The sequence below is a fragment of the Symphalangus syndactylus genome, chromosome 17 (assembly GCF_028878055.3).
Source record: "Symphalangus syndactylus isolate Jambi chromosome 17, NHGRI_mSymSyn1-v2.1_pri, whole genome shotgun sequence".
NCBI classification, from domain to species: Eukaryota; Metazoa; Chordata; class Mammalia; order Primates; family Hylobatidae; genus Symphalangus; species Symphalangus syndactylus.
Window position 1 is genome coordinate 50544093 of NC_072439.2, and position 144179 is coordinate 50688271.

Here is a 144179-nt window from a genome sequence, read left to right on the forward strand (position 1 = left end):
TCACAACTTGAAAGAGGAGAGTGTTACTGGCACTTAGTGGGTAGAGGCCAGGGATGCTGCCAAACATCTTACAATGCACAGAACAGTCCCACACAACAAAGAACTATCTGGTACAAAATATAAGTAGTGCCAAGGCTGAAGTCCCCGGGGTAGATGAGGAAGGGAAGAGCACCAGTGAAGCTATGTGAATGCTGCAGTAAATTGTGCTAAGTAATGAAGTGCCAGTCTCCCAGTTCTTATAACCTCTAAAGTGTCTCTCCCTCTTTTTCCTGTGCTCCCACTCACTTTCTCAAATTGCATTGCATGTGAACTTCATCCAAATAACCTAATTCACGGGGAAATTGTGTAAAAAATAAAAAAAAGGGCAATGTCATTTCTGGGGCTAAGTAGACAAGTCTATTAAGCTTCTGCAAAAAAAAAAAAGTTTATTCACTCATTAAGGTTAGAAACAAAGGCAGCTGGTAGCATGGCATAAACCTAAAGGGTTATAATCCCACTTCCATGGGAGACAAAATGAAGGTGTGGGTTCCAGTGGGAAACTAATCCTCAGAGAAGACACTAAGTGCAGAAATAAAACATGTAAGCATGTGGTGCTGCTGGCTGCTCCACCAGGATGCTCTACAGTATCTTAGCATTTGATATGAGTCTGATGAAAATTTTTATTGAACAAAATCAAAGGTCTATTTTATTTTTACTCTAAATATTTCCACAGGGGATTTGAGTGGCTTTCAATGAAAAGCACATTAAAACAGGGTAATACAAAAGAAACCAGACAGACGAATCACAAAAAGGAAGAAGCAAAACCATTGACTGTACAGACAAAAAGGTGTTGTGACAGATAAGAATATTGGGTTCAGAACTTCTTGCAGCCAGGTTGAAAAGGCATCACTAAAACTCCAGTTCTTTTTATCAAAACAAGTGCAGAACAGGTCCCCGTATGGAGCAGTCTTTTCGACACTGAATTCCTAACGAAATTTCTCACGTTGGACGTGGATAGAAACATAGAGTCACAGAGGGATCATTTTTAAGCGTCATTTTTTATTTCAGCCTGATTCTTAGTTGGTTGTTCTCAGAATGTTCTTCTTAAAAGTCAAGAGCATGACACCAATTCAATGAAGCTTGGTGATGTAAGGGTATCCAACACTGTGAGATAAGAGTCACCCAATGGTATACTTGACAGGAGCAGCAATGTCCTTATGATGTCAATGGGGACCTCTGGGTCCACTGAAACCTTAGATAAGATAGGCTTAGACTCCTTGAAATGGTGCAAGATCTCCAGAAATTTCCACAGAAGCCTGAGGAGCTTGTGTGTTCACGGTCTCCTTTAGTTTTTGCCATCTGCTTTTCCAGTTCAGTTTAGAGATTATGATCTCACTACTCCACACTGTAAGATGCCATATTATTCCATGGCTGTAAGATGCCATATTCCATGTGAAACAGCTCCAATTACACACACACACACACACTCAACAGCACACTAACATGCTATGTCATTAGGGATTACCTTTGATTCAAAAAGTCCTTTGTCCCTTGGAACATTTCTCCTCTGGACTCCATGCAGTCCCAGACTTCACTCCATCTCACACATCATTCCCTTCCTTCTCTGCATCCTTTCCTTTTTTATTACCACCTCCCTTGAAGAAGTAAATCCACTTTCTATTTCCTCACCCCTAGCACCCTAGCCATTCGTCTCATTAACTACTCCCTTCTGAATGTCAGACATCCTTTCTTTCCTGCAAAGTTTCGTCTTCTCCCACAAAAACAGACTTTCAGGATATTTTGTCAGAGAAATTCCAGGCCACACTATGCAGATAATGAATTCTTCACCTCGTCACTAACAATCCAATGGTTCTCAAATAGTAGTACCCAGTGCTAATGGTGGGAAGCAAAAAATTCCTCAAGGAATGAAGTGTCTTCATATTTTGATTTATTCAGAATCCTTCCTCCATCAAACCCCATGTTTTCCTGCCTATCTGATGCAACACCTCCTGCTGCTTCTATTTGACAGGGACTACCCAATAGTTCATGTGTGGCAGGGCCCCTGTGCCCTATGTGAGCATTCACCCTGAAGGCATGCTCATGGGGCTCATCCAATGGATGTTTTTAAGTCCAACAACCTTCTCAACTTTCTTATCAAATTCAATTAACACATCACTGGACTTAGTTTTTATATTCTCATATCCACAGTTTTTTGTAAAATTTAAAACAATATCTTCATTGTAAAATGTAAATCATTATGTGCTTAATACATAGAATTATATATTCTAAATAACCACTTTCTCTATTTACACATACAGGTGTAAAAATTGTCAATGTTATTCATATAACCACGCATTTTTTAAAACTACTGGGGGTAGGTGACTAATTTTACAGAAATTAAAAATTAACTTTTGTTCCCTTGAACTATATGTTATATGTAAAGTTTCAGTGCTGCCAAAGAAATAGCCCTCGAATATAAAATTTTCTTTTTAATTCTCAGCAAGGCAAGTTACTTCTATAGAAGGGTACGCCCTTACAGATGGAGCAATGGTGAGCACACATCTGGACAAGGGAGGGAAAGGGATTCTTATCCCTGACGCACATGGCCCCTGCTGCTGCGTCGTTCCCCTGTTGGCTAGGGTTAGACTGCACAAGCTTAACTAATTCCCATTAGCTAATTTAAAGAGAGTGATGGGGTGAGTGCTTTGGCAGGAAAAAAATGGTTATGCAGGGTGGAGAATAATGAGTCAGGGTGGAGCAGGTGATTGGAATGAGTCTGGGTGGAACAGGTGATTGGAATGAGTCAGGGTGGAGTAGGTAATCGGAATGAATCAGGGTGGAGTAGGTAATCGAAAAAGGTTGCTTTACAAGGAAGTTAAGTTTAAAAGTAGAAGGCAAAGAATTGAACATACTGACATATTAATTCTTTGAAGAGAAATTCAGAATTCATATTTAACGTGTATGTTATTTTTATAACTTCTAATAGTAAGAGCCATATCCAGATGTTGTTAGAAGCAATAATGTAAAGATGCAATCCACACCCTGTGCTTATCTAGTTTTTTTTACTTAAGAATATCAAAAACTTGCATCAAAAAGTATATTTTTCTCTGATGAGAGCCCAGAACCCACTCTTTAGATGAGAAAACCCAGTATTGCTCCCCCTTATTTTCCCTCTCCATATTCAATGCCTTCCAGAAAAGTTATGACTCCAAATTAAATTTGAAACTATTCTCTGAATCCTTTTTCCAAAAAGTCCTTGTTTTTTTCTTATTCAAGATATAAACCCAAGATGTTCTACTTCAAGAAAAGAGATCTGTAATTTTTTTTTTTTTTTTTTTTTTTTTTTTTTACCTGAACCCAGCACCATGATCTGATGACTACATTGGGAAGGATTCTGGAATATTGCTCTAAGCAAATTCAGGAGTAAGTATAGGATACACTGCCTACACGCATTTGGGGCTCATTCCAAAGGTTGCCTGGAGAAAAACACCAGGTTAGAATTATGTAAATAACTAACACCTGGAGTTTTCTGCCACTCTCATTAGATCCAGGTAAAATTGCTGTGACTCCACCTCATCAACCCTAAAATCCGTAAAGTTCTGGCCGGGCGCGGTGGCTCACGCCTGTAATCCCAGCACTTTGGGAGGCCGAGGCGAGTGGATCATGAGGTCAGGAGATCGAGACCATCATGGCTAACACGGTGAAACCCCGTCTCTACTAAAAAAATTAGCCGGGCGTGATGGCGGGCGCCTGTAGTCCCAGCTACTCGGGAGGCTGAGGCATGAGAATGGCGTGAACCCAGGAGGCAGAGCTTGCAGTGAGCCGAGATTGCACCACTGCACTCCAGCCTGGGCGACAGAGCGAGACTCCGTCTCAAAAAAAAAAAAAAAGTCTGGGTCTTTTCCCCTAGATCTCTGCAAATCCTGAGGGGACCTCCAGGTTTCACAGATGGAGTTCCCCTTGATGCTTCCAGGATCAACAGCTGGGGGAGAATAAAGGAAACGGGACTGGGAAGAGGATGAAGTTGGGCTGCGAGGAGATGATCTCAACGCAGGTCTCAGACAATCCCACAGGGAGTTCTGGGGTGGAATGGCCGTGCACAGTTACACCAGGTTGGGGTGTAACCACTATACCTTTATAACAGAGCTGATCTTTCTACCCCCACATTGACCAGTCTGTGGATGTGGTCTGCCCTCAGGAACGGCTTCCACCTAGATAGCTCTCTCCAGCAGAGGACAACTGTCCTGATGAGCAAACTCGGCTCTCAGCTGTGGGCCACAAATCCTCCCAGCTCCTGAGGGATGAGTGTCTCAGCACTGAAAAAAGGATCTGGGCAGAGCCCTGTGGTGTCCACCCCACAGCCTGGAGGAGTGCTTAGCTCCTCCGCCACCTCCTCTTTTTCCCCTTCTTTCTTCTCCTGCTCCCCCATGGGCTCCTCCTTTAGCACAAACTGCTTCCATTCTACACCACATTGCCCTGGGGCAAAACACAGCTCTTTCTTCACTGTGCCTAAGAAACCCACTCACATCAAGCACTTTTGTGTTTCATTCAATCTCCTCAAAAGGGGAGGAAGGTGTGCGGCATCCAGGAGCGTGGAGCCCTCTCTCATCTCCCTAGCATCACACTCTTCCCTCCTCCTTTCTGTTCCTCCTCTCCATTCTGGATGCTGGAAGAATCTCCAAACTACTTCTTAAGCAAGGTGAAAATTTGAGTTGGCTTTCCCTAGATTTTTTTTCCAAAACCTGAAAACCTACATAGCCCACAAGAAAAAGAACACAAGACTTGCCTATAAAAGAATTCACCTTTCACAGAAAACACTTGAAATTTAAAGTGCTGGAGTGATTTTCCTGTTTCCTATAGATTGAAAAAAGAGACAGGGGGCTTCAAATAATCATAATCCAAATATTTTTTGAGGCCCCAAGCAATTCTTTTTTCCTATTGTGAAAAATGGTCAAGTCATGAAAACATAAGCACACAATCAGTATTGTTTCATGACCAAACTTGTCATGAAGTTATCCTGACTTCAATACATACTCAGATCATTCATTTTAATTTTCTATGTACAAACCTGAACAAAAGGAAGATCCATCTATCTGTCTTCTGTATTGATGCAACTGGCTCTCTTAGAACTCTCTCCTCCCTAGCCTTCATGGATACTACACTATTCTGGACTTCTGCCAACATTCAGCCCACTCATATCTCTCCTTGTTTTGTGCCTCTTCTGTCTCCTGCTTACCTGATGTAGGTGAGTACCAACACTAAGGAAGGAAGAAAAGTTATGTAGCTTAAACCCTCCCTGACTAAACAGCCTGGTGAAGACACTCCTGCCATCAATGGTTGACTCAAGTGCCACCCAGACTGTTGGCACTCGACACTGAGTTCTTCACTAATCCCCTGCCGTCACTGACACTGCTGGACCGAGAGACCTGAGGGTGGGTTTATGGTGACAGCCCCAGAATTTTCCCCAAAACCTGCTGGCTTGTTTGCAGCACCAATTCCATGTTCAGCTGCTGGGCAACCAACAAAATAACAAACGAGCTCTCCAAAAAACATTTGTTACCAAGAAGGAAAGGACAAGTTAAAAAATGGTAATGATGAGAGTGCATTCTGGACACAACAGGAAAGTCATGACAGTTGCTGTTGGTGTCAGCCTACTGCCTGCCTCTGCATTGGGCTCCTGGCCTTCCTTCCTGTGGCCTCTTTCCCCACATCTCTTCACTAACCAAAGAGGTAACTGTTGGCTAATCTCTTACTTACCATAAAACTTAATTTCATAAATCTTCCCCCCTGTCTCTTACCAAGTCAGATTTCAGTTATGTCAAAAGGCTCAAATAAACCTTCATATGTTATAAATTTTAGGAAAAGAAAAGTCACTGGGTTAGGTCTTCTCCAACCCCCTAATTTTACAGATGAAGACACCAAGTCCCCAATAGGTGAACCCAGGCATAGAGGAAGGTTTTCTGCTTTAACACAGGACAACGCTTTAAGAGCAACAGATCTTTAGAAATAGAATCCCAACTCTTAAATATCAGACAGAGAGGAGAGAACTTTGGAGCAGAAGATATTTCTAGTGCTCTTAAAATCACACCTTAGGCCAGCCCTGAGAATAGAAAAAGGCAATTAAAAGAAATGACAAATCACCCCCACCCAGGGGATCTGAAAAAGGAGAAAAGGGGAAGGTAGATTTGCAAGTAATTAGGAAGGAGAGGCCTAAAGGTTCATGCAGAAGCCGCTATAATAAGCCATCCCAGCTCAATAGCAGCTTGTCCTATTTAATTCTTCACAGTGACAACTCCTACATGCCCCCAGGGGTTACACCTTCCAGCTAGAGAGACACTGAGCAAAGCAAAGGGCCTGTGGCAGCGAGGAATCCAGTCTGCTTCTACTGCAGTGCTTCCCAAACTCTAAAAGCATTCAATACACTTCACCTGGGAATCTTGTGAGGCTGCTGATTCCGTTAGTAGGTCTAGGACAAAGCCTAAGAGTGTGTATTTCTTACAAGCTGCCAGGAGATTCTCTTGTTGCTGATCCACGGGCCACACTTCAAGTAGTGAGGATCCAGTACATGAGGTCAGAGTTCAGCCAGAGTTTAAACTCGAATCTCCCACTCCTAGGCATGTAAACCACGTGCTCTCACCTCAGAAGTATTTCCCATATGTGAGAGTTATACTAGAATAAAACTTGGGGAGCTTTTGCTCAAAACATGACTTTTATTATTTTGGCATGGTGATTATTTTTGAAATATCATTTAGACTGCTTAAGAACAATAACAGAAATTCAAAACACTAAAAGTGTTCAAGCAAGAAAGCACTTCCAAACCACAAACCGAGCTACTATGCCTATTTCAACACTGGTGCCAGAGTTTCTCTAAGATCACTCTGAGTCATCAGACATCTCCAAAGCATCTTTAGCTCTGTCCTTGCCATTTAACTTCATATTGCTTTGAGGAACAAGGTTCAATTTCTTGTCTGTAAATGAGAATGCTCAGACTTGTGTGCAGATTCAAAGACTCAGTCTGTGCAGCAACCCACAATCTCAAGCAGACTGGAAATAGAGACACAAAAAACCCTTCAAAAAAATTAATGAGTCCAGGAGCTGGTTTTTTGAAAAGATCAACAAAATTGATAGACCGCTAGCAAGACTAATAAAGAAGAAAAGAGAGAAAAATCAAATAGATGCAATAAAAGATGAAAAAGGGGTTATCACCACCGATCCCACAGAAATACAATCTACCATCAGAGAATCTACAAACACCTATCTAATTTTTCATTGAGATTTCTTCTTTGACTCATGAGCTATTTGGAACTATAGTTCTTAATTTCCAAACATCTGGGGCTTTTCTACATTTTAAAAATTGTTTTCTAGCTTAATATCATTGTGTTCAAAACAAAATATGGATAGTCTCAGTTATTTTAAATTTGTTAAACTTGCTTTATACCCTGGTGTATGACCAATGCTGAAAATGTTCTGTAGTTGCAGGATGCAATATTCTATAGATAGCAATTAGTTCAACTTTGTGAGTCATATTTTGCAGATCTGTGATTTCAATGACGTTTGTACGTTTTTCTTATCAAGTATTGAGAGAGTTGTATTAAAATCTCCTTTCATTAAAAAAATTAAAAAATAAAGATGGAGGGACAGAGCCATTATATCTCTTTGAGACTTTCATCTTCTCTCAAATGCATATGGATGCACAGCAAGCAAACCGCAATGCCACACTTCCCTGGTCATTGAATATCCTGCAGTGTACTTCTTAATTAAAACCAGCATCACAAATACGATTGCTTAAGTGACAAAAACCTGGCCCACTTAATAACCAGTCAGAGAACTACATGATCGTTCAATCCATTCAGAACCTTTTTTTCCCTGAGGTAAATATAGTTAAGCTGTAAATATTCTTACTGTTTTCCATCAAGTGTGTTTTTTCTTAAAATACTGCTTCCTTTTCAGCATCAAAAATTCAATTTCACTTTTGTCATCAGAAATTAACTGTATGTTATAATAATTTATTACATTTTAAAATCTGTAATTTGTAGCAATGCTGGGGATTAAGGAATAATTTGAGTGAACGACATACAGTGTTGCCTAGTAACACAGGCTGATCTGTACAAAGCCATAAATTGCAAAATTTCATAGCAGCATAAAAACTTTTACTGGCACTTAAGCGTATTTTTCCCTGATTGAAGCAGAATTCATGCAACAATTACAACCACATGACAAAAGCTGGTAATGATTAGCCTTCAAGAGCGGCTGTTATTTCTGACAGCTCCAAAGCTGTTTTTGTTTGTTTCAGGAAAGAAAGTATCAAATCCTTCACTGACTAATCTCACTGAAAAGGCAGGGTTGAGCCTGTTAATTAGCCAGTGCCAGCATTGTAACTGCAGCTCCCAGTGAAGAATGGAAGAGTTATGTAATAATTTCCAATTCCTATTAATTTGTGTCAACCAAAACCAGCTCCATATGTACCTATACACACTTTACAGGGCAGCTCTCTTATTATGTAAAATAAAGGTAGAAACACATAAGAAATACAAATGTGTCTGCAACTACCATTGAGAAAAGAACTTCATGAAGATGAAAGCTGAGAGCCAGGAAGGGTATTTTCATTTGTTCTAACAAATATCTTAAGGAGCTATCTTAAGATATCTTCAATAGTTACAGTTCTTGAAGTAAAATTACAAAATATAGTTGTAAAGAGCCCAGAGGAAAATTATATTCACATCGAATTCAAAATAGCTTGCTGAATAATATCCTATAGCCAGCCCAAAGAAAATATGAGTTTGTGGAAATAATACTTTATCACACTCTGATATACACTACACACAGAGAGAAATAAAATAAATGAGTGTTTCACTGATGGGATACTGGGTGATTTTCTCCGACAAACACATAAGTTTCTATGAATAGATTCACCAATGTGAAGGGATTCATACTATAGCTCAAGGAAATTGAGAAATAAATGCTTTGATCCTTTCATAAACTTTTCATTCTTCTAGCTATAGCGTGAATAAAAAAACACTTACAAAAATTTAATAGGTAATGTGGGCACAAAAGAATATATTGTGAAACAGAGGAAGACTTGTATATTCAGGTTTAGTCTTTCAATCAATTTTGTGGCTGAGCTTCCTGGTGTACATTTCGATAAATCCTAATTTACTTTCAGTCAAGCCTCATAATGTCAAACTTCTGGTTTGATTTCTCAGAATCCCCCATCCCTAACACAGCTACAGCAAGATACTTGGAAAGCTCCAGATGCCACCAGAGGAAATGGAACAAGATTACACAGAAAGCAGAAGTGGATGTCTAAAAATAGAATAAAAACAGATAAGGGAATCCACCTAATCCCCAAATCCCACGTCCAAGAAACACCATCTGCACATCACACAACGCTTAGAATGCCTGGAAATGGTCCCAAAATATCATGAGCCCACAATTTAGTGATGGTCAGGCCATAAAAAAGTTGATTAGCCTCCCTGAGTCTCAGTTTCCTCCTCCATACAATTAGGAGATTGGATTTGATGAGTTCTAAAATTTCTAACAGCTCCAAGGTGTTATAACTAAATCTTTCCACTGCTCTATAAGAAAGTCTTCATGGCTTTCCACTCTGTCATTTTACTTATAAGCAATGGAAAGGGAACCAGCAATCAGACTGAGAAATTAAAATTGGTTGAGGTATGACATGCTTTACCGATACTTAATGTCACATCACAAAATGAGACCTACATAATTATTTAGCACAGTGCTTGATGTAGAGTGGACACTCACCAAAAACCACCTCCCACTGCTGCCCCTCCTGCACACACCCTTAACCTCCATATGTGTTTCACTGTTTGCCCTCTCTTATGGAGTATGCTTCTAGGATTATGAGTGCCAATTATGAACGCTGAAAGTAACAAGTCTGAAAAACCTGTTTGGAATATGGCATACATTGCCTGGATTATATGCACACTTAGAGTGACAATTTAGCCACTAATTTCTGATTACATTTTAAGGCTGATCAACTTAGATATTTTGAAAATAAGTTGACATTTGTCAAATAAGTCCTAATGACAAGTGAAGCATGTTTTTGTATACTGTGTTAGAAAGCAATAGAAACACTAAATTCTTGAATGATCATTAAATTAATTAGATGGATTATGAGTACTTTATGTTTTGTTCAAACTAATTCATTCTATAAAAAGGCTACAAAACATGGATTCAATACCCTACTGAAAAGAAGAGAAGCTTGAGAGTAATGGAAGCTCTGAGCACCTTTCTACAAATAGCCCAAGAAAAAAATAAATAGATTTATCAAATTGCTGCTTATTTGTGGATAATGAGAATTTTTAAAAAATAGAGATTCTAAAATACCTTGGAATCCAACTTACAAGGGATGTGAAGGAACTCTTCAAAGAGAACTACAAACCACTACTCAAGGAAATAAGAGAGGACACAAACAAATGGAAAAACATGTGATCCTCATGGATAGGAAGAATCAATATTGTGAAAATGGCCATACCGCCCAAAGTAATTTATGGATTCAATGCTATTCACATCAAGCCATCATTGACTTTCTTTACAGAATTGGAAAAAAAAACTACTTCAAATTTCATATGGAACCAAAAAAGAGCCCGCATAGACAAGACAATCCTAAGCAAAAAGAACAAAGCTGGAGGCATCATATTACCTGACTTCAAACTACACTACAAGGCTACAGTAACAAAAACAGCATGGTACTGGTACCAAAACAGATATATAGACCAATGGAACAGAACAGGGGCCTCAGAAATAACACCACACATCTACAACCATCTGATCTTTGACAAACCTGACAAAAAGAAGCAATGGGGAAAGGATTCCCTATTTAATAAATGGTGTTGGGAAAACTGTCTAGCCATAGGCAGAAAGCTGAAACTGGATCCCTTCCTTACACCTTATATAAAAGTTAACTCAAGGCAGATTAAAGACTTAAATGTAAGACCTAAAACCATAAAAACCCTAGAAGAAAACCTACACAATACCATTCAGGACACAGGCATGGGCAGACTTCATGACTATAACACCAAAAGCAATGGCAACAAAAGCCAAAATAGATAAGTGGGATCTAATTAAACTACAGAGCTTCTGCACAGAAAAAGAAACTGTCATCAGAGTGAGCAGGCAACCTACAGAATGGGAGAAAATTTTTGCAATCTATCCATCTGAAAAAGGGCTAATATCAAGAATCTACAAAGAACTTAAACATATCTACAAGAAAAAAACAAACAACCCCATCAAAAAGTGGGTGAAGGATATGAACAGACACTTCTCAAAGGAAGACATTTATGCAGCCAACAAACATATGAAAAAATGCTCATCGTCACTGGTCATTAGAGAAATGCAAATCAAAACCACAATGAGATACCATCTCATGCCAGTTAGAATGGCAATCATTAAAAAGTCAGGAAACAACAGATGCTGGGAAGGATGTGGAGAAATAGGAATGTTTTTACACTGTTGGTGGGAGTGAAAATTAGTTCAACCATTGTGGAAGACAGTGTGGTGGTTTTTCAAGGATCTAGAACTAGAAATACCATTTGACCCAGCAATCCCATTACCAGGTATATACCCAAAGGATTATAAATCATTCTACTGTAAAGATACATGCACACGTATGTGTATTGCAGCACTATTCACCATAGCAAAGACTTGGAACCAACCCAAATGCCCATCAATAATAGACTGGATAAAGAAAATGTGGCCCATATATACTATGGAATACTATGCAGCCATAAAAAAGGATGAGTTCATGTCCTTTTCAGGGACATGGATGAAGCTGGAAACCATCATTCTCAGCAAACTAACAAAAGAACAGAAAATCAAGCACCGTAAGTTCTCACTCATACGTGGGAGTTGAACAATGAGAACACATGGACACAGGGAGGAGAACATCACACACCAGGGCCTGTCAGAGGGTGGGGGGAGGGATAGCATTAGGAGAAATAGAGAAATACCTAAGGTAGATGATGGGTTGATGGGTGCAGCAAACCACCATGGCATGTGTATACATATGTAACAAACCTGCATGTTCTGTACATGTACCCCACAACTTAAAGTATAATTTAAAAATACAGATTCTCTGAAGTAATTTTCTAAAATGTATTACTTGAAATTTCCAAAAACTTCTTAAAGATGAATATTGTATAACCATCAATAACAAAACTAGGAATTCTAAACTATATGGTCATCAGACTTATATGTAAATTATGTTATCTCCTAAACTAACCAACATTACTGAAGTGCTTTAGGCATATCATTACAAAATGTAATGCACTTTTATTAAAAGTCCCTGGACTTAATTGAAAGGTGAAAAATGTGGTAAGTCTGTCTTTAAAAAAAAAAGTATTCTATTCTTCAACCTCATAACTTAGCAGTAAGTTCTGGGTATCCAAAATTGGGGGAGTTTGGCTTATTAATCAAAAAGGGCAAGTTCTGAATTCATTTTTGTCTTATCTACAATGTTCTCTCATTTCCAAAGGAATAAATAATATTTTTATTATACTTAAAACAGCTTTATTTTAACTATTCTTAGCATTTTGGAGGGGGTGAGGCTCTCCCCATTTATATGAATAATGTTAGATATATAAATTTCCTGATGTAAAGGTTTGAAGAGGACCAGCTTTCTAAAATGTACTTGAAAGCAGCAAATGTTCAAATAATGTACTTTTCTAAGAGGAATGCATTAGAAGTGCTCTACCTTTTAAACAAGATGCAACAGACAGTATCATTATCACCTGTTAGTCTAGAATTTATAATGGAAGAACTAATAAAAGGTAACTTAGTGAAGAGGGAGGAAAAATCAAGCATGAGTTTGTTTTCTTTCTCCTACTAGAAATAAGGACTTTCTACAGTCTCATGGAACACTGGAAAGTGGTTTTCAACTTGGAAACATAGAAAGTAAAATAGGTCAATGTCCACTGCATCTATTTTCAATTACTGAGACATATAGTCCTTAAGCAGCCAGAGTCAGCCAGAATTGTCTAAGACCTGGGCATCATAATGAAAATATCTTATAGTAAAATGTATTCCCCATAGGTTAAAACGCAAAATGAGAACCCAACTTTTTATTACTCGTTAAATGAAATGTGCAGTCTTTTTCCCCTTTTAAGGTCAAGTATGCAATATTTTGGAAAACAAACCATAAAAACATGATTAGAGAAAACAGAGGAAGTCATTATTTTCTCCAGTCATAAACAATGTAGCATCATTCTATCAATCTAATGTATCTTTGTAACGGCAGTGGCAGCATGTGGCAGTGCTTAAATTGCAAATATAGTATTTAAGAAAAAGCATGGATTAAAAGAGCACTCAGATGAGCTGGAAAATAGCCACACGGATTATAATATTTTTATAAATTCCATTTCCTTTTCAAAGCACCACTTAACATTATATATTGCTATATTATCTACCTACACAGAAATAATATACTCATCAGGCCAAAATTCATAAAGTAAATCCAAGTGTACATAATTAATGGCTAATGAAGATAGAGCCCATATTGTGATATATGGTGAATGTAAAATCAGTGCAGAAATATTGAACCTGAATCAATACATGTATATAAATAACATCCCTTGATTTGGTTTGCCTTTTTGAAAACACTTATAACACAAAATTTGAAGATAGTAAGATGCACCTTCTCAATGTTAACATCAGGACAGAATTCACACAAAAGCTTATCACAAAGGCAAATATTTCAGAGCATGTGGCTTTTACAAAGCACAACTTTATTGTTGAGACAATTCCAACCCACTGTCAGTTTTTCAGCAACAGTTGCTATCTATCTGTCATATTTAGGGCAGTTATACTTTCAATATGCTCCACTAGAGGCAGCTGGATAAACTTGAAAGCACTTTTAAAAACATGTTTAGGGAAGTAAAGGAAATGACCTGTAACATGGTAAACACACCATATTGTACATGAGATTCTCACTAGTCTAGCTTTATCAAGTCAGGATATCTAGGATGGAATGAATGTTTAAGCCAACACTCATGCTCAGGATTTCATGTTTCAGGACTTAGTGATGGCTTCCATTTCCAGTCGGTCTTCTTTTAAATGCTGTTTGGCATTTTATTTGGGCTTTGGTTGTCAATAAAATAAAATAAATAAGAAGGTAAATTCTACTAACAGCTTAATTGTCTGCAATGTAAGATGAGCAAAATCTAAGCAGACATTCTGACTGAGAGAGGGCATAAGACAACTTGGAGATTCTGCCAAATCCATAGGAGAGGACTTTTTGTTTGGTTGGTTGGTGGGCTGATTTTCAGCTTTTTAATTTTTTTTAATAGAGTGGAGATGTTGTAACCCTGTCTTATAAGCTAATAGAATTAGGAAAACTGCCTCCATCCACAGCAGTTTGTTTTTCATCCCCATGGTTTGTCAACATAATGAACTAGATAAACAATCTGCACAAGAAATAAAACTGTCCTTATAGATAGGCTAGGGAAATGTCAGGCCTCACTTGTTACTGAAAACTCAGCAGAAACTTACAAAGACACAAGAACAATTGGGAGGATGCCAAACACACAAGCCAAATAAACTGAAGATTCTCCTTCAGGCTTCAGTTTCTTTGCTTTTCCTACACACATCTCACCCAGCATTTGGCTAGGCACTCCTAACTAAGAATGTTGAGGTCATCAGAAAAATTGGCCTAAAAGAAATCAAGATTTATGATCTTTAAAAGCAGCCCTTTTTTTAACACCCTTAAACTGATGTTCACCACACTCAAAGTTGGTTGTCAGACTGAAAACCAGAATATTTTATGTCTTCAGCTTTTAAAAAAAAAAAATGCTCCATTTCATTTGGCATTTTAGAATTATTTTTAAACAGAATAAATCCTACCTCAAAGCGAATTGGGAAGATGATAGTGCCAACTCTTCCTTTGAGTCCTTCTTGGTTCATACATGAGGCATTCATTTTCCAAGGGAGATGCTAATGAGCAGACAGACACCAACTAAGGTGTCCTGGTCCATAAAAATGCATCTGTGCAAATGCTACGGACTCTACACTGCCCACCCCACATCTCCCGCACCAGCTTGAAGTGAAGTAGTCAAGGGGCTAAAATATTCATGTAAATGAGCCAGTCTTGGTAATAATATTACGTACTGAGTGAATCAGTGCTTTCATTTTGCATGAGATCATATTCCGACATACAAAATCTTGGTAGGTTCAGTACACAGTTATTATGTTAGACATTTTGTTGACCTAAATGATAATAATAATAATTATTCTCATGTATTCCCTGCACTGCTGGATTCTGATTTTTCATGTTAATTTGATATCGCAGTTAAATGAAATGTACCTTCAAGAGGTCAAATGTGCTGGTTGAATATGCTGGGTGACTGATGTACACAAGGCTAAAAGCTGATGAAAAGAAGAGTCCAACAGATATGTACTTAATCATTCATTCAACAAATATTTTTGAGCACTTGGCACGGTTAAAATTGTTAGGTATATACAGCACTTAGGAAATATTAAAAAAAAAAAAAAAAAAAAAAAACTTTGCCATCATGGAAATTACATTCTAGAAAGAAGAAAAAGAAAATGAACAAGACGGATAAGTAAAATAAGTAGAATATAAGTAAACGTATAAAATACACAGAATAAAATCTCTCAGCATTTGCTTGTCTGTAAAGGATTTTATTTCTCCTTCACTTATGAAGCTTAGTTTGGCTGGATATGAAATTCTGGGTTGAAAATTCTTTTCTTTAAGAATGTGGAATATTGGCCCCCACTCTCTTCTGGCTTGTAGACTTTCTGCCGAGAGATCAGCTGTTAGTCTGATGGGCTTCCCTTTGTGGGTAACCGACCTTTCTCTCTGGCTGCCCTTAACATTTTTTCCTTCATTTCAACTTTGGTGAATCTGACAATTATGTATCTTGGAGTTGCTCTTCTCGAGGAGTATCTTTGTGGCATTCTCTGTATTTCCTGAATTTGATTGTTGGCCTGCCTTGCTAAGTTGGGGAAGTTCTCCTGGATAATACCCTGAAGAGTGTTTTGCAACTTGGTTCCATTCTCCCTGTCACTTTCAGATACACCAATCAGACGTATATTTGGTCTTTTCACATAGTCCCATATTTCTTGGAGGCTTTGTTTCTTTTTACTCTTTTTTCTCTAAACTTCTCTTCTCACTTTATTTCATTCATTTGATCTTCAATCACTAATACCCTTTCTTCCACTTGATTGAATTGGCTACTGAAGCTTGTGCATGTGTCACGTAGTTCTCGTGCCGCGGTTTTCAGCTCCATCAGGTCATTTAAGGTCTTCTCTATGCCGTTTATTCTAGTTAGCCATTCATCTAATCTTTTTTCAAGATTTTTAGCTTCTTTGCCATGGGTTCAAACATCCTCCTTCAGCTTAGAGAAGTTTGTTATTACCAGTCGTCTGAAGCCTTCTTCTCTCAACTCGTCAAAGTCATTCTCTGTCCAGCTTTGTTCTGTTGCTGGCAAGGAGCTGCTTTCCTTTGGAGGAGAAGAGGCACTCTGATTTTCAGAATTTTCAGCTTTTCTGCTCTGGTTTCTCCCCATTTTTGTGGTTTTATCTACCTTTGGTCTTTGATGATTGTGACGTACAGATGGGGTTTTGATGTGGATGTCCTTTCTGTTTGTTAGTTTTCCTTCCAACAGTCAGGACCCTCAGCTGCAGGTCTGTTGGAGGTGCTGGAGGTCCACTCCAGACCCTGTTTGCCTGGGTATCACCAGCAGAGGCTGCAGAACAGTAAATATTGCAGAACAGCAAATGCTGCTGCCTGATCCTTCCTCTGGAAGCTTCATCTCAGAGGGGCACCCGGCTGTAGGAGGTGTCAGTCGGCCCCTACTGGGAGGTGTCTCCCAGTTAGGCTACTCAGGGGTCAGGGATCGACTTGAGGAGGCAGTCTGTCCATACTCAGATCTTAATCTCTGTGCTGGGAGAACCACTACTCTCTTCAAAGCTGTCAGACAGGGACGTTTAAGTCTGCAGAAGTTTCTGCTGCCTTTTGTTCAGCTATGCCCTGCCCCCCGAGGTGGAGTCTACAGAGGCAGGCAGGCCTCCTTGAGCTATGGTGGGCTCCAATCAGTTCGAGCTTCCCAGCTGCTTTGTTTACCTACTCAAGCCTCAGCAATTGCCAGCACCCCTCCCCTAATCTTGCTGCCACCTTGCAGTTTGATTTCAGACTGCTGTGCTAACAGTGAGCAAGGCTCCGTGGGCGTGGGACCCTCCGAGCCAGGTGTGAGATGTAATCTCCTGGTGTGCCATTTGCTAAGACAGTTGGAAAAGCACAGTATTAGGGTTAGAGTGTCCCGATTTTCCAGGTACCATCTGTCATGGCTTCCCTTGGCTAGGAAAGGGAATTCCCTGACCCCTTGCACTTCCCAGGTGAAGCAATGCCCTGCCCTGCTTTGGCTCACACTCTGTGGGCTGCACCCACTGTCCAACAAGCCCCAGTGAGATGAACCTGGTACCTCAGTTGGAAATGCAGAAATCATCCATCTTCTGCATCGCTCACACTGGGAGCTGTAGATTGGAGCTGTTCCTATTCGGCCATCTTGGAACCTCCCCCCCCAATATTTATATAGTTTCATAGTACTTCCCTACAAAATCCTTATTAATTACAAAAGGATAAAGAGAATCTTCACAGTGGAAAAACCTGACTGTACCACTTTAATAATGGTCATGATTACCAGCAGTGGGACAAATCAACACTGAGTCCCACTTGATAGGATTCAGTGAGAATACGGTATCACTTCTATAATACTCCTATCAAAATGCATAACCTGAATCAAACCATAAGAAAATATCAAAGATACAAAAAGTAAAGAACATTCAATAAAATAACTGGTCTGTCATCTTTAAAAGTTGCAACATGAAAGTCAAGGAAGACTGAGGAACATTCTAAGCTGAGGGAGACGGCAGAGACATGATAGCTACAGGTGATGCATGATCCTTTACTAGATCCTTTTCTCTAAAGGACGTGATTGAGACAATTGGCCAAACTGAAATTGAGCCTGATGAGATGGTAGTAATTTATCAGTGTTGACTTCCTAGTTGAGATGTTGGAGAATTTCCTTGTCTGTAAGAATTACACACTGAAATAGTTGGAAGTGACAGGGATTTACACTAGCTACTTACTCTTAAGTGTGTCAAGGGAAAAAAAAGTTTTTTATGCTACTCTACAGTCTTTCTCCTGGTTTGAAATTATTTCATATTAAAAAATAAAACTCATGTACCAAACAGTAGTGCAGACACAGTTGAGTGAATTATTTGGAACCTAGAACAGAAACTGTTTTAAAACAAATGGAATTAAAATATTGGACAAAGACAAAGAAAGTGAGTGGAGGACTTCAGAGTTAAGGATTTCAAAGGGCCTTACATTGTTTCAGAGCAAGATAGATGTGCTATTTAACTTCACAATTTAAGAAGTCACATAAAAATTCAAAGGTAATATAGAGTAGAAAAAGAGTGAAAAGCTTTCAGGCTCATAGAGGAGAAAATGAGTAATAACAAAAACATGAATCCATGTTCTAGAAAGCTGCATGGAAGAAGAAAACCATAGAAATTGAATAAGTATGTAAGTGTGATTAAAAAAATAAAAGTTGGCAACACTATAATAAACATCCTTGGATATAAACCTCTCTCTCTCTCTGTCTCTCTCTCCTTCTCTCTCTCTCTTCATACATATATATATATTTAATGTACTTAAAATTATATAATATTTGATATTAATATAGTTTCAAAGTACTTTCCTACAAAATCCATATTAATTACAAAGGGATAAAGAGTATCTTTACAGTGGAAAAACCTGACAATGCCATTTTAACTGATCACCAAAAATGGGACAAATTAACAACAAGTGCTACCTGATAGGATATTATATAAATGTCCTTAGACATTATATAAGTGTTCTATGTTTTATAAAATGTCCTCAGAATCCCTGGAAATAGAATTGCTATGTTAAAATTACAGACACATTAATGTCTCAATACATTAACAAGTAAACAAAGGTTTTACTTAACAAACTATAACTTCTATTTAAAAAATGTAACTACATTTACTGTGCTCCACCCTATCAATGAGGCTACACCACACTATCCATCTACCTACTCTCACAACAGGCCAACTTCTTTCTTGCCCTAGGGCCTTTGTAAATGCTGTTCCTTGTGTCTGGATTGGTCTCCCATTTTCCCCCATCCTCCCTTCCCTTCATAAACTCACTCCTTTTGGTCTTCCCATAAATGCCACCTCCGCGGTGAAGTCCTCGCTGACATTCCTGGGAGATCACCTCCTATGCACCCCATAGCCACACTTTGTGCAAAAAAACGTTCAACAATTCTCTCCTAAAATTGAGGAGTTTAGTGTCATCTTCTTATGTTAATTTTTATAGAGCAGTCTTTCTCTTGTGACACACTATATTCAATTTTTTTCTTTCATAAGTCAAGCTGCTAAGTGCTAATAAAACACGTAATAAAAAGGTAAATGGCCTCTGTATTAATCTTAAGTACTGCTGCCTGTAATATGATTTTTAAAGCTATATTCTCAAATTACATAAACCCCATGGGGCTGATTGTCAATGTCTTTCATACATAAGAAAGCCTCACTGTGGCTGTCATATAACTTATGCCAAATCTGTTTTCTTCTCCTTAAAAAAAGATGTGTTTAAAAACTTTTTCTAAATATTTTCATGAAGTTAGTGCTGGTCAAAGGAGCCACACTAAAGCACTCATAACCTCAGCTTAACCACGGGAAAAGCACTTTCTTATAGCATTGATCAACCTCACATTTATTTCAGAAAATCCACAGTTTTCTTATAAACAAGCATCTAACGCTGGTGAAAATTGTTGCCATTTCCAGCAGGAAGTGACCTAGGACTCCTAGAAAGCAACTGCTTTTAAGGGTCTGGTGATGACCACTGGGCATGAGCTGGTGAGTGATTAACATTGTTAGATTTGTCCGTAGTATTTAAGATGTTCAGAGTGTTTTACAATCCCTTTTCTTAGTCATAACTCATAGGCTTGTGAAGGAGGCAGCTCCTGTCATTATTGCTTTGCTATTTGGATGCTGATCCACAGAAAGGTTAAATACCGTTTCCAAGGTCACGGAGAGTTTTCCTGACAGAGCCTACTTAAGCATTCATTGCTGCTGACACAGGGCTCTAGGGAAAAGGAAACAGAGGAGGTGAGGAAAAGCCCTAGGCTACGATGAGAACACAACATCATAAGCACATCACTGGGGATAGCCTTTCTCATGTGCTACTAAAGACCACTATGTCAGCAAACATCCAATTATGTCTGATTCTTGCTAATATTAAATAACATTCTCAGGATTCCTAGGAAACAGCAAAACGATACACTGACATAGAATGGGAGGGGGATGAAAGTACATTGACTTTTTCATACCTACCCAGATGTACTGTTTATTTTCTATTTATAGTATGCTAATATTAACACATGTAAGCTTATATTTTAAAATGCTAATGGAATCCTGTCATATGTGCTGAAAACAGTAGGCATCGTTTAGTTTTTCTATCTAAGGGTCACAAGTAGGCTTTTATTGTCAAAGGAAGACTCTCACTTTTCAGAGTACAAGTTGAATATCCCTTATTCAAAATTCTTGGGACCAGAACTCTTTCAGGTTTCCATTTTTTTTTTTTAAATTTTGGAATACTTGCATAATATACACGGTGAGATATCTTGGGGTGTCTAAAGTCAAAACACAAAATTCATTTATGTATCATATACACCTTATATACATATCCTGAAGGTAATTTTACACAATATTTTTAATAATTTTACGCATGAAACAAAGTTTTGACTGCATTTTGGCTGATATCCGTCACATGAGGTCAGGTGTGGAAATTTCCATTTGTGACATCATGTCAATGCTCAAAGTTTCAGATTTTGGAGCATTTCACATTTCAGATTTTTTGATGAGAGATGCTCAACCTTTAGCACACTATGTTCAGAAAGGTTAACATCACACAGCCATTCAGTGCACCTTTCCATCAGCTCAGTGCTCCTCCGTCCCAAGCGGTGTGTCTCCCTGTGGCCATCCCCTGCTGGGCATTACTGATACATGTAAATATGTGAACAACAACATCCATAAGGAAAGGTTAATTTGGAGAAAGCCTAAGTGGAGGAATCTATCAGCAACAAGAGTTAATAATCAACTGCAGGTGATTTGGGTAAATGTGAAAATAGCCTGAGATCACATAGTCTTTATGACATCACCTTTAAGGACAGGAACTCATCATTGCTCAGTAGTCACCAATCTCAGTTTACTTCTTATCCTAAAAACATGGACAAAGGGGAGATTGGAAACCCAGACTGGCCCTGGAGGCCGGCCAGCTGTGAATCCCATTCTAGGCTCTTAGTCCTTATAATCATTTGTTTAATGAGACTGCCTTCTGCACCCGAAGGGGGAGTAATGGCTATTCCTCACTTAGAAAGCAAAGTAATAGAGTACAGATCAGCTCTCTAGTCTTCGTTCCAGATACTGACTTATTTTCCGTACATTGTGGTTCAAGAACACATCGATCATAAAAACGTGGCAGCTTTAATGAGTTAATGTTGTCTAAACTGGAGTAGAAAGAATGCCAAGACAGAGCCTAGAGCTTCTGAGTAGATTTGGACCTTCAGTAAATTTCTTTCAGTCACCCTGTATTCCAGACAGAGGCCAAGAATGGCCCTTTGATTCCTGTCTTCAGCAGCAAACCAAAGACGTTTTCACTGTGGGGTTTTGGGGTTTGGTTTGTTTTCCCTAAACCCTGTGACCATGACTTTCCTAGCATGTGAGAGCTCATTGTCTTTCTGCTGAGCTCTCCAATTGGTCCCCACAGAACACATTTGGCACCCACGGCAACAAAGGCAGACCACAAAGTCTCCAGAATGAGGAAATGTTGGAAGCAAATAATATATTCAGCTGAGCATTCTTCCTGGCAGTGGGAGCAGGAGCCTGATTTGGACCTTAAAAGCTTAGTGGCAACAACAAATAAGCATTGGCCTGGAAAATCCACCTCCCATCAGGCTAAACAAGGCAGGTAATATGAAAATAAGTTTGATGTATTTACAAAATCTCTCTAAATTTTCTTTTTACTGGTCGCACTCTCAGGCCACTTTCATGGAATCATTCAGTTCTGCATCCCTTGTGTGGGATCCAGAGCTCTTTGTATCTTTGACTGCCTCCCAGCACCTGAGGGTCAAGTATCCCACTGAGAGCTTGGAAACAGAAGCCAAGAAGATTTGGAGCTGGTGCGGGTGACTGTCTAGCGCAGATGGCCAGTTATCGATGTAATCTGTGTATCTGGGAGGCATGTGCTATCAGAAGGCAGCTGCTAAACCAAATGAATCAAGCCACAGTTTTTAAGAAGGAAAAGTGTAGATTGGAAAAGGATAAAAGTTTTGAATGTATGCAGCTGTGCAGGGCTATGATCAATGCTTTAAAAATTAGGATTATATGCACTGATGGAGGGTTTTCCCAAAGTGCAACTCTATGTGAGGTCAGAGCGATAATCCATTTTACTTCACTGGCAGAGCTGGGAGAGGGCATGTAACAAGGTCAGCTTTAATACTGTTTTCCTTGTATGCTGAATGTGGTTTGTTACTGTTGATGCTCTGTGTTTTGGAATAAGGTTGTAAGTCTAGGTTTAAAAGAAGGTATTGACCTGTCATTTTCCTATAAAAGTGGAGCAGAGATTGCTTTTATTCCATGTATTGATCACTTAGATGTGTGACTTAATCTGTATGGCTGGATAAATTCTGGATTTTCTGTCTATCCATGGTTTAACCCATAATGTTACTGGAAAATGAGCCAACATTACTTTGTTCTGGCTGTGTGCACAGCACTGAATTCTAATTGTGTTTCTCAATCTAAGCCCCAGAATGAAAACTGCCAAGATCAATTCATTTTGATAAATTAACTGTTTCTGATGTCTATCTATACTGAACTGCAGCTGCTGTGTTTTTTTTTCCTTAACAAAATGATTATGAAGTAAATGTGCTCCAACTATTGCTTACATTGCTTTATTGAACTAATGAATTGCTCTGGGAAGCTCAGTGAAGACTTTTGATCAATTATTGTGTGCAAATTGTTTAAAAGGAAATACATCATAATTAGGCTAACAAATCTGCATTATGCTGCCTCTCCTGATGAATGAATTTTGTGTAGATAGAGGGGTAGACACATAGGGGTACTTTGCATTTTTCTCTTTATTGATTTTCATACATTATAATATGATGGATTAACCAACATTGGCTCACAATTGTTCTTTGTCCGAAGTTTAATGGAGGAAAAAATAATACCTTTTAATCCCTTTTAAAAATCTCCTATAAGTGTGAGACAGATAAGCATATGGTCATCAAGCAATACTACTGAGAACACTCACCTAGATCAAAATGGGGAAATGTATTTCAGCTGTCACTGCCATGTCATTATATCCCCCCTTAACTGCATTTATGTTGCCAAGAGGAATCCTCACCAGATCAAAATGATTGGAATGAGGCCCAAGACAGCTGTGGCCTAGATAAAGAAAACCAAATGATTTTCAGTCTCCTGGATACCAAGAAACAGGATATGTCATTGATGGCCAGTTAGTGATCTTGTTCTACACTCAGTACTGCTCATCTGAGTGTGACACTTTCTGTATCGTCATTGGACTACTGTCACTCATTACAGTTTAAAGAGAAAATTATTCCATTTTCTTTAAAGCCTTCTACTGCAAAGTTTGGGACTCAGACACCAAGTAATACAGTCAGAGAAGACTTCAGGTGTCTATACAAAGCATCATTAATTCAATCAATGACAATGCCCATTGTTCTAATAATTTAATTGTTCAAAAACTAAAGATAAATTGGCATGGAAACACATACTAGACTAGAGACTACCAAATAATATAGAGAGTACGTGTGTATGGATATATATATATAGAGAGAGAGAGAGTATGGATTTATTAAAATTTGACCTTATATAAGAGGGGGAAAATGACTACATGAAGATAAATGTTTTAGTCAAGCCTCTCACAGGAAGTTTTGGGCATTGATAAGAAATTAGCCCTTTTTAGCTGCCTATCTTTAAAAACACTGTTAGTGTTATGCTCTATGAGATGAAACTTCATGAATTAAAAAATATGTGGTGCCAGCCACAGTGGCTCACACCTATAATCTCAGAACTTTGGGAGGGTGAGGCAGGCACATCACTTGAGGCCAGGAGTTCCAGAACAGCCTGGCCAACATGGTGAAATCCTATCTTTACGAAAATATATATATACACATACATATATATGTATGTGTATATATATATACACATACACAAAAATTAGCCACAGTTGGGGGCGCATGCCTGTAATCCCAGCTACTCAGGAGGCTGAGGCACAAAACTGCTTGAACCTGGGAGGCAAAGGTTGCAATGAGCCAAGATCACACCACTGCACTCCAGCTTGGGTGACAGAGCAAGACTCTGTCTGCAAAAAAAAAAAAACAAACAAAAACAAACAAACAAAAAAACGATGTGGGTTTGATGAGTGTTGGCATGATCAAAGTCATTGGGACTCTATGTCCAAACAAATAAAAGGGAGTCTCTGAGACTTGGGGATAGTATGTTTCTTAGGAAAAATCTGTGTAACATCATTTCCTGTCCCCCAAAAAAAGGCGGGGGGGCGCTGGGCATGGTGGTTCACACCTGTAATCCCAACATTTTAGGCGGCCAGGATGAAAGGATTGCTTGAGGCCAGGAGTTCAAGAGCAGCCTGGGCAACACAATGAGACTCCATCTCTATAAAAATCTGCATTTTTTTAAATTAGCCAGATGTGGTGGTGCACACCTGTAGTCCCAGCTACTTGGGAGGCTGAGGTGGGAGGATCACTTGAGCTCTGGAGATTTATGCTACGGTGAGTTATAATCACACCACTGCACTCCAGCCTGGGTGACAGAGGGAGATCCTGTCTCAAACAAAAAAGCCAAAAAGAGTTCCTTTAAGTGAACTTCATTTTCCCTGGCCAGTGAGTGATCTTGTTCTTTTCAAAAGGGCTTTCCCTAAGGAACTCTCAAGCCTCCTAGACTTTCTTATAAGAAAGTCCTAGAGTTTCTTATTCCTCTAAGTTCTTCTCCTTCTCTGTAATAAAGCTTCTCTCTCCCTAAAAGATATCATATATGCAATAATTTTTTTAATGTGGTGTCTTTAGAAGACCAATATTTTAAAAGTCAAACCACTAGTAACCTAACAGTTTGCCTAAGCTTTCTTTTGTCATAGAACACATGAAGTTTATGTTTGCACAGACAAGTTGGCTTGAGGTCAGGGCCTCAGGGCCTCCCCCACTGAGGACCGAGAGCATAAATACCTCAGACACGCTGTAAGCCATTCATGTGGGAAGGGTTGCTGTCCAGTAGAGGTTGCTTTTTTTGTCATACTATCTGTTGACATCTATTAACCCCTTCTCAGAATATTTTTAAATGCATGAAATAAAATTTATAGGATAGGAAACTGATTATATTGAAATACAGTTAGCAAACACTTTAAAACAAATGTATAATAATATAGGTACTTCTTTTTGAAGCATCAATTAAGATCAGTGGCAACTTCAAAGTAGTTGTAAGTATAAGTAATTTTCCATGTATTTGCAACCATTGCATTTTAATACGAAAATATTTTTTGTTTCTATTAGAGACCCAGTCATGGGTGTTGCTAATACTACAGAAGTTTGTAGCCTATATTTATAGTTGAGGGAGATGACAAATTTTGAGAGAAAGTAAGGATGCAATTTTTTCAAATGCCAACTCATGGACCCCTAAGATTTTTTCCCCTAAGAAAACCCTGCTTTAGAAGAGGAAAGCTACAGGAAAATGTTTCTATTGCACTCTCTTCTTCCCTGTCCCCAGACTTTTCATGAATCACTCATAATCCCTTTACCTATATTCTTTTTTCCTTCAGTTTTATCTATATTTGTTCTCTTTGAATTCGTCTTTTTTCATTATTCTCTTCCAAATTCCTTCCCTTCTTTTCCTTCACTTCATTTCTTTTCCTCCCTTTCCACAATTCATTTCTCAATACACTTAGCACATGAGCAGCTCCATCAGGGCAAGCCCTTGAATGAGTCTGTCCATAGCACACAGTAGAAGTTTGAGCAAAGAAGGAAATGCACCAAGAAATGCAGCCAAGGTATAGGAGGGATTCACCTTGCTCCAAGCCAGGCCCTTTGTCATAAGTAAAAAAAAGAAAGCAGTTTTTACAGCTCAGGATAAAAGTGGGCAATTGTCTGTTTACTTTAGTCAATATAATACAGTCAGTAAAATTACATAATCAAAGTAGAATATTTGCAGTCATTTTTATCACATAAATATCAAGTTCTTCCTGTAGATTAAGGTTCCATTAGTTAATCTCATATCTTAATAGAAGTTATTATTAACAAAACCCTAAAAATATTTATAGACAGTCAAGATTATAAGAAAGTGCAAGCATTTAAAATTGTTCTCCACATACCTCAAATACACAACCATACATTGGCATTGAAAAATGTCATAACACCACACTCATTTACCACCCTCCTGCTCAAATAATATTCTAGATAAAACTTGTATTATTAGGCCGGGTGTGGTGTCTCATGCCTGTAGTCCCAGCACTTTGGGAGGCCGAGGTGGGTGGATCACGAGGTCAGGAGTTCGAGACCAGCCTGGCCAAGATGGTGAAACCCCATTTCTACTAAAACTTTTTAAAAAATTAGCCGGGTGTGGTGGCAGGTGCCTGTAATCCCAGTTACTCAGGAGGCTGAGGCAGGAGAATCGCTTGAACTCGGGAGGCGGAGGTTGCAGTGAGCCAAGATCGCGCCACTGCACTCCAGCCTGGGAGAAAGAGTGAGACTCTGTCTCAAAACAAACAAACAAACAAACAAAAAAACTTGTATGATTATGCTCTTAGAGGCCATGAATTATCTGCTTGATCTCTTGGGGCTGCCACTGAGTAATCCAGAAGACCATTAAATTCCTCAGTAAGGGCCAGACAAATCCCAGCACTTTGGGAGGCCGAGGCGGGCAGATTGCCTGAGGTCGGGAGGTCAAGACCAGTCTGGCCAACATGGTGAAACCCCGTCACTACTAAAAATACAAAAAAATTAGCCAAGCGTGGTGGCATGCACCTGTAATCCCAGCTACTCGGGAGGCTGAGGCAGGGGAATTGCTTGAACCAGGGAGGCAGAGGTTGCAGTGAGCCAAGATCATGCCACTGCACTCCAGCCTGGGTGACAGAGCAAGACTCCGTCTCTAAAACATAAAAATAAAATAAATTTCCCAGTAAGTAGATGAAGAAAAATACTGAATAAATATGGAAACAATAGGAAAACAAAAGATTCATAAATGAAATTTATTTTTAAATTGTGCTGGATTAGACTTACCAATAAGGAAAGGGAATTCATTAAATGTTAAGTCTTTCATTTCAGTAAAGCCAATGTAACATCTAATATAATTGTGTGTACGACCATGTGAGCTAATTTTGCCACAAAAAACAGCCACCTGGGTAATAAACTGTCTGAAAAAAATAATGATAATTTATAAAAATGCCAATTGGGGAAAAGCACTTAATATTATGCCGTCTAGCCAAAGAAAATGAGATCCACTCCAATTATTTCAATACTCTGACATGAAGCATTTTGTGTTACTTTGATAGTCATAATTTATCGTGAGGAAGGGCTGATCAGGAAGTGTACAGAAGCATCTGTATGGAAGCCACACCTCAGTCCACAGGCTTTTTCAGGTGACTCACCTGTTGCCAAGCTACCTAGCTCTCCCTGCTGATTGTTTCAAGTGCAAATAAACATGCCGTATGATGCAAATCTTGGCTTCGCTAACCAAATGTGTGACCATAAGCAGTCATTATATTTTTCTCTAAGCCTCAGTTTCTTCAAATGTAATATGGGGTAATTCATAGAGCAATCATGAAAACCAAGTTAGACAACACATGTTAAGTTGCTAGTACCCAGCCTGACACAGAGTAAGTTCTCAATCAATAATATGGTGATGGCCTTTAGCTGATCCAAGCAACTGGCCAGATAATACTTTGAACTCTAAGAAGAAAATATGGTTGAATTTTATATGATGTGTAATGCCTTTTACCTGTTTAGAAATCTATTTTTTCTTCTTCTATTTGGTGCAATACATACCAATGATGAGCTAATGCTGTGGTATTTTTCACACACCATAGTGGAAGTATTACTTTAATGTCAAGTGTAAGCAGCTCATGTTATGCTTAAGACCATGACATCTGCCTTGATATGGCGTAAAGAAAAATCACATCCACCTGGAGAACATGAAGATAGCTATAACATTGTTTCTATAGGGGGAATAAATTAAAATTTTGTGATTTCTTTACATTAAAATTTGAAGTACATTGACTTAGCTTGGGGATTTCCAAAATAACTTTTTAAGAAGTAATAGGGATCTTTAAAAGAAAATGATTAAAAATCCATCTATTTTATTTGGCTCATTCAAATATAATATCTATAAAAGCTTTGTGTTGTGGTAATAATCCCTTACTATTTCCCTCTCTCCTTGGTCTTTTCATTTATTCATTTCCCATTAATCGTAAAACTGAAATAAAAAGAGAATGAATTTTTTAAAGTCACTTTCCATTCTACAGCTTTGTTAATTTCTTCTAAGTGCACTTTAGTGCTGTTTAATTTGTATCTAGGGGCAGCGCATTGTTGCTGCACTATTTGCTTATTCCTCCAGATAGAAGCAGTTCACTGGGCTAGCCAAATCCTCCACCTGGCCACCATCAGCATATGCACAGCACCAGGAGGAAACAGGCAGCTGAGTGTACCTTTGGGCCTGTTTCCTTTGGTATTCAAATTCTCCACTTTCTCCAGTGGGCCCACAGTAGTGGGGGCACGTTTATGGAACTCAGATCATCTCTGATCCTAATCCTGGCAGACAACGAACATAGCTGTGTTTCCATTCTGATATTTTAGTATTAAACAAAGCTCTATCTATTTAAATCTATTGCACTGACAGATAAGGAGTCTCTAATGTGCACTTCCGAATTTAACATTAGTTGTTACTGGCAACTCACTGTTTTGTTAATGTTATATAAGAAAAGTCTAGAAAGAAACAGGAGTGATCTTGCTGTAGCTCAACCAGGATTACAGATGTCCACACTTTGGAAAATGTATAGATGTTAGACCGTGGTGATATGTTTTTTAGGGTCACTGGACAACTCCATACCCCTTAGAGCTAGAATTTGGTATGTTAAGTGTAACTTGGTAATACATATGTTAAAAATGGCTTTTATCTTGGATGATAACATCACTGGTTTCTAGGCATAGCATTTTTCTAATGTGTAAGAAGTTTCACTCCATGGATGTCACCTGATGATTGATCATTTTGATGTAGAAAAGTTTGAATTTAAAAACCAAATCATGCTTTATCTGAGAATCTGTTACCCAAGAGAGCAGATATTTTTAACTAAGGATGTATCATGCCACATTGAAATGAAACAAACACTAAGCACGTTGTACAAGATCAGTAGTGGCAGTAAATGTGCACAAATGACTAGGACACAGCACGGTATTTTTATTCCAAATGAAGTACTTGTAATTAGCTTTGTGTTTTTTGAACAATATTTATATAGATTTCTTTATGTTAAATTTCAACAAAACATGTAGGATCCAGAAGACCTCATCTTGGAGGTCTTGGGATTTTCACCTTACAGAATGATTCTTCTTGTCCTTGGTCATATTTTTCTTGGTCTTAGAACCTGCTAAATACCAAACCCACAGATGATTCAGAAAAAAAAAAAAAAAAGAAAAGGCCAACCAAGCTATTCTATCAAAGAGCTGAAGAAAAGCCCTAATGATCTTTAAATCCAGTAACCAAAAGTTGCCAGCTACTTCTTCTAAAACAAATTAACATTTTTTTTAATTAGTTGGGAAAACCATCTGCTACATACCTTCTTTCTTTGCTGTGTACAACTTGAACTGCTGTTCACACCCATAATCTACATGCCTAGCTTAGCGCCTGGCACATGAAAGGTATCACATAAATATATTTAGAATTCATAAGAGTCTAGTTTAGTGAATTGAATGAATGAGTGAATGAAGACCATATTCTAAGTCTTAATCCTTATCACTACTAATTTAGCAGAAATGTCCTGAGAAGTGCTGATTTTCACATTCCTCCTCATCACATTTTTCCTATTGATACTGTTAAAAGTGGCAAATGTAGAACTCCACTCCAGATTTCTCCAGTGCAGGAAACCAGGGAGCAGAGCAAATCAAAGCAAGGGAAGTCTTTCAATCTTTTAGCATCTCTGGTAAATTAGTAAGGTATCCTCCTGCACGTTGCTCTGGGTTTGAAAAGACTTTAAAACAAATTACTTTTTTCTCTTGGCCTCTCTCAGGAGCAACCTAAATCCTACTTTTCAAAGGTTGAAATGCCCTTAAAAGGGAGGGGTTGAAATGATATATTCAAAGAATCAGTTTTAAAGAATTAGATTGCTAGCTCTCCTCACAGCAGATAGTCTGGAAATGACAATTGCTAGGCTTTTTGGTGGTATTAGCAGAGTAGTAAATATAATGTGTATGTCATTTTTATTCCAGATGGAAAGACTAGTAGTTACTAGTGAATGACAGTAAATTGTACCAGATGCCAAGTAAATTTTAACAATTTTATAGATGCTTTTCTCATATTCATATAGTCATTAGTATTTCAATGTTTAGGTACATAACTCAAGGTTTCAATATTACACCATGTAAAAAGAAAATTACAAAAGTGTCTACAGAACAACATTCCACTCTTGAGACACAAATCCATAGTTTGGTCAAGAAATTATTCTGTATCAACCCAAGAGAAATGAAAATATATATCCCACAAATACCGATATGTGAATGCTCATAACAGCGGTATTCATAAGAACTAAAATGTAAAAATTATCCAGATGCACGTGAACTGGTAAATGGATAAAAAACATGTGGTTGCTCCAGACAATGGAATATTATTAAGCAATAAAAAGGAATGAACTACTCATAAATGCTACAATATGAAAGAACCTCAAAAACACTGTGCTAAATGAAATAAGCCACATGCAAAAGATCACACATTGTATTATTCCACATATATGAAATGTCCAGAAAATAAAAATCTATAGTAATAAAAAAGCAGGTCTGGAGCTCAGAATGGGAGCAGAAATTGTCTGCAAAGAAGCATGAGGAATATTTTCAGGGTGAGAGAAAGAGTCTAAAATTGGATTTTGGTGACAGTTACACAACTTGTAAATTTACTTAAAAACTATTAAACTGTATACTTAAAGTGAGTAAATTTTATGATATATAAACAATAAAGCTGTTAATAAAAGTGAGACCAAACACTTTTGTTACCTATGCAAAAAAAATCACCTGTGAAATATAAAATACTTTTACTAATATGTAAAGCAATTGTCAATGAGAAGTGGTTTTTTTCTCTAAACAATATGATAGAAATATGAGAACAGACATTCCCTAAATTGCCCTACCTTCCAATATGTTCTCTCAACAATGTCACTGAGTAGATACTTACTGGGCGCCTCCTGTGTGTCAAGTATCATGTTAAGTTCTTAAAAGTGAAAAAGATTGAGACAACTTTAATCAAGGCCTCCTTTTTTTAATTAATTAATTAATTTATTTATTTATTTATTTTTGGCTTTCCAGCCATAGACCTTCTTTACCCTCACTGATCTAGAGACTGTCTCAAAAGGCATGGACAAGCACACTTGTAGATTTATTGTTCCAGTTCCAACATCGGCTGAGCCATCTATGTGAATCAGTATATGCCCTAACCCCTTGCCCAGATTTCACTTTCCTCACACTCTCTTCCAGCCACATCGCTCCATTGTCTTCAAATAAACTTACCTTTTACTTCAAAGAGAAAATTGAAGCCACCCTGCAGAAAATGCCTCTTTCCACTCACCCACTGACAATTCCTCTCACCTCCCAACCCTTCAGCCCCTCCTATTCCCTCGGGGGTCAATATTCAACTCTCTCTAGTATATTTAACCTCTTCTTAATTGGTACTTTTACCTTAAGTTACAAACATGTTCAAGATCTTTCATTATTTTAAAAGTATTCTTAAAACTTACAAACTCCTCTAGCAACTTTCCTCTTTCCCTCTATGCCTTCATTTCCATGAAAGATCTGGCTAAAATTCCTGCTTCCTCTTCTTGAGGCCTGTCTAAGATCAGCAATGACGTGCCAGTTGCTATATCACTGTTTCTTCATCGATATTTAGTTTACTTGCTGTTTCAGTAGCATGCTTTTGGGCCTTGGAGTTGATCCTGGAAAAGATTGAGACTTTGGAGAATGCCGGAACGGAGTGAATATATTTTATACCTTCACCTCTCCAAAGACCCAGATCATCATTTCCAGCTGCTTATTGTACATTTCCACTTGGATAACACGTTGACTTGCAGATTCATATACTGTATTTCATCAGATCTAAATTTTCATCAATTATAACATAACCCATTATTTTATATACCACTAAGAAAAAAATGCCACTAGTTTGATGATGCTATGCTATTCATTGTGAGAATCATAGCAAATTGAGAGATGTTAAAAATTGGGATCTAATTAAACTAAAGAGCTTCTGCACAGCAAAAGAAACCAGCATCAGAGTGAACAGGCAACCTACAGAATGGGAAAAAATTCTTGCAATCTACTCATCTGACAAAGGGTTAATAGAATCTACAAAGAACTCAAACAAATTTACAAGAAAAAAACAACCCCATCAAAAAGTGAGTGAAGGATATGGACAATTCTCAAAAGAAGACATTTATGCAGCCAACAGACACATGACAAAATACTCATCATCTCTGGCCATCAGAGAAATGCAAATCAAAACCACAATGAGATACCATCTCACACCAGTTAGAATGGCCATCATTAAAAAGTCAGGAAACAACAGGTGCTGGAGAGGATGTAGAGAAATAGGAACACTTTTACACTGTTGGTGGGACTGTAAACTAGTTCAACCATTGTGGAAGTCAGTGTGGCGATTCATCAAGGATCTAGAACTAGAAATACCATTTGACCCAGCCATGCCATTACTGGGTACATACCCAAAGGATTATAAATCATGCTGCTATAAAGACACATGCACACTTATGTTTATTGCAGCACTATTCACAATAGCAAAGACTTGGAACCAACACAAATATCCATCAATGATAGATTGGATTAAGAAAATGTGGCACATATACATCATGGAATACTATGCAGCCATAAAAAATGATGAGATCATGTCCTTTGTAAGGACATGGATGAAGCTGGAAACCATCATTCTGAGCAAACTATCACAAGGACAGAAAACAAAACACCACATGTTCTCACTCATAGGTGGGAATTGAACAATGAGAACACTTGGACACAGGAAGGGGAACATCACACACAGGGGCCTGTCATGGGGTGGGGGTAGGGGGGAGGGACAGCATTAGGAGATATACCTAATGTAAATGACGAGTTAATGGGTGCAGCACACCAACATGGCACATGTATACATATGTAACAAACCTGCACGTTGTGCACATGTACCCTAGAACTTAAAGTATAATAAATAAAAAAAAATTGGCGGGGGATAGGAGGAGACAGGGACCAATGAAGTGAAGGAAGGATTCAATGAAGTGAAGGAAGGATTCAATGAAGTGAAGGATTCAAGGAAGTGAAGAATTTAATCAGCAAGGAAGTGGAGAATTCATCTTCAGAAAGAAAGATGTTTCAAGCAGCTGGGAGAGCATGAGCAAAGTCACAGCTGTTTAAAACTGCCTGGTCTATTTGGAAAACTATGGCATCTGGAAAGACCAAGGCCAACTTGTGACAGTCTGTTATCAAAAATATTTCAGTAATTAAGCAGATTTTAAACTGTAGGGAAAGGAATAATAACCCCCATACGTTCTTAGTTGGAACAGATCCATTACAACAGACAGATTAACAAGAGAAAAACAAACAGAAGTTTGTTAACATGTATATTTCATATATAAATGGGCGACACCCAGGGAATAAGTTCTCAAAGTGTAGCTTTGAATTCCAGCTTATATAACATCTTCAACAAAGAACAGCAAATTTTTAGAAAAATAAAAAGACAAAGGAAAAGGACTTGGAGTTCTCTAGGGACAGCAGCTTCGGGAAGACTAACAGAGAAAGTTTAGTTAGTAAAGCTTGTTAATGTGGATTTCTCTGGCATCACCCCTAAGCCTATAAATTGTGTGTATTAGAGGGAAAATAACACCTTTTGTCTTCGTAAATCTATGTCCTGCTTTTAAGCAAATAGAGAGAAGACAGGGAGCTTTCCTGTATCTCCTTCTTAATTGCCTTCAGCTCAAAAATTCTTTATATTTTGGGATGATATATTCTGGTCTTTCACAGTCCCGCCATTGAAACTTTATTTATATAAAACTTCGCAAAATAAAAGTAGGGTTGGTAGCTATGGAAAGATTTGGGTTGCAAGTTGCAAGATCAAAGATGGGCAAAAGACAGAAAAACATAAATTGAAACAAGCAGAAAAAAAAAAAATACACTGGAGTACACTGTCCCACACCTTATTGAATCAGTCACTTAGTACTAAGAATAAGTCAGTTCAGGTAAACTTGTGTCTCATTTCAGGAGGTGGTAGTACAAGTGGGCTCCCACCAAAGTTAGGCCTACATAGTGCAAGCACACTGTTATTTAATAAGAGGTATTTATATGAAAACAAGAGAAAAACAAAGATTACTCATTAGAGCAAATTTTAAACCAGTTACTGAATTCAGAGGGTGGCTGGTCAGAAAGAATTCTAAATGTTGGACTCAAGCATCTTTTGCAGTTTTCATGACTCCAGTGATGTCTGAGTGGCCCACAGGCAAGAGGCATGAAGGACGTCCACATGTGAGCTATTATGGTTATTTCTCTTAAGTTTATGTTAAGTTGTCCAGTAACAACTTGAGGGGTTTTGGGAAAATGGTAGATTTTGTTCTTAGTGACGCCAAGTCAGAAAGGTGAGAGAATATTGGAAATGTTAATTTGGAGACCCACAGCCAAATATTGGAGGAAACTAGAAAAATTCAGAATCCAGCTCAGTTTACAGGTAGATAATAAAACCTCAAAAACAATGAATAGGACTAGAATCTAATAATAGGTGCACTGTACTTTTATTCTGAAATATTTTTTTCTCTGTAATCACCCCTATTTTTACCAAAGAAAATCACAGTAAGGCTAATTTATTTTCAGAATAAGTCTAGTGTTATTAAACTTCAATTGATTATTTACATAAGTGCAGCAAAAACAGTGATTGATCACATAGGCTCTTTTTAAGTCTGCTTTGCTGGAACTTTTGATAAGAAATTTCAGATTAGACTTTTAAAAGGCTTTGATTCAAGGCCAAGGATTTGCTAGAAGACTTCGACCACAATACCTATAGATTTGAGTAAATTCTTCTCTTCTTAAGGTTCCTGAAATATTTTGAGGTTCCTGATTCTGCCAGGAAGTGACATTCCATACTCACCTATAAGGTTTGCAACACTTTTAATTAGGTACTAGGCCAGGTTTTTTGAGGGGAGGCTTTATTGGTTCCATAAAGCCAGCCTTAGTTTCTTAAAACTGTCTGGTCATATCTGATTCTATGCACATTTTCAAGCATGACATTCCAGTCAAAAGCCTTGGCAATATATATAATGAATGTTTCCAATTGCATTGTTATAAAGTGAATAAATTCTTATTGAACTTATTAAAATAACTATTGCCATAAAACAAAAATACTTGTAATGGCTTCTGAATTCTCAGGAGATCAGGTAAGGAGAAAAAAATAAATGTTTACAAAATTCTGTTTACAAAAAGTATACCTTATCAAATTAATGTAAGCTATAGATAGTTTAAGAGAAAAAAAATAAAAGATTTCCTTAATCTGAAAAACAAAGCATTAAAAAAACAGTAAAGTTTCAAACAAAGAGGCCATGAAAAATGTACCCTCATTACTGCATTCAGTCCCATGAAATTGATTCTTGTTCTGTTTGATCTTGGTTAGCAATTTTATGAACCCATCAGTTCCTTTATTGGAGTTCTGGAAATTCTAGCCCAGTCCAATGGTATGATCTTATAGTTAGCAGAAATATTTACTCGTCAGAGTCTTTTCCATGAATCACCTTGAAGATGAAACACTTCAAGATTATAGTTGCTTTCAGAAACCTCCAGAAAAGTACCAGAGTAAAACAATTAATTATCTGTGAATGACAATACTTTCAATGGCCATAGTTAAAGATCTGATGAGAGTTTATTATAATGATGCAATTGACAAGAAAATTTATTTGTTTCTGTGACAGTATTTTAAGATAACTAGGATTATGTCAGATAATGTTATACAAACTTCTAGGAATCATATTTCTAGGAATTTCATACAATTTCTGGAACACATATTAATAACAAATCCATATAATTCAAAGAAGGTTAAACATCATTTATTTCTTTTTGTATTTTTCCAGAGATACAGACAGCCTGTCACCCAGGCTGGTGTACAGTGGCTCAGTCACAGCTCACTGCAGCCTCAAACCCCTAGGGGATCTTCTCACTTCAGCCTCCCAAGTAGATAGGACTACAGGCACATGCCACCACACCTGGCTAATTTTTATTTTTCATTTTCTGTAGAGATGGGGTCTTACTATGTTGCTCAGGCTGGCCTTGAATTTCTGGTCTAAAGTGATCCTCCTGCCTTGGCCTCCCCAAGTTCTGGGATTATAGGCATGAGCCACTGCACCCAGCCCATTTCTTATTTGACAATGCTTCCTATGCAGATTTAGCATATCAAATAAGCTTAATTAATTTAATATGTCTCTTGTTATAAAGAGAGAGAGTAAATTTTTTGAGATAGTCAAGGGGCTCATCTGAAAAATCCTGAAGTTAATTCTAGGTTAAAAAATACTTAATTTAGAATTTGATTTAGGGCGTTGTTAAAAATGCCAAAATGTTTAAATCACTTGAATCCATAGGATCACAGATCACTGTGAAATAATAGTCATTCAATTAACCAGAATGAGAATTAAAAGACTTCAAAGGTGGGCCGGGCACGGTGGCTCACGCCTATAATCCTTGCACTTTGGGAGGCCGAGGCAGGCGGATCACGAGGTCAGGAGATCGAGACCATCCTGGCTAACATGGTGAAACCCTGTCTCTACTAAATACAAAAAATTAGCTGGGCGTGGCGGTGGGCGCCTACAGTCCCAGCTACTCAGGAGGCTGAGGCAGGAGAATGGCGTGAACCTGGGAGGCGGAGCTTGCAGTGAGCCAAGATTGCGCCACTGCACTCCAGCCTGGGTGACAGAGTGAGACTCCATCTCAAAAAAAAAAAAAAAAAAAAAAAAAGACTTCAAAGACAAATACAGAAAATTACATAGTTGCAGGAAAAAAAAAAAAAAAAACAACTTTGCTCTTTTAATACAAAGGACTCAGTTGTCTTAAGTAATCAAAGACCTAATAATAGAAAACATAAAGCACAGAAAATTATTTTGATAAGATACAAAATCTTTGTTTTCTAGTCAGGGCCCTCTAAAGGTAAAACTCTTTCAGTGTCTCTTATCAAGAGCAGATTTAATGTTCCAAGAACATTTTGCTTTTTTAACAGAGAGAAAAACAGCTTCTAGTTTTACACTAATAACTTGTTGATAGTAAGACTCATTTTTAAAACCCATATAATACATTTATTCAATTTTAGCCAGCTTCAGCACAAAAGATAGTCTCTCTCTCTTTGACCCCTCTTCTCCTCCCCCACATAACTTTCTATATCCTTTCAGTTTTCTCCTTCATTTTCCTTTTTTATTCTAAAATAACCATTCCTTTCACTTTAGTACAGAATTAATTACTTTCTTTTTCCTTTAACAAAACAGATCCTCATACCTTATAACGTTCCTTAACAAAAGCACATCTTATTTTCCTTGTATACTTTGCACTCAGAGTTGTTTCCCTTATTATTTCTAGTAGTTTTAATTATATATGTTAATCCAAATTTTTAACTCTAAGTAACTTTAATTTCTAGAAACGTGTTTCCTCATAGTATAATTTTGTAACGTGACACAAGACATGTTTAATAACAGACCCAAATATCTTCAGCTTCTCTATACTATATGAAAACAAAATGCCAAAAGTATACAAACTTAAACTTATGCTTAGTAATTAGTGCATCAGTATTTTCTCTTATTTGGAAATGATCTAGATATTGAATAAGTATCTATTTTTTAACTTAGCAAAACTTAAGGGTGTAAGTTACCAAAGAGATTTACAAAACTGTTTTTAAGTAGATATATTATAAAACATAATTATTGTTTGAAAGCATATTCATAAATTCTTACCCCACTTACACCTATTTAATTCACTTATTCTTCACAATTGTGCTTGGATTACCCATGAAATCTTCAGGGACCTCAGACAAAGCTAAGCATCATTTCAAGTTATTTCCCCATTAAGTATTTTCACTGCACATGCATGTTAGGCAGACATCACCAAAACAACAACTTAAATACATCGGATTTTTTGTTTGTTTGTTATTATTAAACTAACAATATTAAAGTAGTCTTATCTACCAAAGATTTATCCAAGTCATGTGAACTTGAAAAGCATTTGGGTTAGTTCCTATACTTCTGGCAGTTTTAGGAATAATTTACATAAGCACTCATTTTTCTTTAAGCCAATTAAATAGAGCTCTTTTACATATTAATTTTGGCAATGCTATCCAGAGTTAGAAAAATACCACATATGCTAACATACATACAAAGACATTTATAGACATGTAGAAAGTAGCAGATCTTATAGCTTTCATTCTAAAACTTTAGCCATGTTCCAGGTACTATAATATAAAACTCACTAGTTTATAAAAGAATAAGCAGAATCCAAATTGTTTCTGACAAATGGGACAAGCCAGGGTTACCTGCTCAGATGGCCAAACCTTTCTACTAGTATTTTTGGAAAAGACTTAGATTTTTTTATTTGCCCAACTTCCAAATAGCTTTTTTTCCTTCTGATGAGTCATCTCCCTGAAGTTTGCATTTCAAAAGGGATGGTTCTCAGGTAAGACAGGGTAGAACATTTATATCTCAAAGGTACAGAAAAAGAATGTAAGTTTCTCTCCAAGAAGGAGCCTTGGGGCACATTTTTCTATCATCAGAACTCAATCCTGTGGAGGCTGTTGACTAAATGTTAAATGCCAGTATATTTCCAATTAACCTTTGTAGTCTCAGATATATGCTTTGGGGGAATCCTGAGATCCATGAGAGCAGGATTCCAAAGCTCAAGTCACTGAGAGGCTAGAGTGGGAGGGAAAAGGTCCGTCAAAGAAGGACAGAGGGACGGAGGAGGCAGAGGCTGGAAGGAGACATATCAACAACGTAAGGGAACTGATGGAAGATTTAAGGCAACAAAAGAAAAAAGGAGAAACAGAAGCAATGAGAAGGAAGAAGCCAACTTGGGGAGATCTTAAGTTTTTAAGAAGCTAATGAAGTTCCATATTACCCTTAACAAAATTTATGCCAACAAGAAAGAAACCTGAAAGTGGCGGCAGAACCTACAGTTAGCAAGGGTTTGAGAAGAAACGCTTCCCATGGAGGAATTCCTATGGGAGGAGCAGGATCAACTGGAGAGAACAGAGTGGCCTTTAAAAAGTTGCTCCTATCAGGCTATGAATATCAGAAACCAAACTTTTTTAACCGAAGGTATTATCTACTAAGCAACTCAGGATCAAAACCAATAAACCTTTTATGGCTTAACCACAGATACACTAGCCATCTCCAGAGGTGCAAAGATACCACCTCCATGATTTAAAAGTTCACTTTCAGAGATAGCCGAAAAAAATCTAAGATCTTTGTTGCCACAGGCGGTTAAGGATAGTGTTTGTGTAAAAATGTGTCCCAGGGAATGTGGGATGCCTCCAATCACAGCCCTGCTAATTTGAAATACCATGCATGCATTTTACTGGGATGGAATTTTCTCTGCACTAACCAAAAGCAAAGAAGGTTGAGATGATGAAAGCCCCCTGTGGACTGGGACCTATTATTAAGACAAACTCCCCTGAGAGTTGGCACAAAGAACACTTCGTTTCTCATGTTCCCAACCCGACTAGCTTCCAGACAGAAATTGACACCTGCAACCCCACCCCGACACCAGCAAGGACCAGAGAAAATATTTTTACCAGTCATAAAGCCAAGCTCTCAGGACACAAACAAGACAAACAGGAAAACGATGGTTGTCCATTGAATGAAAAGGATAATAACAAGTGGGTACCCCAAGATAGAGAATCACATTTCAAACTAAATCATACAAATGTTTTCCTCCAGCTAAAATGAATTTGGAAAGGAAGGGACAAGGAGAAATTTCTACTTTCTTCTCTTAAATGGGCACTATAGATAGAGATCAGGAAGAGCTGACTTTCATGTAAATTCTTACCCTTTTGCCTGCTTCTGCCATTTCCGCAGGATCCCATCTGTGGGCTCTGACGCAAATGAGTGTCCCAGAAAAATCCCACCTCCTCGTCACCAGAAATTCAGGGAAAGGAATAAGAACCTCCCTAGGTTCTTAGTTGGAACAGACCCATTACAAAAGACAGGTTAACAAGAGAGAAACAAACAGAAGTTTGTTAACAGGTATATTTCACATATACATGGGAGACACCCAGGGAATGAGTAGTTGAGTAGCTCTCAAAGATGTGGCTTTGAATTTCAGCTTATATCGCAGATTTAACAAAGAAAAGTAAATTTTTAGAGAAGTGACATGACAAAGGAAAAGAACTGGGACTCTCTAGGGACAGCAACTTGGGAAAGACAAATAACCAACAAAAAAATGGTTAAGTAAGTAAAGCTTGTTAACTGTAGATTCCTCCAGCAACACCCCCAGGACTCTACGTCTTTAAAGCTGCCTTCAGTGGTTGTTGTTCTTGGTAGAGCAGGGGCAAGATACCTTTTGTCTTTGTAAATCTTCGTTCTGCTTGTAGGCAAGTAGAGGGAGGGTAGAGAGTTTTCCTGTTATCTACTTATTCTTAATTGCCTTCAGCTCAACAATTGTTTATATTTTGGAGTGGCATATTCTAGTCCCCTACACAATAATAGTCTATAATTCCTTGCCTCTGAAATTTATTCCAGCCCCATATTCAAACTCTCAGAGAAGTTCTGTCTCATTTTAAATAAAGATGCATCATTCACTTCAGTCTTGAAACTACCCTATTTTAAATCACCCAGTGAGCATTTACACATTTTTAAGAATTCTGTAACTTAGAAATCAGCTAATGATATTTGCTCTTAAGAATGAGAAAGAAACAATTTTCTTTGAAATGTGTGTTAAACGTGAAAGAAAAGAAAACATAAGTAAGGAAGAATGTTTAGTGCTTGCCCAGATTTTTCCTGCTTTTATTAGGTAGTCCAAAGTCTACCTAATAAAAGTAGGTGTATGGGAAAATGTGTTAAGATGTATGGGAAAATGTCAAGTATACCAAGAAAACATTTAATTAGATCACAGACAATAACCAGCAAGAAACAGTTTCCCTCTTCTCAGCTTCCCTTTGAGGATATAACTAAAACAGGAAGAAAACAGAAATAAGTTCATAGCACCTAGTTGCCCCTGCCCAGCATGTCTTCACCTGTAAAGAACAGAGAGAATTGAGCCAAAGAGAGGTAAGAAATAGTAAGAAAGCATCCAGTCCCATTAACTATGGTCACAGCTTCTAGGCCCAGCTGGACTGTGCAGGGAACTGTTTTCCTGGGAGACTGGCAGCGCCTGCAGATGTCAGAAGGAACAAGTGCCAAGGAACTTTAAAGAAATCAAGTTAGCTCCATTCAAGAAAAGCCTCCTACTCAGTAATTGCTGCCGTCTTAATAGGCCAACTGCTGTTGCCTTCCAGCTTGCCACATCTCAACCTCAACTCCTCAGATCATGCTTCAGGGCTTTTTTTTTGCCCTGGGTACCATTGTTCCACTTCATCTCACAAATCCATAGCTGCCTCCAAGGCCACCAACCTCTGCTTTGCACAGTTCCAGAGAAGAATCTATTGCAGCAAGCAATGTGTTCATGCTGGCATTTAAGTGCCTCATTGTCTCTGGTATTGTCCTGTTATTTAATGCCTTAATAGGTTCTTACAGATGCTGCTGGAGCCATTCAAAAGCCATGGACAACGTCTAAGCTAAACATTCTACATATATACCTTTCTCCCCGATTTGTGTCTCCATCTGTGTCCACAATCATACTGAAGTTCACGTAAGCCATAGCTTGATTTGGAAACAGATAATCATGTCAGTAAACCAGTGAACCAGTGATTCTCAATAAGAATAAGATTTAGCCCTGAGGGAACATTTGGCAATGTCTGAAGGCATTATTGGTTATCACAGTGACATCACAGTGATATGGTTTGGCTGTGTCCCCTCTGAGAATAGGGCTACCATCTTCCAGTTAAATTGGACTTTAACTAGAAGTCCAATTAAACCTCTTTCTGTTCCTAGTTTCAGGTATGTCTTTATCGACAGCATGAAAATGAACTAATATAGTAAATTGGTACCAGTAGGGTGGGACATTGCCGAAAAGATACCCCAAAATGTGGAAGCGACTTTGGAACTGGGTAACAGGCAGAGAGGTTGGAACAGTTTGGAGGGCTCAGAAGAAGACAGGAAAATGTGGAAGAGTTTGGAACCTCCTAGAGACTTGTTGAATGGCTTTGGCAAAAATGCTGATAGTGATATGAACAATAAGGTTCGGGCTGAGGTGGTCTCGGATGGAGATGAGGAACTTGTTGGGAACTGAATCAAAAGTGACTCTTTTTATGTTTTACCAAAGAGACTAGCAGCATTTTGCTCCTGTCCTAGAGATTTGTGGAATTTTGAACTTGAGAGAGATGATTTAGTGTATGTGGTGAAAGAAATTTTTAAGCAGCAAAGCATTCAAAAGGTGACTTGGGTGCTGTTAAAAGCATTCCGCTTTAAAAGGGAATCAAAGCACAAAAGTTCAGAAAATTTGCAGCCTGAAGATGCAGTAGAAAACAAAAACCCATTTTTGAGGAGAAATTCAAGTCAGCTGCAGAAATTTGCATATGTAGCAAGAAGCCTAACGTTAATCCCCAAGGCCATGGGGAAAATGTCTCCAGGCCATGTCAGAGACCTTCAGGGCAGCCCCTCCCATTACGGGCCCAGAAGCCCAGGAGGAAAAAGTGGTTCTGTGGGCCAGGCCCAGGGTCCCTGTGCTGTGTGCAGCCTAGGGACTTGGTGCCCTGTGTCCCAGCTGCTCCAGTCATGGCTGAAAGGGGCCAACATAGAGCTTGGGCTGTAGCTTCAGAGGATGGAAGCCTCAAGCCTCGCAGCTTCCATGTGGTGTTAAGCCTGTGGGTACACAGAAGTCAAGAGCTGAGGTTTGGGAACCTCCACCTAGATTTCAGAAGATGTATTGAAATGCCTGGATGCCCAGGCCAAAGTTTGCTGCAGGGGTGGAGCCCTCATGGAGAACCTCTGCTAGGGCAGTGCTGAAGAGAAATGTGGAGTTGGAGCCCCTACACAGAGTCCCTACTGAGGCACTGCGTAGGGGAGCTGTGAGAGGAGGGCTGCCATCCTCCAGACCCCAGAAGGGCAGATCCACTGACAGGTTGCACCGTGAGCCTGGAAAAGCCACAGACACTCAAAGCCAGCCCATGAAAACAGCCAGGAGGGAGGCTGTACCCTGCAAAGCCACAGGGGTGGGGCTGCCCAAGACCATAGGAACCCACTTCTTGCATTAGTGTGACCTGGATGTGAGACACAGAGTCAAAGGAGATCATTCTGGAGCTTTAAAATTTGACTGCCCCACTGGATTTCGGACTTGCATGGGCCCTGTAACCCCTTTGTTTTGGCCAATTTCTCCCATTTGGAACAGGAGTATTTACCCAATATCTGTACCCACATTGTATCTAGGAAGTAACTAACCTGCTTTTGATTTTACAGGCTGATAGGAAGGAATTTGCCTTGTCTCAGGTGAGATTTGGACTGTGGACTTTTTGGTTAATGCTGAAATAAGACTTTGGGGGACTGTTGGGAAGGCATGGTTGGTTTTGAAATGTGAGGACATGAGATTTGGAGGGGCCAGGGGTGGAATGATAGGGTTTGGCTGTGTCCCCACCCAAACCTCAATTTTTTTTTTTTTTTTTTTTTTTTGAGACGGAGTCTCGCTCTGTCACCCAGGCTGGAGTGCAGTGGCGCAATCTCGGCTCACTGCAAGCTCCGCCTCCTGGGTTCACGCCATTCTCCTGCCTCAGCCTCTCTGAGTAGCTGGGACTACAGGCTCCCGCCACGACGCCCGGCTAATTTTTTGTATTTTTAGTAGAGACGGGGTTTCACCGTGGTCTCGATCTCCTGACCTCGTGATCCGCCCGCCTCGGCCTCCCAAAGTGCTGGGATTACAAGCGTGAGCCACCGCGCCCGGCCCCAAACCTCAATTTGAATCATATCTCCCAGAATTCCCACATGTTGTGGGAGGGACCCAGGGGTAGGTAACTGAATCATGGGGACCGATCTTTCCCAGGCTATTCCCATGATAGTGAATAAGTCTCATGAGATCTGATGGGTTTATCAGGGGTTTCTGCTTTTGCTTCTTCCTCATTTTTCTCTTGCTTCTGCCACGTAAGAAGTACCTTTCACCTCCTGCCATGATTATGAGGCCTCCCCAGCCATGTGGAACTGTAAGTCCAATTAAACTTCTTTTTGTTCCCAGTTTCTGGTATGTCTTCGTCATCAGCATGAAAATGAACTAATACATACAACTTGAGCAGGTGGTTGGGTGGTGCTATTGGCATCTAACCGGCGGAGTCCAAGAATGCTCCAAAATATCCTACAATGCACAGGGCAGTCCCCAACAACAAAGAATGATCCAGCCCAAAATATCAACAGTGCTAAGATTAAGAAACCCTGTAGTAATCTAACAAAATATTACTTATTCAGTAATTATGATCTCATTTCTCATGTCATACATTCTTGGTGAATAGAATTGCAGCACCTAACTTCAAAGATTTAACAATGAAAAGAACGAGAATATGAGCCTGTTCTGCATACCTGCCATGCATACATTTAAAGCATATGCAGAGTTCAGCAGTATCAGATAAACAAAATGCCAAAAACATTGTCTAATCATTTTTTTTGTTTGTTTGTTTTGAGACAGAGTCTCTCTCTGTCGCCCAGGCCGGAGTGCAGTGGCGCAATCTCGGCTCACTGCAACCTCTGCCTCCCGGGTTCAAGCGATTCTCCTGCCTCAGCCTCCTGAGTAGCTGGGATTATGGGTGCCCACCACCATGCCTGTCTAATTTTTGTATTTTTAGTAGAGATAGGGTTTCACCATGTTGGCCAGGCTGGTCTCAAACTCCTGACCTCAGGTGATCCACCCACCTCGGCCTCCCAAAATGCTGGGATTACAGGCGTGAGCCACCACGCCTGGCCTGACTTATATTTTGTTTAATTTCCAAAATACATGTAAGCTATTGATATGCATAATTCATTTCATAAATGCATAAAAGAGTAAAGTCACTAAGAGTTACTATCCATCTGTCTCCAGAGTGGTTTCTCAGCCTCACTAAAACCTTTTCTTCATTGAACATAATATCCCTCACTGTAACCAGGAAGAATGTATGAAGTTCCTCTTTCATATCAGGGATCTGAGCTACACACCTGACCCTGTGTGGCCAGAATGGACAATATTCTGGATCCTCCTGGTATCCTTTATGATGCTCCTACACTGAAGTATTGATTTTTGTGAATATTTATTAGAAAAAAATGCTAAGAGGAAAGATGAGCAAACAAATGGTTTCAAAAAAAAGGGTATAATGCAGGAGTGAGCAAGTGGAGAAGGAAGAAGACTGGGAACACAAAGAGAGCGAGAGGGATTTTTTTTTTAATCCTTGTGTGAGAGATGTTGGGGGTAATTGCTTCAGCTGTGTTCTTCGCACTGCCTCTGACGCCCTGCCATGGCCGACAATTTATGACTTGGTCCATATTTCTCTTGATCAACCTGTCACTCTGTCAGTTAAAATTTGCCATCAAACACAACTTTTACCAACTGCTACCCTTATGCCCATTGGACTTACACCAGCTACACTTCCCAACATTTTACACTCTGAACTAAATTGTGTGTGAAAATTACCTTTTATTGACTTTAGTGAGTGCCTTATACAAACAACTGAGGGCTGATTTCAACTGCCCACTGCCAAAATAGCCCTCTGTCCCATCTGTTGGATGCACATATCATTAAGACTTTTATTAGCCTCAGAAATAGAGAACTTGTTTTATGGTGTTAGCTAAAAAACCTGCAAAAGTCCTTGAAATGCAGCACTACTAGTCCCCGGTAACCACTGTGTCTGAGCAAATGATGTTAAAAAACCAGGTTGGCATCAATATTAAAAGATAAAACCGCCTCCAAACAAGAGCACCAAAACGTAATTTTATGTCTGTAAATTCATACTTTACATTAGACTACTCAAGGAAAATATACCTCAAGGAAGATATACCTATTCCAAGAAATGAAGAGTTTTAAAAATGTAGGTGTCAAAAAGAATAAGAAAATGTCTTATTCTGTTTATACTGATTTGGTAAGAAAAATACTTGTCAAAGGACACAAAATTTCAGTTAGACAGAAAAAAATAAGTTTGAGAGATCTGTTGTACATCATAATGATAACAGTTAATAGCAATATATTGAATATTTGAAAATTGTTGAGAGTACACTTTTAATGTTTTCATCACCAAAAAAAAAGACTAGTATGTGAGGTAATGCCTGTGTTAAATATCTTAGCCATTCCACAATGTACATACTATATCAAAACAAGTAATACACCACTAATATATTTAATTTTTATTTGTAAAGTTATTTCTAATTTACAAATAAAAATTACATAAAAGAAATAAAGGGAAATTTCCTCAGAAGCACTAGGAAAATATAAATTCTTAATGAAACCACTGGGGAGTAAAGACATGGTATAAGAGTTACCATCAGAAGAAATCAAGAACTTTCTTAGAAAAGTAGTAAGAGGTTTAACCATTAGGGGCCCAGGGAGAAGTAATGATCTTTTACCAGAAGAAGAGAATAAAATCATGGAAGCCTAATATGGCTTTTTACAGTTCTGCTTACAATTACGCATTAAACAATTTACCCCTTGCAGATGAGTTCCTAAAGCCTGCTGAGATGTTGCACTCGGAGAAACGAGTACATGCTGTTTTTTCTTCTGTTGTGGTTTATTTTTATTAAAACAAAAAACTTACAACAACTAAAAAAAAAAATTCACTTTTGCTGAATTTTACTCTTTCCAAGAAGACCAACAGCTTGGATGAACATTTGTCCAATGTTTGTAGTAAGTCTGACCATAAAAGACAATGGCTTAGACATTCATGCCCAGTCAATGTCCTATGGGCTGGAATTCATAAAATAAAGGCAGCAGATGGCATACCTAAATTTAATTTGCTATTTGATTTATCCTTGTGTTACCACTCTGAAATGCAGATACCAAATGTTTATCTAATAACGCTGTTAGAAAACACAAGACCATGCTTCAAGCAAGTTTATCATGGAATCTGATGCTAGACCATCAATCCTGAGAATGAAAACTGTAGCCCATCCACAGAGGCATTCTCCTCTGACTAAGTAGGACCTGTCAACAGCCAACACTCCATGGATCAGGGAAGGCATTTCATGTGGTTTAGAATCACTATTCTGGCTGTAATGCAATACCAGAGACCGTCAAGAGGAAGAATACGCCTTTGATTCTGTTATTTCCATTTGAAATTAGAGGGGATATTTTTGTGTGCTTGGGTTTATCTCCTAATGTTCACTGAGAAAACTGATGCTTTGTTTAATTGTTGTGATCACTTTTCCTTGTGAGTTCTTCTCTTGAACGTTATGCTACTGTCTGATTGTCCATTGGCATGTATACATCACACCAATATTCTGAACACCACATACTAAAATGAAAACTTTTTGAGTCTGTGTTACTGCTCTGGCAGCTGTCAAAATAATTCTTGCTGACATCATGTTGAACAGACTTGCCTCCGAGTCAGATCAATGTTGGGGAGCATCATGCAGTGCTGCAAAATTAGGTCATTAATTGTGAAGCAAGTACAACCCTTCTTGCATTTGGAAATTAAAATTCTGACATAAAAGAAAATTGAACAATCAAAAACTCTGGAATCATCTTTTAAATCTCAAACAAGTTGTCAATTTAGCCATTTAATTCTCAGAGTTCTTTGGAAAGATTTTCCTTACATAAAAGTATGGCAATATAATACCTAATTTTCCAAAGGAACTATGAAACATCCCAACATTAAAATATTTCACTCTTAAAGGGTAAAAATCCATGTCCTAATATGGACATGCACCGATCATATTTCTGAGCACTCAAATGCCAGCTTTTTCAAATGACTCCAGGAGAACTTATTGTCAACCTGTTTCTCTCAAGTATCAACCATGCTGATTAAAGGTTTGCTTATAAAATTACCTCGTGGTAATATAGTAGGAAGAAACTAGAGTCTCAATGATTTAGAATCGGAAACAGAAAAAAAAAAAAAAAGAAACAAATCTGGTGGTTAGAACTGGATTGCCAAATGACAGCATCACCGGCATTATCTGTGTGCCTGGGGCTTGCCCTTCTAAACTAATCTTTAAAATAAATTGAAATTGAACTGGAGCCATGCAAAGTAGAACAAAGACCTTTTTGAAGATTCATATCAGGTAAACAGTAAACAGGTTGTCAGAAAATATTGACATTTGAATTGACTTTATGCTTTTATTTCCTACCCAATATGGCATTTTATATTATTAACATTTATTTATTAAAACCCTGCCCTTTCCTCAAAAGGTTTTAAAGAGCTTTAATGTCCTGTTACAGCATTTTAAGAATAAAAATAGTTTCCCCTTACCTTATAAACTGAAATAAAACAAATATTTCTCATATTTGAATTGAAAGTAGAAATGTACTTCTTCTTATAAGTTTGTTTCCAAGAAATATTAATATGAAAATATAACATGTAATTTAATAATTCAAAATACCTAGGAATTTTTTTCTAAAATTTATTACCTATTACATGAATCAAAGATCAGACTCTTAAGATGACCTATGAGAATTAACAAAGATAAATGTAGGAACAAAAACAGGTTGATTTATTTGGCAGCATTCCAGTTTACCTCCCCACTCTTCTGTCCTGATTAATTGCCCTCAGTGAGGAGCTGGAGCCTAGTTATGCTGTTTTCTTAATTCCTGTTGATGGAGTGTTGATATAAGAATAGAAAGAGAACCAACTGCCTTTTAACTAGTCCATTCTTCATGCACTAATCAATCATAACTTGTCCATTTTAATTATCTCCCAAATTCCAAATAGAGATAGGCTTGGAGTTTCCAAATATTTGCATGATTAAATATGTTTCCCTTATTTCAATAAGGAACCTCAAACTGATGACTCAGTTGGTAAGATTTATGGAATGAAGCAATTGTGTTTATCTCTCAGCTTTCAAAATACTGGTCTGCAATTCAGTAACAAACAACATTCCCACCAGAGATATGCAGACTATGCCTATTAATGATGATGATCATGTTTGGAAATAAAAATAAAACCATATACCAACATTAGTAGATGCCAAAAAGGAACCCCAGCCAAGAAAATGTTTACTTGCCTCTCTTTCCATAACCATAAAAAGACAGTTTATCCAAATATTAAGTATAATTATACAAAACTAACTGGGCATAGGTGCACCTGTACAACATTTTCAGGTTGTTTTTACCCTCCTTGGAGCAATAGCAGCAGATCAGGTCATCAGTCAGTTATACCCATCAAGTTACAGGGTAATTCTGGCTGCCTCACAAACAACTGGACAATTCAGTTAAAAAAGGTGTATAAAAGGAGAATTTTTACCGAATTGACTGAACGAATCAGTTGTTTTGATTCGATGCAAACAAACAAAAGCTAACTTTTCTGAAATAATTCCCCATTTAGGAGCTTGCCTCTTCTATAATATAAAATCCTATTGCCTTTTTAACATCAGCGTTGAAGCAACAAGGTTCTATTTTCATAGTAAGTGGTCTAGGAATTGATGATAGAATATGATGATGACGAAGAAGGAGGAGGAGGAAATAATGACAATAATAATGTGAGAGGAAAAATAATTTTTCCTCTTTCAATTGGGATGGATCCCTGTAACAAAAGATAAACAAGAGAAAAACAAGCAGAAGTTTATTAACATGTATACATCATGTATACATGGGAGCCACCCAAAGCAAAATGAGTAAATATCAAGAATATACATCTAAGAAGGTAGACTAAATGCCATCACCCACTGAAACAGAGAGAGGTTTACTATGCAGGTTTTAGTCAATACTTCTCTATTAATAACACTTTCTAGTGATTTAGAGTCATCCTCTTCCTGGTACAAAGTGGAGATACTCATACAAAAGGAACATTTTTTAAAAGATGTAACTTTTTTACAAATGGTAACTTCTACTCTATTTTTAGAGTTTCTCCTGTGTCTCTTGTTTCCGGTAATAATCAACTCAAAATAATCCTTAGGCTTAAAAGGCATATTTTGAGGTGGCATATTCTGTTCTTCTAAAGTCATATTTTGGAGTAGCATTTTCTGAACTTCATCAATGATAATGATAAAATGCAAGATTTCTTTCTTCAATAAGGATTCTGGGTGTACATGTGCAGGTTTGTTACACAGGTGTAGTACATGATGCTGAGGTTTGGGCTTCTGATGATCTTGTCACTCAAGTAGTGAACATAGTACCCAATAGGTAACTTTTCAACCGTTGTCCCCCTCTACCCTTCCCTTTTTGAAGTCCCCAGTGTTTACTGTTCCCATCTTTGTGTCCATACGTACCCAATGTTTAGCTCCCACTTACAAGTGCAAACATGCAGTATTTGGCTTTCTGTTACTGCATTAATTCGCTTAGAATAATGACCTCCAGTTGCAATGAAGTTTGCTGCAAAAGACATAATTTCATTCTTTTTTATGGCTGTGTAGTATTGCATGGTGTGTATATACAACATTTTCTTTATCCAATCCACCACTGGTGGACACTTGGGTTGAGCTCATGATTTTGCTATTCTGAATAGTGCTGCAACACACATACAAATGCAGGTGTCTTTCATTAGAATGATTTATTTTCCTTTGGGTATATCCCCAGTAAGGGGATTGCTGGGTCAAATGGTAGTTCTATTTTCAGTCCTTCAAGAAGTCTCCAAACTGCTTTCCACAAGGGCTGAATTAGTTTGCATTCCCACCAACAGTGTATAAGCATCCCTTTTCCTGTACAACATCCCCAGCATCTGTTATTTCTTGACTTTTTTTCTTTTTTTAATTATACTTTAGGTTTTAGGGTACATGTGCACAATGTGCAGGTTTGTTACATATGTATCCATGTGCCATGTTGATTTCCTGCACCCATTAACTCGTCATTTAGCATTAGGTATATCTCCTAATGCTGTCCCTCCCCCCTCCCCCCACCCCACAACAGTCCCCGGAATGTGATGTTCCCCTTCCTGTGTCCATGAGTTCTCATTGTTCAATTCCCACCTATGAGTGAGAACATGCGGTGTTTGGTTTTTTGTCCTTGCGATAGTTTACTGAGAATGATGTTTTCCAGTTTCATCCATGTCCCTACAAAGGACACGAACTCATCATTTTTTATGGCTGCATAGTATTCCATGGTGTATATGTGCCACGTTTTCTTAATCCAGTCTATTGTTGTTGGACATTTGGGTTGGTTCCAACTCTTTGCTATTGTGAATAGTGCCGCAATTAACATACGTGTGCATGTGTCTTTATAGCAGCATGATTTATAGACCTTTGGGTATATACCCAGTAATGGGATGGCTGGGTCAAATGGTATTTCTAGTTCGAGATCCCTGAGGAATCGCCACACTGACTTCCACAATGGTTGAACTAGTTTACAGTCCCACCAACAGTGTAAAAGTGTTCCTATTTCTCCACATCCTCTCCAGCACCTGTTGTTTCCTGATTTTTTAATGATGGCCATTCTAACTGGTGTGAGATGGTATCTCACTGTGGTTTTGATTTGCATTTCTCTGATGGCCAGTGATGATGAGCATTTTTTCATGTGTTTTTTGGCTGCATAAATGTCTTCTTTTGAGAAGTGTCTGTTCATGTCCTTTGCCCACTTTTTGATGGGGTTGTTTGTTTTTTTCTTGTAAATTTGTTTGAGTTCATTGTAGATTCTGGATATTAGCCCTTTGTCAGATGAGTAGGTTGCAAAAATTTTCTCCCATTCTGTAGGTTGCCTGTTCACTCTGATGGTAGTTTCCTTTGCTGTGCAGAAGCTCTTTAGTTTAATGAGATCCCATTTGTCAATTTTGGCTTTTGTTGCCATTGCTTTTGGTGTTTTAGACATGAAGTCCTTGCCCACGCCTATGTCCTGAATGGTATTGCCTAGGTTTTCTTGTAGGATTTTAATGGTTTTAGGTCTAACATTTAAGTCTTTAATCCATCTTGAATTAATTTTTGTATAAGGTGTAAGGAAGGGATCCAGTTTCAGCTTTCTACATATGGCTAGCCAGTTTTCCCAGCACCATTGATTAAATAGGGAATCCTTTCCCCATTTCTTGTTTTTGTCAGGTTTGTCAAAGATCAGATAGTTGTAGATATGTGGCATCATTTCTGAGGGCTCTGTTCTGTTCCATTGATCTATATCTCTGTTGTGGTACCAGTACCATGCTGTTTTGGTTACTGTAGCCTTGTAGTATAGTTTGAAGTCAGGTAGCGTGATGCCTCCAGCTTTGTTCTTTTGGCTTAGGATTGACTTGGCGATGCGGGCTCTTTTTTGGTTCCATATGAACTTTAGTTTTTTCCAATTCTGTGAAGAAAGTCATTGGTAGCAATAGATGCAGAAAAGGCCTTTGACAAAATTCAACAACCCCTCATGCTAAAAACTCTCAATAAATTAGGTATTGATGGGACGTATCTCAAAATAATAAGAGCTATATACGACAAACCCACAGCCAATATCATACTGAATGGGCAAAAACTGGAAGCATTCCCTCTGAAAACTGGCACAAGACAGGGATGCCCTCTCTCACCGCTCCTATTCAACATAGTGCTGGAAGTTCTGGCCAGAGCAATCAGGCAGGAGAAGGAAATAAAGGGTACTCAATTAGGAAAAGAGGAAGTCAAACTGTCCCTGTTTGCAGATGACATGATTGTATATCTAGAAAATCCCATTGTCTCAGCCCAAAATCTCCTTAAGCTGATTAGCAACTTCAGCAAAGTCTCAGGATACAAAATCAATGTACAAAAATCACAAGCATTCTTGTACACCAATCACAGACAAACAGAGAGCCAAATCATGAGTGAACTCCCATTCACAATTGCTTCAAAGAGAATAAAATACCTAGGAATCCAACTTACAAGGGATGTGAAGGACCTCTTCAAGGAGAACTACAAACCACTGCTCAATGAAATAAAAGAGGATACAAACAAATGGAAGAACATTCCATGCTCATGGGTTGGCAGAATCAATATCGTGAAAATGGCCATACTGCCCAAAGTAATTTATAGATTTATATATTTCTTGACTTTTTAACAATAGTCATTTGGACTTGTGTGAGATGGTATCTTATTGTGATTTTAATTTGCAAATGATGCAGGATTTCTGCAAGAATAATTCTCAGATAAAAATGATCCTGGTTGTTTATAGGCAAATTCAATTTAACAGAGTTTAATTGAGCAAAGAATAATTCGTAAATCGGGCAGTCTCCTGAGCCAGAGTAGGCTCAGAGACTCTATTGCAGCCACGTGGTAGATTTATGGACAGAAAAAGAAAAGTGGCATATAGAAAATGGAGGTGAGGTACAGAAACAGCCAGACTGGTTACAGCTCAGCATTTACCTTATTTCAACATGGTTTGAACAGTTAGCCCCCTTTGATTGGCCAAAACTCAGTTATTGGCACAAGTGTAGGTGACATCTGTATACACCTCTATTTAGTTTGTACTTCAGTATATACAGGGAAATCTATAGGCCAAACTTAAAATACGTAAGTAGTCAGCTTTAGGCTTGATTTAGCATACTCAATATCTAACAGACACAAATACATGTATAAAGTACTTAAACTTCTCCAAGTAATTGGAACTGTTTCCTCTGACTTAACAGGAATTACTCATCTCTGATTTCTCTCTCTTCCCTGGTATCACCTGGCCATTTTAACAGAGAGGAAGTCAGCCTTCTGTTTACTCCTTACTCATCAGTTCTAGGTAGCACTCAGGTTGAGAGAGAATGGTTTTTCCAGAATCATCATTTGGCCCAGTTGTTAAACTCACACCCTAAAAGGAAAAAAAGAGTCAAGAGAACTACTCCTTTAGTTCTTGTGCCTGTTTGCCTGCCTGGCACTACAGGTCTTAAAGAATGCAATTAAGCCCTTTTCATCTCTGAATACCCCATAACACTTAGCTCAAGAACCTTAACATTGAAATCACAATACATTCTTTGGTTTTGAACAAAAGAGACCATGAATCCACAGGGCCAGATGTTTAAGTTTATGTAATTGTAATTATGTACTCTTTCTAAAGATCTCAAAATGTATTCCCAAAATAACTGGTCTGAATTGATGCTTTTGAAGAATATACTCCACAGCCAAATGCACTGAAATCACAGGAGTGGTCATAAGTCTTCTAATTTTAGCTGGACTCGGTTATCCCAACCCTCTGCTGTGAGACATGCTTGGGAAATAGCTGTATGGCAGAGTCCCTTTTAGATGATTTGTAATGCATATTAAAGACTCCAAGAAACCTTACACTAAAGGAGCTTGTTTGTTTTAGTTAAAGCAAACATATTTGACCTCAGAACCCTTTTCTACTTAATATTATGGAATGCTTGGGGAAATCCTTCTCCAGAAATTGAGACATCACATAGGATAAATTATCACACCATGGACAGTTTAGAGAGTCTCCAAAATCTCACACAGTTACATGAAACACAAACAGACACAAAGGTGTCACTTGCCTTATTAATCACCAAAGCTTTAAGTAAAAAAGAAATTTAAAACATGCACATGAGACGGAAAGCAGAAATTTCAAAATCTATGGAAAAATTATTGCATGCCTGTAGAGGCCAAGGAAAAACTTCCCCTTCACCCTCCGAAGTTTTGCTGAAAAATCAACTCACAAAATGCACATTACCCGGAGAAAAGAAAAACAAATATATTGATGTGCACACAGGGAAGAACTACAGACTGATTACTCTCCACCTTCCAATGGGGTTCAGAAGGTCAAATGCCATCTTGAGGTAACAGAAAGAATGAGGGCTTGGACTATGACAAAACAGGTTATGGGAGGGGAAGAAGAAGAGGCAAGGCTAGCAAAAGTGGCCTTGTTATGCAGATGAAACCTCACAGGTAGCAGCCCTCAGAGGGAAGAGAGAGTAAATGTTTCTTTCAGACCTTTAAAGGGGTCAGACTCTTCAATTAACCTTTCCTAGATCTGGACAGATGAGAGAAGGAAGGCCTCATAGAAAAACCGACTGCATCAGTGTGGATTCTCCACAGATGCAAACCTTCCCCCTGAAAGACTTTGCAGGGCTGCTTCTGTTTGCAGGACTTCTGAACAGACAACTCAAAATATGTCAAAGAAGTATATTTGGGGGAAAGATATTTTGATTTCCCTCACACCTAACAGAAAAAAATTTAATTACTAACTGTATATTTTAATTGCCCTCCACTTGGAATCACAGTGTATGGATTGAGATAAACTTTCCAGTGTGTTTACAGTTCCAAGTACAGCACACCACAAGCCATCCACAAATAATTATGTCCTCCTTTAGTGGATATTGGTCACTCTTTTTAGCTGTCCAGATCTGAACCCCACACCCTAAGACTGGGGAATGCTCTAGCTAAGGAGCCATAGGAGGCAGAGACACTTCCTACCATCAAAGTTAAAGTCAGACTCTCACTTTCCCAGCCTCCTAGTAGCAAGGGCACTGACCTATGACTTTCACTTTGACTTGGAAGCTGGTGACAAACAGAAGTGAGGATTGCTCAAGATCTCTTCTGGAAAGGGTGGCAACAGCAGCAGCAGTAGTAGCTGCATTAAGTATTTTGCATGGAGTTTATGCAGAGTTCTAGGGATGATCCCGTTATCCTGGCCTGGCAAACCAGCACATCCCACCATCCTGACCACAAGAATTGGTTCCAGATAGAGAGGCACATGTCTCAGATTGGTCCACTGAGATTCAATCTAAATATTTGGTTTAGAATTTGGGGGAAAAGACCGGGTGCGGTGGCTCACACCTGTAATCCCAGCACTTTGGGAGGCTGAGGCGGGCAGATCACAAGGTCAGGCGATTGAGACCATCCTGGCTAACACGGTGAAACCCCATCTCTACTAAAAATACAAAAAAAAAAAAAAAAAAGTAGCCAGGCGTGGTGGCAGGCGCCTGTAGTCCCAGCTACTTGGGAGGCTGAGGCAGGAGAATGGCATGAACCCGGGAGGTGGAGCTTGCAGTGAGCCGAGATTGCGCCACTGCACTCCAGCCTGGGTGACAGAGCAAGACTCGGTCTCAAAAAAAAAAAACAAAAAAAAAAAAAAATAGAATTTGGGGGGAAAAAGAAATTATCTTTTCAATAGGGTTACCAATCCACTAGGATGCAAAACGGTACTTATTAGTGGCCGTCCTGTAACTACATGACACAGGTGACCAAAAATAGAGGCCTAGGCTTAACAAACATTGTAACTGCCCAATGGGTTCATTTTGCTCACTGCCCAGATAGAGTCAATTTATCAAGACAGGGGAATTGCAATAAAGAGTTTAATTCACCCAGAGCTGGCTGAATGGGAGACCAGAGTTTTACTGTTACTCAAATCAATCTCCCTGAAAATTTGGAGACTGGGTTTTTTTTTTTTTTTTTTTTAGGATAATTTTTTGGGTAGGGGGTCAGGAAGCAGAGAGTGCTGATTGGTTGGGTCAGAGATGAAATCTAGGGAGTCAAAACTATTTTCTTATGCTGAATCAGTTCCTAGAGAGGGCCACAGGATCAGATGAGCCAGTTTATTTATCTGGGTGACACTAGCTGATCCATTGAGTACAGGGTCTGAAAAATATCTTAAGCAACAATCTTAGGTTTTACAATAGTCATATTATCCCTAGTAGCAATTGAAGAGGTTTAGAATCTTGTGGCCTCTGGCTGTTTGGTTCCTAAGCCATAATTCCTAATCTTGTGACTAATTTGTTAGTCCTACAAAGGCAGTCTGGTCCCCAGGCAAGGAGGGGGTTTATTTCGGGAAAGGGATATTATCATATTTGTTTCAAACTTCAACTATAAACTAAATTCCTCACAAAGTTAGTTCACCCTACACTCAGGAATCAGGAATAAACAAGAACAGCTTGGAGGTTAGATGCAAAATGGAGTTGGTTAGGTCAGATTTTTTTTCACTGTCATAATTTTCTTGCTGTTATAATTTTTGCAAAGGCGGTTTCAATATCATCAACTAAACCTGTGATGTCAACACTATTGCTAAACTTTTTAGTTATATAAATAACAAGTTCTCTCATTTAGCTAGTTTACTTTTAGTTTTGGTTGCAAACAGGGGAAATTAGGGAAGTGAAGTGAAGAAAGAACCCAAATTGGGGTTGATGGATTGCAAAAGTTGAAGCTAGAAAGACATTAACAAAAGCCAAATCCAAAAGGCAAGGTCAGTGGGGAGGAAAATACATAAAGCAGAACAGTGAGCAATGAGGTTAGAATTTGGAAGAATCAGCAACAGAATAAAATGTGGTGTACGAAGCAGATTACGTTAGGATAATTTAGAACAAATCCATGAATAATAAGCAAATGTGATGTATCATTTTTGTGGCACCCAAAGCATAGTATAAAAAAGACATCCCATGTGTCTATGACCACACTACCCTGAATGCACCCAGTCAACTGATCTCAGGAAAAAACATTTTATATGTACACCACTCGATCACTAATTCTGAAAATAGAGAAGATTCTAAGAAGTTAAAAGGAAACTGTCAATTATGACTTCAGATAAGTTTATAATTTTTATTTATGTAAATTTTCATAACCAAAAGGGAATTCTGTAAGGTATGTTTGCTATTAACCCAAGGGAAGAATAAAATTTGACCTTCCTAGGAAAGCAATATTTGTCTTAATATTATTCTCCCTACAATGTCGTTATTGAACAATGCCAAAATAATTTGGCTTTCTTGTGAAAATGTCAGATTGTCATTATTTCTATATCCTTCCACTCAACAAAGTACCTTGCACCTGCTAAAAAACAAATTAAAGTGAATGAGACAGTTTGATATCTCAAGGAGCTTGTAATCTCAGGGAAAGCAGAAAGCTTCACAAATATTCAACTAGAATACAAAAATAAAGAAACAATATGAAGAAATAAAAGCAAAACACCATGAGACTATACAGAAATGGAAATAATTAACACCCACAAAAGAAGCAGACTTGCCAAAGTCAACGAATTGCCTAAATTTTCAACTTTTTAATCAGTTGTGTTGATAGAGTATCAATATATAGACCATTTATATCCTTTATATCCAGAAGTTTGTGCAATTGGGCTTTAATTTGTTTAATAAAAACATTTTCATCAAAGCATTCAGAACATCAACAAAACAGCTGTAACTTTTTTTTTGCAATTATAGTGTTGTATTCAGTTAACTGAACAACAATTACTTTATATAAACTGCATCAGAGACAACTGAAGATGAAAAAACTATCATCCTCATATATAACTAATTTGGGCTGTGCACTGACAAGAACCTACTTTAAATTTCCACACGCATTTACAACCCCAGTACTGTAGCAGGCAACGTTGGTGTCTATTGAAAATACCACCAGGACAGGACAATCAGAAGATACACTTAGTAGTGTGTTAACCATACAGAAAAAGATAGTATACAGTTTAAAAACATATCTTAGGCAGCCTTACCTTTCAATTTTTTCTTTAAAAGGAGTGAGGGTTCACAGGGGATTTAAATGCTTTAGAGACAAGGGGAACAACTTGTACTAGAGCCAACTTATTATCTTCTTCATCTTCATTTTTTAATCTTTCTCCTCCTCATCCTTTTCATCTTCATCTTCCTCTTCCTTCTTTTTCTTGCCTTTTTCAGACTTAATGACTCCCTTTTATGCTACATTAGGCTTTCCTTAGCCCAGAGTGCAACAATATCCTTTTCATATTATTCCTTCAGCTTCACAGCCTTCTTTTCGTAAGGCTGCTTGTCATCTGCAGCAGTGTTATTTCCTATCTCTCCCAGTTTCTTTATAACATCACTGATGGATAGGCCGAGATGTTCTGCTTGGATTTGGGGGCAATACTCAGAACAGAACAGGAAAAAGGCTGAAAGTGGCCTCTTGGGCGCATTAGGATCCTTGAACTTTTTTCCCCCTCTTAGGAAGGATATAGGTTTTCATTTCCTTTTCACAACAGGCCCTGTCTACCATTGCCATGTATTCATATTTTCCTTTCTCTTTAGCAGAAAGGGTCTTCCACTTCTCTGAGTGCTTCTTAGAAAACTCTGAGAAATTGACTGAAACATCTGTGTGCTCCTCCTGGCAAATTTGCACAAAGAATGCATATGATGACATTTTGTCTCTGGGCTTCTGAGGATTTCCTTTGCCTATGTTTGGTTATTTTTCCTCAGTGAGGCATGGAGTCATCTAGTGCCTGACCAGCTCTCACTTGTTCTAGCACTTTCTCTATGGATCTCAAATTATGGTAATGGCTCTTTAACTTTTTAAAAAAAAAATTGCTGTACGCAGATTATTGCCTCAAGTGAAGTTTCAGTCAATACTGAAATTTAAGGAAAAAGCTGCCTGTCTGTCTAAGGCAGACATTGATGGTTAACTATTGTTAACAATATTAACTATTGCACAAACTCTACCATGGCCTGCAAGGAGGAAGTCTAGGGTAATTCTACCATTCATAACAACCCTGGCCAGTGAGTTGGGACTGTCCTTAATGCCTCCCAGGGCTAACGTGGTATTTAGTGCATTTTGTGTATGTGTATGAATTAGGATCCAATCTAGGATGTCTCTTTAGTCTTCTTTAATCTGGACTAGTACTTCAGCCTTTATTTTTCATAATATTGACATTTCTAGAGGGCAAAAGTCAGTTTTTGTGGAGGATGTCCCTCATTTTGGTTTGTCTCCTTGTTTCTCATGATAAATACATTTTTTTAAAAGGTTAAAGAACCATTACCATACATTGAGATCCATAGAGAAAGTGCTAGAACATGTGAGAAAAGCCTTTTCAACAAATAATAGTGGATCTACTGAATATCCATATTTTAAAAATGAATGATTCATATCTTACACTAAAGACTCATATCTTACATAAAGACCCCAAACTACGAATCTCTTATAAGAAAAAAATAAGTGAAGGTATTTGAGACCTTGAGATAGGAAAAATTCCTTTGAAAAAATGTAAAAGCACTAATTATAAAAGAAAAATGTTGGTAAACAAACTTTTATCAAAATTAAAAACATCTGTTCATCAAAACATAACATTGAGAAAATAAAAATGCAAGCCACATACTGGGAAAAATATTTGGAACATATATTTCTAACACAGGGCTTGTATCCATACTATATAAAGAATGGCTACAACACAAGAATAAGAGACAACCAATTTCTTTAAAAAGGCAAAAGACTTCAATAGATGCTTCACAAAAGAAGATTTACAAATGATCAATAAACACATGAAAAGATGTTCACCACTACTAATCATCAGGGAAATACAAGTTAAAATTAGAATTAGATACCACTTTACACTCATTAGAAACACCAAAATTAAATACTAAAAATAAGGTGTTGGAGAGAACACAAAGCCACTAGATACTGATGGAAGCTTAAAATGGTACAAACCACTATGGAAAAAATGTTTAGCAGAATCTTATTGTATTAAACCTAGATTTACACTATTGCTTAACAATTCCACTCACATGTCCACCCCCTTAAATGAAAACATATGCCAAGAAACGAACTTGTACAAAAATATTTATTGCAGCCTTATTAACAATAACACAAAATTGGAAACAATATAAATATATATCAACAGTAAATAGCTAAACAAATTATTACATATCCATACAATGGAATATCACTTACTAATAAAAAGGAATAAACCAGTAATACCAACAAAGCCAAGCACAGTGGCTCATGCCTGTAATCCCAGCACTCTGGGAGGCCAAGGCAGGCAGATCACTTGATGCCAGGAGTTCAAGGCCAGCCTGGCCAACACAGCAAAACTGCATCTCTACTAAAAATACAAAAATGAGCCAAGCATGGTGGTGCATTCCAGTAATCCCAGCTACTTGGGAGTCTGAGGCACAAGAATCACTTGAACCCAGGAGGTAGAGGTTGCAGTGAACTGAGATCGCATGCCACTGCACTCCCACCTGGGTGACAGAGCGAGATTCTGTCTCAAAAATAATATCAATAGTAATAATGGTAATACAAACAAAAACACTGACAAATCTCAAAAACATTATCTTGAATGAAAGAAGCCAGAAACAAAGGAATATATATTGCATAATCTCATTTACATTAAGTTTAATACAGGCAAAATTAATGTATAAAGCTAGAAATCAGAGTAACATTTGCCTGAGAGGAGTACAGAAATAGACTGGAAGTGCTCAAGGGAACTTGTTAGAGTGATAAAAATGTTCTATATCTTGTTTGTGATGTTTATTACATGGGTTTGCACATTTGTCAAAACTCATCAAACTTTACACTAAAATCTGTAGAATCTATTGTATGTAATTCTCAATTCAAAACAGAAAAAAATACAAAATAGATTGTATTTAAATCTAATTTACTCCCAGACTATTCAAGTTCTGAACCAAATTAAATAAGTTGAATTTGAGAGTATTTACTCTATTTCCACAGGTGTTGAGAGAGATACCCTCTCAGACTTTACCCAGCTACCAAGGCAAAAATGCCAGGAAAACTATTAATCAAGATATGATAGTTCCTGTTTGCAACCAGGAGAAGAAAGCAAAGAACACTCAGGATTATAAAAGCAGATAAGACCTACCCACCAGACCTGGTCAGACACAATGCTGGCGCTCTTGGTTCTGGCAACTGTGGCCCTGGCATCTGCGGCCCTGGCATCTGCTCATCATGGTGGTGAGCACTTTGAAGGGTAAGTAAGCCATCTTTAAGGAGCAAGTACTTCTTCCTTGCTAGCCCCAAAATTTGGACACATTACTCAATTCAAATTTTCTGTGCTTCTATTATCTCACTATTCAGCGAGAAGGTGTTCCGTGTTAACGTTGAAGATGAAAATCATATTAACATAATCCACGAGTTGGCCAGCACGACTCAGGTAACAATTTTGATTTACTTCACATCTAATTTAAAATCTTAGATCGCACTGTGATTCCAACAATGGAAAAAAAAACATGAAATATTAACTATAGCACTTTTGGTAGCAAGAATTAAAAACTTTGAAAACATTTAGTGCCATAATGTCTTCTTTTTCTGCCTAAATTAGATTGCCATAAGCCCTGTAGTATTATAAATCCATGGTAACTTTTAAAAGAGCTGACAGTGTGACAACTGGATGAGTTGGAACTGTCAGGAAGGTCACAGAACATCTAATGTGCAGTCACTTTCCTTCTAAGGCAAAAGAGAAAAATGATCAACTTGGATATTACTGAAAAACTGGGCTTTTGTCCAACTTCAAATTCATTTCCACATCCCATGTATCATCTGTCTTCTTTGATTTTCTTTCATTCCAAATCAAACAGCTAGGGTTTTCATGACCTTGATTCAGGTCCCCTTAAGGATATGACGTGAGGGGGAAAAAGAAGGTAAAAAGCCTTGAGTGATTTTCATACTTTTCTTTTGCTTTCAAAAAACTGACATCTCTGTGCTAATTTTTTAATCCACTATATATGAGGTGAGAACTGACATTTTAAACTGTATATATAATGTGGCAGGAAGCTATTGCTGACCACAAATACAGTAGTTCCACTTTGACCAATGCCGTTTCTTCATAAATATATAAACTAAAATAATCTGCTAGCTTATACACATACACACACATATTCATATATACACATGTATAGTCATTTTGTAGCTTTTAAGGCATAGAGGAAGGAAGAAGAAGGTGGAGAGTGTCATAATCACAGGCTCAGAAGTTCAGAATTGAAAGAAATATAAACTCATCTATTCCAGCAATCCACTCAAATCTGGAATTTCCTTCTGGGAAACAGCATCCCCAGTTACTACCCGTGGTAAAACCTGTTTGAGTACTTCCAGGAATAGTTCGTATACTACTTTTTGGAATAGCCCACTTGCCTTACAAATCATTCCAACTGTTTTCTTCCTTATTCTGAACTGAAAGCTTCCTTCTCTAACTTTGACCTGTTGGGCTTAGCTGGGCCAAATATCATGTTACCTCTAAGGTTTATATTTTTCAAGCTTTCCATAATTTTTCTTAGCACTGGTTTACAGACTCTTGATCATTCTGCTCACATCTAGATACAGCTCAGTCTTTCTGTCTATATTTCTTTTTTTAAATGTAGTTACCACAAGTGACAATGGGCCTCCAGGTGTGCTCTGATTAATATATACTACAGGGCCACTGCTTCCCTTCATTTGTAAAGCAGACATTTATTAATGGTGCCTAAGATTCTTTTTAGCATCTTAAGTAGTCATAGAACACTGAGCTTATATTAACCTGTGTTCAATCAAAACCATTAGGTAATTTTTTTTCCTCACATGAATCACCCTCAAACAGGATATCCCTCCTTTTGTGCTTACCTAATTGACTTTTTTCACCTAAATGTAGGATTTTAGATTTACACTTTTAAGATTTATCTTGACAGCCTGTTTTCAGCATGTTGAGATCTTTTAGAAAACTAATTCAGTCATCCAGGGCAATAATTCTTCCCCCTAACTTTGTATCTCCAGCAAGTTTGATAATCATGTCTTTTCGAATTTTATCCTTGTCACTGATAAAAGAAAATATTAAGTAGGTCAGGAGTCATAGAATTAGAGGCCTTCTTCATGTTTCACTCATTCAGTACATATTTATCATGAATCTCCAATGTGCCAGACATAGTGTTAAGCACTGAAGTGATTCATTAACCTATTCTGCTTGCATAAGTTTACTCAACTACCCAAGCTAGTGGGGTGTTACCTAGGGGTAACTCTGCCTGGTGCTTTCTGGTTTATAAAGAAAGATATCAAGGCAGAGACTTCATCAAATGCTTTACTAAGATCAAGATTCGACATTCTACCAGGTTAGTGCTCTCATCCAAAACTAAGGTGAAGTTAATTGGGCCTGACTTATTCTTGCTTTAAACCATACTGGCTCCCAGAGACCACAGCTTCCTTTTCTCAGCATTCACAATCCATCTGCTTCCAGTTTACTCTGCAGCTTTGCCAGAATCCATGCCAGGCTCCAGCAGCTCCTGCTTCTGAGCTTCACCTGTTTTCTTGTTTATAAAATCTAAAACTTGCCCCCTCTACTCCCCAATGAGCCCTTCAAGCTCTGATTCTTCCAAGATTGCTGAGAAAGTTCTGCAATCACATCTGCAGTATTTTTTTAGTTATCTAAAATTCAGCATTTCATAGTGGTCAAGAGCAGAGAGTCTGGACTTAGACTGCCTGGGTTCAATTCCTAGCCTTACTACTTAGTCAAACTTGGACACCTCTCTGGGTCTCAACTTCCTCATTTGTAAAATGAAGATGACAATACTATTTACCTAGGGGATTGTTGTGAGATGTAAATGAATTAATATTGGTAAAGCACTTAGAAAGAACTTAAATACTAAGAATTATATGTGTTTGCTGTTATTACTATCATTAGGTCTGGGATTTTGAATACAATTTATATAGCAGGTATAATCAATCACCTATGTCCTCATCTACCTTGGGCCTCAATGTTTTCTAAAGAAAGTATTTCTGTTTAGATCATAACATGAAAAAATCTTTACTTATCCCTGTGGTAATTTCATCTCTCAGCAGTAATAGAATAAACAAGGGATAGTGTAATTCTCTCTTGGAAAAGACAGAAGCCAAAAAACAGTTAAATAGGGCTTCTTTCTTTCCTCTGGCTGCAAACATCATGCTTTAGCTCCAAGCAGTGGGACACATATTTATTCTTTATTCTTTTATTTTCAACATGATTGAAATGAGATTTTCATTCTCCTTAGCAGTTATGGGAACAGCATATTCTGGGCTGTAGCCTTCCTGATAAGATCATTACAAGGGCATCCAGTCTTTGTATTCATCCTTGGCTATGTGTCCTTCCTCTCAGCTTTTGAACATGTCCTTTTAAATGCTGAATATATTGGGCAGATCCGTGACCACACTGTACTCCAGCAGCCCCTCTTTTCTCATCTATAATTGACTAGTAAGGATTTTATTTCATCTCCTCACAATCAGGGTTGTGCTTGTTCCTTTATTGAAGGCATTCACCGTAAAACCTATTCACTTTTCTCTGGACTGTCTTGAAGTCTGTGTTTCTCCAATTTAAGGTGCATTTTTCTCTATGCCTAGAGTAACATGGTTACTGTCTTCCAATGTTCTTATCATTCCTACTGTACCAATAAGTTCCTCCCTGCTGTCTGGAATTGGGCCTTGAGTAGAAGTTGCTTTCTTTTCCAACAAAAAAGGAAAATTTCACCAAGATAAATGAAAAGTCTATCAGATGTTTGACTTATAGTCAAATGCAATGTGAAGAAACAAATTCATGCAAATTTCTGAAGAAGCAAAGATCCCCAACACCAATATTTATTTTTTTATTGGCCAATCTTATTCCTGGAAAAATTTCAGGTTGGCATGCTACTTTATATTCCTTTTAGGCTAGTTTTCCGAGATATTTTAGGAAGGATTCTTTAGTTGTTAGGCAGCTGGCTGATTAAATTGATATTCTTATAATGCCATCATTTAAAAATATCTCTTGATCATCCAATAAATGTTCTGTATGGTTCTTTGTCACATTTATATTTTATAACTTCAGTTTTCTAAATTCATAATGTATAGTTTAATTTCCTACATCTACATCCTATATTTCACTCCATGTTTATATTTCAGACATACATCTCATTCACAAGGTCCTGGTAATTTCTGAAATTTATATTTATCACCTTATGTTATTACTTTGACTTTATTACCTATATTCATATTTGGTGCATTGGTAAACAGCTGTGAGGCTATAGCATTGCTCCTGATTTCCAGCCATGTTTCTCCTAGGAAGTACCAGAGACTAACTCCAGTATAGTGGGTCTGTGTCACACATGCAACACTCCAGAGTGTTGTATGTTGACAGATTTGCTAACTAGTTTTCTCCATGTCAAACTGAAATTTTTAAGCAACCTCAGGTTAGGTCTGTAAGTTTCTGTCAAACATATTTATGAGATTTATTTGCCCCCTCTTAAAGAATCCATAATGCTCACACTGCAATCTTAAAAGTAACACTTTCTCTACATATATATACTCTTCTAATATTTGGCAGAGCTAGGACCAATGGGTAAGAGCTTAGGAGGATATAGATGGCAATTTTCAGTTTAATATTAGAGAGAAAACCATTTATAAGCAATTAAGCTGTTCTGAAGTGGCACTAGAAATACACAAGGTTCTGCTAGAACCACCACCAAGAACATCATGCAAGCATTTGATGCTTTGAGTGGAAAGCTAGCATCTTAATACAGGCTCTTCCAAAGTGGATCCTGAGACAAAGATTCAAGGGAAAGAATTTTATCTGGGAAGTGCAGGGAGCCCTGGTAAAGGAGTGGGGAGTGCTAAATAGAAGTAAAGGCAGCCAACAAAGGAAACGGTGTTAAGCCAGCTACCACAGAGGACAACTGGAGGTAAACCCACAGGGAAACTCTAGGAATGTGTACAAACAACACACTTCAGAATTATCCCACCTGAGAAGTGAAGGAGTTGGAGTAGTTCAACATTCGCTTTTCAGGATTATTGGTTGAACCACAAAGAGTAATTTCCTTGGTACCTCCTGTCTACCTGGAGCTGATAATTTGGCTTTTCCCAGTTCTAGAGGAAAGAGCCCTCAGGTACAGAGAGGCAGATCTTACTTAGCAAGGGGAGTACACTGAGCACACTAAAAGGTCCCAGCAATTATGTACCAGCGGGACACTGTCAGGTCAGCTACAGATACATGGAGGACTTTATGTGCTTTCCCAATTCTCAACCTTGTCGTCTATAATAAAGACATACCTCTCTCTCCCACCACACCATAGAATGACAGGTGTTTATCAGGAACACAAATTCAGAGCTAAGTTTCAAAAATATGCTTTCTCTTATAATGTGCTTATCTTCATTGCCCTTTTCTCCACAATGTTGACTAACTAGAAGTTGTCACTAGCCCCTTGCTTTCTCTGTCCTTATCTTAGCATGTCTTTATACTTACTCACTTCATTTAACCTCTCATCCTTAACTCACTAGGTCACCTTCTACAGCCAATCCTTATCCAAACATTGATATTCTATCCTTTCAATCCCTTTATGACAACCTCACTCACGCTTTTTTCTTCTGGAATGCCAGTATCCCTGCCTCCCATTGCCCTGACATTCCTTATGGGCCTGATTCGTGACTCACCACCTCTAGATTTCTACAGTGGTTTGAAGCTTACCAAGACAGAATATAGGTTACTGGGAGCCCCACAAATGTATCTGAAACTGAGATGTCTTATAGTATTACCTCGTCAGTTTCTGCTGCACCACCTCTAAGTCTGCCCAAACTCCCTTCCAAGTTTCCAAGCAGTGGTCCTAAATATCACCATCAGACACATCTCTAGCCCTAAAGCAATGCGCAAACATCCGAACAGAGATTGGCTGAGACACAGGGACAAAGAAAGACCCAATGTCAGGCTGACCTCAGACTTCTAGGCTTCCACTCAGCACAAGCAAGGAAGAGAAAAATAGACACCTATAAGACACAGTATGTTTTAGTTAATATTTTTCCACTGAAAAGTGATACTTAAAACCACACATCCATAGACTAAAAAAGATGCTGTTTGGGGCTTCATCTTCTCTAATGTCTCCCCTATAAAGACAAAGGCCATGTTTGATTTGCCCACTAATGTATTCCTAGTCTCAGACACAGAGCCTAGCATATCGTAGGTTCTCACAATAGTTGATGAGTAACTGAATAAATGAAAATGTCAGTACATGACTGGATCCCCAAGAGCAATTTTTCTCCAGCCACGGTGCCAATATACCCATTGTGAAAAGATACCATTTTTCTTCCTGATGTCTCCACCGCAGCTCAGGGATCCTCCTGGTTCCACATATTACTGTGACTTCCAAGATAAACTCATAAAATAAGTCCATTAAAAAGTAAAACAGCTTCATATTTCTCCATTACATTTTGTAGTTCTAGTTAATTCATCATTCTTCTGGCACGTAGATCCATTACCACAACACTGCTATTCCAACAAGTTAGTGATCCAGAAGATTAATAAATAGAAAAGAGCAGTTACAGAATACAACTGACTAGCATTATGGGAAATGATTATATGTTTTTTTCATGTTCATTGATAATCAATCAAGGTTATATATATATTTGTAAACACTTTTATCAACATCTAACTGCTTGGTTCCAACCCTTGTTCACTCAAAGGAAATATTTTCAACAGATTTCATGGATGATTTGATTTTAAAAATAATTCAGTAGAGCAATAATGTGCTCACAGATTATCATTCACCCATTGAATTACAGGCATCCAATATAGTTTATCTTGCCCTTTATTCAGATTGACTTCTGGAAGCCAGATTCTGTCACACAAATCAAACCTCACAGTACAGTTGACTTCCATGTTAAAGCAGAAGATATTGTCACTGTGGAGAATGTTCTAAAGCAGAATGAACTACCATACAAGTAAGTTTATGTTTTATAAATATTAAAATTCTCTCCCATGCATGCTTTCATCTGAGCCTTTGAATAACTCTGGGAAGGAAGAAATGAGACCAAAACCATGCCTTCCCCAGGACCCCACAAATACATAACGGCAGAGCTGGCCCTGGATTCCAAGTCGTAAGACTTCAGTTCTGATGGATTTTGTGTTTAGTTATTGCTCTAATGAACATGGTTTTTATTCTTGAACCCCAAGTCTTCTGCCTGATATCTGACTTGGTCCATTTTACAAGCAATGTATAGAGTACAGGCCTAACCAATGGATACTCTATTCTCAACTAGACATAGTTTTAACCCCAAATCTTATCAGCTCTGCTTTCCAAGGGATCAGCCAGACCTATTGTGAGTTATGAGGGCTATTTATGCTTTTTTTAGCAGAAGGATAAGTCTAGAGTCAGTCTGAATGGCCCTTCTGTCCTTTTTTCTCTAAAGTCCCACCACTATCTCTAATGGTAGGAGAAGGCAGGGAGAGAAAGATGCAAAGAAAGGACTAGAGTAAGTGGCTAAGATGATCCTGTCTCCCTCACTGAATACCACTTTCGTTCATCTAGGTCTTTCACGACAAGAATGTCTTCCTAAGTAAAGGCAATTGTCCATTGGGTGATCCAACAAATCAATATTGAATGTCTACACGTATCAAGTTCCAGTAAGGACAGATATGGCCTCACGTCCTTTAGGGGAAAACAGACTTTAAATAAGGAATTGCAGTAGTATTTAATAGATGGAAAGAAGAGTAAAGAGCTGGAGTTCAGAAGAATAGACCAAGTCTAGAGGTCAGGGAGGGCTGTCCTAGGAAATGATTCTTCAGCTGAGAACTGAAAGATGAGTAGGAGTTGATTAGCCAGACAAAGACAAGGAAAAACCATACTTTAGGCAGAGAACAGACCATATGCTAAGGCTTAGAAGTGGGAGAGACCATGCTAACCCAGGACATTTGCATAAGAGGGAAGGAAGAAATAAGGTCTCTAGTACAAAGCAGAGGTCCTCCTCCAGGGGGTAGATTAGGGAGGAACAAAGACAAAGTCTCGGGCTCCGGTCCTGAACGTTCAAATGTTTACCCAGCAATCCCCCAACACAAGCTCAAGTCTTCGTTATGTTTTGGAAAAATGTAACCTATGTAATTTTAACAGAAATTTCTCCTGTTTTTCCACATCTTAAAAATGTAAAAGTATAGTATCTGTGCCAGTGAAGATGTCAGAATTGTCACCTATAAAATCTGTACCTCCATCAGGAGAAGTGTGTAGCATAGTGCAACAAGTAAAGGCTTTGGGGAAAAAGCAGACTAGATTCTAATCCTGGCTTTGCACATTGCTGTGTGGTTGTGGGGAATTTGCTCAACCTTTCTGAGCTTCAGCTTTCTTATCCATAAAATGAAGATATAATGCCTCTCTCAAAGGGCTGTTGTAAAAATAAATAAATAAATAAACACATATATATATATATATATATTACAACTGGTATTATATTGCTGAGAATGCTGCTATGGTTTACTGTTGTACAAAGAAGGAGATTATACATTTTTTTAAGAGTCAACAGAAACTGCTATGTTTAACCCCATTATCATGCCTCACAAAGCTTAGCTATGTGCCTTCTGCCTGAAGGAAATGTCAAAATGTGACCTTAAGAATTGACTGTCTTTTTAAAACAAAGATACAACCTGGTAAGTCTCAAAATGTGATTAAGATTCATGTCTATAACATTTTGCTCTTTTTATTATACTGAAAAGGACATCTAAAATTCTAGTCCTTGGAGCCTTCAGTAGCATTCAAAAAGATGAGTTTCTTTGTAATTGTTTAAGAAAAACAAAGATCAGCGACCATAGATTAACCCTAGCTACCTGAATGATGTCTTAATTCTACCCTTATCACAAAACAGTAAAATGGTTTCCGATAGAATTTCAATCTCTATTTACAATCAGATAGAAAATTCACTTTCTTTTTTAGTGGTGAACTTTTTGGGAATTGTGTATGAATATTGTCTCATCTAGAACATAGGACATGCCCTGAGGGCTAAGAGCTTGTTAATTTTTGCTTCTCTGTTCACTGCTTAGCATATTTATAGCATATAATTTTCTAAATATTAAATAATAAGTCCCTGGAAATCCTGGAGAAGCATACCAGCAATATCCTTGCTGGGGTTGCAAGCAGTCCCTGTGCATCCCATTATTACCTCATATGGCAACTAACTTGTATTTAGACGATTTCCTGCTGGCAAAAATTTGCAGTAGTATTTGTATATAACAAGAGCCATCCACTGCACACAAGTTCTACCAAAATAACTTTTCAGATTTTTTCAGTGTTTCCAACCCTCTTCACCAAGACCTGTATTATTTGGCAGCTTTAATCAGATCCTGAATTATCATAGGAAAAAAACCAAAATGTGTGCAAAAAGAAAGATAACAGTAGTTTTAAATGACAAAGTTTCACTCTTAGTAACAGAAAGACTAGGAATCAGAGAGCGTAAATCTCCAACTTATGGTTATGAAGCTAAGTTGACAGAACCTTTAGGTGGCCTGCTCTCCATGGAATTCCTTGCTACAGACTGTAGAAAGATTGCTTTGCCCTACTTGATTCAGGGAGACTGATTGTTGCTTACACATATATCAGCATTTTTCTGCATATTTCAGAGGCATACAGGAAGGTGTCCTAGGATAGCAATAGGCACGTAGTAATGTTCTTCAATAGCAGTGGGCACAAAGTCCAGGTACCGATCAAATATTCTATTTTCCAGAAATCTGAAAGGGGGATAAAACTGAGTCATGCCTTTCTTTACTTCTCAGACATTGTGTTCCTTGCTTTTTTGGGAGTCCCAGTTATCTAATTTGCTTGTGTGTTTAAAAAAAAAAAAAAAAAAAAAAAAAGGAGAAGTTGGATGGCACTATAAAACAAGCATATGAAAGTATAAAATACTATACATGCTTCTCTATTTTGGAGCTGTGAGGCATTGTTTTAATCTTCTAGAATGGAAGCTCATTATTTAGTAATAATATTTTGTAATATAGCTAAAGTAGTACTTGGTCCTAAATCTAATAAAATCAAATAACCACAGGGCTGGGAAGGATCATTTGAGGTCAGTCTCCCGCCTTCAAGCAAAAGTCAGCAACACATTTCAACCTCACTCTGATGCTCTTTTGCAAGTTACTAGAGGATATTTTTATTCTCGGGTGTCATCTTCAATTTAACTAACTGGATTTTTATGCTTCTTTGTCCTGGATATTGATGAAAATGTTTAATATTTAACGTAGTAATAACTCTAACAGAATGTCTCTTACTACCAAACAAAATGCCAGCCCCCACACAGTCACTGATCCTCCTAAATAATTTAAACTCGGCCGGGCGCAGTGGCTCACACCTATAATCCCAGCACCTTGGGAGGCCTAGGCAGGTGGATCACGAGGTCAGGAGATCAAGACCATCCTGGCTAACACGGTCAAACCCTGTCTCTACTAAAAATACAAAAAATTAGCCAGGCATGGTGGCGGGCGCCTGTAGCCCCAGCTACTCCGGAGGCTGAGGCAGGAGAATGGCGTGAACTCAGGAGGCGGAGCTTGCAGTGAGCCGAGATCGCGCCACTGCACTTCAGCCTGGGCGACAGAGCGAGACTCCGTCTCAAAAATAAATAAATTAACAAAAATAATAATAATAATTTGAACTCAAGGGTTGGGTGCAGGTAAGAGGATAGCAATATGCTCTGGAAGCTTTGAAATGAAAGAGGATATCAATTTCTGGTCCTCTTGGGTTTTTTTTTTTTCATTCCGAGAAGCTCGTCCTTATTAGGTAAGATTTGTTCTTTCACGTTATCATATCGAGACATAATTGTCCTCTTAGCAGTTTCTGTCGGTTGATTTTTTTGTTTGTTTGTTTCCAGGTTTTTGTCTTGCTTGGCTTGCTTTGTTTTGGTTTGGTTAGTCTGTTTTTAGTTTTTTGTTATCCTTGAATATCATTTTCCTGAACTATTTTTTAGTTTTCCTCCACGTTTTCCTGAGTTATGACAGTGGTAACTGGCAAATTTTTATTTTTTTCATAAACTTGGAACACATGTATGTAAATGACTGAGGCTTATGGATTGGAATCAAGCCACTGCATTTTAGAATTGAAAAGGATGTTGAATATTTACTAATCAAATGACCCTCCTCTAAAACTTAGGACATTAAGGTCCAGGGATTAGATGACTTTTCTAAAGCCAGTTTATGAGTTAGGCAAAACTACGACCTTGATCTTTTGATTCCTCATTCATGATTCCTTCTACTTCCACCCTATTCCTTAACAATTCAACTGGGATAGTGAATATAATTATAGTGCTGACTAAACTCATTGTTCTAACTATAGCAGACAGACTGATGGTCCCCAAAAAACTCTATATCCTAATCCCCAGAACATGTGAATATGTCATGTTTATCACAAAGAAGAATTTAGGTTATAGATGGAATTAAGGTTCCTAATCAGCTGATGTTAAAATAGAGAGATTATTCTGGATTGTCCTATATGTCCACTGTAATCATGAGTCTTTAAAGTGAAAGAGAGAGGGAGAAGAGGTCACAGTGATTGGATGTGAGGACTTTATCTGCTGTTGAAGCCTTGAAGGTGGAGAAAAAGGATATGGCCAAGGAATGCAGGTGACCTCTCAGAACTAGAAAGGGCAAGGAATTAGATTCTCCCCTAGAGCTTTCCTGTTGATAACTTTTTTAGCCACACCTCATTTTTATCTCAGTGAGACTTGTGTTGGAATTCTAACCTACAGAACTATAAAATAATAAATTCACGTTGCTTTAAGCCACTGACAGCAGCCATAGAAAACTAATACACTCACAAAGCACTGGCAGCTGCTCAATAGAAAATATTTCTCCATGGAATAACTTTTAAAATCTGCATTTTTTTCTTTTTAAATACTACCTCTTAAGATAGTTAAGACCTTAAGAAAGTGTTTGTCTTTTGCTAAGAAACAGATCCCAGTAAGTATTAATTTATTACACTTTCCAAAAACGGACACAAGTTCATACCCAAGTTCACCAATCGAAGGAGTGACCAGGAGGAAGGTTCAGAGGATGTCCCTGACATACTTCATCAGAATGTCCTTGGGGCAGCCAGAGGAGAAGCAGACTTTTGATGTGTGTCTGCAATTCTCTGTATGTCAGATAAAATCATTTCAAGGTTTAACTGTGGATAATAGCAATTTCTGCAAAGTGGCCTCTGTCTGTAATATTCACAGTACTGTGATCAAGGATACTAATGATCATAAACTTTTCTCTCTTCCAAACATACTTTTCACTCAAAGTAGAAAGGGAAGTGAAGTCTCACACACACACACACACACACACACACACACACACACACACACACCTTCAGACTAGCCTCATAATAGAAACTATCACCTGAACAATTCATTTCTCTAAACAGGTAGGCCTCAAAGGTTTCCGTTACCACTTTTCATATTACCTTGCTACAGAACCATTATTAGATTACTTAAACCACCCAAAAGACAAGCAAATAGAAACCAGTTTTTTAAACCCATTCTTCTTTTACCTAGTAAATCTTCAGCTTGTCAATATTTCTGAATTTCCAGACAAGATATTTTTCTCAGAACCTAGAGACAGGTCCAAATTGACAACTCCTCCCATTTACCCAGGACTGAGTAGCTTCCTGGAACACAAGACTTTTAGTTCTAAATTCAGAAAAGTCCTGAGGAAGAAAGATCAAAGATAGGCTTCGAGTACATACTGTTGTGTGGAAGCCCAAGGCCCTGACCCAAAATGTCCCAGGTACCAGGAGCAACCATTTTCCAAGTTTAAGGTTCACAGATAGTCAAATACTTGAGGTTTGGGCTGAGGAAGATCCTACCTTGCTTGCACTCTCCAGTATCCTTCTCAGTGACTTACTCACTCTTTATGGTCAGTAACAGAATCTCCCTGGAGCAGCTGAAGGTCATCAGGAAGAACCAGAGGACAACATGAGAATTTACGGAGAGTGCAATGTGCCATCTACTAAAGCAGTGGCTCTGGGGTTTTGTGTGTGTTCACTGGGGAAAAATACACTTATGTTCATAGGAACACCCACTTTGGTTCGTTGCAGGGTACTGATAAGCAACCTGAGAAATGTGGTGGAGGCTCAGTTTGATAGCCGGGTTCGTGCAACAGGACACAGTTATGAGAAGTACAACAAGTGGGAAACGGTATGATGTGCACATGATTTAGACAGATATTACTTTGGGAATTGAACCAAGAATGCCACATTGATCTACAAACGATTCCATTTGGTAGATAGAGGCTTGGACTCAACAAGTCGCCACTGAGAATCCAGCCCTCATCTCCCGCAGTGTTATCGGAACCACGTTTGAGGGACGCGCTATTTACCTTCTCAAGGTAATCATTTTTAACCATGACCTTGCCATGTCTGAGGGCTTTAAATCAATGAATTCTAACACATGAACATCTGTTTCACAGACATGCTTATCCCAAACATTGTTATAACTCTTTCCTGCCTACAATCCCCGAGGAAACCAGATTCCCCAGCTTCTTTTATCATATGTGGATTTTTAAATCATTATTTTGATTTATTCAAAAGGAAAAATGCAATAAAATAAGAGAAGACCTATAAATTTAACCACATTCCTGTAAGCAATGTAAATGATTATCTACCTTGATGAAATTCTTCTTTCCCAGCTGTCGTTTGCAAATCCATTTGCTAAAGAGGCTCATAAACTTCATGTCTACCAGACAACATTACAAACACATCAACAATTTGTTTCTGTCATTTTCTAACACCATTTTTGTCATGTAATTCTAATGAAGGAGATAAAAAGACAAGGAATAAGTGAGAGAGTAGTAAAAATTCTTACAAGATTAGCAACAATCATGATTACTTCTAATTACTCATCCAGTTGTCTTGGTCATGTCACCTAATAACAGCAGCTGAAAATAACCTCCACATGAGTACAATTAAGCAGGGTAATCAAGCATCATCTGAAAATATGAGCTTGTCAAGCTTAATAAAAATAATAAACAGCCATATAAGCTTTCAGCTCAAACACTGTGAGTCTAGAAGCGAGAACATACTGTGTTAGCATTATATTTTAATTTAATCATGGGATCCAGCTCTTGCTGCTGTCGGGTTTCACTTGTTGAGTCTCAAGCCCAGATGGGTAGTGGAGGTTAACCCCTGAATGTCCTATGATGAATCATGGTTTCCCTTTTCCTTTTGTTTGCAATAGGTTGGCAAAGCTGGACAAAACAAGCCTGCCATTTTCATGGACTGTGGTTTCCATGCCAGAGAGTGGATTTCTCCTGCATTCTGCCAGTGGTTTGTAAGAGAGGTCAGTGTGTAGAGTGGTTTTTGGCAAAGAGAAATGTATGTTTTAATTTTCAATTAATTCCTTAAAACCTAGAGAGAATAATAACACAGAAAAAAATCCACAATTACAAGTTCCCAATTTTGGAAATCAGTTTCAACTTCCACCAACAGACCTTTATAAGGCAAGATTTAAAACAGAAAAATTCTATTTATGGGCCAGGTGCAGTGGCTCATGCCTATAATCCTTGCACTTTGGGAGGCGGAAACAGGTGGATTGCTTGGGCCTAGGAATTGGAGACCAGCCTGGGCAACATGGTGAAACCTCATCTCTTAAAAAAAAAAAATTGTATTTGTTTGAATTTCACTCATCTGAACTTTCTCACCCATATTTGGTAGAGAGTCCAACAACTAGCATAGTGATTGGTCATGTAAAAGCTAATGGTTGTGGTTAAACCAATTTGATCATTATCTCTTGGCTAATAATCATTGTATACTTCAGAATAAAAGAAAAGTGTGCATAGTAGTCATTACTCTAAATGATACTGTTTTTCATTCCTTATCATTCTAATGATAAGATATATGTAAAAGCTTTTTAAAAACAAGTTTTAAAATATGCATGAGTCTATACTGATATGCATAGATAATTCAATAAATAAAAGAGAGGCAAAGAACAACTCCTTCTTGCAGAAGAATTACAACTAATATATGTACAAAGAATGAGCAAAACATAAAATCATCACTAGAACATCACAGCAATAATCATGTCAGGCAAATCCACAGATGGATGTAAAATTAGTGGGTAAAAGTTTAGGGAGAAACAGGATATTTGCAGAGTCTAAAAGTTATCTCCTCCCAAAAATGTATTCATTATAAAGGGAAAACTTAAAGTGGATAAACCTAGCAGAAGGAATCACCTTAACTAAGTGATCAAGGTTAACATCATCAGTAATAAATAAGACATATCAATATCATGTACCTTCAGATATTATGCAGTGAAAAGACATATCACCTTTGTGATATTCTTCCTTGAAATGAATGACCTCCCTTTAATCATAAACAAAATTTAATTTTGAAAAATAATTTAGACAAACTCAAAGTAAGGGACATTCTGCAAAATAAACTGACAAGCACTCTTCAACAGTGTTAAAGTCATAAAACACAAAAAGACTGAAGACCTGTCACAGATCAGAGAAGACTATGGATACTTGACAAATAAAGGCAATGTAGGATCCTAGATTGGAACCTAGAATGGAAAAAGGACATTAGTGGATAAACTTGTGAAATCTGAATAAAGTCTATAGTTTAGTTTATAGTATTGTATCCATGTTAATTTCTTCACTTTAATAATTATACCATGGTTATGTAAGATGGTAACATTCAGGAAGCTGGATGAAGGGTATATGGGAACTATTTTTGCAATTCTTCTGTACGTCTAAAATTATTTCAAATTTAAAAGTTGAAAACATTGAAGTGCTTTAAATATATAAGAATATTATTATATACAACATAATTTTTGTGTGAAGCACTTCCATATATATTTGTTATGTAGTCTTGGTTTCTAGACATTATATATCAGATTGGCATCACTTAGCTTCACTATGTAGCTCACCCATCTGCCTTTTAGAAGAGGATAACTGGATGTTAGAATTAAATTTTATTATATTCCAATTTGTAGACCATTAAAAGAACATGATTATATAGCTCCTCTAACCTAAAAAGCACATGCTTTATCATGTAATATTGTAATTAACATATATAATTACAAAGAGTATATAAAAATTGTTCACACATAGAAGTCTAATCTATTTTAAAGTTTGTTCAAGCAAGCCTAGGGAAGGGTTGTATTTAAGTTTAATATGATGCTGGGGAGCAGAGGGACTGTGACTAAGAGAACGTATTAAATGGCACGATGTCCTTCATTCATAGATAAGTGTCTACATTACTTAACAGGGACAACAGGATTGTCCCTTCTTGAGAAAGACAGCAAAGGAGACTCCCGTCACTATGCAGCTTGGAGTGTTGGTGGGAGCTTCCCCAAAATCCATGAGTGTGAGCTTATTATGAGAGGCATTCTCATTACCTTGTTATATCGGACATTCCCTCTAGTGAGATCATCTACAGGAGGTTTCATAGAAAAGAAATACATTTCTAAATGACGTTATTAGGAAAATGCATAGCTATCCACAGACACTTCTTACTTACTAGAACTAGGTCTTACACTTATACCCTACTAACTTTGAAAAAAGCTATTGTAGTTTTATCTTAAAAGAAATGAGTATATATGTTCTTTAGAAGTCTTTAATTAAATTTCTCATTAAAGTAAAAAGTTAAAATAAAAAGGGTGTAATAGAACTATCCTGGAAGCAGAGAAGAATTAGAAATAACAATTATCAATAAAAATATCAAGTATTGGTAGTAATTTGCTGATTGCTTTTTAAATATTAATATTGTCCACTTCAATAGGAAATACTGCTTTTATTACCAAAATTAACATTCATCAGTGTTTGTAAATTTTAACAGCATCAAACACTCCATTTTTCCATGAAATTCCTCTTCATAATTCACATACAGGCTGTTCGTACCTATGGACAAGAGATCCAAATGACAGAGCTTCTTGACAAGTTAGACTTTTATGTCCTGCCTGTGCTCAATATCGATGGCTACATCTACACCTGGACCAAGGTATATGCACCAATACTGAGAGAGGCTGATGAAATTAAAACCAACTTCTCTCTATTATATTTGTCCTAACCATATAGTCCACTTTCAGAGCCGATTGTGGAGAAAGACTCGCTCCACCCATGCTGGATCTAGCTGCATTGGCACAGACCCCAACAGAAATTTTGATGCTGGTTGGTGCGGTAAGTATCTGGCTACCCAGTTTGCATGTATCCGTTGAAAAACATAAGAGAAAAAATAAGAAAACACAACAGTGTCTAAAATAAGAAAAACTGCAAAGTTTTATATTTTAAAGTTCTAACTTTCTAAAAGCGCCAAAAAAAAAAAAAAAAAAAAAAAAAACAGTTTAATTCATTTGACCAAAACATATTGAGAACTCTGTTGTGTTCCCAGCTGTGCTAGATGCTGAAAATACAAGACTGAACAAACCAGACATAATCCTACTACTCATGGAATGTATAGTCTAGAGGGGGAGACAGCCATTAAATAAATAATTATTTACATAAAATTGTAATGCAATTAAGAATGATCATAGTAATAATTTTTTCATAGATATTAGTTTGTTCCCTACTTACTAATTTTTTTACACTATATTGATATCATTGTGTAGTACTACACGGAGACACACTGGTGATTCCACGTGCAACTTTTTACCACGTTAGCTTAAAAAATACCATCCTAATCCTGTGATTAAATGGATATTTTACTATATAATATAAACATAATAGGGACAAATTTAAGGACTCCTTGATAAGGACTCCTATGAAAACTCCCTAATTTGAAAGTTTAAAACATCCTCACAAGAACTTCACTAGGTGATCCTTGCCATTAACATCATATGTTTTTCCAGAAATTGGAGCCTCTCAAAACCCCTGTGCCGAAACTTACTGTGGACCTGCTGCAGAGTCTGAAAAGGAGACTAAGGCCCTGGCTGATTTCATCCGCAACAACCTCTCTTCCATCAAGGCATATCTGACAATCCACTCGTACTCCCAAATGATGATCTACCCTTACTCATATGCTTACAAACTCGGTGAGAACAATGCTGAGTTGGTAAGTAGCAAAGTAGTAGGTATGACATTTTACTGTTGAGATTTTTTAAATTCTAATCCTGAAAAGAAAATCATTATAAGAACACTTTCTGGAAGTCCCTTTATTGATTTTTTTGGTAGTAGAATTGAAAAACTTATTACAGATTTATAAGGAATCTGGAGTTGGCTAAAAGAAATACAATTTTCATGCAGGAAACTGTTCCCCACATGTTATTTATTGACTAATCTTCAAAATGGCAATAGTTCCATTTCCTCTGGCTTCCCCACAATGCTGACTTACATGATGATTTCAGATGTATATGAGATAATCAACAAAGTTGCTTGATCACACACATATTTTTTTTTTTCAGTCAGTTTTGTCAAGCTGCCCTGAGCTGAATTTAACACAGATCCAGAGCATAGCAGAGCACGGCAGATGTCATTAGGAATTTGTCACATTTGGGTGATATCAAGTTTAGTCATTAAATACTAAAATTGTTTATTTCACTTTTTGATTGGGTGAGACTCAAAAGTAAATCAATCAATGAACAAATAATGTGAATGAGTCTTTACCACATACAGGGAATAAAGCAAAGAAATGTAAGAATCTCTGACATCAAAAAAACTAGCAATCTTATTGAACAATCAAGACATAATCACTTGAGCGGCTAAATAATGAGTTTTCTCATTGAGAAATATCACATGTCAATGAATAATTTTTTGAATAAGCATGTTTGAATCTTTCAAACAATATTTCTTTAATTTATGAAACATCTGGCTGCCAGAAATTGGCACCAATAAACTAAAAGAGCAAATATAAGATTTAAAGCATTTGAGTTACGCCAAAAAAAAATATATATATATTCCACTTAGACAATGACATGGATATTTGGCTTACCTAAATGCATAAATTTGAAGACCTAGTAACTTTAAAACTGAAAATTGTTGTTTTATACTTTCAGATTCAGTCTTTCAGAGACCAAATAAAATATGTAATGCCGTAAATATTTTGAGAACAAATCAGAAAAATAACCCAGTCTCCTAGAAAATTGATAGCTAATAGTTGGATGGGCCCTTTTCTTTAAAAAACAATACAATTTTTCAAAAAGCTTTTCATTTTTCCCCATCCATGGCCAAAAAAATATATACATATATATGTATATATGTGTGTATATATATATATATACACACACACACACATATGTTAGCACCTCTAAGCATTTCAGTTTTTCACTTAAGCTCGGTCTGTATGTGTTCCCAATGGGTGCTCACAGTCTTGTTCTCCCAGAGATGGGTGTGGTTGGCTCCTCATTTCTGTCCAAAATTTCTGGCCACCAGAAAAGAGGAGGTGGGGGTATGTAGTTTGTATAACTCATGTAAATATATTTAAGTTGTGCCATATCAGAAGAGAAAAAGTCAAAGTCATAACTACATACTAATGAGTTAACTAAAATATAAAAACTAAAATTACAAAACACATTAAGGATAGCAATAACATATATATATCCAGTTTGCTTCAATATCAACTAGTTTTAGACATAACTACTAAAAGACTAACACTAACAGAATAAAGCTTAAAGTGTTCCTGGAAGCTGAGCTGCCAAAGTTTTCTTATTCAGTACATTTTCTTATTGGAGGAATAAGTTTAAGCCCTTTTAGTGATGAGACAGCTTTGTTGCCACTAGTTGTATACAATAACAACCAGAATCTGGGCTACCCTAAAAGTCTCCAAATCGTTCTTAAAAAAAAAAAGAAAAAAATAGAATATTATGAATAATTTTTGCTACTTCCTAAGGGAATTTTCTCCAGTAAAAGAACCAAGCCTCAGAGTTAGCAAGTTTAATGGGACAATTCACATGTGTGCCAAATGGTGTAAAAATGTTCCAACAGAACATGAGTCACTGATACTCTTCCCTAAGAGTCACTTCTTTATTTAAAGTCAAGGAGAGGTAATAGTAAGAGAGATACTATTCAAAATCCTGTCCTCCAAAATTGTTAAATTCTAATTGCCAAAGAAGTATAATAAGTAGAATTCTACCAAAGTAAAATGTTCATAATCTATTCTCAAAAGGAGAAAAAGCACAAGCCACAACATAATCTTATTGGATGTTTGTTTCTACACATACAAAACTAAAAAGTTCAAATAAAAGTACATGCCACTTTTATCTTTACCAGAGTACAAGACAGGTGACTCAAATCCAAAAACTTAATTTGATGTATCATACTCATTGATTTAAAAGTTATTTTTAAATCAATTTTCTCTATTGATTAAGTTTTTCTCTAGTATCTTAAAAGAAATATTTAAATGCCACTAGTAAGTGGCATGCTACTTAAGGTGACTGTTATTTGATTATCTGATTCATTTGGTGTCTGAATTTAGTTTAGCACACCAAAGCAACTTTAATATTTTGAGTAGCTGGAGATCCTTCCAACTTTTTCTTGTATTGTAGAATTCTAGTTTACTTACTTCCAGAGCACATTTTGCTAAAACAAGCTCATTAACTATAGTGCAATTACAAATATATGTATAGACAAAAAAGAATGTGAGTCTCTCAAAAATATCAGTATTGACATTTTTACAGTTTTTATTTACAATGAGGATTTTGTGGGGGAAAAAATAAGTCTTGATCTAGAAAAGTTAATTTTCCACCTAAATCTAGTGCCTCCATATTAATTCTTACACAGAGAAATGTGACTCTGCTGCAGAAAACAAAAGGTAGTAAAACATTAGGAAGATGAATTCTTGCATCATACCACATTAAAATTTAAAGGAAACAGTGAGGACTTATACAGCATTCTGCCAAGTCATTGGTGTACAAGAGATTTCTATTTTTCTTTATACCTATAAAATTATTATTTTATTTATAGCAAAAAATACATATGTTTCAAGGAGAATAAGACTAAAGGAAATTATTTTCTGCTTATGTTAGCATTTTTAGCCCAAACTTAGGACATCCTATAAGCAGCAGTCCTTTGATATCTGAGTCATGATAAAAATGTATGTGGCTTCATTTCTGAATGATTTTACATGTAGCTTGCCTAATAATTGCTCATATCATGAGACAACCTTCAGAAGAAAGAAAGGCAGAGATAAGAATGCAAAAGACCAATGAAGTAAAGAACAGGAAAAGTATTATATGGATTGCAGAGAAGACTACTAGAAAAGATATGTTTAGCAGAGCAGTAGAAAGTAGATGGAATAACAAGAATATCTTGCACATATAATGCTTTCCCATTTGCAAACTGCTTTTACTCATACTATATTGTTTAAAGCAAGAATACAAAGTGCACTCTGAGCTTCTAATGGCCTCATAAACTATCCAGTCTCTCAGTGTAGACCTCTTTAATATATAAAGTTGCCACTATCGTCAAAGGAAGTTTTAAGACTCAGAAGAAAAACAATGAATTTCGATTTCCAAAATTCTAAAGGACAATGAAATATTGAATTCTGTGACCTTGTTATTGTCAGAGAAATTAAAACTGGGAGAAAAGGCTCTCAAACCTAGTCATATGGCTGCACTTATTGGGCAGTAAGAAGCTCCCAATCTTTGGTACACCTTCCCCTGCAAAGATGTCTACATGACACTGTTAATAATAATACAACTTCAAAGTGAAAAATGGGAAGCCAGAAGAATATCCAGCCAACAAGTATCTTGTCCCTCTCCACAGATTAACAAAATGTAAAGCAGAGCGCACTACACAAAGGTGCCAATCCAGGGCATGAGTCTTGCACCATTTCTCTGTATTAGAAGCACAGAATGTTATGCCTAGAAAAGTCTTAGAAATTCTCTGGTCTGTTTCTCATTTTCCAGCTGAGACATGGAAGGCTTGGCGAAGCCAACACTAGTAGTCAGGGTAGCCCTGGGTCTAAGGCTACTGGCTCCTGAAGAATCTTCTAGGCTGCCTCAATTTCCAAAGACACACAGACACATATTTAAGCGGCCACATTCTATGGTGGTACCCCATATAACTGTTTTGCAGAAGACCATTCATCAGAAAGTCTTTAATCCCACACAGTACATCATAATTATCTCTGCCTCTGGACATTAATAAAGATGTACTCTGGTTAGCTAAGATGACTAACTTCTCATGGCCTAGTCTTTATGATTTTGGCCCATTCTTTTGAGAGACATATATATTCATTAACCAGGAAAAAGATAACAGTAACCAGAAGAAGAAATATGACAGACTTTCTGAAAAATTATTAAATGTGAACAAAAGATAGAAAGCTACTTCTAAATTCTAACACCTTCCAGTCCAGTGGCAACTCACTCACTGCCTCTTAATTGAAGTTTTTTTTTTTTTTGAGGTGGAATCTCACTCTATCACCCAGGCTGGAGTGCAGTGGCGCAATCTCAGCTCACTGCAAGCTCCGCCTCCCGGGTTCATGCCATTCTCCTGCCTCAGCGTCCTGAGTAGCTGGGACTACAGGCGCCCGCCACCACGCCCAGCTAATTTTTTTGTATTTTTAGTAGAGACGGGGTTTCACCGTGTTAGCCAGGATGATCTCGATCTCCTGACCTCGTGATCCTCCCAAAGTGTTGGGATTACAGGCGTGAGCCACCACCCCAGGCTTAATTGAAGTTTTAATTAAGGCATTACTAAGATAGAAGTCCACTGCTCTCCTCAAGAATGTGAGTATAATGCAAGATTATGATTAAAGATAAACATAAAAATCGAAGGGAAGAAATATTGTGATTAGAAGGCAGACAATTGCAGGGCCATGCACACACCCATGCACATCACTCATCACAGCTGCACCATGTCCCTGCGTAATAGCAAGAGTAGCAAGCCACAATTCTGCTTTCAGGCAGGCTTAGGTGAACAGGGCTTTAGGCACAAAACATCTGCTGCAGGAATTGTCTCCAACTTTATACTCTCACTTAAAAGACAAACATTTTAAATGGCAAACTCAGAATTCATTTAATAAACTAGTTGCTTATTCACCATTATGCTCTTTAAGTGACTTCTTGGCCTGATAATTCTCCTACCAGGCCTGGTCAGCACATGGCTTATCAATCATCGAAAATTTCATGGCCAAGCCTGGTGGCTCATGCCTGTAATCCCAGTTCTTTGGGAGGCTGAGGCAGGAGGATCACTATGGTCAGGAGTTTGAGACCAGCCTGGCCAACATGGTGAAACCTCTTCCCTACTAAAAATACAAAATTTGGCTGGATGTGGTGGCACATGCCTGTAGTCCCAGCTCCTGGGGAGGCTGAGGCATGAGAATCATTTGAACCCAGGAGGCAGAGGTTGCAGTGAGCGAAGATCATGCCACTGCACTCCAGCCTGGGTGACAGAGCAAGACCCTGTCTCAAAAAAAAAAAAAAAAAAGAAAGAAAGAAAAAGAGAGAAAGAAAGAGAGGAAAGAAAGAGAGGAAAGAAAAGAAAAGAAAAGAAAAGAAAAGAAAAGAAAAGAAAGAAAGAAAGAAAGAAAGAAAGAAAGAAAGAAAGAAAGAAAGAAAGAAAAGAAAGAAAGAAAAGAAAGAAAGAAAAAAGAAGAAAGGAAAGAGAAAGAGAAAGAAATTTCATTGAGCACCTATTAAGTGTTCATCATAAAGTATGTTTCCTGCCACTGAGAACTTAAATCCTACTGAAATGATAAGACTTGGGTACCAGAAACCATACGAAAGGAGAACAGAATTGGGAGTTTCCAATTAGTGCAATAGTAAGAATTCAGGAGAAGGAAAATAGCAATGTTTGCTGAAGCTACTCAGTGAAGATTATAGAGAGGGGATGCAATTTGTTCTGAGCTTTGAAGTCTGGGCAGGATTTGAGCGGTAGAGAAAGGAATAGGGTGTTTTAGGCAGAGAAAAGAGCCAACAAATGAGCAATGGAGAAACTGAAAGATGAAGTTGAGGAAGGAAGTAGAAGGGGGTCATCCTGTATCGAGTGTTCTCCTTACTGAAGAGTGGGGGCAAGGGCCAATCCATGAGGTAACCAGGTTGTGTAGGCACTTGAATGCCAGGATGAATCCTGTGTCACAGTGGGCCCTGGAGCCAGGGACCTGGAAAATAGGATTGCAGGTCCATTACAGGACTTCCAGTAGAATTTGGATTCAAACAACAAACAGTTTTTATTGTAACCATGTCCAAATATTTCATGGGACAGACTTATACTGAAAAATTATTGTTCATCTGAAATTTAAATTTAACTGGTCAGTCTGTATTTTTTGCTAAGCCTGAAAGTTCTGGGAATAAAGTGATGTTTTAGCAAGTGACCTAGCAGAGATGTTTAAAAGATACCTGTAATGTCATCAACAGAGAAAAGCATTCTCATAGCACCTTTAAAATCAGTTGTCTTTCTTTTTAATCTTTTTCCTAAAATAAATTCTAATTTAACATAACTAAATATTTTATATGACTTCCATTTCAACTAATTTTGCCCCCCACTCCCACTCCCACCCCCAGACGACATTTGGCAGTGTTTGGGAGACAACTTTGGTTGTCATAACTGTCGAGCTCTACTGGCATCTAGTGGGTAGAGGCCAAGGGATGCTGATAAACATCCTACAATGCACAGAACAGCCCTCCCATCCCCAACAAATTATCCAGCCCAAAATGTCAAGAGTGCCAAGGTTGAGAAACTTGCTTTAAATAAAGATAAGAGCAAAGTCACATTCCTGGACAAAGGCTCTTGCCTTTCACAGGATCTTATACTTTCTTCACAAAACTTTACAATGTTCTGCAAATTTCAAGTGCAAGAGAACCTACAAATCCCCCATTAGACAGTATTTATTTATTTGGGAGAAACTCCACTTCCACTAGAAAAATAAATAAACAAATAAATAAATATATAAATACATTCTCTAGACTTTGCAATTTCAGCTGACTCACACTTCACATTTCCCTTGAATTTCAAAGAGCTTAAAAATATGTATGCAGATCAGCCAAATAAAAAGTTTGGTTTTCATCAGTGAAAGCATTCCCACACTCCCCGTGGGCTCTGTGGAAATCGGCAGGCTTGGTTCTCCTAAGCCGAACTTTTTCCTAACTCATTGCCCTTCTCTAATCTCAGGGCCTCCTTTTTCTCAAAACATATTTGCTTTTTCAGGCCTCAAATGCTTTCTCTTTGGTTCCTGTTTATAGACTGTAAGGGCTTCTTCTTTTGCACCAAAATTATAAAAGTTTCTTATTGGTCCCTTGGTGTAATTTACCCATTATCACAGGACAGAAGGAAGGAAACTGCAGTTAAGGATTATTTTGATGTTTCTCTTATCACAAATATTCACCCACAGGGATGGCTAAACTCAGAACTTTCCGTTAGAAACAAAGTTCTACAGAAAATTTTCTTTAAATTGTGTTATACCTTGTAGTTGGTTTGGAGCTTTTGTTTTCTTATACTGTAATAATGGGCCACTGGAAGATTAGAAGAGGCAGTCCCCTGTCATGATGCTGGCCGTGTACAAGAGATTGGAATGAGGGCTATGTGCACAGTCACGAAAGGAGAGTTCTTTATCATATATTCGATGGGAATGCAGGTCAGTGGAAAAGAATATCCTCTCCTTATTCATCTCACCAGATCCTTGGAACTCAACGCCTGGAGAAACATTACACTAGCTTTTACTTTGTCTCTTGGGCTGTGAGCTAGATGTGACATTTTGGACTCTCTCTGTCTTTTGCTCTAGGACCAAGACCTCGTTTTGAGGAAACAGATGACAAAAGAGAACATGCATAAGATGTGAAAATTCATAGCTAAGGATTAATAAAGGCTGACCATGTTTGGCCTTGACTGAAAGCAAAGTTTTCTCTCAGGCTGGTTTATATTTAGCTTCCTTCTGTTCTTTACAATTGGTAAAACCAGCTCCAGCAACACTTCTTTTGAAGTATTCCAAGGCCACAAGGAGAAGTGAAAAAGAGCAGAGGATTTAAAGAAAGAAGAACCTAGCTCAAGTCAGCCACTTACAGGGCTGTGTGCCCTTGAGCAAGTTCTTTTATCCTCTGTGAGTGTTAGTTCTTTTATCTGTAAAATGGGGATAAAAATATCTAGCTCTTATCAAGAGCTCTTTGTAAAGCTTAAGTTTTTATGTAAATGTTAGTTCTGATTTTGAATCCACTGGGAAACAATGTAAGATGTCCCTCAAAAGGCAAGTTTTATAGAAATCATCACTAATTGGAGTTTCAAGATATGGACTGAGCTCTCTGCTGTGTCCTTGCTTCTTGGCTCTTCCATCATCTGCCCTCATCTCTTTTTACAGAAACATGAAGGGAAAAGAGTTACCACTCTAAATTGTAGCAAATGCAAGAATTACCTTTCTCTCTACCATTCTTGGCAGGGGTCAGTCATCTGGGTTGATTGGAACATTCCCACTGAGCTTGCTGCCCCAGATGGCATTCCATTCTGCTAGAAAATTCTGTGTCGGTGAAATGTGGACAGATAATGTTGAGAAGATAAATGAGTAACATTTGTGAAATTATTTGAACTCTTCTAAAGAAAAGACCCACACTGATTCCAGGGATTTTTGTTAACGTAATTGGAATTTAAAATATGATATTTTACTTGATTAATGTCTGTTCTGACTTTTTTTGTCTTTTGGCCTTGGAGGGGCTAAGAGAAAGGATTCATAGACTTTTTTTTTTTAATTAATAGAAATAAGTAAAATGCACAGAAGATGTCAATGTCTAAATGTGGCATCCCATCAACCATCAATAAGTGGTACCACTGCCCTCCCCCAGAAACATCCCCAATCTCCACTCAGGTGGGTTCAGCACTCTGCACCTCCACCCAAATCTTGATTATTCATAATGCCCCTAAGCCAGAGTGTTAGACTCAGTCGACTAATCATGTGCTAGGTGCTGTGCAATCTGCTGAGGACACAAAATGAATAGCCAACAATTCCTTCCTTCAAGGAGCTCACCTGGTGAGGAAATACATGCAAAAACAACTGATTATAGCATACAGTGAACCCTGATAAAAGTGTGGGCCCCCAAACAGGAGAGGTGCTCGATGCTTCCTAAGAGAGTAGGGGCAGCTTCACAAAGAAGATAACACTAAAACTGAATCTGGAAAAACAATAGCAATTATCCATATTAGCAAAGAGAGAAAGAGGATTCCAGTGAAGAGAAAAGGGTACCCACAGTCATGGAGGTCAGGAGAAGCAGGAAAGGGTGTACAGGGAAGTAATTCAGGAAAATCTACCTCAGAAGGAACACGGGAATGCATAACAAATGATGTAGCCTGAGAGACAAGGCCGGACCTGGTTTGCAACAACTGTTTTTGCCAAAAGAGGTTTGACATGATAGAGCCATCGAAGACGTGGTGATGAGGTGATCAGAAGATGAGAGATGAGGTGGATGTCAAAATGAGAGAGCAACTGAGGACAAGAGCTGAGAACTTAGGCATAAACTAAATGTTCCTCCAGTGTGCACCTGTGACAGGAATAAAATAACAACCTTTTTAAGCTCACATCAACCTCAGATATTGCTTCAGCATCAAAAAAAAATAGAGCAACTGTTTCCAAAAGATGCCGATGATGGTGTAGAGAGAACTCGGATGTCACTTCATATGCCCAGAGTGTGGTTTGAGGAAAGGACCACTAAACATTTTTCTGTGGCCTTAATGGAAATCATGACTAAATTGATATAATAAGTCAAAAGAGATAACAGATCACAAGTAGCCCCCTTTGGTTTTGTCTGAAAACTGTATTACTACATTGCACCAGTAAATATATTGAGAGACTTGAAAGACAATCAATCAACACACAAGTCCAATAGATAATGACAATGACTATTAAATCTTCTCTAGGCTTCATAACTTTATATGTTTGGAACTAATCTTGAAAAATCATATTTCTACTAACTAAAAATAATAATTCAAGGCTTAAGGAAAAATTGAAGTAAAGCCTGAAGAAGGCAACCAGGGAAGGAATAAGAATTCTTTAAGATCAGAGGTTCTGCCTTTCAGATAAATAACTAACTAGAGATTTCCTTTGATAAATGGCAAGTTAAAGAAATTGTAGAATGGTAGAAAATATCATGTTTACCTACAAAAAGAACTATTGCCTCACCATGTTTCACATCTCTAGAAGATGGTTTTAAATCTATTATGAGCATTATGTAATGTTTAACTGGTTCTGGTTTCAATTGGCAGTAGAACCTAAGGGTTTAAACAAAGGGTTAAAAAAATCTAAATCTAGTGTCTTTGTTACAATAAGATTAAACAAGAGGAGCAATATATTTAGGCCACAACAGTAAAGATTGCATGCAGTTAGAGAAAGCATTTCTTAGTTTATCAGTTTAGAAATAGGAAAATGGAACCCTAAAATTTCCAAGTACTGACCCAAAACTCTGAGAATAATGTTAGTTCCAGGAAGCTGATTGCATCATTTCAGTGGACCAGAACAGAAAATAATGAGTTACATTTTATAACTCTTTTTAAGTTTCCTAATTTACCACCTGGCTGATGTAGTATTAATGCTATAGGAATTGGAATCCTTGAAGTCTTATGGCCATGCCCTCATCAGTTTGACATAAGATTCTACTAAACTGGTTTCAACATTAGAATAAGGGAAGGAAAATTCCTACTTTGTAAAAATCATATTATTCTGATTTCATCACCAACCTCACAGTTTTCCAGGCATATGTAGAAGAAGTCATTGTAATGTCAAAGTATGAAATATAGCCGGTTTCATAACCGGAATGAATTATGGCTAATTCTCCTGCAGTAAACAATTTGTTTTTCAAATCTGTATTCCCCAGACAGCTGAGCCAGGCCTTGCTTCTCAAGTGTTTTATTTAAATAGGCAGTATGTCAGTAGAGTTTTACCACAGAGTTTCTGAGTGCAGAGAACCTTTCCCTAGGAGTGGGGTGCGGGGAACTGGAGGGCAATGGTTCGTTCTTATGAGAAGGTGATGATGCTTCTAAGAAAAAAGATTACATGTAAGTTAATACCTAACAATTTTTTTTTTTAATTCTGAAATTCAAATGTTCCGCATTTTGAAATAGAATGAATATTCTCTAACTTTTTAGTCTAAAAAATTTCCAAGCTGGAGCTACCACTCATCCTTGGAACTGCCAATTCCTAAGCATTTTCATGCTGGCACTGAATGTTGCATTGACTAGCCATTCCTATGTGCAGTTTCTAATGCTCCTGCCCTAATTCACACAACCCTATTGTAACTTAATCCGGCTTTATAACCTGCCACATTGCCAAGTGTTTTGGGCTTTTTTGCTTTGTTTTCTGAGTTTTTGCGTGCATGTGTTTTGGTTTGTTTGGCTGCAAACAGGTAAACAACTTCTTTGCACAACCGTAAAGACTTCCTTGTCTCCTGCTTTTCTCTTACAAACTCTTACAAGACAAGATAAATAGAGGCTCAGAGTGAATGCTTGGTGAGGGTATTAGGGAAGACATTCTTGGACAAGAATTACTTGGATCATATCACTAGGTTAAGTAGAAAAATGAAAATGGGTCCTGAATAAGCATGTAATACGATCCAAATTGTTACTTACATGCTTTGAATGCCTTAAAAATAATGTATAGGGCATGTGTTTGGCAGTGTGCTTTTATTTATTTCCTTACTTGTTGCTGTTTCTTTTGCAGAATGCCCTGGCTAAAGCTACTGTGAAAGAACTTGCCTCACTGCACGGCACCAAGTACACATATGGCCCGGGAGCTACAACAATCTGTGAGTCTTGGCTTCAGAACTGTGCAAAGAACCATGTGCCTAAAAAGCTAATAAATGGTTCCTGGGGCCTTTCTTTTCTGATAGTTTAAAGCATGTGGCTTTTGCCTCACAGCGAATTTTTCTAAAATATGTAATCAGTTTTCTGTTCAAAAAAAAAAAAAGGAGGGAAAGCCTGGACAACATAGCAACCTTTTCTCTAAAAAAAAAAAAAAAAAACACTAAAGAATTAGCTGGTCATGCACACCTGCAATCCCAGCTACTCAGGAGGCTGAAGCGGGAGAGTCACTTGAGCCCAGGAGTTCAAGGTTACAGTGAGCTATAATTGTACCATTGCACTCCAGCCTGGGTGACAGAGCAGGACCCTATCTCAAAATAAAAAGGAAGGAGGAGAAAAACATCCTTTTCAACCCACAGAGATATTTGCTCTCTGTAAGCATCTACTGAGCACTTACTATGTGCCAGGGCCTTACTAGGCACAAAGAGAACAAGAAAGTAAGAATAGAGAGAAGAAAAGATGAAAAGAGAAAAGGAAGGAGGGAGATCAGGGCAGTCTTTAAAGAACTAGCAGTAGGGAAGCAGCAAAAATAAGCAGTCTTTTGTGATACAGGGGCTAAGTGCTGTGACGTTAGGATGCACAAGGAAAGAACACACCCAAAGACCAACCAACCCCACAGTATCAGAATTAACTTCCCAAGATGATGACACGAAAGTTTTATCTGAAAGGATTGTTGCTGGAGGAAAATATAAGGCAGAGTGTTTTCGGCCGGGCGCAGTGGCTCATGTCTATAATCCCAGCACTTTGGAAGGCCGAGGCGAGCAGATCCCGAGGTCAGGAGTTCAAGACCAGCCTGCCCAACATGGTGAAACCCCATCTCTACTAAAAATACAAAAAATTAGCCAGGCGTGGTGACGGGCACCTGTAATCCCAGTGTAATCCCAGCTGCTCAGGAGGCTGAGGCAGGAGAATCGTTTGAACCTGGGAGGCGGAGGTTGCAGTGAGCTGAGATCCTGCCACTGCACTCTAGCCTGGGCGACGAGAGCAAAACTCCATCTCAAAAAAAAAAAGAGTGTTTTTTTGGCTAAACAGATGACAAGTACCAGGGCTACCTGAGGCACAAGTCACCTTCAAGAGGTAGACACCAGTCCCTCTAATTAGTCACTCAGTGTATGCAAGCAAGTGGCTAGAGTGGTAGGGGCTAGACCCCAGAGCTGTGGGTGCTGCAGCTTAAGATTTATCTGGAAGGCACATTCCACAGGCCTCATTTTCAATTTCTATGTACATCTTCCTTTACCTTCAAATGATTTCCTTCTGCCTGAGGTTGGAAAGAAATTGAAACACACACATGATAAAAGACCCGGTCTCATCATCAAGTGGCCTCCAGTGCAGTTGGAGAGGCTCCAGTCCTGAGTTGTTGGGATTTATTTTAAACCTTTATGGGGAATACAGTTTTCTTTATTTTTATTATTTTTAAAAAACTGCTCTAAATCATATGCGGCATACTGTTTTCTTAAGGGGTTTCTAGCAGAGATAGCCCACCTATTTATATATTGTGAACTTGGTGCATGTTTTATTCAGTTCAACTAGGTTTCTTTTTCCATTACACTGTAAGACCTTGGAGGGCAGAGCCAACATCTCTCCTTTGTTCTGGCATCTTCAGAGTTGAGCCCATAGCCTGCTGTTCAGAGGGGGCTATGCAATTGTTGATTGAAAAAACAGATGAGTGAATAAATGAACAAATGAATTAATTAATACATATTCTATGTGTTAGTGACAACATGATTGTTATTGAATAAATTAATAACAAATACCTTATCTACACCAGGCCCTGTGCTAGATGAACACTAAAAATACGAAAATAAAGGCAAAGCCCTGCCCTCAGCTTCTTCCATCTTATCATTGGGCACAGTTTCAGCCGGGTTTAGAGTCCTCTCCTCTTGCCAATCATCATACAGCTTTCCTTATTTTCCTGAGAGATACACATCCTTTCACATATAAAGTGTAGTTTACCATAGCGTACAAGCACACTGGGAATTTTGCATTACAGATTACATACTTTCTGAAGTATTAAACACATCATTTCTACAAAGTGAAGTGGTGATACGTTTAATAAGATTGGAGTAATTTTTTAAAACAGCCCCCATAACATTTATGATCCAGTTTACTAGAAAATTGGCCTACTCAAAATATTTTGCACAGTGAAACATTTGTAATGATAAAAAGAAACTGGCAATTTTTTAAAGCTTCTTCCTAGATTTAAAGTTTTTTTCCACTGCTGTTTGCACATTTCAGATCCCGCTGCTGGGGGCTCTGACGACTGGGCTTATGACCAAGGAATCAGATATTCCTTCACCTTTGAACTCCGAGATACAGGCAGATATGGCTTTCTCCTTCCAGAATCCCAGATCCGGGCTACCTGCGAGGAGACCTTGCTGGCAATCAAGTATGTTGCCAGCTACGTCCTGGAACACCTATACTAGTTGAGAAAGCTGATGGCCTTGTTTCAAAATTCTCATTTTTCATTTCTTTTCTTTCTTGAATTCTTATTTTGGTTTTCTTGGATGTTTTACAGATCCCAATCTTTCTTTTAAGCCTCTGCATCTATTAAACTAGGAAATCTTTTCATATTGATCATAATAAAAGTGAATCATTACCATTGGAAAGCCTGACATATGGTCTACTTCTTTGGGGAAAAACTGATGTGAATAAATGACTAAGCAAGCCGTGCACAGTGAGGATCCGGTCAACTGTATAGGAGTTAACATCCTGGGGTGCTGGCCGAGACCATCAGGGTGCAGATGCACTGATTACAGTGGGAGGCTTATGAGCTAAGAAGAAATGTAAAGGGAAATTTAGGACTATTAAACCTGGAGTACATGAAAAGACACCATCTTTCTTGGTCTAGCTTTCGTCTCAGCTCATTGGAGTTATTTTATCAGCTGTCTACTACATGCCATGCACTTTGCTAAGCAATTGAAGATGGACCAATGAAAAAGAAAGATAACATTTCTGACCTTAATGGGTGTGTAGGCCCTTTGGAAAGACAGACATTACACAAATAATTAACTCATTAATTAACAATTTATTAATTAGTAATCTAATTTACATTAATCAAATAAGTGCTGGATGAACTACCCAAAAAGAACATACAAAGTCTACCTGCTTGATGCAGGGGAGAAGCCTCCCTCAGAAAGTGCTGTAACCTGAGAAATAAGTCACAGTTAGCTAGACAAAGGGAGCACCCCTTCCAGGCCTGTGGCTATCCCAAAAGTGTAAGAAGAAAGCCAGTGAGGGTGAAATTTAGAGAGCTGAGGAAAGAGGAGCATGTGTACAGGCTGGGGAGGGGGGGATGGTGGAAGGAGCCATGTCAGGCAGAGCTTAGAGGTCACGTTAAGGACTGGGGACACCGGTCTAAGAACAATGAAAATCCATTGAAGATATTAAGTCATCAATGACATGGTCACAGTGTTTTTGGAACACCAACTAGGCTAGGCTGTGGAAAGTAGATCAGAAGTGAGACAAGAGGATGCCAGGGACACTGACTGGACCACTTGGACCAATGAAAGTGGCAAAAATCACTCCAGGACTTGTTTTCCAGGATTGGAATTGAACATGCTAATGTTGGGAAGTATTGTGCCAAGTTCAAATTTTAAAATAGAATGAGATGTATTAAAGTTACAATTTAGGGGCATTTCTTACTTAAAAATAATAGACTATTAACTCATTACTTTCTATATAGACTTTCTGTAGTCTACTTTCATAGACTATTAACTCATTACTTTCTATATGGCTTCAAGAAAAATGAGCCTCCATATTGGGCTTGAGATGTTAAAATATCTATAACAGTGTTCTATTCGTAAACAGAATCCATTGAAGTAGCAACGGTTTGTGAAAGTTGTCAAGCCAAAGAATAATTAATTGCATTAATTGTCCACTAGATGGTAGCAGTGCAGCTGCTACAATGTGTTACACAATCATCTTCAAACTCATTTAGTGATACATCATTTAAATAGACCCATACATGAAAAAAAAATCCCATTAATTTGTCACCAACATTGGTGGTAATTTAAAAATAGATATAATTTACCTAAATATTCTTCCTCTTAAAGTTATATCCACTTTGTATATTGGAGGACTAACATAGCCCTAGTTACCTGAGTGAGGTAATCTTGCTGGAGGTGTATCATTAAACTCATGTTCCACAGGATACTCCCTTGTGCTATCTCTGGCAAGTAACACCAACCCCTGACTAAGGGATGCTGTGGCCCAAAGTATGGAAATCTTGGCAAACCACAAAGAACTCTCCTAATTCCCTAAATTGAATGCTTTAAAATAGAAATTAGAAATATATGTGGGCTGCTTTTTTAAAATTCTAAGGAATTTTTAAGGGTAAGAACAAAGAATAGGAAAGCAAATATACAAATATTCTTATTTTAAATCCCATGTATCTGAGATGTCCTGCACCTGAGAAATTTTTACTATGACCACTGTCTACTGAAAGTTAACAGGAAGCTGGCTAGAATTTCCACTTGCCTGGGCAAAACCAAGAAAAACAGAAAGAGAAATCTGCCCTAGTCCTCACTGTAGTAGTATCTGACCAGCTAATCAGAGACTGTTGTGAGTGCACCCAGCCTTGCCCACCTGAGAGCCCCAGGTTGGGGGGATACCTCTTCTTCTCCCTCCTTTATCCCACTCCCACCCTGAGATCCCAGAGCAGGCTCTGAGCCTTTCCTTCAGCTCCAAGCTCTCAGCTCCCAAAGCAACAGTGAACCAACAGCACAAGAGTAGCCCCTGAATCTTTCTTTCTCAAATGGTGTGGGTAGAAAATAGCAAGACTGATTTTCTCATCTGGATTATGGAATTCCTACATACCTAGAATCATATGCCATTTGTTCATCTTATTCTGCAAGCTGACCTATATGAATTGGTCAAAAAGAGAATTTCTAGAAGGAAAAGAAGGCAGACCATAGCAAGTTAACATGTTAACCTGGGGGCAAAAAAGGGTTCTGCTGAGTGATAACGATTAAAAATATATAGAGAAAAGCATAGCTAAACTATATGGTGATATTTTAAATCATGGCTAGACGCACACTACTACAAATACCCTAGAAAGTGCAGAGCTCAAGAAAGATGGAAAATTATGGCTGCATGAAGTATTCACCTCTAAGTTACTTTTTAAAGAGGTTGATTTAATCTGCGAAACATCACAGTCTTACATAGTCAATCCTAAAATGATACGGTGTTTGACAATTATTCATCCTACCCACACATATGCCAAGACCTTTTATAAATCTTGATGCAGTAATATAAGGCAGCACCGATCTATGCTTGCCAAGAAATAACACTTGTTCTAAGAAAAAGCTCTAGAACCTTATTGAAATCCATCTATTGTATTTTTCTTCAGAGGCTAAATAGATTGGAGAGGCAGTGGAGTCTCAAACGCATCACATGTTTATATCATATTCCAGAAAGAAGAAATTGCCAATATGTAATCTATTAAGAAGCCAAAGATGTACTTTTATTTATTAACAAAGTCTTATCCTGAGAAATACCAAGGTCCTCAAAGCACTCACCTAGATTCCCCAAATAAAAGTGTTCTTCCTACTTGACCTGAAAAACTGACACAGAAGCTTTCTCTACACAATTTTAAAACCAGTCACAGAGGAAACGGCTTCAAGAAAATATAACAGAATTCTAAACTTAAGAGGATTTCTATCTTTCCTCTTTCAACTTTCCTATATTTTCCAGAATCGTTTCCAATGGGCATTTATAATTTTTAGAATCAGAAAATAAAACTCTAAAAAGCAAAGCTATCACATTAAAAAAAATTCTTGAAGTAGTCCACATTAAAACAGAGAGTTATTTTATCCCTAAAGGTCATGGCCACCACTTTAATCTACCACATGATCTATTTCGATACCAGTTCTGCAGGCTGGCAGTGGCCAACTGTAAGTCTCTGTTAACAGCACATGAACGTTTTATCAACTGTCTAGAGAGCATGGACATGTTTTTTTAGCACCTACCATGACGTCCCTAACATATGCTGTCTCACTAAGCCTCACAGCCACTTGTTAGAGTCACATTAGCATTCCCATTTTACAAAAGAGGAAACCAAGGCCCAGAATAACTAGGCAGCCGGCTCAAGGTGATGTAGCTAGTGTGTGGGAGCCACATGGAAGTGCTGTCTGTCTAAACCCAAAGTCAAGGTCGTTCTTTTTCACTGTTCCCTGGTCAAAGGTATCTTTAGTCAAAAGCAATGGAGCAAGCATTTGCTTTGGGAGTTCTCAGCGCTGATGAGCTTGCCCGGTGTCAAGAACATGAAGGCATTTGTAAAACTCTCCTCTTCCTTACTTGCAAGGCTGGAGCCGGAAAATTCATTTGGGGAAATAAAAAAAAGTCTTCAGTGCCACCACACACCCATCAAATAGAGAAGAATGGAATTACTGCTGCTGTACATATAACAGGGGCGTGTCTCCAACCACACTATTTTGATAATACATAAGCATGACTCTGAGAAGTTTTATATACAGTCAACTGTACATTTGTCAATGTGAAGAGGTGGTTTTCAAAAAGGAAATTCTAATAACTTATCTGATTAGATAAATTCACTTACTCTTTTAGGTTACCTATGATTCTAGGTAAAGATGTTATTCTCCTATAATTAACCAAGTTGTGTTCAAGACTAAAGATCCTTCCAGAGATGGTTTTAAATGGTCTATAGGTGGCTTTCATTAATTCAACTTTCAAAAGGCATTATTTGGCAATTACAGCCTCCAGGCTCTGAAGACAGTGTCCAATTAATAAACATTACAGCATTGATATTTTCTTGCTGTCAAGGAGTCCTCAAGCTGCCTTAGAAATAGGGGTCACCTCTGAGGACAGAGAGAAGAGAAGGGCAAAGAGGGCAGTGCTTTAGGTCTTTAGTGTTTATTTACCAAGAGAAGTACAAGACAAATATAACAAAAATGTTATCATTGTAAAATCTAAACAGTGAACACTTCAATGCTTGCCATAGTACTTACAGCATTTTTAGTACATTTATATTTTGTAATTTAAATGTTTTTTTGTTTTGTTTTGTTTTGGCCTCTCAAGTTGCTGGGATTAAGGCGCCTGCCACCACGCCTGGCTAATTTTTGTATTTTTTAGTAGAGACAGGGTTTCACCATGTTGGCCAGGCTACTTTCGAACTCCTGACCTCAGATGATCCGCCCGCCGTGGCCTTCCAAAGTGCTGAGATTACAGGTGTGAGCCACTGCGCCCAGTCAATTTCAATGTTTTTAATTTCACAACTTACATTCTAGCTTCAAAAATATATTATTACGAACCACTCACCAAGATTTTATGGCCAGATACCCAAATTCATCTCAGTCTCCAAGTGCAAATTTTAAAACTGATTTCTTCCATCACTCAATTCAAGCAGAATGGTAGAGTAGTATTTTAGAACAGACAGAACTAGTAAATCCCAGCTCTGTGAACATACTTTCTCTGTTACCTTGGCCAAGTTATTTGCTAAAGGCATTTGCTTACCATCCTGTATCTGTAAAATGGGTATTTCCTATTGTAAAAGGTAGATAAGTAGCATGGGCTTGGTGGGTTAGTGTTTTTCCCTCTCCAGCTGGAAAAAAAAAAAAAAAAAACCTGGTGTGGGGGAAGAAGGGGAACAGTTTGTGCAACAGAACTCTAAGAGGAAATCAGCTGCTCATCAAGATAAGGGCTGAGGCATAAAACTGCCAGAGGGTCTCAAGGCAGGCAAAGAAGAACCATGAGGCTCATCCTGCCCATGGGTTTGATTGCTACCACTCTTGCAATTGCTCCTGTCCGCTTTGACAGGTAAATCTTACTTGCTGTGTTCCAGTCCCTGTGTGGGAAAAGAATTAAAGGTTGTTTCCTTACAGCTCACTTTTTTATTCATTTGCCTCCGTAAAGGGAGAAAGTGTTCCGCGTGAAGCCCCAGGATGAAAAACAAGCAGACATCATAAAGCACTTGGCCAAAACCAATGAGGTAAGCATTTAGAGGGATATTTTATCTTTTCTTACTGTTCTCTAAAAGATGCTTCTTCTTATTTTACTGTTAATGCCCACAAGACTACAAAAGACTGTGGAACATAGGGGAAAGCAGGAGCTATCTGGATAATTCAGCCAATGGCCAATACTTCACCTGTTCTGGTTTTGGTCTTGGTTTCCAAGACTACCACTTCTGTTTTTCCTCCCCAAAGCTTTGCAAACACCAGCTTTTTCAAGGTAAAACTGTGAAATCAGGAGCTGTTCTTGGCCTCCTTATCAGGGCGTCTTTCTCTTGCCTGCTGGTGCCATTCCCTCTCCATTCTCCCCACTCCGACCCTCATCTCCTCTGGTGCCATAATTTCTCTTAGAGTACTAACTGAAAACATTGAGGCACTGGCTAATATCAAGATGTGACCCTTTCCAAGAGCAGGTACGTTTTCAAATAAGACTTTTAAAGTTAGATCAATCCTTTAAAATCCAACAGTCTAATGTAATTTTATCACGTATTCAGCTGCTCCTATTTATGTTGCACCAGCCACCTTATATATGTCATTTCAAATTCTCCAACAGATTCTCAATGTCAGGGTTATAATGTAACTCATTTGAAACAGAAGAGCTAAAGTGCAAAGACAATAAATTAAATGACCAAGATTACACATCAGATTTAAACCCAGAACTGGGTCTGGGATTTATTCCACTCGAACGCACTGTTATCTCCACATCAAATCAATCAAAGGTCCTGCCTATTCTAACTCCCAAACGTTTCTCAAATCCACACATTGCCCTCCATTCCACTGCCACTGCCAAGTTCATGTTCACTCTACATCTTGCAAGGAGAATTTCCGTAGTCCCTTAACTAGCAATCAGGGTTCTAGTTTTCACTCCCACAAAGCCAACTCTGCATTGCAACCTGATTGCTCACTCTGAAACTTGACAATTGCATTCCTCCATTTGAGGGTCATTACTAAGAAGCAGCCTAGTTTGCAAAAAGCATTTTCTTCAAAGTCAAATGCTTGCATTCAAATCCAAGCTCTACGCTAGCTCTGTAGCCTTAGGCAAGTTACTCAACATCTCTGGGTCTCAATTTCTTCTGCTATAAAATGGAGATAATAGTCATAGCTACTTCCTAGGGTTGCTACAAAGACTAAGTAAGCGTTTGATAGCACTTAGAAGCAGGCTTGCCATATTAAGCACCATAGAAGCATTTTTTGTTATTGTTTTTGTTTTAAGAGAGAGTGAGACTCTGTCACCCAGGCTGGAGTGCAGTGGCGCAATCTCTGCAGCCTCCGACTCCCAGGTTCAAGCGATTCACCTGCCTCAGCCTCTCTATTAGCTGGGATTACAGGTGCCCACCACCATCCCTGGCTAATTTTTGTGTTTTTAGTAAAGATGGCGTTTTGCCATGTTGCCCAGCTGGTCTCAAACTCCTGACCTCGTGATCCACCCGCCTCGGCCTCTCAAAATGCTGGGATTACAGGCATGAGCCACCATGCCCGGTCAGAAGCATTTTCTGTTGGTATTGGTATAGCATTCAAAGCCTTTTATGATCTGCCAAACTACCAGCCTCTTCAATATCCTGCTCCTCCACCTTCTTCCACACACTTCGAGCCCCATAAACACCAAAATCTCACCCACGTTGACCCTGTACATCTTTTCTCAGGAGAATGTGTTTCTCTCCGTTTTGAGCTGGGTAAGTCCTACTTATTTCTCAAGATCCAACTCAGGCAGTGTCTCCTGCAGGAGTCTCTTCTGTTCATCAACTCTCATGACTCAGTTTTGGCTGCTCCTTGTGCTCCTGGAACACCCGGTTCCTTCCTCTGGCATTGGTTAACATGTGGGAAACATGCATGTATGACTCTGTGTTCCACACCAAACCTTTCACATCTCATAAGTCCCCTATTAGTCTCTACAACTGTGGCACCCAGCTCTTTGCCTCGTGCTTAATAAATGAAAGTTCACTAAGCTCTAAGCTCCTGCTGCACATTACCCTGCTAGAACACAGAAATGTCGATTGTGATAAGATGGCTCTGCCTAACTTGCCTTTGCATCACACTACATCTCTCATATGTCCAACTCATGATGTAGCTTTTTGATCAAAATAAACAAACATTGGTTGGTTCATAGCAGCCTCATATTGTCACTTGATTGACCTCGAGGTAGAGGGGGACTCAACCAAGAAACAGCCAGGCAGACCTGAACACATGCACAAGCAGGAGTGGAAATTGAGCTTTTCCTTCACATTTCCCAGTCTGGGGACTTGTACTTCATTTAGTTTAACGATTGAGTATGATTTTGAAGAACCACAAGAACTGGAATCTTTTCAATGTTTGCTTTTGTTTTTGTTTTGTTTTTTTTTTTGTTTTTTTTGAGACAGAGTTTTGCTCTTGCTGCCCAGGCTGGAGTGCAATGGCGAGATCTTGGCTCACCACAACCTCCACCTCCCAGGTTCAAGCAATTCTCCTGCCTCAGCCTCCTGAGTAGCTGAGATTACAGGCATGGGCCACCACGCCTGGCTAATTCTGCATTTTTAATAGAAATGGGATTTCTCCATGTTGGTCAGGCTGGTCTCGAACTCCCGACCTCAGGTGATCCTCACCTCAGCCTCCCAAAGTGCTGGATTACAGTCGTGAGCCACAACACCCAGCCTCGAAGTTATTTTGATCTGAATGCTATACTTCTGAGCTCATATACCAAATTTTTGAAATTGTCAGCTAGAGGAAGAGAAAGGAAAAAAAACATCTGCACCTGTTAACTGTCTTCTTGCCCCAGACCTCAGACCTATTTCACAATCTTCACAACACTTCCCAGTGGACCCTCATTTGCCCCATTATTTTAGGAGAGAGGAGTAAAATTTAGAGTCCTAGTAACTTGCCCAAGGACATATTGCTAGAAAAATCACATTTCTGGGGGACTATACCGACTGTTGGATACAATATCTTGTATCAGGATTTCCAGAGTTTATAGGGACATCAGGTTTTGAGGACTAACTAACCAGATATTTAACTTAAATTTCCAATTAGAGCCAGATTCTCTGGCTAGATGAATTGTGATCCCATTCAACCCCAAAATTGTGGAAGAAAAAAATTAACCAAAAGAGCTGCCCATCCTTTTTAACTTGATAGACCTGAAGTCCTAAAAAAAAAAAAAAAAAAAAAAGTGATCAGGTACTAGGAAGGTTTCTTTCCTCCTCACTAATATTCAACAGTTCTTAAATATATTTGCAAAAATCCCATAAACTTATTAAAAGAAGGGTCTGTATCTTAGTTATGCTGAGCCCCAAATTCCTTTCATAGTGTATGAGACATGATCATTTCTTAATCAATATGTGTTGGGTAAGCAAATAAACTCTGACTAACACTGAGCTTATCTCTGCAGCTTGACTTCTGGTATCCAGGTGCCACCCACTATGTAGCTGCTAATATGACGGTGGATTTCCGAGTTAGTGAGAAGGAATCCCAAGCCATCCAGTCTGCCTTGGATCAAAATAAAATGCACTATGAGTAAGTCCTTGGCAAATATTGAAATTTGTTGGATATTCAAAGTTTTGGGAGCCTTGAAGTAGAGGAAAGTATTACAATGGAACTCTTTTTAATTGGGCCCCCCAAAACGAAAGCTCTTTAAGATACAGATCACAGTTACTTCCAAACACATTATCGAAGCCTGTTTACAGAGGTGATAGAATAAAAACTTGGCAGTTCAACATCTACCTTACATTTGCTCTTAGATATAAGAATAACAATTACCTATATCTACCATCTCCAAAACCAGCCCCTCATAAGCACAGAGCCCACATGAGCAGGCATGAATGGTTTAGCCACACATCATCACTACTGACAGGTAATCGGCCCAGAGCTCATGAGCTACTGGCGCTGGCCTTCTTTTACGTATTTCAATTTTCCTGATACATAAAAGGAGACCAAAAAAAAAGTCAATGGTATGTCAGAAATACAGCAATTGGCATGTCATTGGTATGTCAGAAGTACAGCAATTAAAAATATACAATAAATAATTCTTTATGAAAAAAATTCTTCCTCAGAGAAAGCACAAGCAGAGCAGTAGAATAAGGTTTAAATCAAAGAGAAAAGAATCTCAAATAGCCAAAGATGCAGAAATGAGTCATTCTGGCCCCACAGAGAAATAAGAGAAAATTTGAATATATTGAGCAGCAACAATGGGCCATGTACAGTCTGGGCCCTGGGCAGTGAACAAGAAGGGAGCCCAGCAATGAATATAATAAATCAATGCATAATTTAGAAAATAAAATGTGTCGGCTGGGCGCGGTGGTTCACGCCTGTAATCCCAGCACTTTGGGAGGCCAAGGCAGGTGGATCACGAGGTCAGGAGCTAGAGACCAGCCTGGCCAATATGGTGACACCCCATCTCTACTAAAAATACAAAAATTACCAGGCATGGTGGCATGTGCCTGTAGTTGCAGCTACTCGGGAGGCTGAGGCAGAAGAATTGCTTGAACCCAGCAGGCAGAGGTTGCAGTGAGCCGAGATCGCGCCACTGCACTCCAGCATGGGGGATAGAGCAAGACTCCATCTCAAAAAATAAAAAAAAAAAAAAGAAAATGTGTTTTTATACTTTCAAACATTTCATAGTTTGATGTACAGAGGGATCCAATTTTAACTTCCCCAGGCCATGTCATGCCAGGATTCCCCTTTATTGAGACCCTCATTGTCAAAACACTGCTAAACACTAGTTCATTTTTTTTTTTTTTGAACTTGTCATTTTATACCTCCATTACCTGACTTGGTGCTTTAACTCAAAAGGTCTGCTTCTGGCTGAGATGAAGAAAGATCCTATTGATGTCAGTGATGTTATATTGCAGAGCAGGATTTACTACTGCTCACCATTAACTTGATTTTATTTATGATATTGCCACAATATCTCAAATAAATATAAACTCCATTGAAATTTAAAAATCATGTACATAAGACAAGTAAGCAAAAAACATTCATGGCTTTAAAGGTAACATTCTATTATTTGTGATGGTTATTGATGACTTTTTTGGTTTTGTTACTGTTTCAAGAAGGTTGTGGCACAAACGTAAAAGTTAACAAATTGAAAATATATAATTCACGTTGTGCACATGTACCCTAGAATTTGAAGTATAATAAAAATATATATATAAAAATTAATTGATACCAGCTTTAACCCTTTTAACTTAATATACCGATGTTTTTCTGTGTTTTTATAAATCACATCATTAAAATTAGACACTTCAAAAATATAACTACAAGATTGCAGAAATTTGTATTACATTATCTGCTTACATTAAGGTTCAGATAATGTATTAACTCTTTCATCTAAAAGAAATCAACCCTCTATCTTAAATAACCCCTGGTTACTGTGTCTCTTTTTTTGTTTTGTTTTGTGTTTTTTGAGATGGAGTCTCGCCCTGTCACCCAGACTGGATTGCAGTGGCACAGTCTCGGTTCACTGCAAGCTCTGCCTCCAGGGTTCACGCCATTCTCCTGCTTCAGCCTCCTGAGTAGCTTATACTACAGGCACCCGCCACCATGTCCAGCTAATTTTTTGTATTTTTAGTAGAGACGGGGTTTCACCATGTCAGCCAGGATAGTCTCGATCTCCTGACCTCGTGATCCACTCGCCTTGGCCTCCCAAAGTGCTGGGATTACAGGCATGAGCCACCGCACCCAGCCTACTGTGTCTCTTGATTCACTTCATTGCCAACTTTCTAGTATACGTGCCTAAATTATTACACTCTTCACTTTACTTCAGTCATATAGACCTGGTCTGGATTCCTATGATAAACTAATTCTTACAAAGCATTCAGCCCAAGCTAAAATAAAGTAGCGGTGTGGCCAAATTTTATATAATTTGGCTTGAACAGCAAGGTAAAGAATTAGGTATTATGTTTTCCTTAATAGCCCTATAATGCAGTTACAATGTAGAAAATGTATCTAGAAAAGCTAGTTGCTTGGCATGAGCATGGATAATGGAGTAAATCACTGTAAGACACCTAGGCAGGCAGCTAGCATCCTTCCAATTTATCAAATAGCTCACATCAGCCTTTTTTCTCCTTTGGTCCTCTAGGCCTCTTCTATCCTGAAATGATTCTGATTCAACTAGATGTCTAAATCCAGATCCTCAAATTAGTGTGTTTTTTCACTTTATCTTATGACAAAGGAGTTTCTTGCTATCTACATCAAGAACCAAAGTGTTAAATTACCTATAAAAATTGGTTTTATCAAATTAAAACATGAATTCTACAAAGTGGCCCAAATCAGCCACAGTTATGAGAAAGCCAAATAATTAATTACCTCCCTCAGAAATATAAATATGTAAAGTGATATGTGCAGACAAGAACTACTTAAAATCTTGTCTCCAAGTACTAATTATATAGATAATTTTATTTGCATATTAATTATATGAATTACTTGGTGTCAGTCAGTAACAGAAGAGTTCTAAGAACAGAAACATCTGGTCGGACCCAGGCACCAGGCTGAATTAAACCATATTAAGAGGCTGGTTTGACACAAAGATTTACTTAGACACCCTTCATTAGACCGTGTATATCAACCACTATTTAGTTTAAAGCATCTGTGTGATTTTTCTTTAATTTTTAGAAAATTTAGTAAGCCAGATTTTATTTTAAAATAACACACTTGTTTCCTTTTTTATTTATTTACAAAATCACAAAAGGCCAAGTTCAAAAAGCAAACAACACGGATATACTAACAAACCCAAACAGACTGGCAAACAAATATCAAAAGGGAAGCACGTCCATTGGACTGAGCCTCTGGGGAAGACACTGTACTTGGATTCAGCAGTTCAAAATCCTAGTGTTTTTAACATTGTTCACATTTTAGACAGTCAGTTTTTAACATTGTCTTTTCTTTGATCAAAGGTTAAAAGTAGAAAATAAAGTTGTTAATGAAAGGTAACTCAGAAAACAACTATTAATATAATAAGAAAACTCAAATGGTACAATTAAGTAAAATCTTACTAGGATCCATATAAGATTATGTGAGAAATGCAGAAGAGATCTATGCCAAACTGACACAGTGATAACACCTTATATTAATGTCTAACTGCCTAATAATAATGTTCAGTCAGATACAAATTCATGTTCCAGGGATATACACAGTCCTATCAAGTGTTTCAATCAAATCATTCTAATGTGTCATTCCATTCATTTCTTCTGCTTCACATTATACATATTACTTACCTAAGAGTATAGCATGCATGTTATACTACAACATGCTACATGCTACAAATGTTGAAGTTACAATTGGTCATGTGACAAACAGGTGTGTGGAAGGTAGGAAAGTGGGTTCTGAAGCAACACTGTCTGGGTCCAGTCCCATTGAAGCCATGCATTAGGTATTTAACACTGGCAACTTATTTAACTTTGCTTTACCTCACACCTCATCTATAAAATGGGAATAATAATGGAACTTATTTCATAGGGGTTTCATGAAGATTGACTGGGATCATAAAGTTGCTGTCTGCCTGGTCCTTTACTTCTATGAATACACACACACACACACACACACACACACACACATACACTGAAACAGGCAATAACTAGAGGCTATCACCAGATGTTCCATTTTCCTCCCAGTGAATAAATGAGTAGTATTCCTCAAACGTTGAGAAGTCCATGTCAGTAAGTGTAGAATCTGATGTGTGGTAACCAAATTAGGGAGTTACCAGGGGGATACTGAATCTTAGGGAAACCTGAAACCATGCTTTTTGAATAGCACCGTATCCTGATGTAATGTGGGCATCAGGAGAATCCAGTCCCATTTATAAGTCACCCTGACAGTGACTCTGCCTTCCTGAAACATCTTTCCCCAGTGCATGCGCACGCACGCGCACACACACACACACACACACACACCCCAGAGCCTACAATAGTCACATACCTTGGCCCATAGTTCTCCAGTCCTTTGTTGCTTTTTAAAAGCAGCAAAGGATGGGAGCCTTGAAACTGTCAAAGTAGAATTTATCTCATCTCTTCTCTGAACCACTTACTTGCTGCCTAATCCTGGGACATAGACTTCCATGAGAGTTGGTTGATTGGGCCAACTGTGCACCAACCTCCGAAGACTAAGGAGAGTACAGGTCTGACGGCAATACCCAAGGATTTCACTCTCATGATGAAGGCACTATTGTACGCTGGCTTACAGCTATGGTGCTGATGTCAGACCCTCCAGGTTCAAATTCCAACTTCTGTATTTTAATAGTTGTGTCCATTTTGGAAATTGGCCAAACCTTCATAAAAAGAAGGGCTGATAATGGTACCCAGTTAATCATGTTGAGTGATAAAATGTAAATACAGTGCTGAGAAAAGTGTCTGGCACATAAGAAAGGTTCAGTAAACATAAAACATTTGTATTATTCAATACCCAGTGATAATTATTTATCCTTTCACCTATATTTAGGAATTTTCTTAAACAAATTAAGCAAATTTTGGAGCAAAAAATAATATTTGAGAAAAAGTAATTTGGTTTCATTTGTTTATGCCTGGCTGCTGGTTAGTAGAAGGGTTTGTGAAAATAACATCTGGCCCCAGTTCTTAATTTCCAGCCTTAGGCTTAATTTCTAGTCCCTATCAGCAACGATCTGGCACCATTCTGATGCTCTCATGCAGCTGCATCATTTGTGGAAAGATTGTACTTCCACTCACACTGTTTTTTCGCTTTGTTTTGTTTGGTTTTGTTTTGCTGCTGTTATAGGAGCTAAATTGATATGTGTAAGTCTAAAAATATTCTTAGATATAAGCTTCCTGTGACTAATTAATACTGCGTTATGTTACAAATCAACCTCTGGGACCATAGAATTTCTCTTCTGCCTGGTTCCTCCACTTCTATTAATGCAGGTGGAGCAAAAGCCACGTGCCCTCTTTAGAGCTTAAAGCAATTAATATGTCTGTAATGACCACCCAAAATATAATTTCAAACCTTCCCAGACTTTGCATGAGTTTCAGTGCAACATGCTCCACCTGATTCCAAAATTGCTGTCACAAGTTTATTTTCTCAGAAATCCTAGATTCATCATAAGTCAAAAGCAAAGCATACAGTGAGTTAGATATGATGTACATAATGATGTGCTTGTCAGTGCTGCTAATAGGAATCAATATTCATTAGCAGTACTTGGTGCCATGTGCTAAATAAACTCTAATTAGGGGAATACAGCGTTTGCGTTCCACATCAGAACTCAGATCAGTCAGTCAATCAGCAAGGAGAAACCAACAAGTAGAGTGGAGCTCAGCAGTGTCAGTGTCATAGCTCATTATTATAAGAAATTGAAGAAATCAAAGAGTCAAACATCTACATACCATCAAAGCCTGCTTTAAAAACGTGTTATGATTGTAAAATAATTGTCAATTTTGTGACCCAACTTCACTACTATTCTGAAGTTCAATGGGAGCCTGAGGCCACCAAGCACTTAGGTTTTACTTCATTTCATCCTCACCACATGCCTGGTCACCACAATTATAAAAGTTGGAAAACTGAGGTTCAGAGGGTAACTAAGCCGCCCAAGATCACATTTCGTATTATGTAGCCGAACTGGGGTTGGAACCCAAGAAGGTCTGAACACAGGTCACTCACTGCTTCCTTATTTGATAAGATTTATGGTGACAGAAAGAGCACATGATATTGTCCCAAAGACTAGAGTGAATGTTAAAAAACAGACTTCTTCCTGCATCCAGGACTCAATGCTAACAGCAGAAAAAAAATACATGTGCATTTCATTACCAAAAGGTGAGTAATTCCTTTATTTATATAGAGTCAATGAGAAATGAGATAAGCCAAATAAGAAAATTGTTCAGATAAGTACAACTTCAAGAAATCCTTTCTTTTTAACATTTTTATTGAAACATTTCCATTATAAATGATAATTTTCTGCCCTACAAAATAGAGTATATTGACTATGGTTTACCTTTGGGTAAAGAATTGTCATTATCAATGTGCATTTTCATACTGTGCTATGAGACCACTGACCCATGTTTTCGAAGCCCTTCTGTCTAGGGAGCTTTTTTACTTTTCTCTTTCTTTTTGCTGTCAGCTATCACCTACTGATAAGAGCGTGTTCTCTGCTTGCTTTCAGCAAGTCATTTTGCCTAGATCCAATGCATTCCTTCTAGGTTAAACAAGATTTTTAGAACAGTATCTAAAACAAGACAAACAAGATTTTTTGTGAGGGTATTTGTAAATCTCCTACAGCTGTAAAATAATATTTAACAAGTTAAGGAATCTAATAATAGGTTTTAATGCAACCATACATCAGTGGACAATAATTTGATCATATAAATTGATACTGCCATATTAATCTCAAAGTGGCATTCAACATCATTCTTAACGGTGACAGATAAGTTTTCCTGTAAAAAGCAGAAAAAAAGAATGCCATCTATGGCTACTATTATTTATCATAGTTCAGAGAGTTTTCCAACGCAAAACAGCAAGGAAAAAAAGAAATAGTTATTAAGAAAATTAGAAAGTATAGATATTAGCAGAAGAAATAACACAGAAAATACCCTAAAAACGTAACTAAAATTCCTAAAAGTAAAAAGATGGTTTTTTAATCTAATAAAATAGCTAAGTGCAATCAAAGTAAATTTTTTTAATATATGAATACTGTAATAACCAATTCAAAAATGTAGTGAGAAAAAAGTCACAAAACTGGTAAAAATATATATATATAAATAGGCAATCAAAATACTTAACATTTTACTGAAGAATCAAAAACATACAATTATATTATGATCCATTATTAATAAGAAAATTCTTATATTATTTATAATTTAACGTCTATCAAAAAATCCCATTTTTTCTGATGATTCTAATTCCTAAAATGATTCTGATAAGACTTTTTTTTTTTTTTTTTTTTGAGACAGAGTGTCCTCTGTCACCCAGGCTGGAGTACAGTGGCACAATCTCAGCTCACTGCAACCTCCACCTCCTGGGTTCAAGCAATTCTTATGCCTCAGCCACCCGAGTAGCTGAGACTACAGGTGCCCACTACCACGCCTGGCTAACTTTTGTATTTTTAGTAGAGACAGGGTTTCACCGTGTTGCCCAGGCTGGTCTCAAACTTCTGGCCTCATGTGATCCAACTGCCTCAGCTTCCCAAAGTGCTGGGATTACAGGTGTGAACCACCATGCCCAGCCAAGACATTTATTTAAAATAGGTGAAATTACTCAAAATTTTTGGAAGAAAAGAATAAGATACATTATCCAGTATTAAATTTTACTGTGATTAAATATGATTTGGTTTCTATTAAGGCATTAGAAAAAAGATTAATGAAGCAAATAGAAAATCCCCAGACAAAATAAATAAAATACTTGCATATATGATGAAGATGACATTTTTTAAAAATAAATCTTGAAATGAGGCAGTTTGTATTCAAATTCCCAACTCCATCTCATACAAACTGTGAGTATTTAAACCTTCTGAGCACTAACTTCCCCATCTGTAAAGTGATAATACTGACAAGGTCAATTAAATAATGTGTATAAAGCTGTACCTGGCCTGTATTACACATATGGATATCTGAGTCCAAGTGAAAACGTCAGGTAGACAGTTGGATGTGTAAGCCTAGAGTTCAGAGAAGAATCCATACCTGGAGATTCAAGTATGAGGGACCATCAGGTGACCATTACAGCCATTGGACTCCATAAAATGATGACATGAGATGGCTCAGAAAGAGATGAAAATAGGAAGATGAGGCCGGGAGCAGTGGCTCACACCTGTAATCCCAGCACTTCAGGAGGCTGAGGCGGGCAGATCACCTGAGGTCAGGAGTTCGAGGCCAGCCTGATCAACATGGAGAAACCCCGTCTCTATTCAAAATACAAAATTAGCTGGCGCAGTGGCACATGCCTGTAATCCCAGCTACTCAGGAGGCTAAAGCAGGAGAATCACTTGAACCTGGTAGGTGGAGGTTGTGGTGAGCCAAGATCACGCTATTGCACTCCAGCCTGGGCAACAAGAGTGAAACTCCATCTCAAAAAAAAAAAAAAGAAAAGAAAAAGAAAAGAAAGAAAGAAAAAGGACATAGGAAGATAAGGTGTAAGCCTGTTGACCCTCAACATTAGTCTCCCAGTGATTTTTCCCACACCTCTTATTTCACCCCCTCCAAATCATGTTAGCCATTTTCTAGATCCATCACTATAGGCACGTTGTTTCAACACTTTGTACCTCATTTTTCTCATCTGTAAGATAAGCATAATAATCTCATGTGAAGATTAAATGAATTAATAATGTACATATGGAAGTCAGTGCGATGCCTGGCACAAGGTAAGTGCTAAGTACCTGCTTACTATTATAATTATCATTATTATTCAAGTTTCTCCCAGCTCAGAAGGTGTGAAATTACAAGGTATGGTCTGTAGATGTGTGCATGAAAGTATCCCTTGTTGCCTGTGTTAATGTGGATGCAGATGTGTGTGTGTTTTGGAGAAGGATGGGGAGTACGATAGCAGTACAATATGAGCCACATGCATAATTTTAAAATTGCAGTAGCCACATTAAAAAAGTAAAAAGCAACAGGTAAAATTAACTGTAGCAATACATTTTATTTAGCCCAATATATCTGAAATTTTTATTCTACACAATTTAAAACTTATTAGTGAGATAGTTTATATAATTTTTATACTATCTTCAAAATCTGGTGTATATTTTACACATACAGCAATCTACTCTTGGACAAGCCCCACTCCACATGTCCTGTATGCACTTGGGGCTAGAGACGATCACACTGGACAGCACAGCTCTAGATAAATGGGGAGATCAGAAGCCAGACACGTGACCTGTCTAAAGGAGATAGCTAGAGGAGAATAATGAAGAAACAGAGCAAACTTGATTAAAGATACAGGAGAAGGAAGAGAAATTTTCTGCAAATGAAAGATAACTGTGTTTTCCTTTCTCATGATAAAACATGCATTTTATCATTCCCCTGTCAAACAGAATCTTGATTCATGATCTACAAGAAGAGATTGAGAAACAGTTTGATGTTAAAGAAGATATCTCAGGCAGGCACAGCTACGCAAAATACAATAACTGGGAAAAGGTACAGCATAAAATGCCTGTACTTTTTTTAAGTTACCCTTAATATTTATTGTTATTTTGTTTTTATTCTAATTTCTCAAAATTGATTTTGCTCTTAAGATTGTGGCTTGGACTGAAAAGATGATGGATAAGCATCCTGAAATGGTCTCTCGTATTAAAATTGGATCTACTGTTGAAGATAATCCACTATATGTTCTGAAGGTAAAAATAATTCAAGAACCACTAATTCTTATTACTGTTGAAAAACATGAATTTAAAGGTTACTTTGTAACACAACGGAGCTAATTTTGAGACAATACGTATTATCTCTGAAAGAATATTTAAGCTTATTAATAATTCTTTAATATCCATTAAAGAATAGAAGTGACAGGTGGTTTTGGTGGAACCAAGAAATTGTCTGGATAAACATCTGTCAGAGATTGCACAGTGGACAAACCCAAATGAATATTTCATCCCACAGCTTTATTACAAGAGTCTGTGATGTCTCTGGTATAAAAAAAAACCCTCACCCCTTAAAATGCAGTGAAACTGATGAATGAATGTCATGAAGGGAATTTAAATATCATAGCATCATAGGACTGTAGAACAGTATGTTAGGCATTTCAACCCTGTATTGCTTGAGGGTTCCCTGTAACAGAGTCAACAATTTCCATTCCATTGCTGCTGGATTTTTGCGCATCCAAAGATACTGCTCCCTGAAGCGGCCACTTAACAAGCGAGAAGCCCATCCACATCCCGAACCCCCATTCATTCATTATTTCCAACTACTCAAAACAAATCTGCACTCTTTAAAATGACAGCCATTCAAGTATCCAGTACTATTTCCCTTCCCCACTCCAACACAAGATCTTCTCCACTCCAGGGTAAATAGCACCAGTTTACAAAACCAGAAAAACAAAAGGAAATGGCAGAAACAAAAGTGACTTATAATCAGTTTCTCAGAACACAGGATGTTAGAATAAAATAAAAACAATGGGATATGAATTTTTTTCAAAATCCTACCAGCTGCCCTGACACTAGAAAAATTTTTTGAAAAATATATATTGTAATAGATTATGAATTACATATAGACATTTAAAGATATGTCCCATGGTCCCTTCTGAGAACAATATGTGCATACATGGTTCTCATTCAACAATAGACAGGGGAAAGAATTGCTTTGAGAATATGAATGAGTTATTGGTCAACAAGGGATCGATGTGTGAGTTTGTTCAAAACAATATCTCAAGTTTATTTCTAAATAGATTGGGAAAAAGAATGAAAGAAGAAAGGCTATTTTTATGGATTGTGGCATTCACGCACGAGAATGGGTCTCCCCAGCATTCTGCCAGTGGTTTGTCTATCAGGTAAGTGAATCAGAAGACTCTCCCAATTCTCCTTTGACTGCCGAGTCTCCAGCGCTTCACTGAGTGGCAACATCCTTTCCAAACACACAATTCCACTTAGCTAGAAGAGCCCACACTTGGTGCTGTCAGGGAAGAAATGCTCTGAATTTTACTCATCATTACAGTTTTTATGAAACTGACACCTTCCCTTCAAACAATTCTTAAACTCAAGCTAAGAGTTTATGAAACTCAGACTTTTCTTGGGCTATCATATGAAAGTTTTTCTTGTAGTCGAGTATGGAAAATCTGAAACAACCTTCACATAACCTACAAATGTAACTTTTCTTCAATGAGCTCAAAACATAGATATTTAATTTTAATTCCTGTTTAGATAATACGTTGGTCACACATGTACTTGGAATTTTAATATTTAAGTGTCCTTTCTGAGTGAAAAATAACTCAACTTTTTTTTTTTTTTTTTTTTTTTGAGACAGAGTCTCACTCTGTCACCTAGGCTGGAATGCAGTGGTGCAATCTTGGCTCACTGCAACCTCCGCCTCCTGGGTTCAAGCGATTCTACTGCCTCAGCCTCCAAAGTAGCTGGAACCACAGGCATGCACCACCACGCCCGGCTAATTTTTATATTTTTAGTAGAAACGGGGTTTTGCCATGTTGGCCAGGCTGTTCTCAAACTCCTGATCTCAAGTAATCCGCCCCCCTCGGCCTCCCAAAGTGCTGGGATAACGGGCATGAGCCACCACACCCAGCCTATAATTCACTTTTTTGAAAGGTTAATCTAGTTTATATATTCAATATTCCTCTCACTCTATTGCCAATGTATTTGGACTCCTACCATATTTTAATTTTCTCTTTCTGTCAGCTTTTGCACATGGCTCACTGGTGAAATATGTATAACAATGGTTTTCTGGGCATAGATACTTTTTCTAGAAAAGAATCCACCAGGAAGTGACCTGTAGTTACTTTTGCTCTCCCAACTGAGGGCCAAGAGCTCCCCCTATTCAACACATAAAGGAACGCACATCACAGGTCTACAAAAAATCTCCTCTTCAAGTCAGATGTACCTGGAAGGACTTCCCAAGAGTGGTGAGAGAGATTTTAGGTAGCTACAGAAAGTGCATGTGATTAGAGAAATTTCAGTCAGATATAGGAAAAAAAAAAAGTTGTTCAACATCTGAATTCTTGGGTATTTTATTAATACAAATTTTTTTATTTAATTCTGCATATAACTATCTCACAAATTCTCTCCAATATTTTCATATTCCTGTGCTTACAGACTCAATCTGTATTTATGTAAAGGATGTGAGAGAATCAATTAAAAATAAGTTGTATTACAAATTTTCCATTTGGCTTCCAATCTTTCTATGAAACATAACTCTCATGCTACATTTGGAATGCTACAAGTCTCGATAATTAAATGCTCCTTTAAAGACTGTTCATTTCCATTAATGTCACTAGCTAAATAAGTTAGGTTTTTTTCCCCTGTAATCTACATGGATTATTTTTGTTAATTTTAGGGAAAATATGTTTGAAAGCATGTGATCTTGGGAAGTGACTCAAGTTATTACTATTATAACCACAGCTTTCCACGTAATAGCTAAACTTCATACCAATAGCTTAATTTTTTTTCTCCTCCTACAGGCAACCAAAACTTATGGGAGAAACAAAATTATGACCAAACTATTGGACCGAATGAATTTTTACATTCTTCCTGTGTTCAATGTTGATGGATATATTTGGTCATGGACAAAGGTACTGCTCTCTACTCTCTTGTTTGCATTTAGATATTATTTACAGGCTTTAATACACATTGTTATGCCTTCAGCTTAGGGTTTAGGTAACTAGTTAATTCTAATTCAGAAAAGTAAAAATCTCAGTTTCAAATTAAGTATGATTTCTTGGTTGCATAGGTATCCTTAAAATAATATAAAATTTTTGCTACTGAAGCTAGTTATGTGGAAAAATGAAATAAAGTAGTAATTATAGAGGAAATGTATGATTGCATTATATGATATGGCATATCTAGCTAAAAATAAAGCCAATTAATTGATTTTAAAACAAAAACCTTTGTATTTCATCAATTTTGAATAGAATTTGAGGTAGAATCACTGTATCAAAAAAATAAAAGAGAGATACAGATACCTATTTGTCTTTTTACAGTATATTTTATTATCCTGCTTTCGCTAAATAAGAACTCTCAAACAGATACTGTTACATCAAGTTATTTTCTGCAAATAATGCTCCAACAGTAAAAATTTGACCTGCATTATATCTGAATCTATATATGGTGAGAAAGCTAATGAAGTTATAATTTAAATTATGGTTAATTTCAGAACACCATTAGTCATCTTCTAATACTGAGAACTAATCAACAGTGTTTAAAATTAACTGAATTATTTCATCAAAGCCTAAGGATATAATATTAAAAACCATGATTCTGAAAATACTACAAATTATAAGAAAACAATATTTTTTCCTCTTTATAATAAAGGGCCTCAAGATAACTAGATAGATTTCAAAGAAAGTTGCAGACACCTGCAGAGAGAATTTGAAATGATCAAATTGAAAAATGCAAACTGATCTTGTGTAAACACTTACATCATTCAATCTGGCAGAACCGCATGTGGAGAAAAAATCGTTCCAAGAACCAGAACTCCAAATGCATCGGCACTGACCTCAACAGGAATTTTAATGCTTCATGGAACTGTGAGTAGCAGACTTGCTATCAAGGAAAATTGCTATAAGGAATATTTAGGCCCCAAACTTAACTAAAACACCTACTTGCTCAGTAAAAATAGTTATGCTTTGAGTGAGTGTTAACTTTTGTATCTATAACACGAAAGACAATCATCACTACCATTAAGGGATGTTTTGCTGTGTGGAAGGAAATAAGGAGGAAGGGACTGTTTATCAAACCATCTCTTACTTACTGTATCTAGTTTGCTAAAAAATTAAGCACAATCCAAATGCATAAAAATTCAGATAATCTGAATAAAGACCTCAATTTCCTCTGCTTCCTGATGTAAGAAATATCGGTGGTTAAAAGCAACATACAGATAGTTTTTCAGATATTTAGTGAAAAGAGTCATCTGGAGCAAAGAAAGTGAAACAGTTTAACGGAAATACGATGATAAGCAGAGGCCTGCTACATCAGACGATGCTTTAGTTGCTATACAACTATGACTTTATCACTGCACACTTTCAAGGAGAAATTACCATTGCCCCAATTTATGTATTTCTTCTGTGCCTAATTTTGTTGAAAACATCACCTGAGCTTTTAACTGTATTCTACCATAATGAACATGATAATAGCAGCAGCTATCCCTAATTGAGAGCTTTCTGCTGAAAAAGGCTGAAGAAACTTGTGCCCAGAGAAGGTAATTCACACCAGCCCCCAGCACATTAGAGCTGGGGTTGAATTAGAACTGGAGTCTATCTGGCTCCATGTCATAAGCTGCTTCTGATTTATTATTCCTGTGGCCTTGGGAAAGGACAAGGACGTAAACAAGGCTTAGAATATTCCAGTGGGCTAAGTCTGTTACAATCTGGCATGTGTGTGCAATGTTAATCTGTAGTGACTATGATACAAGAGACATTGAAGCAGCCCTGTAAACATGAGAGGCAAAAACATTTAAAACATTCTGTGAATCTATAATACATTAGAAGAGGCAGGAGCTATATGCATAGGGAGTAGACTGTGGTCTCATCCACCTATGTCTTCTGCAGCCATTCCTAACACCAATGACCCATGTGCAGATGACTATCGGGGCTCTGCACCAGAGTCCGAGAAAGAGACGAAAGCTGTCACTGATTTCATTAGAAGCCACCTGAATGAAATCAAGGTTTACATCACCTTCCATTCTTACTCCCAGATGCTATTGTTTCCCTATGGATATACATCAAAACTGCCACCTAACCACGAAGACTTGGTACGTAGACAAAAGTTTGCGTTTCATGCATCGACACCACCATTGACTTTCAGTCTGTTCTTCATTAACTTGGGTAGGTTGAAAGAATTTCACATTTTAATGTCAAAGAAAAGAACTAATGAAATTTGCCTTAAAGTTAAAATCATGATCTTTAATTTTTCATTGATAAAAGTATATAGATAATAAATTCTTTTGATGTGATTCTCAGGAGGAAAAAAATATCGGGAAGAAATGTCTAGGCAAGGCACAATAGAAGTCTATTACAACACAGCTCATCGTGGGGTTTAACATTTACCATGGGTCATACGGTAAAACCATGCACGGAAAAAACCTAATAGAATAGCAAAGACATTCACTAGTCCTGCCCCCCAGATATCAGATTTAAGAAGATAAATTGTATTTTTATCCTGATCAACTTGGAAATTATATTCTTTTACTATCTAAAGAAGATTATAAATGTTTGTGAAGCTTCCTAAGAATATGTTATCTTTCCAAAACTATGATCCATTAAGCACCTTTTTTTTTATAAAAACTGATTTGATAATGTGAGCTTTAAAAAAAAAATTCTGCATATGGGTTCCAATGAATCACAGGAAGTGACAGAGTGAATGGGTGCATAGAGGGATAAATATTTTGAATTGCTATAGAAGAAAATAAATAAAACAGACAAAATAAAATTTAAAAAATTAAAAAATAAAATAAAAATAGTGGTCCAGATCCCATGGTGATTGGCAAATATAGCACTTCCAGTAACAGCTGTGGTCCAAATACTGCCTCATAAAATATTTTAAAAATTTTAAGAGGTTACAATTTTCATTCTGACCTCAGTCCATTGTATTTAGCACAACAGCATTTAATGTTAATTGGAGCACAGACTTGAATCAGTCATTAAAATCATCTCCATATATACAACAAAGAAAACATACCAGCAATATATGGCCCATAGTCATTTATTATCCAATCTAGGTGATAATCTGAGTGCGTGAGTTCGATTAATGCATACCAATGTACAGCACCGTGATTTCAATCCACTGTTAGGAAAATGACATTATGGGTTAAAAAAATACATATCCACGGCTGGGCGCGGTGGCTCACGCTTGTAATCCCAGCACTTTGGGAGGCCGAGGCAGGTGGATCGCGAGGTCAGGAGACCGAGACCACGGTGAAACCCCGTCTCTACTAAAAATACAAAAAAATTAGCCGGGCGTGGTGGTGGGCACCTGTAGTCCCAGCTACTCAGAGAGGCTGAGGCAGGAGAATGGCGTGAACCCGGGAGGCAGAGCTTGCAGTGAGCCGAGATTGCGCCACTGCACTCCAGCCTGGGGGACAGAGCGAGACTCCGTCTCAAAAAAAAAAAAAAAAAAAAAAAAAAAAAAAAAAAAAAAAATACATATCCACAAAAAAAAACCACTTTGAGTAAAATGAGAGTTCTTGCATAACAACTAAATTGATTAAGAAAAAAATTATTTCTTGATTATATATATTATACATATAGTCTTTTAAAAATCTTTATTTGTGAGTGCAAATATGTTAGTAACTATATTCCATTAAAATTCATTCTGACAATCACTCTCATAGCACAAAACACTAATGTGTTTTAAAAGGTCATGACAAAATGCCACTCTGAAAGAGACACCCTAATTAACAACTATTTTAAAGAGCAGTCAAATGCCCTTCTTCCCTTGGTATGCTGAAGTCAGATGAGTAGAGAAGATCCTGTAGCAATATGAGCCTGTTAGGGACCAAGGAATGTAAAACATGGAAGAAACTGGAGAAACTCTCAGAAGAGACAATTATCTAAAGCCAAAAAAACTGACAGGAAAAATAATATATATTTTATATTTTAAAAGAAAGGAATGAGGAGAGAGAGAAAGAAAAGGAAGAGTAGAAACACAAAATGAGATATGACATTACTGTATATAATTGACTGCATATTTAAGTCTTTATTTTTTTATTTTTTTTTTTTTAGATGGAGTCTCGCTCTGTCACCAGGCTGGAGTGTAGTGGCGCAATCTCGGCTCACTACAACCTCCGACTCCCTGGTTCAAGCGATTCTTCTGCCTCAGCCTCCAAAGTAGCTGGGACTACAGGCACATGGCACCACGCCCAGCTAACTTTTTGTATTTTTGGTAAAGCCAGGATGGTCTCGATCTCCTGACCTCGTGATCTGCCCACCTTGGCCTCCGCAGGTGCTGGGATTACAGGCGTGAGCCACTGTGCCCAGCCAAGTCTTTATACTTACCACACATATTACTGAAAATAAGTTTCTCATTTAACCATTTATTTTATTTTGATCTTCAAATGCCAAATAACTGGTAAATTTGACTCTTTTTCATCCCTAGTAATTTACACATTTACGTATATATGTATGTATGGGCTTTGGTTTTGTTAAAACCAGGAACTGAATTCCGGCTTCACCAGTTCCAAGTAACCAGGAAATAGTACTGTCCATCTCATAGGGTTGTTATGAGTCTTGAAACTAAAAATCAAGGGCTAAGCACAGTGCCTAACCTGTAAGACTCCATTAAAAAATTGCATACATACATAATTACATATTCCTTGGTATTTACACAGTATTCTATTATCTCACTCTAACTTTCTTTTGTCTCCAGGCCAAAGTTGCAAAGATTGGCACTGATGTTCTATCAACTCGATATGAAACCCACTACATCTATGGCCCAACAGAATCAACAATTTGTAAGTCATTCCTCTTATTTACTGAGCCCTTTTCCCTAGTTATTTTTTATAAATATTAAAGAAAATTATGGAATTTGCAATTTAGGTTAGACCATCTGGAATTGCTAATTTAAATTCTACTTTTTACAGGATATTCTGAATTATATGTGAAACTAGGGGATAGATTCTGACCTTTTCTTGGGATAAGATTTTTCTAGAAACAAATTATACTGAACTTTTACAGGGTTACAAGGTCAACGGAAGCTATTAAGTCAAGACAGATTTACAGTTTACATCATCTACCTTCCCGTTTCCCACCTCTACCACCAACAAAGTTGTACCCTTCCAGGAACTAATGAGAATTCACTGGAGCAAGAAAAAAAAAATTAGCCAGGCATGGTGACCTATGCCTGTAGTTCCAGTTTCTCTGGAGGCTGGGGTGGGAAGATCATTTGGGCCTGGGAGGTCAAAACTGCAGTGACTGTGATGGCGCCACTGCACTCCAACCTGGGCAACAGAGCAAGACCTCATCTAGAAAAATCACACTCAAAAAATTAGATGTAGTAGAGTCTACATTTTTTTTAACCATTTAACTTTAACTGGACTCTTTCTTACTTGCCTTGTCTACATGTAAGTATGGTCTTTTCCCTAGCTGAAAAACAGCTAGGATAGGAAAACAGAAAATCAGTTTCAGCCCCCCTGGTCATGTAAAACAAGTTATCTCTCCTTCTCGCTTGCTCCTTCTCACTATGTTCAACTGAAATCTGTATGGTGAACTAGAAGGGAGATCACAAGACTCTAGTTTTGTCACTTTTGTTTTATATTCTCAGCACCATTTCTTAGTCTTCACTATTTTTAAATTTATGTTGTCTTTGTGTGTTTTTAAGTTATTGACTTGGATTTCTTGGCCTTGATTTTCTTGTCCCTTATTCTATATACAAGGAATCAGTAATTTTTTTTTCTGTTAAGGGCCAGATAGTAAATAGCTTTGGCTTTGTGGAGGTACGGTCTCTGTTGCAGGAACTCAACTGGAGCATCATAGCTCAAAAACGGCCGTAGACAATAAGTCAGCAAATGGGTGACTATGTGCCAATAAAACCTCATTCACAGAAACAGGAGGCTGGCCAGGATTTGCCAACTCCCATACTTTATACTAAATAATATCTGCAAATTTTTATGGCGTCTTTACAAGTTAGGCACTGTGCTTACCCCTTGATTTTCACAATCTCAAGCTTCACAACAACCCTATGAGGTGGGGAGTACTATTTCCCGGTTATTAGTAACCGGCGAAGCTGGAACTCAATCTCAGATTTTAACAAACAAAAGCCCTGATCTTGCCCACTGCACATACTGTTTGCGCATTTGGATTTTGTAGCTGCAATATCCAGGATTTTCTATTTTCAATGAACAGCCAAAAAATCCATTTGAGTATCACCGAAGACAATTAACTCAGATCCTGGGAAGTGAGACCACTTTCTGCTCTTATAGCAACTCCCACTAAGCTTAGTTTGGGAATTATTTAGTAAAAACTACCTTTTCTCCAAACTAAGTTCAAGCTTCAGTTCTTAGTCTCAAAATTTATACAAAAATCCCCATGAAACTTCTCAAAAGCAAGAATTATGCTTCAGATTTCCTCTTAGGCCCTGTAACTGTATATGGTAACATATAGTACAGCGCAAGGCACGGAACAACAGCAGAATTAGTCTCCATAAATTTGCTCAATGATAATGGTGTCCTGTACTCAAAAGGAGTGAATGTGAGTTGAAACCACAACAGGACTGGACTTGATTAAGCCTGCATCACTCTCTAGACCAAATATCCAACATTGTTTAGCATTAAGACTGCCTTTCTAACTTTTAAAAATTTCATGAACAACCCTTCCACCACCAAAGATACACTCATATTTTTATTACGCTTTTAGAATCTGTGCATTAAAAAATACTTATGTGCATATGAATTCAGGATTCCTTGCAACAATTTTACCTGACCACAGTTTTTAAGTCACTTCCGTGTTCCAAGCTAAAAGTATAAACTTTGAACTGAAAGTCTACATCCTCAGCAATTGCAATGGAATTTGAAAATGCTAGAATCAACATATACAGTTTCTAGGACTTACTTATTAGAGGCTTCTTTGGCAGAACTGGAAAATGACTAAAAAATGGACAAGTCCCTTTCCTCGAGCACATTCATTAACAATCACCTATCAACCAGTCACTGTTAAAGTACTGAAGAAAAAGTGTAGTGATACGGATGATCCCCAGCATCCACATAGATCTTGCTACAACCTAGCCATGCTGAGGGTTTATTACACATACAGGTGGATGACCACAAGATTTCAAAATACATGTTATGTACCCAGCTGTGTAAGCGGACAAAAAGTAAGCAAAGTAAAGAACAAGAAGACAGACTAGAACATCAGTTTAAAATGGCAGCCCACTTAGTAGATATAATAAATAGCAGGGCCAGATTGGCCACCCAGACACCACGTAAGAGCAAGAAAAACACAGATAGTCTTAGAGGCAAAGAACAAAGCATTCCAAACAGGAACAAACTTTGCAAAAGGCAGTTAAAGCATCAAATAATTATCCGTGTATGTATATCTACAAAAGTATGAGAATACAGAGCTATGCATAGCATTGCATTAAGATCTCTTAATGAACAAAAATATATAGTGTACCTAGCTAGCAGGCTAGCACTTTGGAGCTTTCAGAGATAGATGAGAGGACTTAGGACACAATAAACTACTCTTAAGGAAGTCACATTCTAACTGGAAGGAGCAGAGAGCCAAAACTACCATAGCTCCATGCCATCACGTGTCACTTTCAAAATGGAAAGATACAGTCAAGAGGGATTACTATTCTGTTTAACTGTGCAGCATTATTTAAAATTTTTATATTATACTAAAACATTTTAAAGGCATTGAGATTTAGAAAGAATTGCCTTTGTCACGCAGTGCTGCAGCAGCTTGATAAATGATCAAGATTTCTAGAACAGACTGCTTTAGTAAAGCATCTGATAGAATGTTAATCAAACATTCATGAGAAACAGGGTAGCAAAGTAGTTGACTTGGTAAGAATAAAAAATAAAAATGTGATTAAAGTTTAGTCATTCCAATAACCTGATTGTCACTTAACATGTCCCCAGATTTAGGAACAGCATCTAGCATTTGTCAGTGATTTCCTATCTTTGACTTGATGAAGACAGAAAAAAAAGGACTGGGGGAGCATTTTTTAAGCTCAACTTATGGAGGATCTCTGGCCTTTAGAAAAAAAAAACATACATTTGCTATTTGAACATGAGAGGCAAACATATCAGATAAGTTAAAATCATAAATTTTGAAACCAGGGAAAAACATAGGCAATGATCTATTCCATGGTTCTCAAGCCTGACTTCCCATTAGAACCATCAGGAAGCTGGCCAGGAGTGGTGGCTCGCTTTTGTAATCCTAGCACTTTGGGAGGCTGAGGCGGGCGGATCACAAGGTCAGGAGTTTGAGACCAGTCTGGCCAACATGGTGAAATCCCATCTCTACTAAAAATACAAAAATTAGCTGGGCACCTGTAATTGTGGGCACCTGTAATCCCAGCTACTCAGGAGGCAGAGGCAGGAGAATCACTTGAAACCAGAAGGCAGAGGTTGCAGTGAGCCAAGATCATGCCACTGCACTCCAGCCTGGGTGAAAGAGCAAAACTCCATCTCAAAAAAAAAAAAAAAAAGAATCATCAGGAAGCTTTTAAAATACATGAATGATTATACCCCCAGCCCCCAGAGATTCTGATTTCATCAGTCTGAGGAGGAGCTCAGGCACTCAATTTTTTTTAAGTATCTTAAGTGATTCTAAGATGAAACTAGGGTTGAGAATCGCTGATCTAAGCAAAACCTCTCATTTATAGACTGAAATTCAGATACAGAAATATTTCATCACTTTAGGGCAGAACAAAAACAAAAATCAGCATTCAAGACCAGAGTTAAAATGGCATACCTACCACTTTGCCCCAAAGCAGCAATATTGAGATGGCACAAAAAAGTAAATAGTAATGTTTAATGTGAAATGATTATATTTGCATAAACAGCATATCCAATCCTTCATCATCTTAGAAATAACTAAACATAGTACCTAGTGAGCAAGAATAGTTATTTGAGTTTATAAGAACCAAGAAGATTGCATTAGTAATAAAATTCATCTGTGAGTCACATCATGAATTAAAAAGTTAATTTCAAAGTACATTTCTTGTAGCTTCCTTTGTGCACCAAAATTGCTAGATCTACCACTGATTCTCAACCCAGTGCTCTTTTTTCATATTCTACATATTCTACTTTTTCAGAATTTACATTCTGAAAAAGACAAAGTTAAGACTTGTAGTTCATAACACCACATCTCTACTTACTAAGAGGCATTCAAACTGATATTACAGAGAAAATATTTCAGTGTATGCCCATGTATCTCTGGCTTCAGCTATTGCTTCTAATACAATTTTTGCTTATATTAATATAAAAGTACAGATTATATTGAATAAATTTAAATAATACTTTTTAAAATGATACAATTTTTTAGAAAACACTGTATCAAGTAAGCAATAAATGCAGCACACATTAAGTCACCAGCATCACTTCATATGGATCCCTTTGGGCTGAAATCAGATTCCTAGTTTGGTACAGTTTCATTTTGATTTGTTCTGATTGAATATGTTGCAACCAATACTGTGCCTTGAAATAAGTGGGAAATATTTTCTTAATGTTGAACATACTCAGAATATGCTGTCAACAAAAACAAAATTATCTTATAGAACTGAGTAAAGACTTGTTATTGGCTAGAATATAGAGTGGCACATAGGTAGCACAGTACAATGATTAACAACATGAACTCTGAAGACACCGCCTGGGCTTGCATCCTGATTCAACCATCTACCAGCTATGTGTTTTTCAGCAAGTTGCTTAATCTCTCTGAGCCTAAGTTTCTTCTTCGGTAAAATGGTAATTCCTACATTTGGGATAGGAATTAATTAAATGAGTTAACATGCATAAAGCACATAGAAGGGTACTTGGTATTTAGCAAGTGATTATTATATTTTATAAATGCATACACATGTTTTAGTAGGTACACATGGAGATAAAGAAAAGGCTAAGTATCATGTTAAACAAATTAAGTTCTGGCCAGGCACGATGATGCACACCTGTAGTCCCAGCTACTCAGGAGACTGAGGTGGAAGGATCACTTCAGCCTGGGACGTCAAGGGTACAGTGAGCCATGATCATGCCACCGCACTCCAGCCAAGGTAACAGAGCAAGACCCTGTCACATACACACACACACACACACACACACACACACACACAAATTCTATATTTTTTTCTCAAAGTAAAATCTTGCAATGTTGTATTTACTTTATGCCTTAATATAGTTTTGTTTGCAAATTCAAGATCTAGAAGATACGAAATGTATTCTACTTCAGAGCATCATATAATTATGAAAACTCAAATTCCATATATTCTGAATCACCACTATTAATCTTAATGACAAACTTCACATAAAGTAAATCTCTCAAAATAGAATAGCCATGCCCTTTAACCCTTGGAAATCACAGCAGTTTACTCGACTGCAAATAGAGAGCTACTGCAACTAGGAACTGGCCAAGTTTATTAAAATGTCTAACATATCCTAAATTACAAGACATAATTCCTATTTACCTCCTTTGCTACCAAGCTTGCATCTTAGCGTGATTTCTTTCTCATGAACTTAAATCCAACTAGCTAAAAGTGGCAATCTTTTTGATCACTGAAGCCAGTCTCTATATTTCAGCTCACATGCTCCATAAATTATATGCAATATTTGACCCTGTTAATAACTCTTCTTCTTGCCATTCCTTTGGCTTCCTTGACTTTGAACTCTACTGGTTTTCTTCCTCCTCCTCCTTTTTTTCTACTCTCTCGCTGATTGCCTCTAAAAGTAGACATTTTCCAAAAAATAGGGTACAATATATGGATACTTCCTCAGGTTCTCTCCTCAGGTCCCTCCTCTTACTTCTGACTCTCCTCATCAAGAAATGACCTCTATCCCCACAGGCTGGAATCCCTCATTTGTTACCTAGGGCACCAGGCAATCACCTTTTACCCACTAAGTGAACCAACCAGACCAAAATAGCAATGCAAAGGCTTTGAAAACTATATTGTCAGCTGAGCATGGTGCCTCATGCCTGTAATCTTAAACACTTTGGGAGGCCAAGGTAGGAGGATCACCTGAGAACAGGAGTCCGAGACCAGCCTGGCCAACATGGTGAAACCCCGTCTCTACTAAAAATACAAAAATTAGCTAGGTGTGGTGGTACGCACCTGTAGTCCCAGCTACTCAGGAGGCTGAGGCAGGAGAATTGCTTGAACCTGGAAGGCAGAGGTTGCAGTGAGCTGAGATCGTACCACTCCACTTCAGCCTAGGCAACAAAGTGAGACTCCATCCCAAAAAAACAAACAAAAAACAAAGCAAAACTGTCTGGGTGTGGTGGCACATGCCTGTAATCCCAGCACTTTGGGAGGCCGAGGTGGGCAGATTGCCTGAGGTCAGGAGTTCAAGACCAGCCTGACGAATATGGTGAAACCCCGTCTCTACTAAAAATACAAAAGTTAGCCAGGTGTGGTGGTGGGCACCTGTAGTTCTGGCTACTTGGGAGGCTGAGACAGGAGAAGCACTTGGACCTGGGAGGCAGAGGTTGCAGTGAGCCAAGATTGTGCCATTGCATTCTAGCCTGGGTGACAGAGCAAGACTCCATCTCAAAAGGAAAAAAAAAATACTATATTGTCATCAGTATCACAAGACACAAAAGTAGGCCAGGGCCTGTTTACTAAACCTAAACAGGATGACTACCTGATAAATTGAAGATTTAAGTTACAATTTATTATTTAATGTAACAGCCAAAATCTCCAGAATATAATCAAAAATCGCTTGTAATACTAAAAACAAGAAAACTTACAGCTTGAATACAAAAAGACAATCCATAGATGCCAACACTGAGATGATTGGTATTTCAAACATTGGAAAAGAATTTCAAAGTTGCCATCATTAAAAAAAATGCCTCAACAATTACAGATGGCCTTGAAACAAATGAAGAAATGGAAAATATCATCAAAGAAATATAAGATATAAAAAGGAACCAAATGGAAACCATAGAACTATAAAATGTAATAACTTGAACAACAAAAAACTGGAAAGGCTTAATAGAATAAATATGACAGAGGGAAGAATCAGTGAACTTAAAGACAGAACAATAGAATTCACTCACTCTGAAGACAGAAAATAAACAAAAATAAATAAATAAATAAACAAAGCCTCAGGAACAAATGGCATAATAAAATACCCAACATTCATGTCATTGGTCCAAGGAAAAGATAGATAAAGGGAACAGGGGCTGGGAAAAAAATGTTTGAAGAAATAAAAGCTGAAATATCCTACATTTGACAAAGACATAAACTAACATAGTCAAGTATCTGAGTGAAACCCAAACAGGAATAACCCAGAGAAACTCACATCAAAGTACATCATAATTAAACTTCTGAAAACTAGACAAAGAAAAAAATCATAAAATGAATCAGAGAGAAATGATCTAGAGTTAAAAACAATTCCAGTGACAGCAGATTTTTCATGTGAAACCATGAAAGTCAAAAGGAAGTGACATTTTCTCAAGTGCTGAATGAAAACACCTATCAACTCTAAATTCAATAAATTCAATATCCAGCAAAAATATTCAGAAATGAAGGAGGGAATAAAGACATTCTCATACAAAGGAAAATCAGGAGATGTGTCCCCCTCACACCTACTCTTAATGGCTAAAAGAACCCCCTGAACAAGAAGGAAATAATCACAGCAAAAGGCTTGGAACTACAGAGAGGAAGGAAGAAAAATGGATTCAGTATAAATAAATAAATTAAATAATAGACTATCTTTCTCCACATGATGATAGAATCAAAAATTGTAAGTCTATTTGATGTGATGTTCAATGTATGTAGAGAAGTACTCAAGACAATTGTACTTTAAAAGTGGGAAGGGAAAAAGGATCTAAAAGGAAGTAAAGTTTCTACACCTCACTTGACATAGTAAAATGTCAACACCATTAGACTGTGGTAAGTTATGTAAGTGTATTATAGTACCTGGAGCAACCACTAAGAAAACTAAGCAAGTGACATTATAAATCAATCAAATGGAATCCTAAAAATGTCATGTAACCAAGACGAAGGTGTAAAGAAAGAAAAAAAAAGATAAAGGGATAAAAACAGAAAGAACAAAAAAATGAAATAATGGTGTGTTTAAGTCATATCAATAATTTACCTACATGCACTAATTAAAGACACATGGGCAAAATGAATTTTTTAAATTATAATTCAACAATATGCTGTCTATAAGAAACTCGTTTCCAATATAACAACATAGATAAGTTGAAATGAGAATGATGGAAAAGATATACTATGCCATTAGGAAGAATAGCTACATTAAGTATCAGATAAAGTGAATTTCAGAGCAAAGAAATTTGCTGGTGACAGAGACATTAACAATGATAAAAGGATCCATCCCACCAAGAAAATAATGATCCTAAATGTGTGCACACCAATTTCACCTATGATGTCTATGCCATAATTTAAACATTCATTTTTCCAAGCTCTTTCTTGAATGTCTGATTGATGTTAAATGTATCACTTTGTCTTCCTTTGCCTTTTCTTTTTCCCATCGCAGTGCTCTCTGAGTTCCCATTTCTTTTAACAGTATGTTTTTTCCAGCTACCCAGATTGAAACATCAATCATTTTTATCAAATCCCAATGTTTCTTATATAGAATCCCTCAGTTCTGTTTCTAATGTGGTGACTCTACCCTAGTCAGGCTTTCATTTCACATTACCTCATAACTGGTTTCTATTCTTTTCAATCCAGATTAACAATCCTAAAGTACTAAAAGGCCTCCAAAAGAAAATCTAAACACCTAGTCCCGATTCACAAGGTTTTCCAAGCTTTACTCACAAACTCTCACTGCTCCCTTTGCTCTGGTCCAGCTGGATCTCATTGGTTTCTAACAATGCCTCCATGCTTTTCTATCCTTGTAGTTCACTGGCCAGAATTCCTTTCTTCCATCTCCAGCTGAAAACACACTAGCCTTTCTTCAAGGCTCTCCTCCAATACCATCTCCTCCATCATGAAGGCAGTATTTGAGCTGGCACTGGGCATGAAAGGCCATACTCCTCATCAAGAATAATCTCTTTTTTCTTTTAAATCTTGATAAAATATTTCACCTTTTCTATGGTACTTAGCATATTCTGCTCTGCCTCTATTGACTTATACCTTGACTTCTGCCTCCTAAATTGTAAGTTAACTGAAGGCACCAGTGGCATCTTCTGCATTTTTGTACCCTGCAACAATTACTCTCCCCAGTGCCAAGAAATGTGTCTTGTAAATATTAAAGGTTTAATAAATATTTGGTGACCAATTTAAAAGCCAACACTATCTCTTCATCAAAATATCCCCTCTCTCTTTCATCACAGCTTTGAATTCTTGTCTTTCCAATTTTTCAAACCTTTCAAACTGTTATTATTAGTTTAAACTCATTACTTGTCCTAGAACATAAATGCCTTCCCATACAAAAAAAACCTTTTATATCACATAAAGCAAAATATGAGCACATAAATGCAATTATGATATGTATATGCACTTGTATATGTATATAGCCTCTAGATGTGTGTTATATGTATATAACCTTTAGATGTGTGTTTATATTTCCAATCTTTTTACCAAAAAATAGAACCTTGAGTTAAATTTCATAAAAGTTGACATGGAAATTTTGAATTAGGAGATTAAATATGTCTTTAAAATAACTAAATTACATTTTCTTGGTCTTTTGACTATGAAATCGTTTACCCTAGCAACATGAAAAACAAGAGACCTAAGCTATTAGAAGAAATGCAGTTCTATGTATCTTGTGTGTATAGTTTTTCCCTGGTGGTTTTCAATGACCAGTGACTCCTTAACTGGTTTCCTCAGCTGCTAACACTTGCTCTGGGTACTTGCCCTGAACATGTCCATCTGCAATAATGTGTGCCTAGGAAATAAACTCAACTTAGTACTCACCCAACCAAAATGTAATTTTTTAAATGCATCACACACTTGGTGGATTCCAAAGTCATGATTATGCTTTACTATGCATTCTGTACTATTCAGACCACTACTCTCATTCATTACTGCAATTAACTGTACACATAATTATTTTTTATTGCTAATTTTACACTACTGATTTCCACTTTAAAAAAACATTAGCATTTGTCTCTAATTAAATATTTACTGCTTGTGTTTTACAGACCAGACATCAGGTTCTTCTTTAGACTGGGCTTATGACCTGGGCATCAAACACACATTTGCCTTTGAGCTCCGAGATAAAGGCAAATTTGGTTTTCTCCTTCCAGAATCCCGGATAAAGCCAACCTGCAAAGAGACCATGCTAGCTGCCAAATTTATTGCCAAGTATATCCTCAAGCATACTTCCTAAAGAATTGCTCTCTGTTTGGAATAAGCCAATTAATCCTTTTTTGTGCCTTTCATCAGAAAGTCAATCTTCAGTTATCCCCAAATGCAGCTTCTATATCACCTGAATCCTTCTCTTGCTCATTTAAGTCCCATGTTATAGCTGTTTGCTTTCACTTACTTTCAGTAGCACCATAAAGAAGTAGCGTTAAGTGAAACCTTTTAACTACCTTTCTTTGCTCCAAGTGAAGTTTGGACCCAGCAGAAAGCATTATTTTGAGTATTTTGAAAGGTGATATACAGTGGGGCACAGAAAACAAATGAAAACCTTCAGTTTCTCACAGATTTTCACCATGTGGCTTCATCAATTTATGTGCTAATACAATAAAATAAAATGCATTTAATGCTTTAAAATGCATCTTTTTATGATAAATTATATTCTCTGTATTTCTCCATAGCATTAATAATCAATATTACTGCCAATCATTCAGTCTGTTAATAAGAAATAATATCTTCAATTTTCAAAAACATAATTTGCTATTTTTTTCTGATAGAAGTAGACATTGTTTATATCTTCAAAAAAGCAAAAGGATGTCCTAGCAGGAAATAAAGTGGTTCATATAGAGATGAATCTCCGTCCTTTAAACAACCGATCCAGTTCTCATCAGCATAATGTACATTAAATTCAAAATAGTTTAATTTAACCTACCATAATCAGAAGAAACCACCTGCCAAAACATCTCTTTGCTGGTACAGACACAGACAAGACAGTCTGGTCAGCTGTGACCCCTGCCCTCCTAATGGATAGAAAGGAAACCTGGAAATGTACTATAAGTTGAGGAGAGAAAGTCATGTTGACCAAAGGCAATCAGAGTAACTTGCTGCATTTGTACCATTTATACTCCTATTATTTAAGATGGTATTATTGGATAGCTTCTCCCCAACACCAATACCTCGTTGTGTGATCAAGTGGCAACAGTGGTAGTGTCTACATTCCCAAAATCCAGACACAGATGCCCACCACAGGACTGACTATAATTTGAGGGACAAGTAGAGAGTTCCTTGACTTCCAGTAAACTTACTTCTCAGAACACCCTAGACAGTTTTCAACGACTGGGAAAGGTCCTGAGAAGTCAAGTCAATAAACAATCTGGGACATGCCTCATGAATCCTTTAGGGACCCATAAAAGAAAGGATGGCATCAAAGCTACAAGATGATGGTGTGTTCTGATAATCATGAGGTAGATAAAAGTTTCCCATGCAAAATTGTACAGGAAAAACAAATGTAAACTAACAAAATTGCTTTACAAGGGGAGGAGGGGAAGGTGACACAGTCAAGAAAGTAAAAGACAAAAATATGGCTATGAGATTATGTTGTAGCATTAAAAATATGGTATCTATGTCTAAATATTTAGCATTCCAAACTAGCTTCAGAACGTGGGAATGTAAATTTGTTTCATTATACATGCCATATGGGAATTATATACTCATTCACACTTACTTACTCAAATGAGAAAGGACTGAAATATACTCTAACCCTAAAATGCATATAAATACCTCTAATTCCATCGAGCCTTTAGATGGAGGAGAAAAAAGAGATAATCCCAATTGCAGAATATTGTCTCATGTCCATCCAGATTCAGTTTATAAAGACACAAAAGTTGTACACACTATTTGATTATGCAGCTTAATATTTTTTTCTCAATCAGAAAAAAAAATTAGCCTGAGTGGCTAAAAATAAAAAATCCTAACAAGATCTCATCCTAATTAAATAGTTTTTGAATGGCATCTGAGGGCATTTACTTCTTTGACTGCATATGAATTGTGAAAATAAATACGTGAAGACAAATATCTACATTAAAGTTAAAAAACTAAAATTTTACCTTATTTATGAGAAAGTTTGAGTGGCAAGTGCTGTGATTCTTCCCTTTTCATTTCTCACCTATCAGTAAAAGGGCTTTGTACCCAAGTTACAAGTTGTGCTATCACATAACAATATTCTTGACAGAGCCCAGGCACAGTGGCTCATACCTGTAATCCCAACACTTTGGGAGGCCAAGGTGGGAGGATCACTTGAGCCCAGGAGTTCAAGACAAGTCTGGATGATAAAGTGAGACCCTATCTCTACAAAAAAATAAAAATAAAAAATTTGCCAGCTGTGATGGCACATACCTGTGGTCCCAGCTACTTGGGAAACTGAGGCAAAAGGATTGCTTGAGCCCAGGAGGTCGAGGCTGCAGCGAGCCAAGATCACACCATTGCACTCCAACTTGGATGACAGAGCAAAACTCTGACTCAAATATACATATACACACATACACACACGTATATATGTGTATATACATATATACACAAAATATATATGTGTGTGTATATATACAAAATATATAATGTAAATATATATATCATCACTCATTTTCCAATTTTCTTATTATAAAACTCACTCAAGAGGCATTGTTTCACATTTTGAAAACGTGTTCTTTTATAGCAATATCTAATTGTTGAGGTGTACATCTGAGATGTACATCTCCATTATGAAAAAATGAAACATCTTATTTTTACTTATGCAAATAAATGTTTCCAGTAAGTCTTATGACCCCAAACTGATCTTTAAATGTCATATCAGAGGTCCCTTCCCCACATCTGACACATTGGATATGTTCTTTGACCACAGAAGTGCTCACTGGCTAAGTGAACATTGGGCTTACTGACGAGTATCTGTTTCTCATTTAACACAAATATCTATCCCTGATTTTTGTCAGATGAAAAAATAAAGAAGTAACCCCCAAAGAAACTTAGAACATGTCACTGCAAAGACGCAGATTTTCTCTGTTCTCATGTTCTCCCCTAGCCTCCTTATCTCAAAAAAAAAAAAAAAAAAAAAAAAGTTTAAATTATTTTGATCTTTCTAAAGGGACGGATGTTGGGCTTTTCTGGACATGGGAAAAGGTCAAGGACAGAGAACTCTTCTTGGCCCCATCATGTGGCTCCCAGTGCTATAAAATAACCTTTTACCTTTAATATAGAAAATGGTAATGGGAGGTTTTCTAAAAGAGAATGCATTGGTCCCCCAAATCGACAGTGAAGTATTGCAGTATTAAGTTAATGTTAAATTTCCCAGGATATAAATCATACAAAGCAGCAGCAGCAAGGAATCTTACTTAAATACTCATTTATTTGAGCATCTAAAAGAAGCAATGGAGTCTAGAAACTGTTCCCGACCACTGACCCTCAGAGACTGCATATTGTTCTCTAAAATCTCTCCTCTTTTCCTTGCCCTCTTTCTTCATTCTATTCTCCTTTATAATAGGTCTCCCAGTTTTGAACCAGGCACATGGCCATACAAATAAAGGTTCTATTTCCAAACTCTTTGCAAACAGAATCATAGGACTGACTACTCAAATTTTCTCATAATAAAATAAAGTTTTAGTGTTTTAACTTTAATATAGATATTAGTCTTCACATATTTATTTTCACAATTCATATGAAGTCAAAGAAGGAAAACACTCTGGGATGCCATTCACAAACTATTCAGTTAGATTGAGGAATGGTCTTGTTAGGATTTTTTATTTTTAGTCACTCAGGTAATGTTTTTTCTCTGATTGTGAAAAGAAATATTAGGCTGGGTGCGGTGGCTCACGTCTGTAATCCCAGCACTTTGGGAGGCCGAGGCGGGCAGATCACGAGGTCGGGCAGATCACGAGTTCAGGCAGATCACGAGATCGAGACCACCCTGGCTAACATGGTGAAACCCTGTCTCTACTAAAAATACAAAAAAAAATAGCCAGGCATGGTGGCGAGCGCCTGTAGTCCCAGCTGCTCAGGAGGCTGAGGCAGCGGAATGGCGTGAACCAGGGAGACGGAGCTTGCAGTGAGCCGAGATCGCGCCACCGCACTCCAGCCTGGGTAACAGAGGGAGACTCCGTCTAAAAAAAAAAAAGAAATAAAAAAACAGAAATATTAAACTGCATACTAACTCAAGTAAAATGGTATAAAGCTTTTGTACCTTTTATAAACTAAATAATGGATGCACACAGGACAACATTCAATAATTGGACTATTCTGGTCTATGAGTTGTAAGAAGAAGCATCATATTGCAAAGTCGAGAAAGCTCACTTCAAAGACCTCTGGAACACTTTGGCTCTTTTTTCTCTCTCTTCTTTTTTGGCTGCAATATAATTGTGATGGCTGATGCTGAGCAGTCATCTTGGACCACAGATGATCTTGAAAACTGAAGCAAAGAAAATGACAAAAGGAGCCTGGGCCTTTCAGGACTTCACCAAACAGGGATGCTAATCAAGACTTGGACCACCTACCTTAGGATTTAAATATGAAAAAGAAATGAAGGTCCTCTTTAGTGAAACCACTGTTAATTTGGATCATTATTCTTTACAATCAAGCCTAATCCTAACTGATGTAGCAAGCCAGAAACAACTGGTACAACAGTTCCAGATGTGTCACAGATGGAAATCCTTGGAGGATAATGTGGTGTTATGCAAAATCAAAGAGCTAGAAATCAAGAGGTTTGGGCTTGAATCCTGACTCTATTACTGAATGATATCTAGCAAGACACTATCACCTTTTGCCTGCCCTGCTTATCTCATAGCTTTTTATTAAAATTTGAGATAATAGATACTCACCAAGTTAACCCACTAATTTCCACTTTGTATTTGGGACAAAGTACACTTGTCTTAAAAGGAGTTGGCTCAAGTGGTTCCTAGTGGAGGTAAGTGTTACAGTATCAAAACAACGGCTGCAATTGCTGCTCTCAAGTGTGGTTCTTCACCAAGTTCCACTACAATGGGGTATAAAGTAATGTGTGCATGTGTATGTGTACATTTTCCTGTGTGCAGAATTTTCATCAGATTCTTACAATATGGAAGTTATGGACCCTCAAAAGTTTAAGCATAATTGAATACAAAACCAAACATAATTTGAAATAATGTTTTCACACATTAAAGTAAAAATTAATTTTAACTTTGGAGTTTTTGTTTGTATAGTCATTTGCTCCCTTTTTATTGTTGTTTCTTACTATTGATTTTTTCTTTGTTTTATGATGATCTTTTGAAAAAATATAAAATTTCTCTTAGATGGTTGGAAAATACAAAACAGTTTTACGGAACAAAACCAGGAAAATTAAATATCTCAAAATTGTACAAAATGATTAAATTCTGCCAACTTATTTGTAATAATATTGTGGTCCTTACAAATGATGTAATATTTTTAACTGTGAATGCTGTGATATTTTGAGGGATCCTTACATGTTTCCCTCAAAAAACATTAACCCACCGAAATGGGAAAAGCAGTATTCTATTATTAGGGAAGAACAAACTTATGGAGAATTATGTAAAGTTCAGTTTACCTCTGGTTGCATAAGATGCCTCCTTTTCATTCAATTGGTGACACAGAAAATTATGGGTGGAACTCAAATTAAGGGAAAGAAATACATGGCCCCTTCCAAACTAGAAGATTTTATTGCATGAAACCACTTTGAAAGCTACATTTTCTAAATAGGCTAATATGAATACATTGCAATATTTCAAAGATTATGGCTTTACACTTCTTTCTCCTCCTTTTTAACACAATTGTATTTCATGATTAAAATGCCAAGCCATTTTTCTATAATGAGTCATAATAGCATCTTGAAAATTTCGGCAGCATATATATAGGCTACTGTCAGAATTTTTCAGGCAAAGCTTTTGGGAGACTCTCTTGCATTTCATTGTCACAAGATCCATTATACCAGGACAGATCTCAGCCTGCCTGAGTAATATCTATCTGAGGGTTATAATTTTGTCATAAAAATTTACTCTCACATGAACTTAGCATAAAAGGTCTCCGTCCAGAAAACAGGAATTGAAATGGATATATTATCACTTAAACTGCTTTTTTGCTCACTTATCCTTCAATTACAAGCCTCAAGTTCACTGGTGTCAAGAGAGGTTAAACCAGAAAAATGTAAAACAATTTTTGAAATATGTGAGGGAAATTTGACACTTAACATTCCAAATGCATTATTATTGCCATGGTATCACTGAAGTGTGCTATTGCTTCATTTTACATGGTGGATTAAAAGCTTAAAAGACTACCCATGAAACAAAAAAAAAAGATCTATATGTACCATTTCATATATAAAACAATTTGCAAGAACACTGATTTTTTTCTTATTCAAAAAGCCTCTAATTTCTTTTTTTTTAAATCTCTGCTTTGCAAAACTTAGAGAGATAATTAAATTTTCACAGGGCAAAGAGTGGGGAGGTGAGAAAGGCAAGTTTTGAGAATTGCAATCATCCTGGCAGTAATGTGCTTATGAAAAGTAACATTTGCCTAGTACTGGTAATTTTTAAATTGCCTTTGCATGCACATCTGCATTTGATCACAAGTCTACGAGACTAAGTTGGGGGGAGGTTATATTATCCCCTTTCATATATTAGAAACTTATTACTCAAAGTACTTCAGTGACTCGCATATATAAAGTTGCAACTTGAAAACTAGATCTTCCCACTTTAAAATTTAAATTCTTTCCATTACACTACACTGTCCAATGGTCATCACTTCTCTATAAGGCAGAGACAGCAAAATTGTCTAATTTATGAGTCATCAATTTAAATTCTAATTGTCAAGACATGCTAAAGGTACATCGTCATAATGACCCATCAGACACTCTTCTGAACCAGGGATTCTCACACTTGAGTATGCATTGAGAGGTTCACTAAAGCAGACTGCTGAGCCTTACTCACGGAGTTTCATAAAACAATAGGTCCTGGATGGGGCACATAAACCTGCATTTTTAACAAGTTCCCAGGTAATGCTGAAACTGCTAGTCCAAGAACCACACTTTGAGAACCACTGATGCAGAATAATTTTAAAATTTTCTATTTTTTTCAATTGTTATTTCTTCAATAATTTTGGTGATCTTTATTTATTTATTGCAGTTTATTGGCAAAAAAATAATTTACTCATAGTTTTTATCTTTAATTAAAATTATAGACAAGAGAAGAAATTAGGATAACAGTTCCATTTCAATTCCTATCTCCTATTAAAATGTTTGTAAAAAAAAACAAAACCAGGTGTGGGAACACAGGTTTACATATTTTAAACCCATTACACATTAAAATAGTTTAGAAATATACAGAAATAATTAAATATAATAAATAGTCCTTGCTTTGAAATGTTGATTCTACAGATTTTATAACTGACAATAATTTTTATTATTCATATTCATATTTTATATTTTATGTATTAATGTATTGAATTTTAAGATGTTTTAAGTTTTATGTTAAATGTCATATCCAAATCCACTTTGGGAACATAAAAAAAATGGAACTTCTGCACAGGGGTGGGTTCATTATGGCTACATCCAACTGAGAAAACTCTGGCTTCAAAATCATTATAAAAATTCCTTTGGTGGTGAGCAGTCACTTTCTTAATAGTAAAACTGGGAAAATTCTGTGAGAAATATTTGCAGAAGTATTTTTGGAGTTAATAGCATTTGTTTCATGAAGAGTAAGGAAAGATTCCAGATGATTTGATTCTTTGGCTGTCATAGAAACAGGGTAATGGGATAATCTGAGGACTTTCTTATGTGCAGGCATCCCCTGATATTGCCACTTGACAAAGCTCAATTGTGTCTGCTTCAATTAATCTTTTACAAAGACCGAGAAATGAAGAAAAGGTAAGAAACAAGTCTAGGCTTTTTGGCAGAAGACTGGAAAGAGAAGAATCGGGAAGAAAAACTTAATACAGGGGCCGGGCGCAGTGGCTCAAGCCTGTAATCCCAGCACTTTGGGAGACTGAGGTGGGAGAATCACCTGAGGTTGGGAGTTCGACATCAGCCTGACTAACATGGTGAAACCCTGTCTCTACCTAAATACACAAAATTAGCTGAGTGTGGTGGTGCATGCCTGCAATCCCAGGTACTCGGGAGGCTGAGACAGGAGAATCGCTTGAACCTGGGAGGCAAAGGTTGCAGTGAGCTGGGATCGCACCACTGCACTCCAGCCTGGGTGATGGAGTGAGACCCCATCTCCAAAAAAAAAAAAAAAGATTAATGTAATACAATCCTGTTCTGCTTAGCCCCCCGCCCAAACTTCCACTTTCTCCCAAAATTATCTAAATAGTCTACTTCCCAGTCTCATTGCAACCCAGCTGTTCATTGTATTTGGTCCACAGGGAGCACGTCTGAGAAGAGTCGCCTTTCCTCAGGCCTTGGATTAGGGCAACCTTGGATTAGGGCAGCCTCGTGATTTGGCATGTCCAGTGTATTTCCTATTTAAGTATTAATTTTTTAATAAAGTAACTTTATAAGAGTTAAAGATCTTTTATTCCTTTATCTTATTCTAAACCAAATATGTTTCTGGTATACATTTTGGTTTTTGTTGTTGTTTTGGGGTTTTTTTTTTTTTTAAGATGGAGTTTTGCTCTTGTTGCCCAGGCTGGACTGCAATGGCATGATCTTGGCTCATTGCAACCTCCGCCTCCCAGGTTCAAGCGATTCTCCTGCCTCAGCCTCCCGAGTACCTGGGATTACAGGCACCCACCACCATGCCCGGCTAATTTTTATATTGTTTAGTAGAAAAGGGGTTTCACCGTGTTGGCCAGGCTGGTCGTGAACTCCTGACCTCAAGTGATCTGCCCGCCTCAGCCTCCCAAAGTGCTGGTATTATAAGCGTGAGCCACCATGCCCAGCCTCTGATATAAATTTTGAAAGACTAAATAAGAATAAAGGAATGACTGTTGCATGTACAACAGATGTTGCATACAAAGACTTTGTAGACACCCAAAGGCAGGTTTGAATACAGGCTTCACCACTTACTAACCATGGCCCATCAACCCATCTGTGAAATTCAAATAATGGAACCTATGTCTAGAGATTATTATGAAGATTACAAAAGTCTATAAAACATGGATAACCAATTGTCCCAGTTTGCTCAGAAATAAAGGATTTCCCAGGATGCAACACTTTCGTGCTAAACCAAAGCAGTTCCAGGCAAACTGGAATGGTTAGTCACCAAGTAGCAGTGAAATGTTTCTCAAGCAAAAATAAATCAATGCTTTTTCTCCCCTTCTAATTTTCTAGAAGCTATTTTCATCAGAAAAAAATATAAACTATATTGATTAGCAGCCATTGCTTTGCTATCATGTATTAATACCTTACACAAATTATATCAATTATTCTTTAAATAAGCCCTAGGAGTTAAATGCCATTTTAATCACTCCTATTGTGACAAATGCCAGTATGGAGGCATAGAGCAGCTAAATTTTCTCCTCAAAGTCACATAGGTAATACACAGTAAAACAGAAATTCAAGCCCAAGCAGTCAAGTTTAAAATTGTGTACTATTAACTAAACTCTTTATTCAGACCAACAAACTTAGCATCACCTGGAGCGTGCTGGAAATGCAGAATCTCATCACCTCACCCACCCAAGACTAACCGAAGCAGAATCCATGCTGAAACACAATGCTACATCACCTGGGACTTTTACAGTTGGAAATAATTTAGCATCTTGAGGTATAGAGAACATTAGTAAAGTCCCATTTCATGCCCCTGATTTGAGGTCACAAATCTAATGCCCAGAACCTCTAAAAACCACGCAAAAACTTCATGAAGGAAACTAAAGTTGAACAAAAGTAAAACTCACCTCTCTGAAAATCTAGCCACAGCTTGGACCATGAAGTATACTTAAACACACTAAGAAAACCTGGAACTGAAACAAACCCAAAAAGTGGAAAGCACAGGGTGGTAGCTGTTGTTTTCCTCCAAAATATGCCTGCTTAACACATGACCAAAACTGTACCTTTTTCCTAAGCCAATGCATCAGGAAGCAGGGAGAGAAAGAGACCAAAACATTAAAGCATTTTGAAAAGAAACTTTGAGATGATCCACTGTTTGTGCTATTCAAGTTCATAGCTTTGACATAAAACTGAAAATATGAGGAAAATTCATAATTGGGAGACTTGCTTATGGTTAGCATGAATTGAGTTTAAAATATAAATATAAATTAACAAGTATTTAATGTTCTTTTCAAAAGCAAGATCGTAGTAGCAATAATCTATCAAGCACTCTTACCAAAAGCTGAAAGCACAGCAATAAAATCTCATTCAGCACTGAAACCAGACACACAAAGTCAGAAGTGATGAAGTCATTATCGTTTGCTAGATTAAAAACACTCCGTCTCAATAACAACTCAGACCCAGTTCAGAGTAACAGCTTCAGTCTATCAGAGCAAATATTTTATGTGCCAAAATACGTTGGGTACACAGTCTGCACCAAATTATGTGCTTAATTAGCTGCATTTCATCAGATGCCTTTCTACAAAGGCTACCTCTTCTATATGACATATTTTTTCTATACAATGTGAATAAAATAGTCACTGAAAACAACTGCATTTGGGAAATAAGACTATAATTCTACCTTCAAAATTCCTCAGCTAAATCTAAAAATTTTTTCTCATGGTTTTTCTTTTTTAAAATAGTGCATAAATATCTTATTTTTTCATTAAATTTAAGTTGAATTTTTAAGGTTTTAGTATCAGGAATCACAACTGACTTCCTAAGCTATATTAGAAGAGAACTGATGTTTCTAAAGTTTCGTGCCAGAGGCTTTATATCAGGATTTTATTTAATCTCCGAACAACGTTATGAGACAGATATAATTAGCCACAACTGATAAAGAGGAAACCAAGTGTCCATAAGAATCGAAGAGAAGCACTTGTGAGTTCACCTGGTGGCAACATTAGGATTTGAACCCAGGTCTAAGACCCAAGCACAATGCCTTCCAAAAGTGACTATGAGTCATTCAAGGCCCCTGGGGTTGAAAATAGTAAACTGTTGCCGGGAGCGGTGGCTCAAGCCTGTAATCCCAGCACTTTGGGAGGCCGAGGCAGGCAGATCACGAGGTCAGGAGATCGAGACCATCCTGGCTAACACGGTGAAACCCCATCTCTACTAAAAATACAAAAAAATTAGCCGGGCATGTTGGCGGGCGCCTGTAGTCCCAGCTACTCGGGAGGCTGAGGCAAGAGAATGGCGTGAACCCGGGAGACGGAGCTTGCAGCGAGCCGAGATCGCGCCACCGCACTCCAGCCTGGGGGACAGAGTGAGACTCTGTCTCAAAGAAAAAAAAAAAAAAATAGTAAACTGTTTTCCCTCTAACAAGTAGGAAATTACAGACAACATAGACTCACAAGGGATAAGTAAACAAAGAGAAGTTTTAACGCCCCTCCCAAACACCCTTAGACCCTTAACTCCATCCACCATAGCCCAAGGAAAAAAAAAAAAAACGGTTACAGCTCTCTCTTAATGATGAAGAAGAGGGGTCATGGCTCCACTGAGTGCAGGTCCACCCAAGAAAGCTGGTCAGCCTTATCCAACAAGGCAAGGACAGCAATTTCCTAAACGAGTTCCCAAACATGCGACACAATGGCTTGGACCAGAATGCATAGACCATAGTACATCCAGCTGCCCCAGGGAGTGAGCCACCAAGTTTTTCTCCTTTATAGAGTCCTCTGTATCTGGAGCCTTTATCCGAAGCATTCAGCCAAGCATTCAGAAATTGAGCGCCCCATGTCCAAATAACCCACCAAGCCTGTCCAAGGATGTTGCTAAATGTCAGTCACCCTCTTACTAAGCAAACATAGCATTGGTACCTACAGGTTTCAACAGACTTACTGGATAGTTTCGTTATCAAAGAGGAATAAGATCATATTTTAAAATGACATTTTCTTGAAAATCTCAGCCTCCAAAAAGTGTCTTATCAACACGACTCGCTTAATTCAAATTCTATCCATTCTTCAGGGCATGCTCAGACCTGGCCTCCTGGTGGGACTTTTCCAAAAGGTTCCGGTCCACCTATGCTCTCCTCTCTCAATTGCTCCCAGATTTTGAGTTGCTGTCTTTAGTAAACTGCCTCATGCAGACTTATTCCCAAGCATGCTTCTAAACTCCTGGAAACTGGTCATTATCACACAGATTTTTTTTAATTCCCCATAGCACCTAACACATCTTGGACATAGAACAGGACTGATTCTGGCAGACTGCTTCAGCAGGGCCTCCTGGGATGGCAACGCCTAGGTGGAGTGACCACAGTCCAGAACTGGTATGCAGAAATGTGATCTGGAGTAACAGCCTCTTCCAAGTAAATGCATGTTAACCAGACTCACTAGGGGCTGACTTCCACATGAGATTGCCAAATTATTAATAACTTACTATAGGCTGGCCAGGCGCAGTGGCTCACACCTGTAATCCCAGCACTTTGGGAGGCCGAGGAAGGTGGATCACTTGAGGTCAAGAGTTCGAGACCAGCCTGAGCAACATGGTGAAACCCTGCCTCTACCAAAAATACAAAAGTTAGCCAGTCATGCTGGTGCTGGCCTGTAATCCCAGCTACTTGGGAGGCTGAGGCAGGAGAAGCACTGGAACCTGGAAGGCAGAGGTTACAGTGAGCCAAGATCACGCCACTGCACTCCAGCCTGGGTGACAGAGCGAGACTCTGTCTCAAAAAAAAAATAAAAAATAACTTACTATGGGCTGATAGGGGTTTGGAGTGAATCAGAGAATGTAGAGTAGATACATTTAAGATAGACAGAAAGCATTCATCCCAAGCAGTTGTTAAAGAGGCAGAAATGCATATGGGATGGGAAAGCATACGCTGTAAAATCATGCTGTCTCAACTTTATACATTTTGATCTGGCAAGTAACATGGAAAAAGAACAATACCAGCATAGTGCTTTCCAGTGCCATCTTTTTCTCTTCATCACTGTTCTTTGTATTCAAAAAATAAGGTCATCTTTGCTTTTCTACCTCGAAGAGCCTAGAAATGGTGGGTGGGGGACAGTAAATGCCCCCAGGGATGAAGTTAATCCCCCTAGAGGGTTACTGCTTCCAGTGATCATGTCCTAAATATGTATTCATATCTTTGTCTCAGACTATGCTTTCAGTTGAATTAAGGAGGGAAATGAAGGCAGGGAAAATTATCAAATTAACCAGAAGAGATGAAAAAGAGGCTTGTGTGATTAATTCATGCCGTCATCCAGGCCCTAAGTATTAATTTGTCAGAAACTTTTTACTCACTATAAACAGAAGTTAGTTAATTTGCAGCAACATATGATTCAACTAAGAAAAATAATACAGCAGTTTGTTTGGTCGAATATAGGATGCTAAAGAAACTCCAGTGCTTATACTACCAGTGCTGAAGAGATCAAGATCATGACACAGATTACAAAAAAACAGTCTATACAGCCGGGGGCAGT

The 144179-nt window shown here is 37.8% G+C and overlaps 2 protein-coding genes and 1 pseudogene across 5 annotated transcripts; 2 read left to right on the forward strand and 1 right to left on the reverse strand.

The window, feature by feature from the left end:
• Positions 1–21868: 21868 nt before the first annotated feature.
• CPB1 (carboxypeptidase B1) lies at positions 21869–94102 on the forward strand. 4 transcript variants are annotated; one of them, XM_055249230.2, is made up of 14 exons: positions 42327–42424; positions 43883–43912; positions 44563–44616; positions 61820–62075; positions 62183–62258; positions 68661–68785; positions 74890–74989; positions 75078–75179; positions 76028–76129; positions 78679–78789; positions 78878–78968; positions 79637–79839; positions 91357–91441; positions 93732–94086. In XM_055249230.2, the coding sequence occupies exons 4-14, from the start codon at positions 61990–61992 to the stop codon at positions 93917–93919; spliced, it is 1269 nt and encodes a 422-aa protein (XP_055105205.2). In that variant the 5' UTR covers positions 42327–42424; positions 43883–43912; positions 44563–44616; positions 61820–61989; the 3' UTR covers positions 93920–94086. The 4 variants fall into 4 exon arrangements, with proteins under 4 accessions (XP_055105204.2, XP_055105205.2, XP_063476297.1 ...); XM_063620227.1 differs by lacking the exon at positions 42327–42424 and having other exon boundaries at positions 43432–43912; XM_055249229.2 differs by lacking the exons at positions 42327–42424; positions 43883–43912; positions 44563–44616 and adding an exon at positions 21869–22009 and having other exon boundaries at positions 93732–94102.
• Positions 58875–59767, reverse strand: LOC129466857 (high mobility group protein B1-like; annotated as a pseudogene).
• Positions 94103–99189: 5087 nt separating the features above from the next.
• CPA3 (carboxypeptidase A3) lies at positions 99190–131458 on the forward strand. The gene is made up of 11 exons (XM_055248583.1): positions 99190–99269; positions 99366–99441; positions 102819–102943; positions 112389–112491; positions 112590–112691; positions 113735–113836; positions 115475–115585; positions 116449–116539; positions 117560–117762; positions 120375–120459; positions 130766–131458. Exons 1-11 carry the CDS (start codon positions 99202–99204, stop codon positions 130951–130953), a joined length of 1254 nt encoding a protein of 417 aa, XP_055104558.1. The 5' UTR covers positions 99190–99201; the 3' UTR covers positions 130954–131458.
• Positions 131459–144179: the final 12721 nt, after the last annotated feature.

What these genes read in the sequence shown, in the direction of transcription:
- CPB1 (XM_055249229.2), top strand. Translation starts at nt 61,990, where the DNA reads ATGCTGGCGCTCTTGGTTCTGGCAACTGTGGCCCTGGCATCTGCGGCC. An exon ending in GCGCTATTTACCTTCTCAAG is followed by an intron (nt 75,180 to 76,027) that starts GTAATCATTTTT and finishes TGTTTGCAATAG; the next exon opens with GTTGGCAAAGCTGGACAAAA. An exon ending in ACATCTACACCTGGACCAAG is followed by an intron (nt 78,790 to 78,877) that starts GTATATGCACCA and finishes GTCCACTTTCAG; the next exon opens with AGCCGATTGTGGAGAAAGAC.
- CPA3 (XM_055248583.1), top strand. Translation starts at nt 99,202, where the DNA reads ATGAGGCTCATCCTGCCCATGGGTTTGATTGCTACCACTCTTGCAATT. An exon ending in GCTCCTGTCCGCTTTGACAG is followed by an intron (nt 99,270 to 99,365) that starts GTAAATCTTACT and finishes GCCTCCGTAAAG; the next exon opens with GGAGAAAGTGTTCCGCGTGA. An exon ending in CAAAATAAAATGCACTATGA is followed by an intron (nt 102,944 to 112,388) that starts GTAAGTCCTTGG and finishes CCTGTCAAACAG; the next exon opens with AATCTTGATTCATGATCTAC.